Source organism: Arachis ipaensis, chromosome B3 (assembly GCF_059453495.1).
Source record: "Arachis ipaensis isolate K30076 ecotype BB chromosome B3, ASM5945349v1, whole genome shotgun sequence".
NCBI lineage: Eukaryota > Viridiplantae > Streptophyta > Magnoliopsida > Fabales > Fabaceae > Arachis > Arachis ipaensis.
In genome coordinates, this window is record NC_142438.1 from 16,982,995 (window position 1) to 17,127,173 (window position 144,179).

General features: G+C 33.2%; 4 protein-coding genes and 1 pseudogene across 22 annotated transcripts; 3 read left to right on the top strand and 2 right to left on the bottom strand.

Annotated features, from left to right (window-relative positions):
• Nucleotides 1–11,257: 11,257 nt before the first annotated feature.
• Nucleotides 11,258–34,714, bottom strand: LOC107629980 (pentatricopeptide repeat-containing protein At1g73710 pseudogene; annotated as a pseudogene). Of its 10 annotated transcripts, none has more exons than XR_015907697.1 (7): nucleotides 31,643–34,714; nucleotides 31,343–31,442; nucleotides 31,174–31,247; nucleotides 30,150–30,456; nucleotides 29,924–30,029; nucleotides 29,234–29,850; nucleotides 11,258–12,157 (listed from the first exon to the last, which is right to left on the bottom strand). The product of XR_015907697.1 is annotated as a pentatricopeptide repeat-containing protein At1g73710 pseudogene, transcript variant X8 (transcript). The 10 variants fall into 10 exon arrangements; XR_015907694.1 differs by having other exon boundaries at nucleotides 31,343–31,481; XR_015907696.1 differs by having other exon boundaries at nucleotides 31,626–34,714.
• Nucleotides 11,258–88,436, bottom strand: LOC148569930 (pentatricopeptide repeat-containing protein At1g73710-like). Of its 7 annotated transcripts, XM_088510082.1 has the most exons (11): nucleotides 85,318–88,436; nucleotides 85,065–85,203; nucleotides 84,294–84,969; nucleotides 83,874–84,179; nucleotides 83,655–83,760; nucleotides 83,469–83,581; nucleotides 83,294–83,362; nucleotides 82,965–83,122; nucleotides 29,924–30,029; nucleotides 29,234–29,850; nucleotides 11,258–12,157 (listed from the first exon to the last, which is right to left on the bottom strand). In XM_088510082.1, the coding sequence occupies exon 1, from the start codon at nucleotides 88,294–88,296 to the stop codon at nucleotides 85,387–85,389; it is 2,910 nt and encodes a 969-aa protein (XP_088366208.1). In that variant the 5' UTR covers nucleotides 88,297–88,436; the 3' UTR covers nucleotides 11,258–12,157; nucleotides 29,234–29,850; nucleotides 29,924–30,029; nucleotides 82,965–83,122; nucleotides 83,294–83,362; nucleotides 83,469–83,581; nucleotides 83,655–83,760; nucleotides 83,874–84,179; nucleotides 84,294–84,969; nucleotides 85,065–85,203; nucleotides 85,318–85,386. The 7 variants fall into 7 exon arrangements, with proteins under 7 accessions (XP_088366208.1, XP_088366212.1, XP_088366210.1 ...); XM_088510086.1 differs by lacking the exons at nucleotides 11,258–12,157; nucleotides 29,234–29,850; nucleotides 29,924–30,029; nucleotides 82,965–83,122 and having other exon boundaries at nucleotides 83,169–83,581; nucleotides 85,065–85,164; nucleotides 85,365–88,436; XM_088510084.1 differs by lacking the exons at nucleotides 11,258–12,157; nucleotides 29,234–29,850; nucleotides 29,924–30,029; nucleotides 82,965–83,122 and having other exon boundaries at nucleotides 83,169–83,581; nucleotides 84,896–84,969; nucleotides 85,365–88,436.
• On the top strand, nucleotides 29,190–29,888 carry LOC148569931 (uncharacterized). The gene has a single exon (XM_088506738.1). It carries the CDS (start codon nucleotides 29,190–29,192, stop codon nucleotides 29,886–29,888), a length of 699 nt encoding a protein of 232 aa, XP_088362864.1.
• A 5,942-nt stretch (nucleotides 88,437–94,378) lies between the features above and the next one.
• Nucleotides 94,379–96,184, top strand: LOC107629979 (small ribosomal subunit protein eS7). The gene is made up of 6 exons (XM_016332962.3): nucleotides 94,379–94,516; nucleotides 94,932–95,018; nucleotides 95,119–95,192; nucleotides 95,346–95,469; nucleotides 95,579–95,761; nucleotides 95,865–96,184. Exons 2-6 carry the CDS (start codon nucleotides 94,944–94,946, stop codon nucleotides 95,982–95,984), a joined length of 576 nt encoding a protein of 191 aa, XP_016188448.1. The 5' UTR covers nucleotides 94,379–94,516; nucleotides 94,932–94,943; the 3' UTR covers nucleotides 95,985–96,184.
• Nucleotides 96,185–111,858: 15,674 nt separating this feature from the next.
• On the top strand, nucleotides 111,859–117,896 carry LOC107632716 (uncharacterized). Of its 3 annotated transcripts, none has more exons than XM_088509790.1 (13): nucleotides 111,859–112,021; nucleotides 112,407–112,625; nucleotides 113,051–113,180; nucleotides 113,274–113,376; nucleotides 113,749–113,872; nucleotides 114,269–114,331; nucleotides 114,734–114,772; nucleotides 115,255–115,335; nucleotides 115,453–115,500; nucleotides 115,877–115,927; nucleotides 116,022–116,090; nucleotides 116,314–116,601; nucleotides 117,323–117,896. In XM_088509790.1, exons 2-13 carry the CDS (start codon nucleotides 112,476–112,478, stop codon nucleotides 117,575–117,577), a joined length of 1,401 nt encoding a protein of 466 aa, XP_088365916.1. In that variant the 5' UTR covers nucleotides 111,859–112,021; nucleotides 112,407–112,475; the 3' UTR covers nucleotides 117,578–117,896. The 3 variants fall into 3 exon arrangements, with proteins under 3 accessions (XP_088365916.1, XP_088365917.1, XP_088365918.1); XM_088509791.1 differs by having other exon boundaries at nucleotides 116,356–116,601; XM_088509792.1 differs by lacking the exon at nucleotides 114,269–114,331.
• The last annotated feature ends 26,283 nt before the right edge of the window (nucleotides 117,897–144,179 follow it).

Here is a 144,179-nt window from a genome sequence, read left to right on the forward strand (position 1 = left end):
TTTTTTATTTATTTTTTTGTGTTTTTCGCTTGTTTCACATGTGCGAGTGTGTGTGAGTTTTTCTTTGTGTTTTTCGCTCGTTTTGCACGTGTGTGTGTGTGTTTTTCGCTCGTTTTGTACGTGTGTGTTATTTTAATTTTTAATTTTTTGTGTGTTATTCGCTCATTTCGCATGCGTGTGTTTTTTCGTTCATTTCGCACATGTGTGTGTTTTTTTATTGTTTTGCATATGTGTTTTTTTCGACTAGTTTCGCACGTGTGCGTGTTTTTCGCTCATTTTGCATGTGTGTGTTTTTCGCTCGTTTCGCTCGCATCTGTGTCTGTGTGTGTTTTTTCATTTTTTTCCTTTTTCACTCGTTTCGCACGTGTGCATATTTTTCGCTCGTTTCATACGTGTGCGTGCTTTCACTCGTTTCGCACGGGAATGCGTGGTTTTTTGTGTTTTTCACTCGTTTCACACGTGTGTGTGTGTGTGTGTGCTTTTTTGTGTTTTTCGCTCGTTTCGCACGTGGGTTTCTGTGTTTTTTAATTTTTAATTTTTTTTGTGTTTTACGCTCATTTCGCACGTATGGGTGTTTTTCGCTGATTTCGCACGTGTGGGTTTTTTCGGTCTTTTCCAACGTATGTGTATTCTTGATCGTTTAGCATGTGTCTGAGGATTTTTTTTATTTTTTCGCTCGTTTCGCACGCGCGTGTGTTTTTTTGTTTTTTGTTAGTTTCACACGTGTATCTTTTTCTCGTTTCGCACGTGTGTTTTTTTGTGTTTTAAGCTCGTTTCACACGCGTGTGTGCTTTTTTTTGTTTTCCACACATTTCGCCAGTGTGCGTATTTTTTGCTCGTTTCACACTTGTGTGTTTGTTTTTTATTTCTTTTTTGTGTTTTTCGCTTGTTTTACACGTGCGAAAAGAGCGAAAAACACAAAAAAAAATACACGCATACGTGCGAAACGAGAGAAAAATACACACGTGCGAAACGAGCGAAAAATACGCACACGTGTGAAATGCGCAAAAAATCGAAACACGTGCGAAACGAGAGAAAAACACATAGGTACGAAACGAGCGAAAAATACGCACGTGCAAAATGTGCAAAAAATAGAAACATGTGCGAAAAGCACAGAAAACACACGCACCTGCGAAACGAGCCAAACACACACGCACCTGTGAAACGAGCCAAACACACACGCGCAAGACGAGCAAAAACACAAAAAATACACACGTGCGAAACGAGCGAAATGCACACATACGTGCGAAAGGAGCGAAAAAACACACATGTGAGAAACGAGCGAGAAACACACACGTGTAAAACTAACGAAAAACACAAAAAAACCTCAAACACGTGCGAAACAAGCGAAAAACACCTACAAGTGCGAAACCAGAAAAGAAAACAAAAAAATACACATGTGGGAAACGAGCGAAAAATGCAAAAAAACAATCACACACGTGCGAAAAGAACGCAAAACACAAAGAAAAACACACTCACACACGTGCGAAACGAGCCGAAAACACACACCTGCAAAACGAGCGAAAACACAAGAAATACACACACATGTGCGAAATGAGCAAAAACCACAAAAAACACACACGTGCGAAACGAGCGAAAAACACAAAAAACCTCACACACGTGTGAAACGAGCGTAAAACACGTACACATGTGAAATGCGCGAAGAACACAAGAAAAATACGCACACGTGCAAAACGAGCGGAAAACACGCACACTTGTGAAACCAGCGGAAAATATGCACACATGCGAAACGAGCGAAAAACACACACGTGAAAAAGTAACGAAAAACACAAAAAACACACACCCACACAGACGTGCGAAACGAGCGAAAAACACAACATAAAACCGCACACACGTGGGAAACTAGCAAAAAACACACATACGTACGGAACGAGCGAAAAACACGCACACGTGCAAAAGAAGCGAAGAACGGAAAAAAACACACGTGCGAAATGAGCGAAAAAGACACATGTGCGTGTTTTTCGCATGTGTGTGTATGTGTTTTTTTTTATTTTTCGCTCGTACACGCTCGTTTCGCACGTGTGTGCGCGTTTTTTTTGTGTTTTCCACTCATTTCGCCCGTGTTCATATTTTTCGCTCGTTTCACACTTGTGTGTTTGTTTTTTTATTTGTTTTTTTGTGTTTTACGCTTGTTTCACACGTGCGAGTGTGTGTGTTTTTCTTTGTGTTTTTCGCTCGTTTCGCACGTGTGTGTGTGTTTTTCGCTCGTTTCGTACGTGTGTTATTTTAATTTTTAATTTTTTGTGTGTTATTCGCTCAACTTGCATGCGTGTGTTTTTTCGCTCATTTCGCACGTGTGGGTGTTTTTTATCGTTTTGCATGTGTGTGTTTTTTCCACTAGTTTCGCACGTGTGCGTGTTTTTCGTTAGTTTCGCACGTGTGTGTTTTTCGCTCGTTTCGCTCGCATCTGTGTCTCTGTATGTTTTTTCATTTTTTTCCTTTTTCGCTCGTTTCGCACGTGTGCGTATTTTTCGCTCGTTTCATACGTGTGCGTGCTTTCACTCGTTTCGCACGGGAATGCGTGGTTTTTTTTGTGTTTTTCACTTGTTTCATACGTGTGTGTGTGTGTGTGCTTTTTTGTGTTTTTCGCTCGTTTCGCACGTGGGTTTTTGTGTTTTTTAATTTTTAATTTTTTTTTGTGTTTTACGCTCATTTCGCACGTATGGGTGTTTTTCACTGATTTCGCACGTGTGGGTTTTTTCGGTCTTTTCCAACGTATGTGTATTTTTGATCGTTTAGCATGTGTCTGAGGATTTTTTTTATTTTTTCGCTCGTATCGCACGCGCGTGTGTTTTTTTGTTTTTTGTTAGTTTCACACATGTGTATTTTTTTCTCGTTTCGCACGTGTGTTTTTTTGTGTTTTAAGCTCGTTTCACACGTGTGTGTGCTTTTTTTTGTTTTCCACACATTTCGCCAGTGTGCGTATTTTTTGCTCGTTTCACACTTGTGTGTTTGTTTTTTTATTTCTTTTTTGTGTTTTTCGCTTGTTTTACACGTGCGAAAAGAGCGAAAAACACACAAAAAAATACACGCACACGTGCGAAACGAGAGAAAAATACACACGTGCAAAACGAGCGAAAAATACGCACACGTGTGAAATGTGCAAAAAATCGAAACACGTGCGAAACGAGAGAAAAACACATACGTACGAAACGAGCGAAAAACACGCACGTGCGAAATGCGCAAAAAATAGAAACATGTGCGAAAAGAGCGAAAAGCACAGAAAACACACGCACCTGCGAAACGAGCCAAACACACACGCGCAAGACGAGCAAAAACACAAAAAAATACACACGTGCAAAACGAGCGAAATGCACACATACGTGCGAAAGGAGCGAAAAAACGCACATGTGAGAAACGAGCGAGAAACACAAAAAAACACACACACGTGCGAAACGAGCGAAAAACACACACGTGTAAAACTAACGAAAAACACAAAAAAACCTCAAACACGTGCGAAACAAGCGAAAAACACCCACAAGTGCGAAACCAAAAAAGAAAACAAAAAAATACACATGTGGAAAACGAGCGAAAAATGCAAAAAAACAATCACACACGTGCGAAAAGAACGCAAAACACAAAGAAAAACACACTCACACACGTGCGAAACGAGCCGAAAACACACACGTGCAAAACGAGCGAAAACACAAGAAATACACACACATGTGCAAAACGAGCAAAAAACACAAAAAACACACACGTGCGAAACGAGCGAAAAACACAAAAAAACCTCACACACGTGCGAAACGAGCGTAAAACACGTACACATGTGAAATGCGCGAAGAACACAAGAAAAATACGCACACGTGCAAAACGAGCGGAAAACACGCACACGTGCGAAACCAGCGGAAAATATGCACACATGCGAAACGAGCGAAAAACACACACGTGAGAAAGTAACGAAAAACACAAAAAACACACACCCACACAGATGTGCGAAACGAGCGAAAAACACAACATAAAACCGCACACACGTGGGAAACTAGCAAAAAACACACATACGTACGGAACGAGCGAAAAACACGCACACGTGCAAAAGAATCGAAGAACGGAAAAAAACACACGTGCGAAATGAGCGAAAAAGACACGTGCGTGTTTTTTGCATGTGTGTGTATGTGTTTTTTTTTTATTTTTCGCTCGTACACGCTCGTTTCGCACGTGTGTGCGCGTTTTTTTTGTGTTTTCCACTCATTTCGCCCGTGTTCATATTTTTCGCTCGTTTCACACTTGTGTGTTTGTTTTTTTATTTGTTTTTTTGTGTTTTACGCTTGTTTCACACGTGCGAGTGTGTGTGTTTTTCTTTGTGTTTTTCGCTCGTTTCGTACGTGTGTTATTTTAATTTTTAATTTTTTGTGTGTTATTCGCTCAACTTGCATGCGTGTGTTTTTTCGCTCATTTCGCACGTGTGGGTGTTTTTTATCGTTTTGCATGTGTGTGTTTTTTTCCACTAGTTTCGCACGTGTGCGTGTTTTTCGCTAGTTTCGCACGTGTGTTTTTCGCTCGTTTCGCTCGCATCTGTGTCTCTGTGTGTTTTTTCATTTTTTTCTTTTTCGCTCGTTTCACACGTGTGCGTGTTTTTTGCTTGTTTCGTACGTGTGCGTGCTTTCGCTCGTTTCGCACGGGAGTGCGTGGTTTCTTTTTGTGTTTTTCGCTTGTTTCACACGTGTGTGTGTGTGTGCTTTTTTGAGTTCTTCGCTCGTTTCGCACTTGGATTTCTGTGTTTTTTAATTTTTAATTTTTTTGTGTTTTACGCTCATTTCTCACGTATGTGTGTTTTTCGCTGATTTCGCACGTGTGGGTTTTTTTGGTCTTTTCCCACGTATGTGTATTTTTGCTCGTTTCGCATGTGTCTGAGGATTTTTTTGTTTTTTCGCTCGTTTCGCACGCGTGTGTGTTTTTTTGTTTTTTGTTAGTTTCACACGTGTATTTTTTTCTCGTTTCGCACGTGTGTATTTTTTTGTGTTTTAAGCTCGTTTCGCACGTGTGTGCATTTTTTTTAGTGTTTTCCACACATTTCGCCAGTGTGCATATTTTTTGCTCGTTTCACACTTGTGTGTTTGTTTTTTATTTCTTTTTTTGTGTTTTTCGCTTGTTTTACACGTGCGAAAAGAGCGAAAAATACAAAAAAAAATACAGGCACACGTGCGAAACGAGAGAAAAATACACACGTGCGAAACGAGTGAAAAATACGCACACGTGTGAAATGCGCAAAAAATCGAAACACGTGCGAAACGAGAGAAAAACACATACGTACGAAATGAGCGAAAAACACGCACGTGCGAAATGCGCAAAAAATAGAAACACGTGCGAAAAGAGCGAAAAGCACATAACACACACGCACCTGCGAAACGAGCCAACCACACGCGCAAGACGAGCAAAAACACAAAAAAATACACACGTGCGAAACGAGCGAAATGCACACATACGTGCGAAAGGAGCGAAAAAAATGCACATGTGAGAAACGAGCGAGAAACACAAAAAAACACACACGTGCGAAACGAGCGAAAAACACACACGTGTAAAACTAACGAAAAACACAAAAAAACCTCAAACACGTGCGAAACAAGCGAAAAACACCCACAAGTGCGAAACCAAAAAAGAAAACAAAAAATACACACGTGGGAAACGAGCGAAAAACGCAAAAAAACAATCACAAACATGCGAAAAAACGCAAAACACAAAGAAAAACACACTCACACACGTGCGAAACGAGCCGAAAACACACACGTGCAAAACGAGCGAAAACACAAGAAATACACACACATGTGCATAACGAGCAAAAAACACACACGTGCGAAACGAGCGAAAAATACACACGTGTGAAACTAACGAAAAACAAAAAAAAACACACGCACATGCGAAACGAGCGAAAAACACAAAAAAAACCTGACACACGTGCGAAACGAGCGTAACACACGTACACATGTGAAACGCACGAAGAACACAAGAAAAATACGCACACGTGCAAAACGAGCGGAAAACACGCCCACGTGCGAAACCAGCGAAAAACATGCACACATGCGAAACGAGCGAAAAATACACACGTGAGAAACTAACGAAAAATACAAAAAATAGACACCCATACAGACGTGCGAAACGAACGAAAAACACAACATAAAACCGCAAACACGTGCAAAACTAGCAAAAAACACACATACGTGCGGAACGAGCGAAAAACACGCACACGTGCAAAAGGAGCGAAGAACGGAAAAAACACACACGTGCGAAATGAGCGAAAAACACACATGTGCGTGTTTTTCGCATGTGTGTGTATGTGTTTTTTTTGTATTTTTCGCTCGTACACGCTCATTTCGCACGTGTGTGCGCGTTTTTTTTTGTGTTTTCCACTCATTTCACCCGTGTTCAAATTTTTCTCTCGTTTCACACTTGTGTGTTTGTTTTTTTATTTATTTTTTTGTGTTTTTTGCTTGTTTCACACGTGCGAGTGCGTGTGTTTTTCTTTGTGTTTTTCGCTCGTTTCGCATGTGTGTGTGTTTTTTTCGCTCGTTTCGTACGTGTTATTTTAATTTTTAATTTTTTGTGTTATTCGCTCATTTCGCATGCGTGTGTTTTTTTCGCTCATTTCGCACGTGTGGGTGTTTTTTATCGTTTTGCATGTGTGCTTTTTTCCACTAGTTTCGCACGTGTGCGTGTTTTTCGCTCGTTTCGCACGTGTGTTTTTCGCTCGTTTCGCACGTGTGCGTGGTTTTTTTTTTGTGTTTTTCGCTTGTTTCACACGTGTGTGTGTGTGCTTTTTTGTGTTCTTCGCTCTTTTCGCACGTGGGTTTCTGTGTTTTTTCGCTCATTTCGCACTTATGCGTGTTTTTCGCTGATTTCGCACGTGTGGGTTTTTTCGGTCTTTTCCCACGTATGTGTATTTTTGCTCGTTTCGCATGTGTCTGAGGATTTTTTTTGTTTTTTCGCTTGTTTCGCACGCGTGTGTGTTTTTTTTTGTTTTTTGTTAGTTTCACACGTGTACTTTTTTCTCGTTTCGCACGTGTGTGTTTTTTTGTGTTTTCCACACATTTCGCCAGTGTGCGTATTTTTCGCTCGTTTCACACTTGTGTGTTTGTTTTTTTATTTCATTTTTTGTGTTTTTCGCTTGTTTTACACGTGCGAAATGAGCGAAAAATACAAAAAAAAAATACACGCACACGTGCGAAACGAGAAAAAATACACACGTGCGAAACGAACAAAAAATACTCACACGTACGAAATGCGCAAAAAACCGTAACACGTGCGAAACGAGAAAAAAACACATACGTACGAAACGAGCGAAAAACACGCACACGTGCAAAATGCGCAAAAAAATAGAAACACGTGCGAAAAGAGCGAAAAGCACAGAAAACACACGCACATGCGAAACGAGCCAAACACACACGCGCAAGACGAGCAAAAACACAAAAAAATACACACGTGCGAAATGAGCGAAATGCACACATACGTGCGAAAGGAGCGAAAAAAACGCACACGTGCGAAACGAGCGAGAAACACAAAAAAACACACACACGTGCGAAACTAACGAAAAACACAAAAAAACCTCACGTGCAAAACAAGCGAAAAACACGCACACGTGCGAAACCAGAAAAGAAAACAAAAAAATACACGCGTGCGAAACGAGCGAAAAACACACAATACAATCACACACGTGCGAAAATAGCGCAAAACACAAAGAAAAACACGCACGTGCGAAACGAGCCAAAAACACACACGTGCAAAACGAGCTAAAACACAAGAAATACACACACATGTGCGAAACGAGCAAAAAACACACAAAAAACACGTGCGAAACGAGCGAAAAATACAAAAAAAAACACACACATGCGAAACGAGCGAAAAACACGCACGTGCGAAACAAGCAGAAACAAAAAAAACACACATACGCGTGCGAAGCGAGCAAAAAACACCCACACATGCGAAACGAGCGAAAAACACATACGCGCGAAATGAGCAAAAAACACGCATATGTCCGAAATGAGCAAAAAATACAGAAAAATAGAAAATAAAAAAACACACGAGCGAAACGAGGGAAAAACAAAAAAAAATAACACACATGCGAAACGAGCGGAAAACACAAAACAACAAACACACACACATGCGAAACGAGTGAAAAACACGCACACGTACGAAACCAGCGAGAAATATGCATGTGTGCGAAACCAGAGAAAAACACAAAATAAAAAAACACACACACGTGCGAAACGATAAAAAGCACACACGTGCGAAACGAGCGAAAAACATGCACACGTGCAAAACGAGCGAAAAATACCAAAAAAACTCACGTGCGAAACGAGCGAAAAACATAAAAAAAAAATAAAAACACACGTGCGAAACGAGGGAAAAACACTCACACGTGCGAAACGAGCGAAAAACACGCGCACGTTCGGAAAGAGCGAAAACACAGAAAAACACACATACACGTGCGAAACGAGCGAAAAGCACATACGTGAGAAAAACACAAAAAAAAAACATGCAGACGTGTGAAACGAGCGAAAAACACAAAACAAAAAACACACAAATCCACGTGCGAAATGAGCGAAAAACAAAAAAAAGCCACACGTGCGAAACGACCGAAAAACACACGCGTGCAAAACGAGCGAAAAATACACGCATGTGCGAAACGAGCAAAAAAACGCGCGTGCAAAACGAGGGAAAAACGGAAAAAAATCACACACGCGTGCAAAACGAGTGAAAACACGCACACGTGCGAAAGGAGCAAAAAACTCAAACACCCACATACGCGTGCAAAACGGGCGAAAAACACACACGTGTGAAACAAGTGAAAAACTCGCACACATGCGAAACCAGCGAAAAACACAAAAAAAAATAAAAAAATACATACACACACACACGTGCGAAACGATAAAAAACACCACATGTGCGAAACGAGCGAAAAATACACACATGTGCGAAATGAACGAAAAACATGCATACGTGCGAAACGAGCGAAAAACACAAAAATAAATAAATAAGAAAAACACCCGTACGTAACGAGCAAAAAATACACACGTGCGAAATGAGCGAAAAACACAAAAAAACACGCACGTGCGAAACGAGCGGAAAACACGCATACGTGCGAAAAGAGCAAAAACACAAAGACACATACATGTGCGAAACGAGCAAAAAATACGTGCAAAACGAGCGGAAAACACAAAAAAATACACACGTGCGAAACGAGCGAAAAACACACACGTGTGAAACTAACGAAAAACAAAAAAAAACCCCACACACGTGCGAAACGAGTGAAAAACACCAAAAATCAATAAATAAAACATGTGTCAAACAAGCGAAAAACACAAAAAAACACATGCACACATGCGAAACGAGCCAAAAACACACACGTGCAAAACGAGCGAAAAGCACAAAAAACACACGTGCAAAACGAGCAAAAAACACACACGTGTGAAGCTAACGAAAAACAAAAAAAAAACACACGTGCGAAACAAGTGCAGATCACAAAAAATAAAAAAAACACACGTGCGAAACGAGCGAAAAACACCAAAATCAATAAATAAAACACACGTGTGAAACGAGCGAAAAACACACGCACACGTGCGAAACTAACGAAAAACACGCACGTGCGAAAGAGCGAAAAACACAGAAAAACACACGTGCAAAACGAACGAAAACACAAAATGCACACACACGCGAAACAAGCGAAAAGCACAAAAAAACACACGTACAAAATGAGCAAAAAACACACACGTGTGAAGCCAACGAAAAACAAAAAAATACACGTGCGAAACGAACGAAAAACGCACACGTGCGAAAAATGCTAAGACACAAAAAAAACATGCACACGTGCGAAACGAGCCAAAAACACGCACACATGTGAAACGAGCGAAAAACACGCACACGTGCAAAACAAGCGAAAAACACAAAAAAATAAAAATAAAAAAACACACGTGCGAGAAACGAGCAAAAAACACACGTGCGAAACGAGCGAAAAACATAAAAATAAATAAAAAAAAAAACACACGTGCGAAACAAGCAAAAACACTCACCTAAGAGAGAGAGAAAGAAAAAGAAAAGAAAAAGAGAGCGTGTGATGTCTAAAGCATATATACTAATAGATTATGTATGGTTTAATGCATGGACATATTTTTGGTGTCACGTACGCTATGCATATGTCTTTTCTTTCAAGAGGGTAATTTGTTAGCCACTATATCAGAGTAGGGTATGCAATTCTTTTCAACTTAGCAATCCATAGAAACACCTCCAAGACAATGCCATGTGATCCCTTATCACTCCTAAAAAATAATTCAGTTGGAAATTGATTTGAATGTTCCCTACTTCCCTTAGCATCCATATATACCAAATTTCTTGAGGTCTAAAGCAACACAAGTCATTTGCATCCTCAAGTATCTTAACTGAAATACTTATTTCTCATACAAGTTCTTTGAAAAATCAATACACAATATGGGTTTGCGCATTCCAAGTATTAAAAGGGCAGCAAAAACAATTTCCAAGGGGCTTGAAGTACCAAAAGGCTACCTTACGGTCTATGTTGGAGACAACATGAGGCAGTTTGTATTCCGATATCATACTTGAATCAATCTTTATTTCAAGAATTGTTGAGTCAAGTTGAAGAAGAAATATGGATACGATCATCCAATGGGTGATCTCACAATTCTGTGCAGTGAGGATAAGTTTCTAAGAATCAATTCTCGCTTGAATGAGATGTAGATCATGCTATTAATACGTAGATAAATTAGTTGAGAGATATTTGTGCAGAAAGCACTTCATTCTTTGTCTTGTGGGAACTTTCCATTTTGCTTTCAATCCTATGGAATTGTAGAAGTTTTTTTCTGAATGAGAAAGTAATTATGAACTTATGGCATGATACTGTTGCAACTTAAAACACTTGTTGCTATTGTATATCTCAATTCTCTAATGAATTTAAATTGTTCAAATGATATACTGAACTAGTGAATATAGATTATCAGTCTAACAAAATTATAAGCAAGTGAATGGTTCTTACAAAAATTGAGCTCCAAGGGGAAATTGAGATCTGAAGTTTAGAAATGCATCCTCACTGCATGGAATTGAGAGACCTCTATTTGGATTATCATAACTGAATTCTTCCTTGTTGCTCCACATAAAACACAATATATTTGTATGAGGAGATGCAAGATGATTTGTGCTGTTTGAGTACATATACTGCATATAGTTACTAATGGCTTCCTTGAGAAATAATATTTGATAAGATGGGGTCTACCGTAATATGTACAAGGGATCACAAGAAATCACATGGTATTGATAGAAATCTTTATAAATACACAAGTGAAACCTAGTTCTTGCTCTTGCAATGTACTGTGTATATCTCTTCCATTAGTTGGTAACATCTCACATGTGTCTTGGGTGCTAATAATGAAATCAATAAATGATGATCAAGATTCAGGACCTTATCTATGGGTTTGTTTATCAAAGTATTTATATAAACTTCACCTTTCAAGGGCAACATAATGTGGAACTTTCAAACTATGGGAAACATGATGCAACATTAGACTTAGTTTGCATAGATGCCTCTTAAGTCCATTTATCTATAGCTTTCAACTTCATAATAATTCATCTCACAGAAATATACTAGTTGGCTGTTACACCTTAACATGTAGGAGGCTATGATCTATTATTGGCCATTGTTTGAGACTCTAAAACAGCATCACGTGATTTCATATGCATGACCCCATCTTTTAACCCCCTTCAACAATCATTTCTCTTGCCTTCAAAAACAACACAACACAACTCCCTGACAATCTGAAGATCAATACTTGAACACCTTCTTCTTAAGAGAGCTTTCCCTTGCTCTTTCCATTCCCTACATACTACAAGAAAAATGGGGAAAGGCATCATTCTCAGCTAAGCAAGCAATTTCAAAATCTGTACAAGTCCCAAAGGGTTATCTTGCAGTGTATGTCGGAGATAATCAAAAGTGTTATGTGATTCCTATTTCATATTTGAACCAAGCTTCATTCTAAGAGTTGAGTGAAGTTGAGGAAGAGTTTGGATATGATCATCTCATGGGAGGTGGATATCATCTCATCCCATGGGAGGTCTCAATTCCTTGCAGTGAACATGTATTCCACCAACTCGCATCTCCCTTGAGTTGAGATTGATGAAGAATCTCAAAATGAAACTGATTAACATAGATTAGCATACATGTTATAACAGATTAGTATAGAGAATTAGAATGACAAATTCAAAGAGTCTGTGTTCTATACCCTTTTTTTTTGTGTAACACAAATTGACAATGAATTCAATTACTCATATCTATGACATCTTTCAATTCTCGAAGCAAGTAACAGCCTATATATATTGCATGAGAAAAACCAGATTCCAGTGTGAATGAATTTCAAGCATGAGAAAAACCAGATTTGATAAATTTCATATTGTGCTAATGGAGAAAGAAAACTCTATTGTGGAACCAGGAGATCCTTCACCATTTCAACTTCATATCATCAATTATACCATCAAACTTTAATATTCTAGAGTAAAAAATAACAGATGACATCATTTCACAACGTAAGTGTCAAGCATACCATCATATCCAATTTTATAGACTCATAGAGACTAATATCCTTCATCACAATTCAAGTTCACAAGGCCACATATATTATTACATCTCAATATTGTTGGATAGAAAAAGCCAGATATATCATACATCGCCACAATTTGATTTTGTAGTCATATAGGACAAACATATTACTCTTCCACACATTTCATTTTTCTAGGCTCACAAGAATAATGAACATGATCTCACAATTTTACCATCAAAACAAATCATTGCACAATTATTTTCAACGGACAAAATTTTAATTTGATGTACTAGTAAGTGAACAGAAAAAACATTACAAAAGAATTGAAATGACTCTGCAACTAAGTTGTCATGCTGTAAAAGTCCATCACAAATTGATAATGAATTCAATCACTCAATTATTTTCTGTTTATATATAACATCTTTCAATTCTTGAGCAGCTTATATATGCAAAGTTACTTGTAATGAGAAAAGCCAGATTTCACGGTTCAATATTCTAATAAATTTCAAAACATGAACAAGAACACATCAGAGAAAGAAAACTCTATTTTGGAGCCAAGAGATCCCTCGCCGCATTTCAACAACATTGGGGCCAAAAGATCTTTCACCATATTTCAACGTCATAAGGTCAATTAAACCATCAAACTTCAATGTTCATGGGTCAAACAAGCCCAATAACATATACCATCAAACTTCATCATATCCGATTTTTTTGGGTCATAGGGACCCTTCATCACAATTTCATTTCGTAGAGCCACACATCATTGTATCCGATTTTATCGGGTCATAGGGACTAAGATCCTTCATCACAATTCAACCTCACAAGGGCACATATATCATCATGTACGAACTAAGATCCTTCGTCACAATCCAATCTCGCAGGGCCACATATATCATCATTCCAATTTTATCGGGTCATAGGAACTAAGATCCTTCATCATAGGGTCACATATGTCATTACTTTTCAATATGATTGGACAGAAAAAGCCAACTAAATTACCCTTCCCACATTTCAGTTTTCTAGGATCATAAGCATCATCAACATTATCACACAATTTTTCCATCAACAAATCATTACACAACTTTTTCAAGGGACATCTCTTATTTGATCCACATAGTACTAAAAATCATCGCAAAAGAATTGAAACAACTCTGCAACTAAGTTTGTCATGATGTAAAAGTCAATCCTATATCATTCTGCAACAAATTCATTTCCCAAACGCTCAAACATACATTGTGCAAGGTAGAATTAAAATAAATTCAAAGTCCAGAGTCGCATCCAAATCATAAAAATAACAGAGAAAACAGCCCATGCCTAGAAGTATCAAATGGCAAAACTCAAATGTCCTTAATAACAGAAAAATAGTTGGGGAAATAAAGAAAAACCAACCTTTCCAAAACTAACTCATGATCCCCAAGATAATAAAAAATAACAGCAATAATCAAAAGCAAACCTTTTTCTTTTTTGGACATGAATATATTCCATAAGAGCAATGATTTGCACACAAAATTTTGTAAAACACAAATTGACAATGAATTCAGTCACTCAATTATTTTCTGTTTTGTCTAACATTGTCGACAAAATAATTATCTCATCTTTCAACGCTTGAGCAGCTTATGCAAAGCTACTTGCGGTAAAAAAAATCATATTTTACTGTTCACTGTTTTGATAAATTTCAAAGCATGAACAAGAAACATCAGAGAAAAAAAACAGTATTTTGGAGACGAGATCCTTCACCACATTTGGAGCCAGAAACCCTTCGCCAAATTTTAAGGTCATAGGGTCAACTTTACTATCAAACTTCAATATTCATGGGTAAAAAAAAAGCCAAATAACATCATTTTGCAACATAAGGGTCAATCATAGGGATTATACTCGGGTTATAGGGACTAAGATCCTTCACCCCAATTCAATTTCATAGGGCCACACATCATTGTATCCGATATTTTCGGGTCGGGTCATAGCGACTAAGATCCTTTGCCACAATCCAATGTCATAGGGCCACGCATCATTATATCTGAGTTTTTCGGGTCATATGGACTATGATCCTTCATCACAATTCAATTTCATAGGACCACGGATTATTGTATCCGATTTTCTTGAGTCATAGGGACTAAGATACTTTGCCACAGTTCAATTTCGTAGGGCCACGCATATCATCTTATCCAATTCTATCACATCATAAGGACTAAAATCCTTCATCAAAATGATTTTATCGGGTCATAAGGACTAAAATCCTTCATCACAATTCATAGAGCCACATATGTTACGTTTCAATATAATTGGACAGAAAAAGCCAACTATATCACCCTTCCACCCATTTCAGTTTTCTAGGATCATAAGCATCATGGACATTATCACACAATTTTATCATCAACAAATCATTACCCAACTTTTCGAGGGACATGTTATATGATCCACATAGTAAAAAAAATCATCGCAAAAGAATTGAAAAAATTCTGCAACTAAGTTTGTCATGCTGTAAAAGTCAATCATATATCATTGTGACAAATTCTTTTTCCAAAAGCCTCAAACGTACATTATGCAAGGTAGAATTGAAATAGATTCAAATTCCAGAGGAGAGAAAACAGTGCATCCAAGAACTATCAAATGGAAAAACTCAATTGTCCGTAATTCAATCACAGAAAAACCAACTTGTCCAAAACCAATTCATTCCCAAGATAATCAAGAAGTAACAACATAGTAAAAAAGCAAACCCTTTTTCTTTTCTTGCACAAAAAAAGCCATCTTTATAATGGATTCTGACGTTGAGCACCAAAATGCAAAAGATTTTCTGGGGAGGGGAAAGAGAGAAGACCCAGGGGGGGGGGAGAGAGACATCTTTACAAAGAGAACCAACAGAAAAAAAAAAAGGGGGAATCATCCCCATTACCGAAACGTGCAGATAATAAAGTTTCTTCACTCACCATTGTTGATTCATACATCCTTTAAAACCCTAATCAATCAGATTTTGCAAAAGCACCAACAATTTCCCTCGCATTTACCGTAGAAATTTTGTTAAACCGAGCCTCCGAATAGAGCCTTTATCCCATTACTCCACTCCCATTATTCAAAGTTTTCAAAGTTATAGCAGCGAAAGAAAGAACCCAGCAATTGGGAAAGAAGAAGAGAAAATAAAGAACAATAGTACCAGAGAAAACCAAATTTAAGAGGAACAAGAACCGCTTATTGGAAAATCACAACCAATGTAGGAAGTGCAATTGAGGAGTGAAGTTGAGAAGAGTTTCGCATTCTTATATAGATTGTCAGTGGCGGTGTTTTAGGTTTAGTGGACTGTGTTTAGAAATTTAATAATTACAATTATAATTTTTTAATCCTTTCTAATCCTTTTTTTTTAGTAGGCCAATGACTAATTGACTTATGCATTTATTTAATTACCGGAAGCTCTTTTTCTTTTTTTTTTTTCATTTCTTTTGAAGTTATTTACTATCACAATTAATTAATTAATTAGTGTATGTTTTCGTGTAAGGGACAGCATAATAAATAAAATTATATAAAGTTTTTTATTAAAAATTTAAACGAAAAATATATAGTAATTATTATTATAAATATTTTATAACTTAGAAATATTTAAAATAATTAGTATTTTTTAATCAATTTGAGTTAGTTGAACTATTATCTTATTTGTTTGTTTAAATAAATATTTGGAGTTTGAATTTTATTTTGTGTATAGTAATTCATTGGCTAGCAGTTGATCCTTAATGAATAGAATATCAACACGTGATGGATTAGTTCTCGACTTGCGGAGTTAGAAAATCCATAAAAAGAAATAGTATTTGTCTTTAAAGCAAAATAATTTCTCATTGATAACAATATTGAAATTTACTTGGGACAATTTTATTTATTGGTATTGTATTCATTTTTTAAGTCAAAACAATTATATTTTATTATATAATTTTCAAGTTTTCAAACTTATAGATTTATGTTGTTACAAAAGCTATTAGATTGATTAATATTTTTTTGTAATATTACGAGAACATTACCGTTGAGTATTAGTTAGTGTGAAAAAAATTCAATAACAACTTTTGTTATTCAATATATAATTCATTTTCTTGAAAAATAAATTAATATTTTCTAAATTGGTAAATACATTCTCTTTTAATTCTTACAACATTTTATTTGACAATATTTGCCATTAAAAAATAACAAATGACCACACTATCCTACAATATGATGTATAAAGTAATTTTTTATTTTAAAATTAATTATGGTTAGTGAAATAAAATTCAAAATCATTTTTTTATTTTCTTACCCAAATTTGAATTTAGAATTAATTAACAATTATCTTTTTTTTAATTTCAATAACAAAATAAGATTAGTTAGGTGCAAAATATTAGAATTTAATGATTTAGATTATTTAAATTTTAATTACCAAAAATTAAGTTAAAAATTAATTATAACTTAATAATCAATAATATATATTAGTATGTAAATAAAAATATCTAATATATTAATTATTTATTTTTTTGACAGGTCTAATGTATAATTTATTGAGAGTTGATTTATTCTTAAATTTTTTTTATAAACTTTGTAGTATGTGAAAATAGTAATCTTATTTTTTATTATTATTTAAAAAATTATTCACAATTTTTTAAAATTATATAATTAACTTATGATTATTTTTCTACTAAAAAATATTAATTTATACTATTTATATATTTTTTTAATACTAATAAGTAAGTAAATATTTGTACTATTATATTTATTATCCTAGATAATGACTTAAATTACTTATTTTGTATATTAAATAAAATAAATAATATCTTGTATCGTAAATTTATTAAATATTAAGAAAAAAAATTATGCAATAAATCATATAAATAGTCAATATAAAAAAAATTATTTATCATATATAATAATTTTTTATACATGTAGTGTCATGTATATATTAGAATTATTTGTTTTAATTATGTGAGTGATTATGGTTATTTTTATTTTTTCGTTATATTAGTAAATAATATTTAAAACTAAAAGAAAAAAAATACTTAAAAATTTTTCTTAATTTCAATAAAAAATTATCTTGTAAATATATCAAACTTTTGCGTATACTAAATGTTATAATATTTAATTGTATAATATTTGTTATAATATTGACTCAAAAAAAGCAAGATCAACCTAAACACATTGTTAGGGTCCTAAATTCAACTTAGGTTTATTACCTTAAGGTCCAATGTAAATGAAGTCCACGTATCCCCTTTCAAATCGACTTAGATTGAATCTATGTTGTTAGTTAGGTATGGTCATGGGTACTCAAAAAGAGCATAGCGGGCTCCTTTTCCATCCTTTACTCCCGTTAAAAAAGATGCCTCTATCCCCTCTTCATCTTTGCAAGTCCCTGTTTTATTTTCTCCTCGAAAAATGCAAATTTTTTCAAGTATTTATAGATATTCTTTGGACTTTTTGAAAAAACAAAAGACATTATAATAATGTGTAAGTTAATTTAAATTTTTTTAATAACCATATTTGTTCGATAAATTATGATAACAAATATGCATTGAATATATTTTGAATATAATATATGTTTTATTATTTTGTATAGAACAATATTAGTTTTAATTTTTATATTTTTTATTATTGAGTATTAAAAATAAACAGTATTTATATTATTAGTATTTTTTTTACTTTCCTCAACTCTAAGTATGATTAGACCTAAAAATTCGTCCACCCCATTAGAAACAAATGTAATCTAATTAGTTTTTTTAGGGTTAAGTATATTTTTGTCCCTAAGGTAGGGGCTGAAAATTTTTTTCGTTCCCAACATTTTTTTTGCTTACAAAATCGTCCTTAAGATTTAACTTAATTTTAAAATCGTCTTTTTTACCATAATTTTAATTTTTATTACTAAATTATCACTAATTAAAAAATATAAAAGAAAAAAGAAAAAAAAAAGAAAACGAGTTAAAGGGCTAGGGAAGGGAATCACGGTGGGGGGTTTCAGGGAAGAAGAGGGGGAAGGGAAGGTGGGAAAGAGAAGGGGAACGGAATCTCTTACCGCTGCTCCTCGTCGTTCGCTCCTCGCCGCTGCTCCTCATCGTTTGGTCCTCGCCACTGCTTATCGATCTGTGAGGGTGGACGTCGCGCGCTACTCGCCATTTTGCTTCTCCTCCTCGCTTGGTCGCCGGTCGTCACTGCTCCTCGCCGGTCGCCGCTGCTCCTCGTCCTCCTCGCTGGTCACTCGCCACTGTTGTTGTTCTTCTGCTTCTGGTTCTATTATGTTGTTGATTCTAATTCCATTTTGCTTCTGCTTCTATTTCTATTATGTTGTTGATTTCTGATTATGATTCTTTTATATTGTTGTTTTTGGTTGCTTCTGCTTCTGCTTCTTCTGCTTCTGGTTGATTACATTGTTTCATTGTTGTTGTTGCTACTCTTCTGCTTCTGCTTTTGGTTTATTACATTATTTCATTATACAGATTTGTTGATCTATTATCCATTTTTTTTAATGTTTATTACATTATTTTATTGTTGTTGCTTCTTGTTCTGTTTCTGCTTCTACTTCTGCTTCTGGTTGATTTTGGGGAAGAAGGAGAATGGTATTTTAGTCCGAAGAACGATTTTAAAACTAAGTTAAACCTTAGTGACAATTTTGTAAGCAAAAAAAAGGTTGGGGACGAAAAAAATTTTCAACCCCTATCTTAGGAACAAAAATCGTACTTAACCCCTTTTTTTATAGTGCTATACATTGGCATAATCATAGGAGAATTAACTTTAGCGAGTTAACGATAGTGTTTAGTCACTACAAGAGTATTTTTACACAAAATTAATAATCAATCATGTATGCCTTCTGATGAAAATAATATATTCAACATAGATGTTTGTTAGGTAAAAAATAAAATATTGACAAAGAAAATTCGTTACAATGGGTATATTCATTTAATAAATATTCTTCTATCCAATAATATAAAAAGTAGACTATCCACACTAAATTACTACAAGTCCAACTCTCATCAATAGTAGTAGAATGTCTAAATTGGGACATTTTCGAACTATAGTCCGTCAAACAAATAATCAATGAAATATTCATACATGCATTCTCATTTTGAGTATATTTATACATAAAAAAAAATTAACATCAAAGAAAAAAAAGGCAAAAAAGAAGAGTTAAAATAGAAAGAGCGATAAACATGATGCTTCTTATAATTTTGTTTGGCCATATATATATAAAAGACCAGAAAACCATTATTATCTAACAAAATTAATTTGTATTTATTACATTAATTTTGAATAAATAAAAAATTATCTTATTTTAATTTAGTTGTTAATTCACATAATTTAAATTTGGCTCAATACCAAGATTCAAAAACCCGATAGGATCAGTCGAACTAGGAACCTTTGACTACACTGATTCAGGTAACAGCAAAAATCATCGCTTCAAAAAACTGTTAAACTGGCAAAACCAAATCTTGGTATTGAGACAAATTCAAATCATATGAATTAAAGATTAAACTAAAATAAGATGATTTCTTACTTATTCAAATTAAATGCAATAAATCTAAATTAATTTTGTTAGATAATCATGGTCTTCTAGTCTACTATAGATAGATGATCACACAAAATTATAAGAATCATCATTTTTATCGCTCTTAGCTTGTTATTTCAACTCTTCTTTTCTTTCTTTCTTTTTTCTTTATGTATAATTTCTTTTATGTATAAATATACTCAAAATGAGAAGGCACAGATGAATGTTTCATTGATTGTTTGTTTAACAAATACTATAATCCGAAAATATCTCAATCTAGATATTCTAACACTATCGATGAAAGTTAAACCTGAAGTAATTCAAGGTGGTCAATGTATTTTTTATAGTATTGGATAGAAGAATATTTGTTAAAATAAATATACCTATTATAATGAAAATTTTTCTCAATTGTTAGATTTTTATGTCAATTTTGTGAATTCTTTGAAGGTACAAGACAATAAAATAAGTTGACTTTAATATCATTAGAAGTTAAATTTAATTGTTCAAGTAAGCACCACTAATTATGTTAATAAAGTAATTTTGTATTAATAATGGAATTTACATTTTAATTTTCTCGAGTAAATTTATTTTAAAATGTAGGAATTAGACTCAATTACGCTAAAATTTTAAAGGTAATATAGAATTTCACAACAAAATTAACCTTCATTAAGGAAATAAATTTATTTATGACTTTTTCCTAATTATAAATAATAACAAGACTTAGAAAAAAATTAATGTCATCATTCTTATTAACTAAATTATAATATTAGGTAGTTGATAGTTTTATAAGCGAAAATTATTAAGTAATAATGTAAAAATTAACAACGAACAAGCAATAAAGATTCATAAAATTTATATTATATATTACTAATTTTATAATTAAAATATGTCACATATTATATTATCATCTATTCTATTTATTATCTATTCTATTATATAAAAATCAAGTTTCTGTGCACTTAATGATGGAGCTAATGTGACATGCTTCTAAGAGTGTTTAGCAATTTATTTCTTTTAACTCATTAAATACAATTTATTACGATAAATTAACTATATCAACTAATTGATTTGATTAGATATTTAAATATTATATAATTTATTATAATTTATATCAATTTGATTTAGTAATATTTTCTAATTTATTTCTTTTAATGTTCTGTTAGTATTATTTATTTATTTTTAATTTATTAAACCAAATTCATAATACTAATTATCTGTATTAATTAATCAATTTGATTAATTTATTGATCATTAAAATAATAAATCTATGAATAAAATAAACAACTGAGATATTTTTTTATTAATAATTAAATCAAATCAAATCATATATATTGAACTAAATTCAAATAATGTGAATTAAGGGTTAAACTAAAATAAGATATTTTTTTACTTATTCAAATTGAATGCAATAAATACAAATTAATTTTTTTAAATAATCATGGCCTTCTAGTCTTCTATATATAGATAGCCACACAAAATTATAAAAATAATTATTTTTATCGTTTTTCCTATTTCAACTCTTCTTTTCTTTTATTTTTTTTATGTATAAATGTACTTAAAATTAGAAGGTATGGATGTTGGATGAGCGTTTCATTAATTGTTTGGTTGATGAATACTATAGCCCGAAAATGTCTCAATTTAAGAATTTTACTGCTACCGATGAAAGTTGAACCTGTAGTAATTTAGGGTGACCATGATCATTTTTATAGTATTGGATAAAAGAATATTTGTTAAAATGAATATATCAATTGTAATTAATTTTTTTTTGCCAATCTATTATCTTTTGCCTAACAAATAATATCCATGTTAAATATATTATTTTCATCAGAAAGCCACACATAATTGATTGATAATTCTATGTATAAAAATACTTCTGTGGTAACTAAACACAGTATTATTAATTTGCTAAAGTTAATTCTCCTATGATTATACCAATGTATAGTATTATTAGATAAAAACTTATTAGATTACATTTCTAATGAGGTGAGTGAGCTTTTAGGCCTAATCACGATTAGAATTAAGGAAGGTTAAAAAATGCTAATAATACGAATATTTTTTATTTTTAATACCCAATAATAAATATATAAATTAAAACTAATATTGTTCGTACAAGATAATAAAACGTATATTATACTCAAAACATATTTAATCTGTATTAACTATCATTGTTTATTAGTTACGTTATGACAAATCTGGTTATTAAAAAAATTAAAATTAACTTAAATATACACAATATTATTCCATGCGTTTTATTTTTATTTTATCATCATAAGTCATATATATTATAAGAGAACCTCATCTTTTTACCAACTATTCTTCCATTCATTAGTTTTTACAAAGAAAAAGATGGATGATTTTGTTATTTTTAGTTTTTTGATGTGTATGAACGACGCATAATAATATTGTGTTTGGCAAGAATATATGAAATTTTAAAAGGTTTAAATATGAGTTTGGTCATTGACGTATTCGTAGATGAATTACAGAATAGATAAAAAGATGATTAATAAAAAAATAAGTAGTTAAAACTTTTTCAATATTAACAGCCTTAGTACATTACTAGCGGTTCAACAGGCATCAGCCGCTTTTCTATTGTTTTTAAGAAATTAATTTTATTTTTTTGTTAATATATTATTTATTTTTCAAATTTATTTGATAAATATTTTTTTATTTTAATATTAATGTGATCTTATTTATATCATATTTTGTTGAAATTAAAATTACTATAAAAAATCTTTAAAATGTTAAATTATGAAAGCACACAATAAAAAGATAATATAAAATTGTCCTAATTTAAAGTTCTAGATAATATACGAAGTAAAATATTCGATAGAGTAGATTTTTATTCTCAATTATGCTTAAATATATAAAGAGTATTTTCAAAATGATAATGCTTCTATTGTATTTTCTTAAAAGTTTTGAATGTCGTCTATTAATTTATAATATTTTTAACTTAATTTTTTCAGCCACTTTTTTATTGAGTTAAAATTATTTTATATTTTTATTTTTAAAATTATAAATTTAATATCAATAATTAAAAATAAATTATAAAAAATAAAATATCTTAAATTATTTAATATCTGTAAAAAATATAAAATAATTAAATTTAAATTGAAAAAATAAGAAAAAATTATATTATTATTATGTATAATAAAATTAAGATAAAAATTTACTAACATTGTCTACAAATTAGTTATTCATATATTAAATTTATTTATTTTTTCAATCTTATTTAATTTAAAATAAATTTAAAAATTTATATTTAAAACACTTTTTATCTTTATGAATAGTTCTAATAGATAAAAAAATATCTCTTTAATCTTATATTAAACATCTTTAATTATTTTTAATTTTATTATTATTTTAAAATTATTAATTTTTATTTAGATTATATCCATTTTTTTATCATTCTTTTTACATGTATAATAACTATTATTGTCTCATCGTCACTTTGCCTTGTTTTATTTTCTTTCCTTATTTTCTTCTTTTATTAACCCCAACTGAAATCAATTACCACCATACCATTGTGATATCTCTCATTTTTGTTCATCACTTTGATTCATTCATAACTATCTATTGTGTTAACTTTTAAGTTGTTAAAAATTTGCTAAAAGAATTATTTTCTTATTTGATTTAGATATCTAGATGTATAACTATTATATAGATATTTATTTTTCATACTTTATCATTTTAAGAAAATATTTAAGATATCAAGCATTCAAAAATTTTGTATAGAATAAATAAATAAAAATAAAAAATCTATAAGTTATTTAATTTTTTTAATATATAGAATAATTAAATTTAAATTAATTTAGGTATAATACTAAAATCATTAAGTTGTTATTATGTGTAACAATGAAAATAAAAATTTATAAATTTATTTATTTCTCAATTTTATTTAATCTAAAGTAGATATAAAATTTATATTTAAATCACTCTTTTCTTTTGCATCATTTTAATGGCTAAAAAACTTTTATTTCTAATAATTTTATATTCAACATTTTAAATTATCTTTAGTTTTATTATTCTTTTAGAATTTTTATTTTTTATTTTTATTATTCTTTTTTCTTACCATTATCTATCTACATATTTATCGTTGGTTCACCGCCACTCTTATATTAGCTTGTTCTCTCTTCTTCTCCTTCTACATTCTCTTCGATCGCAATTAGTTATGACCATATATTAATTCATAATTATTACACTCAAAAATGAATACTAGTTTAAAAATAAAGTAAAAAAAAAAAAGGGTCTTGTAACAATTGTGTGAATCATTTATACTCCTATAAATATAACGAGAGAGTAAACTTAACTTTTACTGTTATGAGTATTTTTTTTATTATTTAATGCACACAAAGTCATATATTTTTATTTATGATAAAAGTTAAAAATTAAAGTTAAATGATATTATTATTTTTTTTGTTTAACAAAATTAAAATAAAGTACAAAAATAAAAATTAAAATTAAAAAAATAAATAGTTCTAAAAAAGGATAATGTCAAATTTTATGTCAGTTATGTATGAGAATGATGATTTATTTTATTATATTTATTTTTATACCAAATAATAAAAAAATTAAATTTTATGTTTGTTTTTTTGTTACTTATTTTACTTATTTATAGTTGTTTTAATTAGACTTTATACTTATTGAGTCATATTTTTTCCTAACAAAAAAATAGTTATGAAGTCATTTTTATGTTTTTATAGGAGGACATTCATTATATCATAATTTTAATAATTAATGTAAATTTTAAAAAATTGAATAAATTTATATTTATTTTGATTACATTCAAGAGTGAATGATATGTATTCTTATAGTCGAGAAATAGACTTAACTTTTTTTATAATAAGTAATTTTTTCAATAATTTAATTTATAAAAAAATCTCATATTTTTATTTATCCTACAAATTAAAAATTAAAATTAATATTCATAATTTTGATTAACAGAATTAAAATAAAATATAAAAATAAATCTTGAATAAAAATAAAAATGCAAAATTTTAAATCCCAAAATATAAAATAGTTAAGAGATAAAAAAATTACTTAAATATAATTTTTTTAAGCCACTCCATGAACTTAGATAAATAAATATTACATGCAAAATGAATCATGATATATTGACACAAAAATTATTGTGTGTAAATTTTTAAAAAAATAATAAACCTCTCTCATTAATAACAATATTGGAACTTAAATTTGAACGCTAATTGATATTATATATTGTGTAGGTACTTAGAGTATATTAAAAGAGTACGCTAATAATTTAAAGAAACAAATTATTCTGTGTAAATTTATTTTTAAGAAAAATTATACTTGTTAGAACTATTTTACTTTTATTCCTTAAAAACATATCCTAATAAAAAAATCTGTAACAATAATTTACATCTAATAGGAATATCTTAATGAGGTTACCGTAAAAAAAATAGGTAGAAATTATTTTATTCAACCTAATTGACGAAAGAATTTTTTTTAATAATAAATCTCTCTTTAAGAGTAATATTGGAACTTAAATTTAGACACCAATTATCATTATATATTGTATAAGTATCAAGAGTATATTAAACTAAAATAGTATGATAATAATTTAAAAAGAAAAAGAGGAATGCTGGGCCAACTTTTGTGATTTGTAGCCATCAAATAGCCATCAATGATGGTTTTAATGGTGTGAGATTGGTGTGAGATTTCATCCAATGGCTTACTTTTCTTTGCTAGTTATATACTGGCTAAAATTTAACAAAGTTGCTGTCCCCTAGACTTTTCCAAAAAAAAATTATTTGTTCTACATTTAATTAAAAAAAAATTACTTTGTTTAAACTATTGTGAAATTGGAACCATTTTTATAATCTTAAGATTGAGAGTGAATAATTTTTTAAATTTTTTTGAAAGTGGAAAGTGAAGTAGTTACATCATTTAGAAAGTGAATACGTGACTGAGTCTGGAATTTTAAATTATAAAAACGATGGTAGAATAGAAAAAGAATTGGATACTAAACCTTCCGTATTTCCATTATATATTGTTATAGATTGGTACAGCTCATTATATATATATTGGTATAGATTTTATTAAAAAGTACTCCTTTATACGTAATTTTTTTATTAAATATACACATAAAAAAATTTACTTTAATAGACATACGTAATTAAAATTTAAGTACTATAATAAGTAAATTTAAGTACTATAATAAAAATTAGTGTTTCTTTTTTTTTAGTAGTATTCTTAACATAAGTAATTTTAATATTATTTCTTTTATACACATATTAAGTTTTATTTTATCTGAAATAAAATGAATCAGATTTAAATTCTATCATGGGGTAAAGTCAATTTTTTTTATTAAAAAAATAAAAAGAATTGATAGTGAACACCAGTTTGATTTTAATTACTTTTATAATTGAAAGTGGAGAAGTTACGTAACTCTCTCGTGAGTTAACGAAAAATTTACAAAACTGAATATTAATTTATAAAAATAAGGATAAAATAAAAAAATAGATTTGGATACCAAAACTCTGACCTTAAAGGAGATCAACAACAAAAAGAGAGGGAGATTAAGGAAAAAATTTCTCAGCTTTGGAGACAAGAAGAGAAATATTGGGGACAAAGGTCCAGGCTTAAATGGCTGAGATGGGGAGATAAAAATACAGCTTTTTTTTCATGCTACAACCATTCAGAGAAGGGATAGAAATAGAGTTGAAAGGTTGAAGAACAGTTCTGAGGAATGGATTCATGGAAAATCACTTTAGGGAACTGTTCACCACGGTGGGGAAAAGAAATTTTGAAAAGTGCATTAAAGGAATACCCAAAAAGGTTACAGATGAGATGAATGAAGAACTAAACAAGGAGATAAATATGCAAGAAGTTAAGGAGGCCGTGTTTAGCATGGGGAGTTTAAAGGCTCCGGGACCAGATGGTTTAAATGGTCTATTTTATCAGAAATATTGGCACATTATTCAGGAGGATGTTTTAGCAGTGGTGCAGAATTTTTTTGATGATGGGACTATTCCAAAAGATATTAATGAAACCATAGTGGTTCTCATACCTAAGGTGGATAATCCGGAAAATTTGAATCGTCTTAGACCGATAAGTTGTTGCAATTTTATTTATAAGATAATATCTAGAATTTTAGTAATCAGGTTGAAAAGGATTTTGGACATTATTGTGTCTCCAATTCAAAGTGCTTTTGTGGGAGGGAGAATGATACAGGATAATATCGTTATTGTTCAGGAAGCGTTTCATAAAATTGGAAAGAAAGGAAGAGAGGGGATGGAAGATTTAGCAATAAAATTGGATATGAATAAGGCATATGATAGGCTTGAATGGGACTTTTTGGAAGAGGTATTAAAGGCCTTTGGATTTTGTCAAAAATGGGTGAAGATGATGATGAGTTGTGTTACAGGAGCTAACTATAGGTTTAAGGTGAATGGTAAACTAACAAAAAAAAATCAAACCAGTAAACTAACAAAAAAAATCAAACCACAGAGGGGATTAAGGCAAGGGGATCCGCTTTCACCCTATTTGTTCATTATTGCGGCTGAAGTTTTTACTATCTTGATGAATAGAGCAGAGAGAGAAGGAGATATTACTGGTATGAAATTAGCTCCAAATGCTCCAAATTTAACCCATCTTTTGTTTGCTGATGATTGTATCATTTTCTCGAAAGCTAGAGAGGAGGATATATATCAACTTATTCAAATCTTAAATGTTTACACGGAAGCCTCCGGTCAAAGAATAAATTTGGATAAATCCGGAATAATATTTGGGAATCATGTTTCTATAAATACAAGAGTACAGATTGAAGAAATTCTTGGAATATCTACTTGGGATAATCCAGGAAAATATTTGGGCCTGCCTGCGAAATGGGGAAGATCTAAGATGAAAGCGCTAGAATGGATAGAGGATAAAGTTAATAAAAAAATTGAGGGATGGAAAGAGAAACTCCTTAATCAAGCTGGGAAAGAAATCCTAATTAAAGCAGTGATTCAGGCTATACCTTCATACGTCATGAATGTGGTGAAGCTGCCAAAGAGTTTTTGCAAGAAATTAGAAGGCAAAATAGCAAAATTTTGGTGGGCTGGATCAGGGAAGGAGAGAGGAACACATTGGATAAGTTGGAAAAGAATGACTAAAAGTAAGAAGGATGGAGGGTTGGGATTTAGAAATTTAGAGAATCAAAATATAGCATATTTGGCTAAGCAGGCATGGAGACTTGTAAAGAATCCTGAGGCAATATGGGCAAAAATTTTAAAAGAAATGTATTTTCCGGATGGAAATTTTTGGGAGGCAAAGGAAAAAAATGGAGACTCTTGGGTTTGGAGAAGTTTAGTGGAAGGGAAAGACTTTATTAGAAGGAATGGAAGATGGAGCATTGGAGATGGAAGTAATATTGATATATGGAAAGACAATTGGATTATCGAAGGTGGGAGTATAAAGAATTACTGGGATAATAGGATATCAATGGTTAAAGACTTATTGGTGGAAGGGGGAGGATGGAATGAAGAGTTATTACGACAGGTGTTTCCTCCTAATATAAAAGATAAGATCCTAAGCACACCTATAAGTCTCATTAATAAGGAAGACTGTTTCTTCTGGCCACATAGATTAGATGGAAATTATACTATAAAATCAGGATACTACATTGCCAAATATGAAGAGAGAGTTGGTGAGGATAATTGGGCATCCTCCAGTGATAATTTCAAGGAAGTATGGAGTGAGATATGGAAGATGCAAATACCGAATAAAATAAAAATCTTCTTATGGAAGGCCTCACACAATATTATTGCAGTTAATTATAATCTTTGGAAAAGAAAAATTACTAACAGTCCAATATGCAGGATATGCAGGAATGGTGAAGAATCAGTGGAGCATGCTATCCTATTATGTCCATGGACAAGACCTACTTGGTTTGGAGCACAGATTCAGGCAATACCGACGGATAATTCAATTCGAACATTTGGTCAATGGTTGCTGGAAACAATCAATAGAATAAAACAGGAAGGCAAAAAATGCAGGAACAACGGATAGGAAGTTTAGGATTCATGTGCTGGGCTATTTGGAAACAAAGGAATAATCATATTTTTCAAGGAGAAGAAATCAGTCCAAACAGAACAATTCAAGCAGCAAAGACAATGCAAACTGAATTTTTATCAGCAATCGAACAGGCAAAAATGAAGCACAAAGGAGCAGAAAATAGAAGGATGAGAAATATTACCTGGAGGGCTCCACCAAGGGATTGGTTGAAAATCAATGTGGATGCAAGCTTCAGAAAATCTAACAGGAAGGGAGCAATTGCAACGGTCCTTAGAGATTGGCAAGGAAAATTTATCACAGGATCAGCAACAGAAATCAGGGCTTTCTCCAGTCTTGAAGCTGAAGCATTAGCACTCAGGGAAGCATTGATAATGGCAAAAAATTTGCAGTTGGGAAAAGTTTTAATAGAGTCAGATAATTTACAATTAATACAATCAATAAAGTCAAATTCTCAGATAGGTGAAATACTAGCTTATTTAAAGGACATAGCACATCTTTTGAAAGATTTACCGGATGTCGGGATAACCTGGACTCCAAGGGAGGGAAATCATTTAGCGCATCTCATAGCAACACAAAGAGCTACAGGTATACTTTCAAGCAATTGGTCAGTGAAATTACCAGCGACAATTGAAACCCAATTGAGAAGAGAAGCAGAAAAAGTTAGAAGAATTGGAAGAAGGCCTACACATCACGAAGGTGCAATCGAGCAAAAGGGAGACCAGATGTTAACGGTACCCAATCAGGTGGTCATTGAAGCCCGGGAAGGAACCGGAGGGGAGCAACGGACAGAGGAGCAACCTGCGTTTGAACCAGAAGACAGTCTTAAACAGGTATAAAATCAAAAATGACAAAAATACGGCAAGAAGTTTACATCAGAATTGAGCAATTTAGTAGAGAGGAACTCCCAGTGAGAATTTGTGGGTTCTTTCACCCTTTGCAACAGAGCTTCCATCAGAGGCGCTGCCAGTGGAGGAGACCTGAGCAAACCGGCACAACCATACCATGCATCGAATTCAGATCTCAAAAAAAAAAAAAAAAAAAAAAAAAAGAGAAGAAGAAGGAAAAAGAATGAAAGAAGATGTTGAAGAGAAGAAGACCGGTCTGAAAAGGAAGCCATAGGTGCATAGTTTTCAACTCCTTTTTCATTCAACTTCCACAAGAATTAAGACATTAAGTTACTAGCGTAGTGTAACTGTCTTTGTAAAAAAGGGGATCTGGGTTTGGGATGGGTGGGTTGTAGGGTTTGGGTAGGGTTGAAGGGCTTAGCCCAAGACCAAAAAAAAAAAAAAAAAAAGCTGAGAAAGCTTCATGACTTCATCCCATTCAGGCTTCAGCTATACAATTATCATCCAAATTCAATAGACACAAAGAATTAAATCCTTGAACAATGGAGGATGACATAGGCTGAAAAAAAAATAGAAGGCTTAAAAATTGTGTGTACTTCATACAAATGACAAAAAAGAAAAAAAAAAAAAACAGAGCAATATAAGATTAAACATTAAAGTAAAAACCAAATTACCCTTATTATTTCCATAAAAAAAATTAAAATCAATACACTTCAACATCAATTATGTATCAACTATAAAATAAATAAATTGCATAGCAGATCCAAGGGAGTAAGCTTGATAATAGAATCTACATTCAATACATCATCCACATTCTCAAATATAACTATAATTGCTATCGCAGTATTTCTGTTGAGATTGTCATAATTAACTGTTCCCCAGATGGGAAACATGATAATTAGCTTGCCTTAATAATAATAACTGTTCACCAGATGAGAAACATGATTATTAGCTTGCCTTAATAACAATAACAATAACAATAATGATAATAATAATAATAATAAACTTACACCCCACTACATGTAAAACGACAAACCGTTGAGGAGATGAGCAATAAAGGCAGATAAAATGCTAAAGAAAGAAGAATGTATCAAAAATGCTATTCCCTCCTTTAATGGGCTTCCATTCTGAGACTATGATTTAGAGAAATCTTGCAGTGTAATCGAAATGGTTCAATTTCTAATGTTTTATTCAACTGCTCTCCATAGTTCAGAAATGGGTACTCATGAGAGGATATCTAAGTGTACAGCCGTTAAGATATTTAACAAGAATATACCAGTACTCTGCTTATATTGTTTCCGATAAGATGTAGCTCTTAATAGTTGTCAATGATTGTCTAAGCAATTCAACCTGCCCAGTTAAACAGGAAACATTTAGTGGCTCCTAACTAACATGATTGGAATTTAAGCAGCAGATATAAGTTGGGGAAAGATATAGAAAGGAACCTGCTCCCAATCTACACCAGTGTTATTTAAAACTAGAATACAGATGCTTTCCAGTTTCCGATTTATATGGTGACATTAAGTTGTTAGATAAGCTGAGAACCTGCAAAGCAGGTAACTGTTCAAAAATTTTGCCAACATCCTGCAAAAACATAAATAAAAAAGATACTGAATAATAATTGCTGTCAATCAATATATTTCGCTATACAAAATAAGCAAAAAGAAATTTATATATGATCACTTATATTGTACATACATAAATTTGTCTCCCCTAATATACAACCACCTGTGGATTTAACAGACCTCAAAGAAGCTTTCATCAAAATCAATCACAATCACTTCCATTTTCACTTTCAATTTTGCTCTCAACTTCATTATTTTCTTCCAAGTTGAATGTGATTTTCATCTCTTGGCTAACTAACTCAGCTAGGTCCTTTCTATTGCAAACTTTGTAACCATCTATAATAGCCTTGAACAAAGACTTGCATGGCTTGATCTCTCCGCCTCTTAGTTGGGTAAATATCCGTTTCACGCCTTCAACCATGCCAGCTTTTCCATAACAACCTACCATATTAATCTGAGTCACAATGTCCGGCTCCAAATGCTTATCCTGCATTTTCATGTATGTGTTCAAGGCCTTGTTGATTTCTCCAGCCGAACCGTATGCATAGATTGCTACATTATATGCAAAGGAGTCAAGATCAACCTCGGATTCTATGAATGTCTGAACGGATTTAAGCGCCAAATCGTGCATACCAACTAAAGAATACAAAGCAGTGATCGCAGCTTGTCGCGCATAAGGCTTCCCCTCCTTCAGAGATGACTCCAACTGCACAACTGCTTCAATTGGAAACCCTCCCTTCTTTAATACAGTGAACAACACTTTAAAAGTTCCATCATTTGGCAAAAGCTTCTTAGATATCATATCATGTATTAGTTCACCACACTCATAAAGCTGTCCATGAGTGGCATAACATACCAGTACCTTATTATATGAAACACAATCCCTCAGTAAACCTAAAAGCCTCATCTCCTCCGCGATCTCAATGGCCTCGTCGATCCTTCCCACATCTTTATAAAGAAACATCATTGTCACGTATGAAATCCCGTCTGCCCAGCCCATTTCTCTCAAATTCTCGAAAGCCATCTTGGCTTCGGATACCAATCCGAGATCTGCAAAGAGACTGATCATACTATTGCACGCAACTAAATCAAGACCACCTTCCAAGTTCTGCATCCGTTCATAAATGGCTTTTACTCCTTCCAAGTTCCCAACCTTACAATAAGACTTTAGCAAGGATGTCAACACAACTAAATTGGCAGATAATCCGCATTCTTCCATAATGTTGAAATACCTAAGTGCCTCCTCAAGACTACCGTATTCTGCAAATCCGTTTATTAAAGATCCATACACAACCTCATTTGGTTTTACTCCGGCTCGTAGCATTTCCTGGTACACACTGACAGCATCAGAAAGCTGACTGAGACGAGCATAGCATGCAATAACAGCAGAAAAAGTCTGACAATGCGGCTTAAATGCCATCCCTTGCATTTCAACCATGAGATCTCTTGCCTGATCGACTAAATCAGCACCGGATAACATCTGAATGAGAGAATTATAAGTGCAACCATCAGGCCAAGTTCCATGATTCTTCATTCCCCTGAAGAGAGAAACAGCTTTGTCGTAAAGTTTTCCTTTGCCATACGCTTTGATCAAGACATTGTATTCTATGACATCCCTTCTCTGTCCTGGCACACCTCTTTCCCAATAAAACACATTCTCGGCTTCAAGCCAATGTCCCTTTTCAGCAAAAGCATCCATAATTGCAGCACATATACTTGATGATGGTACACCGTTCATTAGAAATTTCTGAAGCATATCATTTGCTTTGTCAAGGGCTCCTTCATTAACATACATCTTGATGATACTAGGAAGAGAGTGCTCATTGACAGAAACAGAAGATTTCTCCATTTCATCAATCAGAGTTTCCACAGCTTGAACCATATTCTTTGAACATAGCGCACCAAGAAGAGCTCTGTGAGTTACATCATCCGGAAAGAGCCCAACATCTCTAATCCTTCTATAACAACAAAGAGCAGCATCAGTATTCCCCGAATTAGCATACAAGGACAGAAGGATATTGTAAGTTTTCGTATCAGGGGATATACCCTTTTCTTCCATTTTATTAAGCAGAGATTCAGCTTCCAACAAATTACCATGACTTCCACAGATAAAGATCATAGTATTAAAAGTGATTGTATCCATTGCCACTCCGGATTTTAACATATCAGCAAAGACTTCGGCAGCATCCTTTAGCCGTCCAGCCTTGCCATACAAATCTATCAAGGTATTGAAAGTTGAAGTCAACTGGGGTTTCTGGGGACCAATCTCCTTGTTTGATGAATTCAAAATGTTTCTCCCACCCGTCTTAAACAGCTCGGTTGAAAGGAAATGCTTGAAACTAATAGGCATCGATCTAGAACCATTCGTAGCAGTAACTGATAGAGAATCCAAATCAAGATCATCTAACACAACCCTACCATCACACCAATCCTTGTAAAACCTATCTGCCCTAACAAACTCTCCCGCATCCTTCAACACCTTAACAATCGTACTCATTGTAACCTCATCAGGAAAAAAACCCCTCAACCTCATATGCTTAATCCACAGAAGTGCTTCTCTAACAAGACCTGCTTTCCCATACACATCAACAAGCATGCTATAAGTGTTATTAGTAGGCGAAACCCCGTTTTTTGCCATTTCGATCCAGAGAAGCCTCAATTGGTCCCATCTCTGAGCCTTACCAAGAACTCTAAGCACAACATTATAGTGAATCACATTGGGAACATACCCTCTCTGTGACTTAAACCACTCAAAAACCTTAACAACACGCTCCCACCTACCCTGTTCCCTAAGTATAACAGTTATCTCTTTAGGACTAGGATTCTGAGAGAAAGAATCAAGGGTCGCTTCAACATCAACAGAATACTCTAAAGATTTCAAAATTGAAGGTAAATTACCGCCATACGCCTTCTTCTTCTTGCTCTTCCGATCCTTTAGGGATGAAGATAGAGTCTTTGAATGACAATGAATGCGAGGAAAGTGCGATTTTGTAATATGGGTTGGCAAATGGCCCGAATAGTGAGGTTTTGTGAGAACCTTGACAACAAAGTTTGAAGAAATTGAAGAAGATGAAGAAGGAGGACTTACAAAAAATATGTCTGAACATGACATGTTATGCTTTCTTTCAAGTAATAAAGATGGCCGTCTTCGTGAGGGTTTAAGGTGGGAAAACGGCCACAGAAGCAAGATTTTTCGGTGGGGAAGTTCGCCTGCGGGAACTTCATAGTAGAGAACGGTTACATAATTTCATGTATTCAACAACTAAAACTCCATTTTAGTCCTGAGATTCACGTGATTACTCATTTTAGTCTTCAAGATTTAAAATTAACTATACTGGTCCTCGAGATTTAGATCCGGGCACACCAATGTAGTCCCTCAGCCCTTTCCGGTGATGACTTAGCAAAAGGAGCGCCATGGTGGCACCCTCTCTACCACGCTGGACCCTGCAACGGCTAGTTGAGGTGGCGAGGGTTGTATTTATACCCAATTTAGTCTCTAAAACCCTAATTTTCTCTCGTTTATTTGAATTACGATCTTCTTCAACTTCCGTCTTCCCTCCTCTTATCTTCTTATTCTTCTTTGTCTTCTTCTTCTTATTGTTGCTCTTCTTGTTAAATCTTTGTTATTTGTTGCTATTAGTTGCAGCACCATGGTGGGTGGTGGAAGCACCGTAGCTGAAAACTCGAATCATTCTCCTTCAAGCGATAACTGGGCCAAGTCACAAAGCTGGAACAGAAGTGTGAGGGTGTCGGAATGGTGTGGGTGTGGTTATCGTCCAATTCTGGATGGTCTGGAACAGAATCAAATTTAAACAAGCCATTTTTTGAATATCCCAATTATAATGTAAGTTAAATATATGATATTTTATTAATTTGTTCTTGCGTACTTCATTTCATCATCTTTTATTGGTTCATTTCAGACAAAGAAAAAGACTTGATGTGGTATGTTTGTTTGGGCTGACATTATTTAAGAGGAAAGTGCTGGAATAGCAGATTCTGATAGAGTCAATGGTAGAATGAAGATGAACCTAGCATGGAGGGTTGGGAGGTTGGAAAATAATGTAAGAAGTCAGAAATTCATGACCAATTTGTTGATGGTAGCTGTGTTTATGAGGGTGTCGGAATGGTGTGGGTGTGGTTATCGTCCAATTCTGGATGGTCTGGAACAGAATCAAATTCAAACAAGCCATTTTTTGGATATCCCAATTATAATGTAAGTTAAATATATGATATTTTATTAATTTGTTCTTGCCTACTTCATTTCATTATCTTTTATTGGTTCATTTCAGACAAGGAAAAAGACTTGATGTGATATGTTTGTTTGGGCTGACATTGTTTAAGAGAAAAGTGCTAGAATAGCAGACTCTGATAGAGTCAATGGTAGAATGAAGATGAACCTAGCATGGAGGGTTGGGAGGTTGAAAAATAATGTAAGAAGTCAGAAATTCATGACCAATTTGTTGATGGTAGCTGTGTTTATGATGGTAGTGTTTCTGTTAGTGATGTGTGACAAATTTTGAAGAAAAAATTATGGAAAGATTCATGTGTAATATAATGTAATGGAATATGTATTGTGTGAAAATATTTGAATGGAATGAATAAAGAGTAATTTGTGGTATTCCTATGACTTACACATGATTCAACAAAACTGAGTTATATTTAAATAGGATTACAATAAGCAAGTTAAACAGCAAACTGGATTTATATTAAATTAGTTATCAGAGTTGAACAAAAAAGATGCATAACCAAGCATAATGAGTATTAACATCAAAAGATCCACTATGATATCAAAATAACCAAGACTGATCTTAGTAGTCATTGTCTAAATTTTAACAAAACATTAAAGGTCTAATGCCACATACTAATTTTCATAACCTCCCTAAACACATCTAACTAATTTTTTCAAGTCTTTTTTCTTGGTGCTTTGAAACCGGGAGTAGACACAAACTTCATTAAACTTGCCATTCTTGATGTTGTTCCTAAGCTAGCACCCTGCAATGGATTAACTGTGACAGAACTCGGTGGTGGAGAACTTCTTCTTCTTGCCGGCAACTTTGCAGGCCTTATATTTTCAGCAACCTATATCATGTAAAAATATTCAGGTTCCAAAGTTAAAATACAGTAATAGGTTATGATATAACAATGGCATTCACATATCCATGAGTTCATTATCGTTGTCTAGATTCCTCAAACCATAGAAATTTTAGAAATTTGATATGTTTTAGAAATATAGGTAACACAATTAAAACTTTTAAAAGGTTCTAACATAAACTTGTTATTTTTTAAAATGTTTAAAAGGTTCAGCATACATTTAGTTTTTTTTTTTCTAGTAGAACTGCCTCAACTATAAGAAGATATATGTAGTTTCAATTGGACAATATAACAGCATGCTTAGTCATAGATAAAATTGTGGTGAAAATTTTTGTAGATAAATACAACAAACTTGATGGCTAAAATTGTTGTGCAGATTTTGGTTTTTATAAAAATTTACCGCATCAAAGCATTACTGCAGTAGTAGTAACTGATCACAATAATGAACAATGATTTTCTTCTAACATTTTAACGCAATTCTTTTCTTCAAAATGCATGTTGATAAATCCCCCATCAACTTGAATTTTCAGTGTAAGATTCAAAATTGTTCAGAGATGAAAACCAAAATTCATACGTGTGTGTTTTTCTCTCTTTTTGCACATGTGTGTATTTTTCGATCGTTTCGCTCGTGCGCGTGTTTTTTTGTGTTTTTCGCTCGTTTTGCACGTGTGTGTTGTTTTTTTTTGTGTTTTTCGCTCCTTTCGCACGTGTATGTGTGTGTCTGTCTGTTTTTTTTTGTGTTTTTCGCTTGTTTTGCACATATGTGTGTGTTTTTTTTGTTTTTTGCTCGGTTCGCACATGTGCGTATTTTTTGCTCGTTTCGTACGTGTGTGTGGTTTTTTTGTGTTTTTCGCTAGTTTCACATGTTTGTGTTTTTCGCTCGATCCGCATGTGTGTATTTTTTTGTGTTTTTCGCTCGTTTCGCATGTGTGCGTGCATTTTTTTCGCTCGTTTCGCACGTGTGTGTTATTTATTTATTTTTTATATTTTTCGCTCGTTTCGCACGCGGGTGTATTTTTTTTGTATTTTTCGCTCGTTTTCCACGTGTGTGTCTTTTTTGCTCGTTTCGCACGTGTGTCTATTTTTTAATTTTTTTTGTGTTTTTCGCTGGTTTTGCACGTATGCATGTTTTTCGCACATTTCTCACGTGTGTGAGTTTTTCGCTCGTTTCGCACATGTGGGTGTTTTTTATCGTTTCGCAGGTGTGTGTTTTTTTATTTTTATTTTTTTTTGTGTTTTTCACTGGTTTCGCACGTGTGCGTGATTTTCGCTCGTTTTGCCCGTGTGTGTTTTTCGCTCGTTTCGTACGCGTGTGTGGGTGTTTTTTTCATTTTTGTGTTTTTCGCTCGTTTTGCATGTGTGCGTGTTTTCGCTCGTTTTGCACGCGTGTGTGGTTTATTTTTGTGTTTTTTGCTCGTTTCACACTTGTGTGTGCGTTTTTTTTGTTTTTCGCTCGTTTCGCACGTGTGTGTATTTTTTATTTTTTTGTGTTTTTCGCACGTATGTGTGTTTTTTTCTCATTTCGCACGTGTGTGTTTTTTCGCTCGTTTTGCACAAGTTTGTTTTTCATTGTTTCGCACGTGTGTGCTTTTTTATTTTGCGCTAGTTTCGCACATGTGCGTGTTTTTCGCTCGTTTCGTACGTGTGTGTTTTTCGCTCGTTTCGCAAGCGTGTGAATGTTTTTTCATTTCTGTGTTTTTCGCTAATTTCACACGTGTGCGTGCTTTTTGCTCGTTTCGCACGTGTGCGTCTTTTTCGCTTGTTTTGCACGTGTGCGTGCTTTCGCTCGTTTCACACAGGGTGTGTGATTTTTTTGTGTTGTTCACTCGTTTTGCACGTGTGTATTTTTCACTCGTTTCGCACGTGTATGTTTTTTTTTGTGTTTTTTGCTCTAATTGCACGTGTGCGTGTTTTCATTTGTTTCGCACGTATATGTGTTTTTTGCTCGTTTCGCACGTGTGTGCATTTTTTTTGTGTTTCCACTCATTTCGCCCGTGTGCATGTTTTTCGCTCGTTTCACACCTGTGTGTTTATTTTTTTATTTATTTTTTTGTGTTTTCGCTTGTTTCACACATGCGAGTGTGTGTGTTTTTTTTGTGTTTTTCGCTGGTTTCACACGTGAGTTTTTTTTCTCGTTTCACACGTGTGTCTATTTTTTTATTTTTTGTGTTTTTTGCTCATTTCGCACGTGTGTGAGTTTTTCGCTCGTTTTGCACGTGTGTGAGTTTTTTGCTCTAATCGCACGTGCGTGTTTTTTTATTTCTATTTTTTTGTTTTTCGATGGTTTCGCACGTATGCGTGTTTTTCGCTGCTTTCGCACGTGTGGGAGTTTTTTATCGTTTCGCATGTGTGTCTTTTTTTTTGTGTTTTTCGCTCGTTTTGCACGTGTGTGTTTTTGGCTAGTTTCATACGTGTGTTTTTCTCTCTTTTTGCACGTGTGTGTATTTTTCGATCGTTTTGCTCGTGCGCGTGTTTTTTTTGTATTTTTCGCTCGTTTTGCACGTGTGTGTTGTTTTTTTTTTGTGTTTTTCGCTCCTTTTCGCACGTGTATGTGTGTGTCTGTCTGTTTTTTTTGTGTTTTTCGCTCGTTTTGCACATATGTGTGTGTTTTTTGTGTTTTTTGCTCGGTTCGCACATGTGCATATTTTTTGCTCGTTTCGTACGTGTGTGTGGTTTTTTTGTGTTTTTCGCTAGTTTCACATGTTTGTGTTTTTCGCTCGATCCGCATGTGTGTATTTTTTTGTGTTTTTCGCTCGTTCCGCATGTGTGCGTGCATTTTTTCGCTCGTTTCGCACGTGTGTGTTATTTATTTATTTTTTATATTTTTCGCTCGTTTCGCACGCGGGTGTGTTTTTTTTTTGTATTTTTCGCTCATTTTGCACGTGTGTGTCTTTTTTGCTCGTTTCGCACGTGTGTCTATTTTTTAAATGTTTTTGTGTTTTTTGCTCATTTCACACGTATGCATGTTTTTCGCACATTTCTCACGTGTGTGAGTTTTTCGCTCGTTTCGCACATGTGGGTGTTTTTTATCGTTTCGCAGGTGTGTGTTTTTTTATTTTTATTTTTTTTGTGTTTTTCACTGGTTTCGCACGTGTGCGTGTTTTTCGCTCGTTTTGTCCGTGTGTGTTTTTCACTCGTTTTGCACGCGTGTGTGGGTATTTTTTCATTTTTGTGTTTTTCGCTCATTTTGCACGTGTGCGTGTTTTTCGCTCGTTTCGCACGCGTGTGTGGTTTATTTTTGTGTTTTTTGCTCGTTTCACACTTGTGTGTGCGTTTTTTTTTTGTTTTTCGCTAGTTTCGCACGTGTCTGTATTTTTTATTTTTTTGTGTTTTTCGCTCGTTTCGCACGTATGCGTGTTTTTTTCTCATTTCGCACGTGTGTGTTTTTTCGCTCGTTTTGCACAAGTGTGTTTTTCCATCGTTTCGCACGTGTGTGCTTTTTATTTTTCGCTGGTTTCGCACGTGTGGGTGTTTTTCGCTCGTTTCGTACGTGTGTGTTTTTCGCTCGTTTCGCAAGCGTGTGAATGTTTTTTCATTTCTGTGTTTTTCGCTAATTTCACACGTGTGCGTGCTTTTTGCTCATTTTGCACGTGTGCGTCTTTTTCGCTCGTTTTGCACGTGTGCGTGCTTTCGCTCGTTTCACACGGGGTGTGTGATTTTTTTAGTGTTGTTCGCTCGTTTTGCACGTGTGTATTTTTCGCTCGTTTCGCACGTGTATGTTATTTTTTGTGTATTTTGCTCTAATTGCACGTGTGCGTGTTTTCATTCGTTTCGCACGTGTATGTGTTTTTCGCTCGTTTCGCACGTGTGTGCATTTTTTTTGTGTTTTCCACTCATTTCGCCCGTGTGCATGTTTTTCGCTCGTTTCACACTTGTCTGATTATTTATTTTTTTTTTTTGTGTTTTTCGCTTGTTTCACACATGCGAGTGTGTGTGTTTTTTTTTGTGTTTTTCGCTCGTTTCACACGTGAGTTTTTTTCTCGTTTCGCACGTGTGTCTATTTTTTTATTTTTTGTGTTTTTTGCTCATTTCGCACGTGTGAGTTTTTCGCTCGTTTTGCACGTGTGTGAGTTTTTTGCTCTAATCGCACGTGCGTGTTTTTTTTATTTCTATTTTTTTTGTTTTTCGATGGTTTCGCACGTATGCGTGTTTTTCGCTCGTTTCGCCGATGTGTGTGTTTTCGCTCGTTTTGCACTCGTGTGTGGGTGTTTTTTCATTTTTGTGTTTTTCGCTCGTTTCGCACGTGTGCGTGTTTTTCGCTCATTTCGCACGCGTGTGTTGTTTATTTTTTTGTTTTTCGCTCGTTTCACACGTGTGTGTGCTTTTTTTTCACTCGTTTTGCACGTGTGTATTTTTATTTTATTTATTTTTTTGTGTTTTTCGCTCGTTTCGCACGTATGCGTGTCTTTCGCTCATTTTTTACGTGTGTGTTTTTTCGCTCATTTTGCACAAGTGTGTGTTTTTCATCGTTTCGCACGCGTGTGTTTTTTCTTTTTCTCTGGTTTCGCACGTGTGCGTGTTTTTTGCTTGTTTCGCACGTGTGTGTTTTTCGCTCGTTTCGCTTGCGTGTGTTTTTCGTTTGTTTTTCGCACGTGTGCCTGTTTTTCGCTCGTTTTGCACGTGTGTGTTCGGTTTTTTCTTTTGTGTTTTCCACTAATTTCATCCGTGTGCGTGTTTTTCGCTTGTTTTCCACTTGTGTATTTTTTTATTTATTTTTTGTGTTTTTCGCTTGTTTCACATATGCGAGTGTTTGTGTGTTTTTTTTTGTGTTTTTTGCTCGTTTCGCACGTGTGTATGTTTTTCGCTCGTTTCGTGTGTGTTTTTTTTAATTTTTTGTGTTATTTGCTCATTTCTCACGCGTGTATTTTTCGCTCATTTCGCACATGTGTGTTTTTTATCGTTTTACACGTGTGTTTTTTTAGCTGGTTTCGCACGTGTGTGTTTTTTTAGCTGGTTTCGCACGTGTGCGTTTTCTCCCCCCTTTTCGCACGTGTCTGAATTTTTCGCTCGTTTCGCTCGCATCTGTGTCTGTGCGTGTTTTTTCATTTTTCTTTTTCGCTCATTTCGTACGTGTGCGTGTTTTTCGCTTGTTTCGCACGTGTGCATGTTTTTCTCTCATTTCGTATGTTTACGTGCTTTCGCTCGTTTCGCACGGGAGTGTGTGATTTTTTTGTATTTTTCGCTCGTTTCACATGTGTGTGTTTTTTTTTGTTTTTTTTTTCCCGTTTCGCAGGTGTGTTTGTGTGTTTTTTAATTTTTAATTTTTTGTGTTTTTCGCTCGTTTTGCACGTATGTGTGTTTTTCCCTGATTTCGCATGTGTGTGTTTTTTTGGTCGTTTTGCACATGCGTATGTTTTCGCTCATTTCGCACGTGTGTGTGCGTTTTTTTTTGTTTTTCGTTGGTTTCGCACGTGTGTGTGTTTTTCGCTTGTTTCGCTCGTGCGTGTGTTTTTTCATTAATGTGTTTTTTGCTCGTTTCGCATGTGTGCGTGTTTTTCGATCGTTTCGCACGTGTGCGTGGTTTTGCTCGTTTTGCACGGCGTGTGGTTTTTTTTCTATTTCGCTCATTTTGCACGTGTGTTTTTTCCGCTCATTTTTCATGTGTGTGTTTTTTATCTTTTTGCACGTGCGCGTGTTTTTCATTCGTTTGGCACGTGTGTGTTTTTCGCTCGTTTTGCATGTGTGTGCGTTTTTTTTTGTGATTTCCACTCATTTTGCCCGTGTGCGTGTTTTTCGCTCGTTTCACACTTGTGTGTTTGTTTTTAATTTATTTTGTGTTTTTCGCTTGTTTCACATCTGCGAGTGTGTGTATTTTTTTATGTTTTTCGCTCGTTTTGTATGTGTGTGTTTTTCGCTCATTTCGTACGTATGTGTTTTTAAAATTTTAATTTTTTTGTGTTATTCGCTCATTTCGCACGCGTGTGTTTTTCGCTCGTTTCATACGTGTGTGTGTGTGTGTGTACGTTTTTTTTGTGTTTTTCCCTCGTTTTGCAGGTGTGTTTGTGTGTTTTTTAATTTTGAATTTTTTTGTTTTTCGCTCATTTCGCACGTATGCCTTTTTTCGCTGATTTCGTACGTGTATGTTTTTTTAGTCGTTTCGCACATGTGTATGTTTTTGCTCATTTCGAACGTGTGTGTGTCTTTTTTTCTATTTTTTGCTGGTTTCGCAACGTGTGCGTGTTTTTCGCTTGTTTCGCTCGTGCGTGTGTGTTTTTCGCTCGTTTCGCACGTGTGCGTGTTTTTTGCTCGTTTCGCACGTGTGTTTTTCGATCGTTTCGCACGTGTGTGTGCTTTTGCTCGTTTTGCACGGGGTGTGTGGTTTTTTATTTGTTTTTTGCTCATTTTGCATGTGTATTTTTCGCTCGTTTCGCACGTGTGTGCTTTTCGCTCGTTTCGCACGTGTGTGTTTTTTGTGTTTTCCACTCATTTCACCCGTGTGCGTATTTTTCGCTCGTTTCACACTCGTGTGTTTGTTTTTTATTTATATTTTTGTGATTTTTGCTTGTTTCACACGTGTGAGTGTGTGTGTGTGTGTTTTTTTGTTTTTCGCTCGTTTGCACGTGTGTGTGTGTTTTTCGCTCGTTTCGTACGTGTGTGTTTTTTTAAATTTTTAATTTTTTTCTGTTATTTGCTCATTTCGCACGCGTGTGTGTTTTTTCGCTCATTTCGCACATGTGTGCGTTTTTTATCGTTCTGCACATGTGTGCTTTTTCGCAAGTTTCGCACTTGTGCGTGTTTTTCGCTCTTTTCGCTCGCATCTGTGTGTGTGTATTTTTTTTATTTTTTCTTTTTCGCTCATTTCGCACGTGTGCGTACTTTCGCTCGTTTCGCACGTGTGCGTGTCTTCGCTCGTATCGCATGGGAGTGTGTGGTTTTTTTGGTGTTTTTCGCTCGTTTTACACGCGTGTGTGTGTGTGTGTTTTTTTTGTTTTTCGCATGTTTCGCACGTGTTTGTGTGTTTTTAAATTTTAATTTTTTTGTGTTTTTCGCTCGTTTCGCACGTATGCGTGTTTTCTCTGATTTCGCACGTGTGTGTTTTTTAGCCGTTTCGCACGTATGTCTATTTTTCGTTCGTTTCGCACGTGTGTGAGGTTTTTTTGTGTTTTTCGCTCGTTTCGCACTTGTGTGTGTTTTTTGTTGTTTTTCGCTAATTTCGCACGTGTGGGTTTTTTCGGTCTTTTACCACGTATGTGTATTTTCGCTCGTTTCGCATGTGTCTGAGGATTTTTTTCGCCGGTTTCGCACTCGTGCGTGTGTTTTTTTGTTTTTTGTTGGTTTCACACGTGTATTTTTTTCTCATTTCGCACGTGTGTGCTTTTTTTGTGTTTTAAGCTCGTTTCGCACGTGTGTGTGCGTTTTTTTGTGTTTTGCACTCATTTCGCCAGTGTGCGTGTTTTTCGCTCGTTTCACACTTGTGTGTTTGTTTTTTTATTTCTTTTTTTGTGTTTTTCGCTTGTTTTACACGTGCAAAAAGAACGAAAAACACAAAAAAATACACGCATACGTGCGAAACGAGAGAAAAATACACACGTACAAAATGAACGAAAAATACGCACACGTGCAAAATGCGCAAAAAACTGAAACACGTGGGAAACGAGAGAAAAACACATACGTACGAAACGAGCAAAAAACACGCACACGTGCGAAATGCGCAAAAAACAGAAACACGTGCGAAAAGAGCGAAAAGCACAGAAAACACACGCACGTGCGAAACGAGCCAAACACACACGCGCAAGACGAACAAAAACACAAAAAATACAGCCGTGCGAAACGAGCGAAATGCACACATACGTACGAAAGGAGCGAAAAAACGCACACATGCGAAACAAGCAAAAAACACAAAAAAACACACACGTGCGAAACGAGCGAAAAACACACACGTGGGAAACTAACGAAAAACACAAAAAAACCTCACACACATGCGAAACAACCAAAAAACACGCACACGTGCGAAACCAGAAAAGAAAACAAAAAAATACGCACGTGCGAAACGAGCGAAAAACACAAAAAAAAAAAACAATCACACACGTGCGAAAAGAGCGCAAAACACAAAGAAAAACACACTCACACACGTGCGAAACAAGCCAAAAACACACACGAGCAAAACGAGCGAAAACACAACAAATACACACACATGTGCGAAACGAGCAAAAAAGACACAAAAAAACACACACGTGCGAAACGAGCGAAAAATACACATGTGTGAAACTAACGAAAAACAAAAAAACACACGCACATGCGAAACGAGCGTAAAACACGTACACATGTGAAACGCGCGAAAAACACAAAAAAAAACACGCACACGTGCAAAACGAGTGGAAAACACGCACACGTGCGAAACCGGCGGAAAACATGCACACGTGCGAAACGTGCGAAAAACACACACGTGAGAAACTAACGAAAAACACAAAAAACACACACCCACACAGACGTGCGAAACGAGCGAAAAACACAACATAAAACCGCACACACGTGCGAAACTAGCAAAAAATACACATACGTGCGGAACGAGCGAAAAACACGCACACGTGCAAAAGGAGCGAAGAACGGAAAAAAAACACACACGTGCAAAATGAGCGAAAAACACACATGTGCGTGTTTTTCGCATGTGTGTATGTGTTTTTTTTTTTGTATTTTTCGCTCATACACGCTCGTTTCGCACGTGTGTGCGCATTTTTTTTGTGTTTTCCACTAATTTTGCCCGTGTTCATATTTTTCGCTCGTTTCACAGTTGTGTGTTTGTTTTTTTATTTATTTTTTTGTGTTTTTCGCTTGTTTCACACGTGCGAGTGTGTGTGTTTTTCTTTGTGTTTTTCGCTAGTTTCGCACGTGTGTGTGTGTGTGTTTTTTTTTCCTCGTTTTGTACGTGTCTATTATTTTAATTTTTAATTTTTGTGTGTTATTCGCTCATTTCGCATGCGTGTGTTTTTTCGTTCATTTCGCACGTGTGTGTTTTTTTATCGTTTTGCATATGTGTTTTTTTCGACTAGTTTCGCACGTGTGCTTGTTTTTCGCTCGTTTCGCACGTGTGTATTTTTCTCTCGTTTCGCTCGCATCTGTCTTTGTGTGTTTTTTCATTTTTTTTCTTTTTCGCTCGTTTCGCACGTGTGCGTGTTTTTCGCTCGTTTCGTACGTGTGCGTGCTTTCACTCGTTTCGCACGGGAGTGCGTGGTTTTTTTTGTGTTTTTCACTTGTTTCACACGTGTGTGTGTACTTTTTTGTGTTTTTCGCTCGTTTCGCACGTGGGTTTCTGTGTATTTTAATTTTTAATTTTTTTTGTGTTTTACGCTCATTTCGCACGTATGGGTGTTTTTCGCTGATTTTGCATGTGTGGGTTTTTTCGGTCTTTTCCCACGTATGTGTATTTTTGCTATTTTCGCACGTGTGTGTTTTTTTGTTTTTTGTTAGTTTCACACATGTGTATTTTTTTCTCGTTTCGCACGTGTGTGTTTTTTTGTGTTTAAGCTCGTTTCGCAAGTGTGTGTGCATTTTTTTTGTGTTTTCCACACATTTCGCCAGTGTGCGTATTTTTTACTCGTTTCACACTTGTGTGTTTGTTTTTTTATTTCTTTTTTGTGTTTTTCGCTTGTTTTACACGTGCGAAAAGAGCGAAAAATACAAAAAAAATACACGCACACGTGCGAAACAAAAAAATACTCACACGTAAGAAATGCGCAAAAAACCGAAACACGTGCGAAACGAGAGAAAAACACACACGTACGAAACAAGCGAAAAACATGCACACGTGCAAAAAGCGCAAAAAACAGAAACACGTGCGAAAAGAGCGAAAAACACAGAAAACACACGCACGTGCAAAACGAGCCAAACACACGCGCAAGGCGAGCAAAAACACAAAAAAATACACACGTGCGAAACGAGCGAAATGCACACATACGTGCGAAAGGAGCGAAAAAACGCACACATGCGAAACGAGCGAGAAACACAAAAAAACATACACACGTGCGCAACGAGCGAAAAACACACACGTGTGAAACGAGCGAAAAACACACACGTGTGAAACTCACAAAAAACACAAAAAAACCTCACACACGTGCGAAACAAGCGAAAAACACGCACACGTGCGAAACCAGAAAAGAAAACAAAAAAATACACACGTGCGAACGAGCGGAAAACAAAAAAAAACAATCACACACGTGCGAAAAGAGCGCAAAACACAAAGAAAAACACACACACGTGCGAAACGAGCCAAAAACACACACTTGCAAAACGAGCGAAAACACAAGAAATACACACACATGTGTGAAACGAGCAAAAAACACACACGTGCGAAACGAGCGAAAAATACACACGTGTGAAACTAACGAAAAACAAAAAAAATACACGCACATGCGAAACGAGCGAAAACACAAAAAAACCTCACACACGTGCGAAACGAGCGTAAAACACGCACACATGTGAAACGCGCGAAGAACAAAAGAAAAATACGCACACGTGCAAAACAAGCGGAAAACACGCACACGTGCGAAACCGGCGGAAAACATGCACACGTGCGAAACGAACAAAAAACACACACGTGAGAAACTAACGAAAAACACAAAAAACACACACCCACACAGACGTGCGAAACGAGCGAAAAACACAACATAAAACCGCACACACGTGCGAAACTAGCAAAAAACACACATACGTGCGGAACGAGCGAAAAACACGCACACGTGCAAAAGGAGAGAAGAACAAAAAAAAACACGCACGTGCGAAATGAGCAAAAAACACACATGTGCGTGTTTTTCGCATGTGTGTGTATGTGTTTTTTTTTGTATTTTTCGCTCGTACACGCTCGTTTCGCACGTGTGTGCGCATTTTTTTGTGTTTTCCAATCATTTCGCCCGTGTTCATATTTTTCGCTCGTTTCACACTTTTGTGTTTGTTTTTTTATTTATTTTTTTTGTATTTTTCGCTTGTTTCACACGTGCGAGTGTGTGTGTTTTTCTTTGTATTTTTCGCTCGTTTCGCACGTGTGTGTGTGTGTGTGTTTTGCTCGTTTCGTACGTGTGTTATTTTAATTTTTAATTTTTTGTGTGTTATTCGCTCATTTCGCATGCGTGTGTTTTTTCGCTCATTTCGCACGTGTGGATGTTTTTTATCGTTTTGCATGTGTGTGTTTTTTTCCACTAGTTTCGCACGTGTGCGTGTTTTTCGCTCGTTTCGCACGTGTATGTTTTTCGCTCGTTTCACTCGCATCTGTGTCTGTGTGTGTTTTTCATTTTTTCGCTCGTTTCGCACGTGTGCGTGTTTTTCGCTCGTTTCGTACGTGTGTGTGTTTTCGCTCGTTTCGCACGGGAGTGCGTGGTTTTTTTGTGTTTTTCGCTTGTTTCACGTGTGTGTGTGTGCTTTTTTGTGTTCTTCGCTCGTTTCGCACGTGGGTTTCTGTGTTTTTTAATTTTTAATTTTTTTTGTGTTTTACGTTCATTTCGCACGTATGCGTGTTTTTCCCTGATTTCGCACATGTGGGTTTTTTCGGTCTTTTCCCACGTATGTATATTTTTGCTCGTTTCGCATGTGTTTGAGGATTTTTTTGTTTTTTCGCTCGTTTCGCACGCGTGTGTGTTTTTTTGTTTTTTGTTAGTTTCACACATGTGAATTCTTTTCTCGTTTCGCACGTGTGTGTTTTCTTTGTGTTTTAAGCTCGTTTCGCACGTGTGTGTGCATTTTTTTTGTGTTTTCCACACATTTCGCCAGTGTGCGTATTTTTCGCTCGTTTCACACTTGTGTGTTTGTTTTTTTATTTCTTTTTGTGTTTTTCGCTTGTTTTACACGTGGGAAAAGAGCGAAAAACACAAAAAAAATACACGCACACATGCGAAACGAGAGAAAAATACACACGTGCGAAATGAACAAAAAATACTCACACGTACGAAATGCGCAAAAAACCGAAACACGTGCGAAACGATAGAAAAACACATACGTACGAAACGAGCGAAAAATACGCACACGTGCAAAATGCGCAAAAAACAAAAACACGTGCAAAAAGAGCGAAAAGCACAGAAAACACACGCACGTGCGAAACGAGCCAAACACACACGCGCAAGACAAGCAAAAACACAAAAAATGCACACGTGCGAAACGAGCGAAATGCACACATACGTGCGAAAGGAGCGAAAAAATGCACACGTGCGAAACGAGCGAGAAACGCAAAAAAAACACACACACGTGCGAAACGAGCAAAAAACACACACATGTGAAACTAACGAAAAACACAAAAACCTCACACACGTGCAAAACAAGCGAAAAACACGCACACGTGCGAAACCAGAAAAGAAAACAAAAAAATACACACGTGCGAAACGAGCGAAAAACCCAAAAAAAAATCACACGTGCGAAAAGAGCGCAAAACACAAAGAAAAACACACACGTGCGAAACGAGCCAAAAACACACGCGTGCAAAACGAGCGAAAACACAAGAAATACACATACACATGTGCGAAACGAGCAAAAAATACACAAAAAATACACACGTGCGAAACGATAGAAAAATACACACGTGTGAAACTAACGAAAAACAAAAAAAAACACACGCACATGCGAAACGAGCGAAAAACACAAAAAAACCTCACACACGTGCGAAACGAGCGTAAAACACGTACACATGTGAAACGCGCAAAGAACACAAGAAAAATACGCACACGTGCAAAACGAGCGGAAAACACGCACACGTGCGAAACCGGCGGAAAACATGCACACGTTCGAAACGAGCGAAAAACACACACGTGAGAAACTAACGAAAAACACAAAAAACACACACCCACACAGACGTGCTAAACGAGCGAAAAACACGCACACGTGCAAAAGGAGCGAAGAATAGAAAAAAACACGCACGTGCGAAATGAGCGAAAAACACACATGTGCGTGTTTTTCGCATGTGTGTATGTGTTTTTTTGTATTTTTCGCTCGTACACGCTCGTTTCGCACGTGTGTGCGCGTTTTTTTGTGATTTCCAATCATTTCGCCCGTGTTCATATTTTTCGCTCGTTTCACACTTTTGTGTTTGTTTTTTTATTTATTTTTTTTATTTTTCGCTTGTTTCACACGTGCGAGTGTGTGTTTTTCTTTGTGTTTTCACTCATTTCGCACGTGTGTGTGTGTTTTTCGCTCGTTTCGTACGTGTGTTATTTTAATTTTAATTTTTTTGTGTTATTCGCTCATTTCGCATGCGTGTGTTTTTTCGCTCATTTCGCACGTGTGGGTGTTTTTTATCGTTTTGCATGTGTGTGTTTTTTTCCACTAGTTTCGCATGTGTGCATGTTTTTCGCTCGTTTCGCACGTGTGTGTTTTTCGCTCGTTTCGCTCGCATCTGTGTCTGTGTGTGTTTTTCATTTTTTTTGCTCGTTTCGCACGTGTGTGTGTTTTTCGCTCGTTTCGTACGTGTGCGTGCTTTCGCTCGTTTCGCACGGGAGTGCGTGGTTTTTTTGTGTTTTTCGCTTGTTTCACGTGTGTGTGTGTGCTTTTTTGTGTTCTTCGCTCGTTTCGCACGTGGGTTTCTGTGTTTTTTAATTTTTAATTTTTTTTGTGTTTTTCGCTCGTTTCGCTCGCATATGTGTCTGTGTGTGTTTTTTCATTTTGTTATTTTTCGCTCGTTTCGCACGTGTGCGTGTTTTTCGCTCGTTTCGTACGTGTGCGTGATTTCGCTCGTTTCGCACGGGAGTGCGTGGTTTTTATTTTGTGTTTTTCGCTTGTTTCACACATGTGTGTGTGCTTTTTTGAGTTCTTCGCTCGTTTCGCACGTGGATTTCTGTGTTTTTTAATTTTTAATTTTTTTGTGTTTTACGCTCATTTCTCACGTATGCGTGTTTTTCGCTGATTTCGCACGTGTGGGTTTTTTCGGTCTTTTCCCGCGTATGTGTATTTTTGCTCGTTTCGCATGTGTCTGAGGATTTTTTTTGTTTTTTCGCTCGTTTCGCATGCGTATGTGTTTTTGTTTTTTGTTAGTTTCACACGTGTATTTTTTTCTCGTTTCGCACGTGTGTATTTTTTTGTGTTTTAAGCTCGTTTCACACGTGTGTATTTTTTTGTGTTTTAACCTCGTTTCGCACGTGTGTGCATTTTTTTTAGTGTTTTCCACGCATTTCACCAGTGTGCATATTTTTCGCTCGTTTCACACTTGTGTGTTTGTTTTTTTATTTCTTTTTTTGTGTTTTTCGCTTGTTTTACACGTGCGAAAAGAGCGAAAAATACAAAAAAAATACAGGCACACGTGCGAAACGAGAGAAAAATACACACGTGCGAAACAAGCAAAAAATACGCACACGTGTGAAATACGCAAAAAATCGAAACACGTGCGAAACGAGAGAAAAACACAGACGTACGAAACGAGCGAAAAACACATGTGCGAAATGCGCAAAAAATAGAAACACGTGCGAAAAGAGCGAAAAGCACAGAAAACACACGCACCTGCGAAACGAGCCAAACACACACGCGCAAGACGAGCAAAAACACAAAAAAATACACACGTGCGAAACGAGCGAAATGCACACATACGTGCGAAAGGAGCGAAAAAAATGCACACGTGAGAAACGAACGAGAAACACAAAAAAACACACACACGTGCGAAACGAGCGAAAAACACCCACGTGTAAAACTAACGAAAAACACAAAAAAACCTCAAACACGTGCGAAACAAGCGAAAAACACCCACAAGTGCGAAACCAGAAAAGAAAACAAAAAAAATACACACGTGGGAAACGAGCGAAAAACGCAAAAAAACAATCACACGTGCGAAAAGAACGCAAAACACAAAGAAAAACACACTCACACACGTGCGAAACGAGCCAAAACACACACGTGCAAAACGAGCGAAAACACAAGAAATACACACATGTGCGAAACGAGCAAAAAACACACAAAAAACACACACGTGCGAAACGAGCGAAAAATACACACGTGTGAAACTAACGAAAAAAAACACACGCACATGCGAAACGAGCGAAAAACACAAAAAAACCTCACACACGTGCGAAACGAGCGTAACACACGTACACATGTGAAACGCGCGAAGAACACAAGAAAAATACGCACACGTGCAAAACGAGCGGAAAACACGCACACGTGCAAAACCGGCGGAAAAAATGCACACGTGCGAAACGAGCGAAAAACACACACGTGAGAAACTAACGAAAAACACAAAAAACACACCCCCACACAGACGTGCGAAACGAGCGAAAAACACAACATAAAACCGCACACACGTGCGAAACTAGCAAAACACACACATACGTGCGGAATGGGCGAAAAACACGCACACATGCAAAAGGAGCGAAGAATGAAAAAAAACATACACGTGCGAAATGAGCGAAAAACACACATGTGCGTGTTTTTCGCATGTGTGTGTATGTGTTTTTTTTTGTATTTTTTGCTCGTACACGCTCGTTTTGCACGTGTGTGCGCGTTTTTTTGTGTTTTCCACTCATTTCGCCCGTGTTCATATTTTTTGCTCGTTTCACACTTGTGTGTTTGTTTTTTTATTTTTTTTTTTGTGTTTTTCGCTTGTTTCACACGTGCGAGTGTTTGTGTTTTTTTTTGTGTTTTTCGCTCGTTTCGCACGTGTGTGTGTGTTTTTCGCTCGTTTCATACGTGTGTTATTTTTACTTTTAAATTTTTGTGTTATTCGCTCATTTCGCATGCGTGTGTTTTTTCGCTCATTTCGCACGTGTGGGTGTTTTTTATCGTTTTGCATGTGTGTTTTTTCCACTAGTTTCGCACGTGTGCGTGTTTTTCGCTCGCATCTGTGTCTGTGTGTGATTTTTCATTTTTTTCTTTTTCGCTCGTTTCGCACGTGTGCGTGTTTTTCACTCGTTTCGTACGTGTGCGTGCTTACGCTCGTTTCGCACGGGAGTGTGTGGTTTTTTTGTGTTTTCACTTGTTTCACACGTGTGTGTGTGCTTTTTTGCGTTCTTCGCTCGTTTGACACGTGGGTTTCTGTGTTTTTTAATTTTTTATTTTTTTTGTGTTTTACGCTCATTTCGCACGTATGCGTATTTTTCGCTGATTTTGCACGTGTGGGTTTTTTCGGTCTTTTCCCACGTATGTGTATTTTTGCTCGTTTCGCATGTGTCTGAGGATTTTTTTTGTTTTTTCGCCCGTTTCGTACGCGTGTGTGTTTTTTGTTTGTTGTTAGTTTCACACGTGTATTTTTTTCTCGTTTCGCACGTGTGTGTTTTTTTGTGTTTTAAGCTCGTTTCGCACGTGTGTGTGCGTTTTTTTTGTTTTCCACACATTTCGCCAGTATGCGTATTTTTCGCTCGTTTCACACTTGTGTGTTTTTTATTTCTTTTTTTTTTGTGTTTTTGCTTGTTTTACACGTGCGAAAAGAGCGAAAAACACAAAAAAATACACGCACACGTGCGAAACGAGAGAAAAATACACACGTGCGAAACGAACAAAAAATACTCACGTACGAAATGCACAAAAAACTGGAACACGTGCGAAACGATAGAAAAACACATACGTACGAAACGAGCGAAAAACACTCACACGTGCGAAATGCGCAAAAAAACAGAAACACGTGCGAAAAGAGCGAAAAGCACAGAAAACACACGCACATGCGAAACGAGCCAAATACACACGCGCAAGATGAACAAAAACACATACGTGCGAAACGAGCGAAATGCACACATACGTGCGAAAGGAGCGAAAAAATGCACACATGCGAAACGAGCGAGAAACACACAAAAACACACACACACACACACGTGCGAAACGAGTGAAAAACACCCACGTGTGTAACTAACGAAAAACACAAAAAAACCTCACACACGTGCGAAACAAGCAAAAAACACGCACACGTGCGAAACCAGAAAAGAAAACAAAAAAATACATACGTGCGAAACGAGCGAAAAACAAAAAAAAAACAATCACACACGTGCGAAAAGAGCGCAAAACACAAAGAAAAACGCACGCACGTGCAAAATGAGCCAAAAACACACGCGTGCAAAACGAGCGAAAACACAAGAAATACACACACATGTGCGAAACGAGCAAAAAACACACAAAAAACACACACGTGCGAAACGAGCGAAAAATACACACGTGTGAAACTAACGAAAAAAACACGCACATGCGAAACGAGCGAAAAACACAAAAAAACCTCACACACGTGCGAAACGAGCGTAAAACACGTACACATGTTAAACGCGCGAAGAACACAAGAAAAATACGCACACGTGCAAATCGAGCGGAAAATACGCACACGTGCGAAACCAGCAGAAAACATGCACACGTGCGAAACGAGCGAAAAACACACACGTGAGAAACTAACGAAAAACACAAAAAACACACACCCACACAGACGTGCAAAACGAGCGAAAAACACAACATAAAACCGCACACACGTGCGAAACTAGCAAAACACACACATACGTGCGGAACGAGCGAAAAACACGCACACGTGCAAAAGGAGCGAAGAATGAAAAAAAACATACACGTGCGAAATGAGCGAAAAACACACATGTGCGTGTTTTTCGCATGTGTGTGTATGTGTTTTTTTTTTTGTATTTTTCGCTCGTACACGCTCGTTTCGCACGTGTGTGCGCGTTTTTTTGTGTTTTCCACTCATTTCGCCCGTGTTCATATTTTTCGCTCGTTTCACACTTGTGTGTTTGTTTATTTATTTTTTTTTTGTGTTTTTCGCTTGATTCACACGTGCGAGTGTTTGTGTTTTTTTTTGTGTTTTTCGCTCGTTTCGCACGTGTGTGTGTGTGTTTTTCACTCGTTTCATACGTGTGTTATTTTTATTTTTAATTTTTTGTGTGTTATTCGCTCATTTTGCATGCGTATGTTTTTTCGCTCATTTCGCACGTGTGGGTGTTTTTTATCGTTTTGCATGTGTGTGTTTTTTTCCACTAGTTTCGCACGTGTGCGTGTTTTTTGCTCGTTTCGCATGTGTGTTTTTCGCTCGTTTCGCTCGCATCTGTGTCTGTGTGTTTTTTCATTTTTTTCTTTTTCGCTCGTTTCGCACGTGTGCGTGTTTTTCGCTCGTTTCGTATGTGTGCGTGCTTTCGCTCGTTTCGCACGGGAGTGTGTGGTTTTTTTTGTGTTTTTCGCTTGTTTCACACGTTTGTGTGTGGTTTTTTGTGTTCTTCGCTCGTTTCGCACGTGGGTTTCTGTGTTTTTTTTAATTTTTATTTTTTTTTGTGTTTTACGCTCATTTCGCACGTATGCATGTTTTTCGCTGATTTCGCACTTGTGGGTTTTTTCGGTCTTTTCCCACGTATGTGTATTTCTGCTCGTTTCGCATGTGTCTGAGGATTTTTTTTGTTTTTTCGCCCGTTTCGCACGCGTGTGTGTTTTTTTTGTTTTTTGTTAGTTTCGCACATGTGTATTTTTTTTCTCGTTTCGGACGTGTGTGTTTTTTTTGTGTTTTAAGCTCGTTTCACACGTGTGTGTGCGTTTTTTTTGTTTTCCACACATTTTGCCAGTGTGCGTATTTTTTGCTCATTTCACACTTGTGTGTTTGTTTTTTTATTTCTTTTTTTTGTGTTTGTCGCTTGTTTTACACGTGCGAAAAGAGCAAAAAATACAAAAAAATACACGCACACGTGCGAAACGAGAGAAAAATACACACGTGCGAAACGAACAAAAAATACTCAAACGTACGAAATGCGCAAAAAACCGAAACACGTGCGAAACGATAGAAAAACACATACGTACGAAACGAGCGAAAAACACGCACACGTGCGAAATGCGCAAAAACAGAAACACGTGCGAAAAGAGCGAAAAGCACAGAAAACACACGCACGTGCGAAACGAGCCAAACACACACGCGCAAGACGAGCAAAAACACAAAAAAATACACACGTGCGTAACGGGCGAATACACACATACGTGCGAAATGAGCGAAAAAACGCACACGTGCGAAACGAGCGAGAAACACAAAAAAACACACACGTGCGAAACGAGCGAAAAACACGCACTGTGTAACTAACGAAAAACACAAAAAAACCTCACACACGTGCGAAACAAGCGAAAAACACGCACACGTGCGAAACCAAAAAAGAAAACAAAAAAAATACACACGTGTGAAACGAGCGAAAAATACAAAAAAAACAATCACACACGTGCGAAAAGAGCGCAAAACACAAAGAAAAACGCACACACGTGCGAAATGAGCCAAAAACACACGCGTGCAAAACGAGCAAAAACACAAGAAATACACACACATGTGCGAAACGAGCAAAAAACACACAAAAAATACACACGTGCGAAACGAGCGAAAAATACACACGTGTGAAACTAACGAAAAAAACACACGCACATGCGAAACGAGCGAAAAACACAAAAAAACATCACACACGTGCGAAACGAGCGTAAAACACGTACACATGTGAAACGCGCAAAGAACACAAGAAAAATACGCACACGTGCAAAACGAGCGGAAAACACGCAAACGTACGAAACCGGCGAAAAACATGCACACGTGCGAAACGAGCGAAAAACACACACGTGAGAAACTAACGAAAAACACAAAAAACACACACCCACACAGACGTGCGAAACGAGCGAAAAACACAACATAAAACCGCACACACGTGCGAAACTAGCAAAACACACACATACATGCGGAACGAGCGAAAAACACGCACACATGCAAAAGGAGCGAAGAATGAAAAAAAAACATACACGTGCGAAATGAGCGAAAAACACACATGTGCGTGTTTTTCGCATGTGTGTGTATGTGTTTTTTTTTTTGTATTTTTCGCTCGTACACGCTCGTTTCGCACGTGTGTGCGCGTTTTTTTGTGTTTTCAACTCATTTCGCCCGTGTTCATATTTTTCGCTCGTTTCACACTTGTGTGTTTGTTTGTTTTTTTTTTTCGCTTGTTTCACACGTGCGAGTGTTTGTGTTTTTTTTGTGTTTTTCGCTCGTTTCGCCCGTGTGTGTGTGTGTGTGTGTGTTTTTCGCTCGTTTCATACGTGTGTTATTTTTATTTTTAATTTTTTGTGTTATATTCGCTCATTTTGCATGCGTGTGTTTTTTCGCTCATTTCGCACGAGTGGGTATTTTTTATCGTTTTGCTTGTGTGTGTTTTTTCCACTAGTTTCGCACGTGTGCGTGTTTTTTGCTCGTTTCGCACGTGTGTTTTTCGCTCGTTTCGCTCGCATCTGTGTTTGTGTGTGTTTTTTCATTTTTTTTCTTTTTCGCTCTTTTCGTACGTGTGCGTGTTTTTCGCTCGTTTCGTACGTGTGCGTGCTTTCGCTCGTTTCGCACGGGAGTGTATGGTTTTTTTTTTGTGTTTTTCGCTTGTTTCACACGTGTGTGTGCTTTTTTGTGTTCTTCGCTCGTTTCGCACGTGGGTTTCAGTGTTTTTTAATTTTTAATTTTTTTGTGTTTTACGCTCATTTCGCACGTATGCGTGTTTTTCGCTGATTTCGCACGTGTGGGTTTTTTCGGTCTTTTCCCACGTATGTGTATTTTTGCTCGTTTCGCATGTGTCTAAGGATTTTTTTTGTTTTTTCGCCCGTTTCGCACGCGTGTGTTTTTTTGTTTTTTGTTAGTTTCGCACATGTGTATTTTTTGCTCGTTTCGGACGTGTGTGTTTTTTTTGTATTTTAAGCTCGTTTCGCATGTGTGTGTATTTTTTTTTATTTTCCACACATTTCGCCGGTATGCGTATTTTTCGCTCGTTTCACACTTATGTGTTTGTTTTTTTATTTCTTTTTTTTTGTGTTTTTCGCTTGTTTTACACGTGCGAAACGAGAGAAAAATACACACGTGCGAAACGAACAAAAAATACTCACACGTACGAAATGCACAAAAAACCGAAACACGTGCGAAACGATAGAAAAACACATACGTACGAAACGAGCGAAAAACACGCACACGTGCGAAATGCGCAAAAAACAGAAACACGTGCGAAAAGAGCGAAAAGCACAGAAAACACACACACGTGCGAAACGAGCCAAACACACGCGCAAGACGAGCAAAAACACAAAAAAATACACACGTGCGAAATGAGCGAAATGCACACATAGGTGCGAAAGGAGCGAAAAAACGCATACATGCGAAACGAGCGAGAAACACAAAAAAACACACACGTGCGAAACGAGTGAAAAACACCCACATGTGTAACTAACGAAAAACACAAAAAAACCTCACACACGTGCGAAACAAGCGAAAAACACGCACACGTGCGAAACCAGAAAAGAAAACAAAAAAATACACACGTGCGAAACGAGCGAAAAACACAAAAAAAAAAAACAATCACACACGTGCGAAAAGAGCACAAAACACAGAAAAACACACACACGTGCGAAATGAGCCAAAAACACACGCGTGCAAAACGAGCGAAAACACAAGAAATACACACATGTGCGAAACGAGCAAAAAACACAAAAAAAAGACACGTGCGAAACGAGCGAAAAATACATACGTGTGAAACTAACGAAAAAAAACACACGCACATGCGAAATGAGCGAAAAACACAAAAAAACCTCACATACGTGCGAAACGAGCGTAAAACACGTACACATGTGAAACGCACGAAGAACACAAGAAAAATACGCACACGTGCAAAACGAGCGGAAAACACTCACACGTGCAAAACCAGCGGAAAATATGCACACATGCGAAACGAGCGAAAAACACACACGTGAGAAACTAACGAAAAACACAAAAAACACACACTCACACAGACGTGCGAAACGAGCGAAAAACACAACATAAAACCGCACACACGTGCGAAACTAGCAAAAAACACACATACGTACGGAACGAGCGAAAAACACGCACACGTACAAAAGAAGCGAAGAACGGAAAAAAACACACGTGCGAAATGAGCGAAAAACACACATGTGCGTGTTTTTCGCATGTGTGTGTATGTGTTTTTTTTTTGTATTTTTCGCTCGTACACGCTCGTTTCGCACGTGTGTGCGCGTTTTTTTGTGTTTTCCACTCATTTCGCCCGTGTTCATATTTTTCGCTCGTTTCACACTTGTGTTTGTTTTTTTATTTGTTTTTTTGTGTTTTTCGCTTGTTTCACACGTGCGAGTGTGTGTGTTTTTCTGTATTTTTCGCTCATTTCGCACGTGTTATTTTAATTTTAAATTTTTTGTGTTATTCGCTCATTTCGCATGCGTGTGTTTTTTCGCTCATTTCGCACGTGTGGGTGTTTTTTTATCGTTTTGCATGTGTGTGTTTTTTTCCACTAGTTTCGCACGTGTGCGTGTTTTTCGCTAGTTTCGCACGTGTGTGTTTTTCGCTCGTTTCGCTCGCATATGTGTCTGTGTGTGTTTTTTCATTTTTTTCTTTTTCACTCGTTCCGCACGTGTGCGTGTTTTTCGCTCATTTCGTACGTGTGCGTGCTTTCGCTCGTTTCGCACGGGAGTGCGTGGTTTTTTTTTTTGTGTTTTTTGCTTGTTTCACACGTGTGTGTGTGTGTGTGTGTGCTTTTTTGAGTTCTTCGCTCGTTTCGCACGTGGATTTCTGTGTTTTTTTATTTTTAATTTTTTTGTGTTTTACGCTCATTTCTCACGTATGCGTGTTTTTCGCTGATTTCGCACGTGTGGGTTTTTTCGGTCTTTTCCCACGTATGTGTATTTTTGCTCGTTTCGCATGTGTCTGAGGATTTTTTTGTTTTTTCGCTCGTTTCGCACGCGTGTGTGTTTTTTTGTTTTTTGTTAGTTTCACACGTGTAAAACTAACGAAAAACACAAAAAACCTCAAACACGTGCGAAACAAGCGAAAAACACCCACAAGTGCAAAACCAGAAAAGAAAACAAAAAAATACACACGTGGGAAACGAGCGAAAAACGCAAAAAAACAATCACACACGTGCGAAAAGAACGCAAAACACAAAGAAAAACACACTCACACACGTGCGAAACGAGCCAAAAACACACACGTGCAAAACGAGCGAAAACACAAGAAATACACACACATGTGCGAAACGAGCAAAAAACATACAAAAAACACACACGTGCGAAACGAGCAAAAAATACACACGTGTGAAACTAACGAAAAAAAACACGCACATGCGAAACGAGCGAAAAACACAAAAAAACCTCACACACGTGCGAAACGAGCGTAGCACACGTACACATGTGAAACGCGCAAAGAACACAAGAAAAATACGCACACGTGCAAAACGAGTGGAAAACACGCCCACGTGCAAAACCAGCGGAAAACATACACACATGCGAAACAAGCAAAAAATACACACGTGAGAAACTAACGAAGAATACAAAAAATAGACACCCATACAAACGTGCGAAACGAACGAAAAACACAACATAAAACCGCACACACGTGCAAAACTACCAAAAAACACATATGTGCGGAACGAGCGAAAAACACGCACACGTGCAAAAGGAGCGAAGAACGGAAAAAACACACGTGCGAAATGAGCGAAAAACACACATGTGCGTGTTTTTCGCATGTGTGTGTGTGTTTTTTTTGTATTTTTCGCTCGTACACGCTCGTTTCGCACGTGTGCGCCTTTTTTTTTTGTGTTTTCCACTCATTTCGCCCGTGTTCATATTTTTCGCTCGTTTCACACTTGTGTGTTTGTTTTTTTATTTATTTTTTTGTGTTTTTTGCTTGTTTCACACGTGCGAGTGTGTGTGTTTTTCTGTGTTTTTCGCTCGTTTCGTACGTGTGTTATTTTAATTTTTAATTTTTTGTGTTATTCGCTCATTTCGCATGCGTGTGTTTTTTCGCTCCTTTCGCACGTGTGGGTATTTTTTATCGTTTTGCATGTGTGTTTTTTTTTCACTAGTTTCGCACGTGTGCGTGTTTTTCGCTCGTTTCGCTCGTATCTGTGTCTGTGTGTGTTTTTTCTTTTTTTTTCTTTTTCGCTCGTTTCGCACGTGTGCGTGGTTTTTTTTGTGTTTTTCGCTTGTTTCACACGTGTGTGTGTGTGCTTTTTTGTGTTCTTCGCTCTTTTCGCACGTGGGTTTCTGTGTTTTTTAATTTTTAATTTTTTTGTGTTTTACGCTCATTTCGCACTTATGCGTGTTTTTCGCTGATTTCGCACGTGTGGGTTTTTTCGGTCTTTTCCCACGTATGTGTATTTTTGCTCGTTTCGCATGTGTCTGAGGATTTTTTTTTTGTTTTTTCGCTTGTTTTACACGGGTGTTTTTTTTGTTTTTTGTTAGTTTCACACGTGTATTTTTTTCTCGTTTCGCACGTGTGTGTTTTTTTGTGTTTTAAGCTCGTTTTGCACGTGTGTGCGCATTTTTTTTTGTGTTTTCCACACATTTCGCCAGTGTGCGTATTTTTCGCTCGTTTCACACTTGTGTGTTTGTTTTTTTATTTCTTTTTTTGTGTTTTTCGCTTATTTTACACATGCGAAAAGAGCGAAAAACACAAAAAAAAATACACGCACACGTGCGAAACGAAAAAAAATACACACGTGCGAAACGAACAAAAAATACTCACACGTACGAAATGCGCAAAAAACCGAAACACGTGCGAAACGAGAAAAAAACACATACGTACGAAACGAGCGAAAAACACGCACACGTGCGAAATGCGCAAAAAAATAGAAACACGTGCGAAAAGAGCGAAAAGCACAAAAAACACATGCACATGCGAAACGAGCCAAACACGCGCAAGACGAGCAAAAACACAAAAAAATACACACGTGCGAAATAAGCGAAATGCCCACATACGTGCGAAAGGAGCGAAAAAACGCACACGTGCGAAACGAGCGAGAAACACAAAAAAAACACACGTGCGAAACTAACGAAAAAGACAAAAAAACCTCACACACGTGCGAAACAAGTGAAAAACACGCATACATGCGAAACCAGAAAAGAAAACGAAAAAATACACATTGCGAAACGAGCGAAAAACACAAAAAATATAATCACACACGTGGGAAAATAGCGCAAAACACAGAAAAACACACACGTGCGAAACGAGCCAAAAACACACACGTGCAAAACGAGCTAAAACACAAGAAATACACACACATGTGCGAAACGAGCAAAAAACACACAAAAAACACATGTGCGAAACAAGTGAAAAATAAAAAAAAACACATACACACATGCGAAACGAGCGAAAAACACGCACGTGCGAAACAAGCAGAAACAAAAAAAACACACATACGCGTGTGAAGCGAGCAAAAAACACCCACACATGCGAAACGAGCGAAAAACACATACGCGCGAAATGAGCAAAAAACACGCATATGTCCGAAATGAGCAAAAAATACAGAAAAATAAAAAATAAAAAAACACACGAGCGAAACGAAGGAAAAACAAAAAAAATAACACACACATGCGAAACGAGCGGAAAACACAAAACAACAAACACACACACACATGCGAAACGAGTGAAAAACACGCACACGTACGAAACCAGCGAAAAATATGCACGTGTGCGAAACCAGAGAAAAACACAATAAAAAACACACACATGTGCGAAACGATAAAAAGCACACGTGCAAAACGAGCGAAAAACAGGCACACGTGCAAAACGAGCGAAAAATACCAAAAAAACTCACACGTGCGAAACGAGGGAAATACACTCACACGTGCGAAACGAGCGAAAAACACACAAAAAACACGCACACATGCGAAACGAGCGAAAAACACGCGCACGTTCGGAAAGAGCGAGAACACAAAGAAAAAACACACATACACGTGCGAAACGAGCGAAAAGCAGATACGTGAGAAAAACACAAAAAAAAACATGCAGACGTGTGAAACGAGCGAAAAACACAACAAAAACACACACACATCCACGTGCGAAATGAGCGAAAAACACAAAAAAGCCACACGTGCGAAACGACCGAAAAACACATGCGTGTGCGAAACGAGCAAAAAAACACAAAGAATAAAAAACACACGCGTGCAAAACGAGGGAAAAACAGGAAAAATCACGCGCGTGCAAAACGAGTGAAAACACGCACACGTGCGAAGGGAGCAAAAAACTCAAAAACACCCACATACGCGTGCAAAACGGGTGAAAAACACGTGTGAAACAAGTGAAAAACTCGCACACATGCGAAACTAGCAAAAAACACAAAAAAAAATAAAAAAATACATACACACACACACACGTGCGAAACGATAAAAAACACCCACATGTGCGAAACGAGCAAAAAATACACACATGTGCGAAATGAACGAAAAACATGCATACGTGCGAAACGAGCGAAAAAGACAAAAAATAAATAAATAAATAAATAAGAAAAAACACCCGTACGTAACGAGCAAAAAATACACATGTGCGAAATGAGCGAAAAACACAAAAAAAACACGCACACGTGCGAAACGAGCGGAAAACACGCACACGCGCGAAACGAGCGAAAAACACAAAAAAAAGAGTAAAAAACACAAAAAAACACGTGCGAAACGAGCGAAAAACACACACGTGTGAAACTAACGAAAAACAAAAACAAAAACCCCACACATGTGCGAAACGAGCGAAAAACACCAAAAATCAATAAATAAAACGTGTCAAACAAGCGAAAAACACAAAAAAACACATGCACACGTGCGAAACGAGCGAAAAAACACACACGTGCAAAACGAACGAAAACACAAAATACACACATGCGAAATGAGCGAAAAGCACAAAAAACAGACGTGCAAAACGAGCAAAAAACACACGTGTGAAGCTAACGAAAAACAAAAAAAAACACACGTGCGAAACGAGCGAAAAACACACATGCGAAATAAGTGAAGATCACAAAAAAAAATAAAAACACGTGCAAAACGAGCGAAAAACACACACATGCGAAACGAGCAAAAAATAAAAAAAAACGAGCGAAAAGCACCAAAATCAATAAATAAAACACACGTGCGAAACGAGCGAAAAACACAAAAAACACACGCACACGTGCGAAACTAACGAAAAACACGCACACGTGCGAAAAAGAGCGAAATACACAGAAAAACACACACGTGCGAAACGAGCCAAAAACACACGTGCAAAACGAACGAAAACACAAAATACATACACACATGCGAAACGAGCGAAAAGCACAAAAAAACACACGTACAAAATGAGCAAAAAACACACGTGTGAAGCCAACGAAAAACAAAAAAACACACGTGCGAAACGAGCGAAAATCGCACACGTGCGAAAAATGCTAAGACACAAAAAAACATGCACACGTGCGAAACGAGCCAAAAACACGCACACCTACGAAACGAGCGAAAAACACGCACACGTGCAAAACAAGCGAAAAACACAAATAAAAAATAAAAAAACACACGTACGAGAAACAAGCAAAAAACACACGTGCGAAACGAGCGAAAAACATAAAAATAAATAAATAAAAAAATACACACGTGCGAAATAAGCAAAAACACTCACCTAAGAGAGAGAAAAAGAAAAAGAAAAGAAAAAGAGAGCGTGTGATGTCTAAAGCATATATACTAATAGATTATGTATGGTTTAATGCATGGACATATTTTTGGTGTCACCTACGCTATGCATGTCTTTTCTTTCAAGAGGGTAATTTGTTAGCCACTATATCAGAGTAGGGTATGCAATTCTTTTCAACTTAGCAATCCATAGAAACACCTCCAAGACAATGCCATGTGATCCCTTATCACTCCTAAAAAATAATTCAGTTGGAAATTGATTTGAATGTTCCCTACTTCCCTTAGCATCCATATATACCAAATTTCTTGAGGTCTAAAGCAACACAAGTCATTTGCATCCTCAAGTATCTTAACTCAAGTATCTTAACTGAAATACTTATTTCTCATACAAGTTCTTTGAAAAATCAATACACAATATGGGTTTGCGCATTCCAAGTATTAGAAGGGCAGCAAAAACAATTTCCAAGGGGCTTGAAGTACCAAAAGGCTACCTTACAGTCTATGTTGGAGACAACATGAGGCGGTTTGTATTCAGATATCATACTTGAATCAATCTTTATTTCAAGAATTGTTGAGTCAAGTTGAAGAAGAAATATGGATACGATCATCCAATGGGTGATCTCACAATTCTGTGCAGTGAGGATAAGTTTCTAAGAATCAATTCTCGCTTGAATGAGATGTGGATCATGCTATTAATACGTAGATAAATTAGTTGAGAGATATTTGTGCAGAAAGCACTTCATTCTTTGTCTTGTGGGAACTTTCCATTTTGCTTTCAATCCTATGGAATTGTAGAAGTTTTTTTCTGAATGAAAAAGTAATTATGAACTTATGGCATGATACTGTTGCAACTTAAAACACTTGTTGCTATTGTATATCTCAATTCTCTAATGAATTTAAATTGTTCAAATGATATACTGAACTAGTGAATATAGATTATCAGTCTAACAAAATTATAAGCAAGTGAATGGTTCTTACAAAAATTGAGCTCCAAGGGGAAATTGAGAACTGAAAGTTTAGAAATGCATCCTCAGTGCATGGAATTGAGAGACCTCTATTTGGATTATCATAACTGAATTCTTCCTTGTTGCTCCACATAAAACACAATATATTTGTATGAGGAGATGCAAGATGATTTGTGCTGTTTGAGTACATATACTGCATATAGTTACTAATGGCTTCCTTGAGAAATAATATTTGATAAGATGGGGTCTACCGTAATATGTACAAGGGATCACAAGAAATCACATGGTATTGATAGAAATCTTTATAAATACACAAGTGAAACCTAGTTCTTGCTCTTGCAATGTACTGTGTATATCTCTTCCATTAGTTGGTAACATCTCACATGTGTCTTGGGTGCTAATAATGAAATCAATAAATGATGATCAAGATTCAGGACCTTATTTATGGGTTTGTTTATCAAAGTATTTATATAAACTTCACCTTTCAAGGGCAACATAATGTGGAACTTTCAAACTATGGGAAACATGATGCAACATTAGACTTAGTTTGCATAGATGCCTCTTAAGTCCATTTATCTATAGCTTTCAACTTCATAATAATTCATCTCACAGAAATATACTAGTTGGCTGTTACACCTTAACATGTAGGAGGCTATGATCTATTATTGGCCATTGTTTGAGACTCTAAAACAGCATCACGTGATTTCATATGCATGACCCCATCTTTTAACCCCCTTCAACAATCATTTCTCTTGCCTTCAAAAACAACACAACACAACTCCCTGGCAATCTGAAGATCAATACTTGAACACCTTCTTCTTAAGAGAGCTTTCCCTTGCTCTTTCCATTCCCTACATACTACAAGAAAAATGGGGAAAGCCATCATTCTCAGCTAAGCAAGCAATTTCAAAATCTGTACAAGTCCCAAAGGGTTATCTTGCAATGTATGTCGGAGATAATCAAAAGTGATATGTGATTCCTATTTCATATTTGAACCAAGCTTCATTCTAAGAGTTGAGTGAAGTTGAGGAAGAGTTTGGATATGATCATCTCATGGGAGGTGGATATCATCTCATCCCATGGGAGGTCTCAATTCCTTGCAGTGAACATGTATTCCACCAACTCGCATCTCCCTTGAGTTGAGATTGATGAAGAATCTCAAAATGAAACTGATTAACATAGATTAGCATACATGTTATAACAGATTAGTATAGAGAATTAGAATGACAAATTCAAAGAGTCTGTGTTCTATACCCTTTTTTTTTGTGCAACACAAATTGACAATGAATTCAATTACTCATATGTATGACATCTTCAATTCTCGAAGCAAGTAACAGCCTATATATATTGCATGAGAAAAACCAGATTCTAGTGTGAATGAATTTCAAGCATGAGAAAAACCAGATTTGATAAATTTCATATTGTGCTAATGGAGAAAGAAAACTCTATTGTGGAACCAGGAGATCCTTCACCATTTCAACTTCATATCATCAATTATACCATCAAACTTCAATATTCTAGAATAAAAAATAACAGATGACATCATTTCACAACGTAAGTGTCAAGCATACCATCATATCCAATTTTATAGACTCATAGAGACTAATATCCTTCATCACAATTCAATTTTACAAGGCCACATATATTATTACATCTCAATATTGTTGGATAGAAAAAGCCAGATATATCATACATCGCCACAATTTGATTTTGTAGTCATATAGGACAAACATATTACTCTTCCACACATTTCATTTTTCTAGGCTCACAAGAATAATGAACATGATCTCACGATTTTACCATCAAAACAAATCATTGCACAATTATTTTCATCGGACAAAATTTTAATTTGATGTACTAGTAAGTGAACAGAAAAAACATCACAAAAGAATTGAAATGACTCTGCAACTAAGTTGCCATGCTGTAAAAGTCCATCACAAATTGATAATGAATTCAATCACTCAATTACTTTCTGTTTATATATAACATCTTTCAATTCTTGAGCAGCTTATATATGCAAAGTTACTTGTAGTGAAAAAAGCCAGATTTCACGGTTCAATATTCTAATAAATTTCAAAACATGAACAAGAACACATCAGAGAAAGAAAACTCTATTTTGGAGCCAAGAGATCCCTCGCCGCATTTCAACAACATTGGGGCCAAAAGATCTTTCACCATATTTCAACGTCATAAGGTCAATTAAACCATCAAACTTCAATGTTCATGGGTCAAACAAGCCCAATAACATATACCATCAAACTTCATCATATCCGATTTTTTTGGGTCATAGGGACCCTTCATCACAATTTCATTTCGTAGAGCCACACATCATTGTATCCGATTTTATCGGGTCATAGGGACTAAGATCCTTCATCACAATTCAACCTCACAAGGGCACATATATCATCATGTACGAACTAAGATCCTTCGTCACAATCCAATCTCGCAGGGACACATATATCATCATTCCAATTTTATCGGGTCATAGGAACTAAGATCCTTCATCATAGGGTCACATATGTCATTACTTTTCAATATGATTGGACAGAAAAAGCCAACTAAATTACCCTTCCCACATTTCAGTTTTCTAGGATCATAAGCATCATCAACATTATCACACAATTTTTCCATCAACAAATCATTACACAACTTTTTCAAGGGACATCTCTTATTTGATCCACATAGTACTAAAAATCATCGCAAAAGAATTGAAACAACTCTGCAACTAAGTTTGTCATGATGTAAAAGTCAATCCTATATCATTCTGCAACAAATTCATTTCCCAAACGCTCAAACATACATTGTGCAAGGTAGAATTAAAATAAATTCAAAGTCCAGAGTCGCATCCAAATCATAAAAATAACAGAGAAAACAGCCCATGCCTAGAAGTATCAAATGGCAAAACTCAAATGTCCTTAATAACAGAAAAATAGTTGGGGAAATAAAGAAAAACCAACCTTTCCAAAACTAACTCATCCCCAAGATAATAAAAAATAACAGCAATAATCAAAAGCAAACCTTTTTCTTTTTTGGACATGAATATATTCCATAAGAGCAATGATTTGCACACATAATTTTGTAAAACACAAATTGACAATGAATTCATTCACTCAATTATTTTCTGTTTTGTCTAACATTGTCGACAAAATAATTATCTCATCTTTCAACGCTTGAGCAGCTTATGCAAAGCTACTTGCGGTAAAAAAAATCATATTTTACTATTCACTGTTTTGATAAATTTCAAAGCATGAACAAGAAACATCAGAGAAAAAAAAAAACAGTATTTTGGAGACAAGAGATCCTTCACCACATTTGGAGCCAGAAACCCTTCGCCAAATTTTAAGGTCATAGGGTCAACTTTACTATCAAACTTCAATATTCATGGGTAAAAAAAAAGCCAAATAACATCATTTTGCAACATAAGGGTCAATCATAGGGATTATACTCGGGTTATAGGGACTAAGATCCTTCACCCCAATTCAATTTCATAGGGCCACACATCATTGTATCCGATATTTTCGGGTCGGGTCATAGCGACTAAGATCCTTTGCCACAATCCAATGTCATAGGGCCACGCATCATTATATCTGAGTTTTTCGGGTCATATGGACTATGATCCTTCATCACAATTCAATTTCATAGGACCACGGATTATTGTATCTGATTTTCTTGAGTCATAGGGACTAAGATACTTTGCCACAGTTCAATTTCGTAGGGCCACGCATATCATCTTATCCAATTCTATCACATCATAAGGACTAAAATCCTTCATCAAAATGATTTTATCGGGTCATAAGGACTAAAATCCTTCATCACAATTCGTAGGGCCACATATGTTACGTTTCAATATAATTGGACAGAAAAAGCCAACTATATCACCCTTCCACCCATTTCAGTTTTCTAGGATCATAAGCATCATGGACATTATCACACAATTTTATCATCAACAAATCATTACACAACTTTTCGAGGGACAACATGTTATATGATCCACATAGTAAAAAAAATCATCGCAAAAGAATTGAAAAAATTCTGCAACTAAGTTTGTCATGCTGTAAAAGTCAATCATATATCATTGTGACAAATTCTTTTTCCAAAAGGCTCAAACATACATTATGCAAGGTAGAATTGAAATAGATTCAAATTCCAGAAGAGAGAAAACAGTGCATCCAAGAACTATCAAATGGAAAAACTCAATTGTCCGTAATTCAATCACAGAAAAACCAACTTGTCCAAAACCAATTCATTCCCAAGATAATCAAGAAGTAACAACATAGTAAAAAAGCAAACCCTTTTTCTTTTCTTGCACAAAAAAAGCCATCTTTATAATGGATTCTGACGTTAAGCACCAAAATGCAAAAGATTTTCGGGGGAGGGGAAAGAGAGAAGACCCGGGGGGAAAAAAAGGGGGAATCATCCCCATTACCGAAACGTGCAGATAATAAAGTTTTTCACTCACCATTGTTGATTCATACATTCTTTAAAACCCTAATCAATCAGATTTTGCAAAAGCACCAACAATTTCCCTCGCATTTACCGTAGAAATTTTGTTGAACCGAGCCTCCGAATAGAGCCTTTATCCCATTACTCCATTCCCATTATTCAAAGTTATAGCAGCGAAAGAAAGAACCCAACAATTGGGAAAGAAGAAGAGAAAATAAAGAACAATAGTACCACAGAAAACCAAATTTAAGAGGAACAAGAACCGCTTATTGGAAAATCACAACCAATGTAGGAAGTGCAATTGAGGAGTGAAGTTGAGAAGAGTTTCGCATTCTTATATAGATTGTCAGTGGCGGTGTTTTAGGCTTAGTGCACTGTGTTTAGAAATTTAATAATTACAATTATAATTTTTTAATCCTTTCTAATCCTTTTTTTTTTAGTAGGCCAATGACTAATTGACTTATGCATTTATTTAATTACCGGAAGCTCTTTTTCTTTTTTTTTTCATTTCTTTTGAAGTTATTTACTATCACAATTAATTAATTAATTAGTGTATGTTTTCGTGTAAGGGACAGCATAATAAATAAAATTATATAAAGTTTTTTATTAAAAATTTAAACAAAAAATATATAGTAATTATTATTATAAATATTTTATAACTTAGAAATATTTAAAATAATTAGTATTTTTTAATCCATTTGAGTTAGTTGAACTATTATCTTATTTGTTTGTTTAAATAAGTATTTAGAGTTTGAATTTTATTGTGTGTGTAGTAATTCATTGGCTAGCAGTTGATCCTTAATGAATAGAATATCAATACGTGGTGGATTAGTTTTCGACTTGCGGAGTTAGAAAATCCATAAAAAGAAATAGTATTTGTCTTTAAAGCAAAATAATTTCTCATTGATAGCAATATTGAAATTTACTTAGGACAATTTTATTTATTGGTATTGTATTCATTTTTTAAGTCAAAACAATTATATTTTATTATATAATTTTCAAGTTTTCAAACTTATAGATTTATGTTGTTACAAAAGCTATTAGATTGATTAATATTTTTTTGTAATATTACCAGAACATTACCGTTGAGTATTAGTTAGTGTGAAGAAAAATCAATAACAACTTTTATTATTCAATATATAATTCATTTTCTTGAAAAATAAATTAATATTTCCTAAATTGGTAAATACATTCTCTTTTAATTCTTACAACATTTTATTTGACAATATTTGCCATTAAAAAATAACAAATGACCACATTATCCTACAATATGATGTATAAAGTAATTTTTTATTTAAAAATTAATTATGGTTAGTGAAATAAAATTCAAAATCATTTTTTTATTTTCTTACCCAAATTTGAATTTAGAATTAATTAACAATTATTTTTTTTTTTAATTTCAATAACAAAATAAGATTAGTTAGGTGCAAAATATTAGAATTTAATGATTTAGATTATTTAAATTTTAATTACCAAAAATTAAGTTAAAAATTAATTATAACTTAATAATCAATAATGTATATTAGTATGTAAATAAAAATATCTAATATATTAATTATTTATTTTTTTGACATGAGGGTTGATTTATTCTTAAATTTTTTTTATAAACTTTGTAGTATGTGAAAATAGTAATCTTATTTTTTATTATTATTTAAAAAATTATTCACAATTTTTTAAAATTATATAATTAACTTATGATTATTTTTCTACTAAAAAATATTAATTTATACTATTTGTATATTTTTTTAATACTAATAAGTAAGAAAATATTTGTACTATTATATTTATTATCCTAGATGATGACTTAAATTACTTATTTTGTATATTAAATAAAATAAATAATATCTTGTATCGTAAATTTATTAAATATTAAGAAAAAAAAATTATGCAATAAATCATATAAATAGTCAATATAAAAAAAATTATTTATCATATATAATAATTTTTTATACATGTAGTGTCATGTATATATTAGAATTATTTGTTTTAATTATGTGAGTGATTATGGTTATTTTTATTTTTTCGTTATATTAGTAAATAATATTTAAAACTAAAAAAAAAAATACTTAAAAATTTTTCTTAATTTCAATAAAAAATTATCTTGTAAATATATCAAACTTTTACATATACTAAATGTTATAATATTTAATTGTATAATATTTGTTATAACATTGACTCAAAAGAAAGCAAGATCAACCTAAGCACATTGTTAGGGTCCTAAATTTAACTTAGGTTTATTACCTTAAGACCCAATGTAGATGAAGTCCACGTATCCCCTCTCAAATCGACTTAGATTGGATCTATGTTGTTAGTTAGGTATGGTCATGGGTACTCAAAAAGAGCATAGCGGACTCCTTTTCCAGCCTTCACTCCCGTTAAAAAAGATGCCTCTATCCCCTCTTTATCTTTGCAAGTCCCTGTTTTATTTTCTCCTCGAAAAATGCAAATTTTTCGAGTATTTATAGATATTCTTTGGACTTTTTGAAAAAACAAAAGACATTATAATAGTGTGTAAGTTAATTTAAATTTTTTTAATAACCATATTTGTTCAATAAATTATGATAACAAATATGCATTGAATATATTTTGAATATAATATATGTTTTATTATTTTGTATAGAATAATATTAGTTTTAATTTTTATATTTTTTATTATTGAGTATTAAAAATAAACAGTATTTATATTATTAGTATTTTTTTACTTTCCTCAACTCTAACTATGATTAGACCTAAAAATTCGTCCACCCCATTAGAAACAAATGTAATCTAATTAGTTTTTTTAGGGTTAAGTATATTTTTGTCCCTAAGGTAGGGGCTGAAAATTTTTTTCGTTCCCAACATTTTTTTTTTGCTTACAAAATCGTCCTTAAGATTTAACTTAATTTTAAAATTGTCTTTTTTACCATAATTTTAATTTTTATTACTAAATTATCACTAATTAAAAAAATAAAATAAAAAAGAAAAAAAAAAAGAAAACGAGTTAAAGGGCTAGGGAAGGGAATCACGGTGGGGGGTTTCAGGGAAGAAGAGGGGGAAGGGAAGGTGGGAAAGAGAAGGGGAAGGAAATCTCCTACCGCTGCTCCTCGTCGTTCGCTCCTCGCCGCTGCTCCTCGTCGTTTGGTCCTCGCCACTGCTCATCGATCTGTGAGGGTGGACGTCGCGCGCTACTCGCCATTTTGCTTCTCCTCCTCGCTTGGTCGCCGGTCGTCGCTGCTCCTCGCCGGTCACCGCTGCTCCTCGTCCTCCTCGCTGGTCACTCGCCACTGTTGTTGTTTTTCTGCTTCTGGTTCTATTATGTTGTTGATTCTAATTCCATTTTGCTTCTGCTTCTATTTCTATTATGTTGTTGATTTCTGATTATGATTCTTTTATATTGTTGTTTTTGGTTGCTTCTGCTTCTGCTTCTGGTTGATCTCTGCTTCTGGTTTATTACATTATTTCATTATACAGATTTGTTGATCTATTATCCATTTTTTTTAATGTTTATTACATTATTTTATTGTTGTTGCTTCTTGTTCTGTTTCTGCTTCTACTTCTGCTTCGGGTTGATTTTGGAGAAGAAGAAGAATGGTATTTTAGTCCGAAGGACGATTTTAAAACTAAGTTAAACCTTAGTGACAATTTTGTAAGCAAAAAAAGGTTGGGGACGAAAAAAATTTTCAACCCCTATCTTAGGAACAAAAATCGTACTTAACCCCTTTTTTATAGTGCTATACATTGACATAATCATAGGAGAATTAACTTTAGCGAGTTAACGATAGTGTTTAGTCACTACAAGAGTATTTTTACACAGAATTAATAATCAATCATGTATGTCTTCTGATGAAAATAATATATTCAACATAGATGTTTGTTAGGTAAAAAATAAAATATTGACAAAGAAAATTCGTTACAATGGGTATATTCATTTGATAAATATTCTTCTATCCAATAATATAAAAAGTAGACTATCCACACTAAATTACTACAGGTCCAACTCTCATCAATAGTAGTAGAATGTCTAAATTGGGACATTTTCGAACTATAGTCCGTCAAACAAATAATCAATGAAATATTCATACATGCATTCTCATTTTGAGTATATTTATACATAAAAAAATTAACATCAAAGAAAAAAAAAGCAAAAAAGAAGAGTTAAAATAGGAAGAGCGATAAACATGATTTTTCTTATAATTTTGTTTGGCCATATATATATAAAAGACCAGAAAACCATTATTATCTAACAAAATTAATTTGTATTTATTACATTAATTTTGAATAAATAAAAAATTATCTTATTTTAGTTTAGTTATTAATTCACATAATTTAAATTTGGCTCAATATCAAGATTCGAAAACCCGATAGGATCAGTCGAACTAGGAACCTTTGACTACACTGATTCAGGTAACAGCAAAAATCATCGCTTCAAAAAACTGTTAAACTGGCAAAACCAAATCTTGGTATTGAGACAAATTCAAATTATATAAATTAAAGACTAAACTAAAATAAGATGATTTCTTACTTATTCAAATTAAATGCAATAAATCCAAATTAATTTTGTTAGATCATCATGGTCTTCTAGTCTACTATAGGTAGATGATCACACAAAATTATAAGAATCATCATTTTTATCGCTCTTAGCTTGTTATTTCAACTCTTCTTTTCTTTCTTTCTTTTTTCTTTATGTATAATTTCTTTTATGTATAAATATACTCAAAATGAGAAGGCACGGATGAATGTTTCATTGATTGTTTGTTTAACAAATACTATAATCCGAAAATATCTCAATCTAGATATTCTAACACTATCGATGAAAGTTAAATCTGAAGTAATTCAAGGTGGTCAATGTATTTTTTATAGTATTGGATAGAAAAATATTTGTTAAAATGAATATACCTATTATAATGAAATTTTTTTCTCAATTGTTAGATTTTTATGTCAATTTTGTGAATTCTTTGAAGGTACAAGACAATAAAATAGGTTGACTTTAATATCATTAGAAGTTAAATTTAATTGTTCAAATAAGCACCACTAATTATGTTAATAAAGTAATTTTGTATTAATAATGGAATTTACATTTTAATTTTCTCGAGTAAATTTATTTTAAAATGTAGGAATTAGACTCAATTACGCTAAAATTTTAAAGGTAAGATAGAATTTCACAACAAAATTAACCTTCGTTAAGGAAATAAATTTATTTATGACTTTTTCCTAATTATAAATAATAATAAGACTTAGAAAAAAATTAATATCATCATTCTTATTAACTAAATTATAATATTAGGTAGTTGATAGTTTTATAAGCGAAAATTATTAAGTAATAATGTAAAAATTAACAACGAACAAGCAATAAAGATTCATAAAATTTATATTATATATTACTAATTTTATAATTAAAATAAGTCACATATTATATTATCATCTATTCTATTTATTATCTATTCTATTATATAAAAATCAAGTTTCTATGCACTTAATGATGGAGCTAATGTGACATACTTCTAAGAGTGTTTAGTAATTTATTTCTTTTAACTCATTAAATACAATTTATTACGATAAATTAACTATATCAACTAATTGATTTGATTAGATATTTAAATATTATATAATTTATTATAATTTATATCAATTTGATTTAGTAATATTTTTTAATTTATTTCTTTTAATGTTCTCTTAGTATTATTTATTTATTTTTAATTTATTAAACCAAATTCATAATACTAATTATCTGTATTAATTAATCAATTTGATTAAATTATTGATCATTAAAATAATAAATCTATGAATAAAATAAACAACTGAGATATTTTTTTATTAATAATTAAATCAAATCAAATCATATATATTGAACTAAATTCAAATAATGTGAATTAAGGGTTAAACTAAAATAAGATATTTTTTTACTTATTCAAATTGAATGCAATAAATACAAATTAATTTTTTTTAAATAATCATGGCCTTCTAGTCTTCTATATATAGATAGCCACACAAAATTATAAAAATAATTATTTTTATCGTTTTTCCTATTTCAACTCTTCTTTTCTTTTATTTTTTTTATGTATAAATGTACTCAAAATTAGAAAATATGGATGTTGGATGAGTGTTTCATTAATTGTTTGGTTGATGAATACTATAGCCCGAAAATGTCTCAATTTAAGAATTTTACTGCTACCGATGAAAGTTGAACCTGTAGTAATTCAGGGTGACCATGATAATTTTTATAGTATTGGATAAAAGAATATTTGTTAAAATGAATATATCAATTGTAATTAATTTTTTTTGCCAATCTATTATCTTTTGCCTAACAAATAATATCCATGTTAAATATATTATTTTCATCAGAAAGCCACACATAATTGATTGATAATTCTATGTATAAAAATACTTCTGTGGTAACTAAACACAGTATTATTAATTTGCTAAAGTTAATTCTCCTATGATTATACCAATGTATAGTATTATTAGATAAAAACTTATTAGATTACATTTCTAATGAGGTGAGTGAGCTTTTATGCCTAATCACGGTTAGAATTAAGGAAGGTTAAAAAATGCTAACAATACGAATATTTTTTATTTTTAATACCCAATAATAAATATATAAATTAAAACTAATATTGTTCGTACAAAATAATAAAACGTATATTATACTCAAAACATATTTAATCTGTATTAACTATCATTGTTTATTGGTTACGTTATGACAAATCTGGTTATTAAAAAAATTAAAATTAACTTAAATATACACAATATTATTCCATGCGTTTTATTTTTATTTTATCATCATAAGTCATATATATTATAAAAGAACCTCATCTTTTTACCAACTATTCTTCCATTCATTAGTTTTTACAAAGAAAAAGATGGATGGTTTTGTTATTTTTAGTTTTTTGACGTGTATGGACGACGCATAATAATATTGTGTTTGGCAAGAATATATGAAATTTTGAAAGGTTTAAATATGAGTTTGGTCATTGACGTATTCGTAGATGAATTACAGAATAGATAAAAAGATGATTAATAAAAAAATAAGTAGTTAAAACTTTTTCAATATTAACAGCCTTAGTACATTACTAGCGGTTCAACAGGCACCACGCTTTTCTATTGTTTTTAAGAAATTAATTTTATTTTTTTGTTAATATATTATTTATTTTTCAAATTTATTTGATAAATATTTTTTTATTTTAATATTAATGTGATCTTATTTATATCATATTTTGTTGAAATTAAAATTACTATAAAAAATCTTTAAAATATTAAATTATGAAAGCACACAATAAAAATGTAATATAAAATTGTCCTAGTTTAAAGTTCTAGATAATATACGAGGTAAAATATTCAATAGAGTAGATTTTTATTTTCAATTATGCTTAAATATATAAAGAGTATTTTTAAAATGATAATGCTTCTATTGTGTTTTCTTAAAAGTTTTGAATATCGTCTATTAATTTATAATATTTTTAATTTAATTTTTTCAGCCACTTTTTATTGAGTTAAAATTATTTTATATTTTTATTTTTAAAATTATAAATTTAATATCAATAATTAAAAATAAATTATAAAAAATAAAATATCTTAAATTATTTAATATATGTAAAAAATATAAAATAATTAAATTTAAATTGAAAAAATAAGAAAAAATTATATTATTATTATGTATGATAAAATTAAGATAAAAATTTACTAACATTGTCTACAAATTAGTTATTCATATATTAAATTTATTTATTTTTTCAATCTTATTTAATTTAAAATAAATTCAAAAATTTATATTTAAAACACTTTTTATCTTTATGAATAATTCTAATAGATAAAAAAATATCTCTTTAATCTTATATTAAACATCTTTAATTATTTTTAATTTTATTATTATTTTAAAATTATTAATTTTTATTTAGATTATATCCATTTTTTTTATCATTCTTTTTACATGTATAATAACTATTATTGTCTCATCGTCACTTTGCCTTGTTTTATTTTCTTTCCTTGTTTTCTTCTTTTATTAACCCCAACTGAAATCAATTACCAGTTTACCACCATACCATTATGATATCTCTCATTTTTGTTCATCACTTTGATCCATAACTATCTATTGTGTTAACTTTTAAGTTGTTAAAAATTTGCTAAAAAAATTATTTTCTTATTTGATTTAGATATCTAGATGTATAACTATTATATAGATATTTATTTTTCATACTTTATCATTTTAAGAAAATATTTAAGATATCAAGCATTCAAAAATTTTGTATAGAATAAATAAATAAAAATAAAAAATCTATAAGTTATTTAATTTTTTTAATATATAGAATAATTAAATTTAAATTAATTTAAGTATAATACTAAAATCATTAAGTTGTTATTATGTGTAACAATGAAAATAAAAATTTATAAAAATTTATAAATTTATTTATTTCTCAATTTTATTTAATCTAAAGTAGATATAAAATTATATTTAAATCACTCTTTTCTTTCGCATCATTTTAATGGCTAAAAAACTTTTATTTCTAATAATTTTATATTCAACATTTTAAATTATCTTTAGTTTTATTATTCTTTTAGAATTTTTAGTTTTTATTTTTATTATTCTTTTTTCTTACCATTATCTATCTACATATTTATCGTTGGTTCACCGCTACTCTTATATTAGCTTGTTCTCTCTTCTTCTCCTTCTACATTTTCTTCAATCGCAATTAGTTATGACCATATATTAATTCATAATTATTACACTCAAAAGTAAATACTAATTTAAAAATAAAGTAAAAAAAAAAAAAGGGTCCTGTAACAATTGTGTGAATCATTTATACTCCTATAAATATAACGAGAGAGTAAACTTAACTTTTACTGTTATGAGTATTTTTTTTTATTATTTAATGCACACAAAGTCATATATTTTTATTTATGATAAAAGTTAAAAATTAAAGTTAAATGATATTATTAATTTTTTTGTTTAACAAAATTAAAATAAAGTACAAAAATTAAAATTAAAATTAAAAAAAATAAATAATTCTAAAAAAGGATAATGTCAAATTTTATGTCGTTATGTATGAGAATGATGATTTATTTTATTATGTTTATTTTTATACCAAATAATAAAAAAATTAAATTTTATGTTTGTTTTTTTGTTACTTATTTTACTTATTTATAGTTGTTTTAATTAGACTTTATACTTATTGAGTCATATTTTTTCCTAACAAAAAAATAGTTATGAAGTCATTTTTATGTTTTTATAAGAGGACATTCATTATATCATAATTTTAATAATTAATGTAAATTTTAAAAAATTGAATAAATTTATATTTATTTTGATTACATTCAAGAGTGAATGACATGTATTCTTATAGTCGAGAAATAGACTTAACTTTTTCTATAATAAGTAAGTTTTTCAATAATTTAATTTATAAAAAAATCTCATTTTTATTTATCCTACAAATTAAAAATTAAAATTAATATTCATAGTTTTGATTAACAGAATTAAAATAAAATATAAAAATAAATCTTGAATAAAAATAAAAATGCAAAATTTTAAATCTCAAAATATAAAATAGTTAAGAGATAAAAAAATTACTTAAATATAATTTTTTTAAGCCACTCCATGAACTTAGATAAATATATATTACATGCAAAATGAATCATGATATATTGACACAAAAATTATTGTGTGTAAATTTTTAAAAAAATAATAAACCTCTCTCATTAATAACAATATTGGAACTTAAATTTGAACGCTAATTGATATTATATATTGTGTAGATACTTAGAGTATATTAAAAGAGTATGCTAATAATTTAAAGAAACAAATTATTTTGTGTAAATTTATTTTTAAGAAAAATTATCCTTGTTAGAACTATTTTACTTTTATTCCTTAAAACCATATTCTAATAAAAAAATCTGTAACAATAATTTACATCTAATAGGAATATCTTAATGAGGTTACCGTAAATAAAATAGGTAGAAATTATTTTATTCAACCTAATTGACGAAAGAATTTTTTTTAATAATAAATCTCTCTTTAAGAGTAATATTGGAACTTAAATTTAGACACCAATTATCATTATATATTGTATAAGTATCAAGAGTATATTAAACTAAAATAGTATGATAATAATTTAAAAAGAAAAAGAGGAATGCTGGACCAGCAACTTTTGTGATTTGTAGCCATCAAATAGCCATCAATGATGGTTTTAATGGTGTGAGATTTCATCCAATGGCTTACTTTTCTTTGCTAGTTATATACTGGCTAAAATTTAACAAAGTTGCTGCCCCTAGACTTTTCCAAAGAAAAATTATTCGTTCTACGTTTAATTAAAAAAAATTACTTTGTTTAAACTATTGTGCAATTGGAGCCATTTTTATAATCTTAAGATTGAGGGTGAGCAATTTTTTAAATTTCTTTGAAAGTGGAAAGTGAAGTAGTTACATCATTTAGAAAGTGAATACGTGACTGAGTCTGGAATTTTAAATTATAAAAACGATAGTAGAATAGAAAAAGAATTGGATACTAAACCTTCCATATTTCCATTATATATCGTTATAGATTGGTACAGCTCATTATATATATATTGGTATAGATTTTATTAAAAAGTACTCCTTTATACGTAATTTTTTTATTAAATATACACAAAAAAATTTACTTTAATAGACATACGTAATTAAAATTTAAGTACTATAATAAGTAAATTTAAGTACTATAATAAAAATTAGTGTTTCTTTTTTTTAGTAGTACTCTTAACATAAGTAATTTTAATATTATTTCTTTTATACACATGTTAAGTTTTATTTTATCTGAAATAAAATGAATCAGATTTAAATTCTATCATGGGGTAAAGTCAATTTTTTTTATTAAAAAAATAAAAAGAATTGATAGTGAACACCAGTTTGATTTTAATTACTTTTATAATTGAAAGTGGAGAAGTTACGTAACTCTCTCGTGAGTTAACGAAAAATTTACAAAACTGAATATTAATTTATAAAAATAAGGATAAAATAAAAAAATAGATTTGGATACCAAAACTCTGACCTTAAAGGAGATCAACAACAAAAAGAGAGGGAGATTAAGGAAAAAATTTCTCAGCTTTGGAGACAAGAAGAGAAATATTGGGGACAAAGGTCCAGGCTTAAATGGCTGAGATGGGGAGATAAGAATACAGCTTTTTTTCATGCTACAACCATTCAGAGAAGGGATAGAAATAGAGTTGAAAGGTTGAAGAACAGTTCTAGGGAATGGATTCATGGAGAAACAAATATTTTAAATCTAATCAAAAATCACTTTAGGGAACTGTTCACCACGGTGGGGAAAAGAAATTTTGAAAAGTGCATTAAAGGAATACCCAGAAAGGTTACAGATGAGATGAATGAAGAACTAAACAAGGAGATAAATATGCAAGAAGTTAAGGAGGCCGTGTTTAGCATGGGGAGTTTAAAGGCTCCGGGACTAGATGGTTTAAATGGTCTATTTTATCAGAAATATTGGCACATTATTCAGGAGGATGTTTTAGCAGTGGTGCAGAATTTTTTTGATGATGGGACTATTCCAAAAGATATTAATGAAACCATAGTGGTTCTCATACCTAAGGTGGATAATCCGGAAAATTTGAATCGTCTTAGACCGATAAGTTGTTGCAATTTTATTTATAAGATAATATCTAGAATTTTAGTAATCAGGTTGAAAAGGATTTTGGACATTATTGTGTCTCCAATTCAAAGTGCTTTTGTGGGAGGGAGAATGATACAGGATAATATCGTTATTGTTCAGGAAGCGTTTCATAAAATTGGAAAGAAAGGAAGAGAGGGGATGGAAGATTTAGCAATAAAATTGGATATGAATAAGGCATATGATAGGCTTGAATGGGACTTTTTGGAAGAGGTATTAAAGGCCTTTGGATTTTGTCAAAAATGGGTGAAGATGATGATGAGTTGTGTTACAGGAGCTAACTATAGGTTTAAGGTGAATGGTAAACTAACAAAAAAAAATCAAACCAGTAAACTAACAAAAAAAATCAAACCACAGAGGGGATTAAGGCAAGGGGATCCGCTTTCACCCTATTTGTTCATTATTGCGGCTGAAGTTTTTACTATCTTGATGAATAGAGCAGAGAGAGAAGGAGATATTACTGGTATGAAATTAGCTCCAAATGCTCCAAATTTAACCCATCTTTTGTTTGCTGATGATTGTATCATTTTCTCGAAAGCTAGAGAGGAGGATATATATCAACTTATTCAAATCTTAAATGTTTACACGGAAGCCTCCGGTCAAAGAATAAATTTGGATAAATCCGGAATAATATTTGGGAATCATGTTTCTATAAATACAAGAGTACAGATTGAAGAAATTCTTGGAATATCTACTTGGGATAATCCAGGAAAATATTTGGGCCTGCCTGCGAAATGGGGAAGATCTAAGATGAAAGCGCTAGAATGGATAGAGGATAAAGTTAATAAAAAAATTGAGGGATGGAAAGAGAAACTCCTTAATCAAGCTGGGAAAGAAATCCTAATTAAAGCAGTGATTCAGGCTATACCTTCATACGTCATGAATGTGGTGAAGCTGCCAAAGAGTTTTTGCAAGAAATTAGAAGGCAAAATAGCAAAATTTTGGTGGGCTGGATCAGGGAAGGAGAGAGGAACACATTGGATAAGTTGGAAAAGAATGACTAAAAGTAAGAAGGATGGAGGGTTGGGATTTAGAAATTTAGAGAATCAAAATATAGCATATTTGGCTAAGCAGGCATGGAGACTTGTAAAGAATCCTGAGGTAATATGGGCAAAAATTTTAAAAGAAATGTATTTTCCGGATGGAAATTTTTGGGAGGCAAAGGCAAAAAATGGAGACTCTTGGGTTTGGAGAAGTTTAGTGGAAGGGAAAGACTTTATTAGAAGGAATGGAAGATGGAGCATTGGAGATGGAAGTAATATTGATATATGGAAAGACAATTGGATTATCGAAGGTGGGAGTATAAAGAATTACTGGGATAATAGGATATCAATGGTTAAAGACTTATTGGTGGAAGGGGGAGGATGGAATGAAGAGTTATTACGACAGGTGTTTCCTCCTAATATAAAAGATAAGATCCTAAGCACACCTATAAGTCTCATCAATAAGGAAGACTGTTTCTTCTGGCCACATAGATTAGATGGAAATTATACTATAAAATCAGGATACTACATTGCCAAATATGAAGAGAGAGTTGGTGAGGATAATTGGGCATCCTCCAGTGATAATTTCAAGGAAGTATGGAGTGAGATATGGAAGATGCAAATACCGAATAAAATAAAAATCTTCTTATGGAAGGCCTCGCACAATATTATTGCAGTTAATTATAATCTTTGGAAAAGAAAAATTACTAACAGTCCAATATGCAGGATATGCAGGAATGGTGAAGAATCAGTGGAGCATGCTATCCTATTATGTCCATGGACAAGACCTACTTGGTTTGGAGCACAGATTCAGGCAATACCGACGGATAATTCAATTCGAACATTTGCTCAATGGTTGCTGGAAACAATCAATAGAATAAAACAGGAAGGCAAAAAATGCAGGAACAACGGATAGGAAGTTTAGGATTCATGTGCTGGGCTATTTGGAAACAAAGGAATAATCATATTTTTCAAGGAGAAGAAATCAGTCCAAACAGAACAATTCAAGCAGCAAAGACAATGCAAACTGAATTTTTATCAGCAATCGAACAGGCAAAAATGAAGCACAAAGGAGCAGAAAATAGAAGGATGAGAAATATTACCTGGAGGGCTCCACCAAGGGATTGGTTGAAAATCAATGTGGATGCAAGCTTCAGAAAATCTAACAGGAAGGGAGCAATTGCAACGGTCCTTAGAGATTGGCAAGGAAAATTTATCACAGGATCAGCAACAGAAATCAGGGCTTTCTCCAGTCTTGAAGCTGAAGCATTAGCACTCAGGGAAGCATTGATAATGGCAAAAAATTTGCAGTTGGGAAAAGTTTTAATAGAGTCAGATAATTTACAATTAATACAATCAATAAAGTCAAATTCTCAGATAGGTGAAATACTAGCTTATTTAAAGGACATAGCACATCTTTTGAAAGATTTACCGGATGTCGGGATAACCTGGACTCCAAGGGAGGGAAATCATTTAGCGCATCTCATAGCAACACAAAGAGCTACAGGTATACTTTCAAGCAATTGGTCAGTGAGATTACCAGCGACAATTGAAACCCAATTGAGAAGAGAAGCAGAAAAAGTTAGAAGAATTGGAAGAAGGCCTACACATCACGAAGGTGCAATCGAGCAAAAGGGAGACCAGATGTTAACGGTACCCAATCAGGTGGTCATTGAAGCCCGGGAAGGAACCGGAGGGGAGCAACGGACAGAGGAGCAACCTGCGTTTGAACCAGAAGACAGTCTTAAACGGGTATAAAATCAAAAATGACAAAAATACGGCAAGAAGTTTACATCAGAATTGAGCAATTTAGTAGAGAGGAACTCCCAGTGAGAATTTGTGGGTTCTTTCACCCTTTGCAACAGAGCTTCCATCAGAGGCGCTGCCAGTGGAGGAGACCTGAGCAAACCGGCACAACCATACCATGCATCGAATTCAGATCTCAAAAAAAAAAAAAAAAAAAGAGAAGAAGAAGGAAAAAGAATGAAAGAAGATGTTGAAGAGAAGAAGACCGGTCTGAAAAGGAAGCCATAGGTGCATAGTTTTCAACTCCTTTTTCATTCAACTTCCACAAGAATTAAGACATTAAGTTACTAGCATAGTGTAACTGTCTTTGTAAAAAAGGGGATCTGGGTTTGGGATGGGTGGGTTGTAGGGTTTGGGTAGGGTTGAAGGGCTTAGCCCAAGACCAAAAAAAAAAAAAAAAAAGCTGAGAAAGCTTCATGACTTCATCCCATTCAGGCTTCAGCTATACAATTATCATCCAAATTCAATAGACGCAAAGAATTAAATCCTTGAACAATGGAGGATGACATAGGCTGAAAAAAAAAATAGAAGGCTTAAAAATTGTGTGTACTTCATACAAATGACAAAAAAGAAAAAAAAAAAACAGAGCAATATAAGATTAAACATTAAAGTAAAAACCAAATTACCCTTATTATTTCCATAAAAAAAATTAAAATCAATACACTTCAACATCAATTATGTATCAACTATAAAATAAATAAATTGCATAGCAGATCCAAGGGAGTAAGCTTGATAATAGAATCTACATTCAATACATCATCCACATTCTCAAATATAACTATAATTGCTATCGCAGTATTTCTGTTGAGATTGTCATAATTAACTGTTCCCCAGATGGGAAACATGATTATTAGCTTGCCTTAATAATAATAACTGTTCACCAGATGAGAAACATGATTATTAGCTTGCCTTAATAACAATAACAATAACAATAATGATAATAATAATAATAATAAACTTACACCCCACTACATGTAAAACGACAAACCGTTGAGGAGATGAGCAATAAAGGCAGATAAAATGCTAAAGAAAGAAGAATGTATCAAAAATGCTATTCCCTCCTTTAATGGGCTTCCATTCTGAGACTATGATTTAGAGAAATCTTGCAGTGTAATCGAAATGGTTCAATTTCTAATGTTTTATTCAACTGCTCTCCATAGTTCAGAAATGGGTACTCATGAGAGGATATCTAAGTGTACAGCCGTTAAGATATTTAACAAGAATATACCAGTACTCTGCTTATATTGTTTCCGATAAGATGTAGCTCTTAATAGTTGTCAATGATTGTCTAAGCAATTCAACCTGCCCAGTTAAACAGGAAACATTTAGTGGCTCCTAACTAACATGATTGGAATTTAAGCAGCAGATATAAGTTGGGGAAAGATATAGAAAGGAACCTGCTCCCAATCTACACCAGTGTTATTTAAAACTAGAATACAGATGCTTTCCAGTTTCCGATTTATATGGTGACATTAAGTTGTTAGATAAGCTGAGAACCTGCAAAGCAGGTAACTGTTCAAAAATTTTGCCAACATCCTGCAAAAACATAAATAAAAAAGATATTGAATAATAATTGCTGTCAATCAATATATTTCGCTATACAAAATAAGCAAAAAGAAATTTATATATGATCACTTATATTGTACATACATAAATTTGTCTCCCCTAATATACAACCACCTGTGGATTTAACAGACCTCAAAGAAGCTTTCATCAAAATCAATCACAATCACTTCCATTTTCACTTTCAATTTTGCTCTCAACTTCATTATTTTCTTCCAAGTTGAATGTGATTTTCATCTCTTGGCTAACTAACTCAGCTAGGTCCTTTCTATTGCAAACTTTGTAACCATCTATAATAGCCTTGAACAAAGACTTGCATGGCTTGATCTCTCCGCCTCTTAGTTGGGTAAATATCCGTTTCACGCCTTCAACCATGCCAGCTTTTCCATAACAACCTACCATATTAATCTGAGTCACAATGTCCGGCTCCAAATGCTTATCCTGCATTTTCATGTATGTGTTCAAGGCCTTGTTGATTTCTCCAGCCGAACCGTATGCATAGATTGCTACATTATATGCAAAGGAGTCAAGATCAACCTCGGATTCTATGAATGTCTGAACGGATTTAAGCGCCAAATCGTGCATACCAACTAAAGAATACAAAGCAGTGATCGCAGCTTGTCGCGCATAAGGCTTCCCCTCCTTCAGAGATGACTCCAACTGCACAACTGCTTCAATTGGAAACCCTCCCTTCTTTAATACAGTGAACAACACTTTAAAAGTTCCATCATTTGGCAAAAGCTTCTTAGATATCATATCATGTATTAGTTCACCACACTCATAAAGCTGTCCATGAGTGGCATAACATACCAGTACCTTATTATATGAAACACAATCCCTCAGTAAACCTAAAAGCCTCATCTCCTCCGCGATCTCAATGGCCTCGTCGATCCTTCCCACATCTTTATAAAGAAACATCATTGTCACGTATGAAATCCCGTCTGCCCAGCCCATTTCTCTCAAATTCTCGAAAGCCATCTTGGCTTCGGATACCAATCCGAGATCTGCAAAGAGACTGATCATACTATTGCACGCAACTAAATCAAGACCACCTTCCAAGTTCTGCATCCGTTCATAAATGGCTTTTACTCCTTCCAAGTTCCCAACCTTACAATAAGACTTTAGCAAGGATGTCAACACAACTAAATTGGCAGATAATCCGCATTCTTCCATAATGTTGAAATACCTAAGTGCCTCCTCAAGACTACCGTATTCTGCAAATCCGTTTATTAAAGATCCATACACAACCTCATTTGGTTTTACTCCGGCTCGTAGCATTTCCTGGTACACACTGACAGCATCAGAAAGCTGACTGAGACGAGCATAGCATGCAATAACAGCAGAAAAAGTCTGACAATGCGGCTTAAATGCCATCCCTTGCATTTCAACCATGAGATCTCTTGCCTGATCGACTAAATCAGCACCGGATAACATCTGAATGAGAGAATTATAAGTGCAACCATCAGGCCAAGTTCCATGATTCTTCATTCCCCTGAAGAGAGAAACAGCTTTGTCGTAAAGTTTTCCTTTGCCATACGCTTTGATCAAGACATTGTATTCTATGACATCCCTTCTCTGTCCTGGCACACCTCTTTCCCAATAAAACACATTCTCGGCTTCAAGCCAATGTCCCTTTTCAGCAAAAGCATCCATAATTGCAGCACATATACTTGATGATGGTACACCGTTCATTAGAAATTTCTGAAGCATATCATTTGCTTTGTCAAGGGCTCCTTCATTAACATACATCTTGATGATACTAGGAAGAGAGTGCTCATTGACAGAAACAGAAGATTTCTCCATTTCATCAATCAGAGTTTCCACAGCTTGAACCATATTCTTTGAACATAGCGCACCAAGAAGAGCTCTGTGAGTTACATCATCCGGAAAGAGCCCAACATCTCTAATCCTTCTATAACAACAAAGAGCAGCATCAGTATTCCCCGAATTAGCATACAAGGACAGAAGGATATTGTAAGTTTTCGTATCAGGGGATATACCCTTTTCTTCCATTTTATTAAGCAGAGATTCAGCTTCCAACAAATTACCATGACTTCCACAGATAAAGATCATAGTATTAAAAGTGATTGTATCCATTGCCACTCCGGATTTTAACATATCAGCAAAGACTTCGGCAGCATCCTTTAGCCGTCCAGCCTTGCCATACAAATCTATCAAGGTATTGAAAGTTGAAGTCAACTGGGGTTTCTGGGGACCAATCTCCTTGTTTGATGAATTCAAAATGTTTCTCCCACCCGTCTTAAACAGCTCGGTTGAAAGGAAATGCTTGAAACTAATAGGCATCGATCTAGAACCATTCGTAGCAGTAACTGATAGAGAATCCAAATCAAGATCATCTAACACAACCCTACCATCACACCAATCCTTGTAAAACCTATCTGCCCTAACAAACTCTCCCGCATCCTTCAACACCTTAACAATCGTACTCATTGTAACCTCATCAGGAAAAAAACCCCTCAACCTCATATGCTTAATCCACAGAAGTGCTTCTCTAACAAGACCTGCTTTCCCATACACATCAACAAGCATGCTATAAGTGTTATTAGTAGGCGAAACCCCGTTTTTTGCCATTTCGATCCAGAGAAGCCTCAATTGGTCCCATCTCTGAGCCTTACCAAGAACTCTAAGCACAACATTATAGTGAATCACATTGGGAACATACCCTCTCTGTGACTTAAACCACTCAAAAACCTTAACAACACGCTCCCACCTACCCTGTTCCCTAAGTATAACAGTTATCTCTTTAGGACTAGGATTCTGAGAGAAAGAATCAAGGGTCGCTTCAACATCAACAGAATACTCTAAAGATTTCAAAATTGAAGGTAAATTACCGCCATACGCCTTCTTCTTCTTGCTCTTCCGATCCTTTAGGGATGAAGATAGAGTCTTTGAATGACAATGAATGCGAGGAAAGTGCGATTTTGTAATATGGGTTGGCAAATGGCCCGAATAGTGAGGTTTTGTGAGAACCTTGACAACAAAGTTTGAAGAAATTGAAGAAGATGAAGAAGGAGGACTTACAAAAAATATGTCTGAACATGACATGTTATGCTTTCTTTCAAGTAATAAAGATGGCCGTCTTCGTGAGGGTTTAAGGTGGGAAAACGGCCACAGAAGCAAGATTTTTCGGTGGGGAAGTTCGCCTGCGGGAACTTCATAGTAGAGAACGGTTACATAATTTCATGTATTCAACAACTAAAACTCCATTTTAGTCCTGAGATTCACGTGATTACTCATTTTAGTCTTCAAGATTTAAAATTAACTATACTGGTCCTCGAGATTTAGATCCGGGCACATCAATGTAGTCCCTCAGTCCTTTCCGGTGATGACTTAGCAAAAGGAGCGCCATGGTGGCACCCTCTCTACCACGCTGGACCCTGCAACGGCTAGCTGAGGTGGCGAGGGTTGTATTTATACCCAATTTAGTCTCTAAAACCCTAATTTTCTCTCATTTATTTGAATTACGATCTTCTTCAACTTCCGTCTTCCCTCCTCTTATCTTCTTATTCTTCTTTGTCTTCTTCTTCTTATTGTTGCTCTTCTTGTTAAATCTTTGTTATTTGTCGCTATTAGTTGCAGCACCATGGTGGGTGGTGGAAGCACCGTAGCTGAAAACTCGAATCATTCTCCTTCAAGCGATAACTGGGCCAAGTCACAAAGCTGGAACAGAAGTGCGAGGGTGTCGGAATGGTGTGGGTGTGGTTATCGTCCAATTCTGGATGGTCCGGAACAGAATCAAATTCAAACAAGCCATTTTTTGGATATCCCAATTATAATGTAAGTTAAATATATGATATTTTATTAATTTGTTCTTGCCTACTTCATTTCATTATCTTTTATTGGTTCATTTCAGACAAGGAAAAAGACTTGATGTGGTATGTTTGTTTGGGCTGACATTGTTTAAGAGGAAAGTGCTGGAATAGCAGATTCTGATAGAGTCAATGGTAGAATGAAGATGAACCTAGCATGGAGGGTTGGGAGGTTGAAAAATAATGTAAGAAGTCAGAAATTCATGACCAATTTGTTGATGGTAGCTGTGTTTATGATGGTAGTGTTTTCTGTTAGTGATGTGTGACAAATTTTGAAGAAAAAATTATGGAAGGATTCATGTGTAATATAATGTAATGGAATATGTATTGTGTAAAAATATTTGAATGGAATGAATAAAGAGTAATTTGTGGTATTCTTGTGACTTACACATGATTCAACAAAACTGAGTTATATTTAAATAGGATTACAATAAGCAAGTTAAACAGCAAACTGGATTTATATTAAATTAGTTATCAGAGTTGAACAAAAAAGATGCATAACCAAGCATCATAAGTATTAACATCAAAAGATCCACTGTGATATCAAAATAACCAGGACTGATCTTAGTAGTCATTGTCTAAATTTTAACAAAACATTAAAGGTCTAATGCCACATACTAATTTTCATAACCTCCCTAAACACATCTAACTAATTTTTTCAAGTCTTTTTTCTTGGTGCTTTGAAACCGGGAGTAGACACAAACTTCATTAAACTTGCCATCCTTGATGTTGTTTCTAAGCTAGCACCCTGCAATGGATTAACTGTGACAGAACTCGGTGGTGGAGAACTTCTTCTTCTTGCCGGCAACTTTGCAGGCCTTATATTTTCAGCAACCTATATCATGTAAAAATATTCAGGTTCCAAAGTTAAAATACAGTAATAGGTTATGATATAACAATGGCATTCACATATCCATGAGTTCATTATCGTTGTCTAGATTCCTCAAACCATAGAAATTTTAGAAATTTGATATGTTTTAGAAATATAGGTAACACAATTAAAATTTTTAAAAGGTTCTAACATAAACTTGTTATTTTTTAAAATGTTTAAAAGGTTCAGCATACATTTAGTTTTTTTTTTCTAGTAGAACTGTCTCAACTATAAGAAGATATATGTAGTTTCAATTGGACAATATAATAGCATGCTTAGTCATAGATAAAATTGTGGTGAAAATTTTTGTAGATAAATACAACAAACTTGATGGCTAAAATTGTTGTGCAGATTTTGGTTTTTATAAAAATTTACTGCATCAAAGCATTACTGCAGTAGTAGTAACTGATCACAATAATGAACAATGATTTTTTTCTAACATTTTAACGCAATTCTTTTCTTCAAAATGCATGTTGATAAATCCCCCATTAACTTGAATTTTCAGTGTAAGATTCAAAATTGTTCAGAGATGAAAACCAAAATTCAAAAACCAGTTTAAAATTGCATAGCCCTAACCCTATCAACATCATCCCCTGTTCCATTCATAAAAAAATAGAGCACCCCAACAACCCAACCCAACGTATAAGCAATCAAAGAAATCCTAGAAAAAATAGTTGCAACAAAGCATAAAGGTTCTCCATTGACAAGAACACCAGCACCATAGAGTACAATCATACATGCATTCCAAAATAAAAAAAAAAAAAAAAATTAAAGCCACTAAACCCAACATTAACGCTTACCTTGGCTAAGAACGAGAGGAGAGCAACCTCCTTCCTTTGAAACACGATTCCACTCTAACCTAGCCATGGGTTAGTTCAACTTGGGTGATGAATGATTTCAGAAACTCTTCACTGGCACCATTGATTAAAGATGAAGAAGAATGATGGAGGTAGAGAAGAAGATGAATATTTTGTATGGGGGTAAAACTCGTTTCTTCTCCTTCATACACAAGTCACAGCGTTTTTTTACTTATTTGGGCACTAAAGAGGGAAACGACGTCGTTTAGAGAGGGTCCAGTGTGGCAGAGAGGGTGCCACCATGGCACTCCGTTTGCTGAGTCATCACCGGAAAGGGCTGAGGGACTACATTGGTGCCCGGATCTAAATCTGGAGGACCAGTATAGGTAATTTTAAATCTCGAGGACTAAAATGAGTAATCGCGTGAATCTCAGGGACCAAAATGGGGTTTTAGTCTGTATTCAACTCTATACTTCCACATAAATCGCAGCAAAATTACATAAATCACAGAAGTCAAAACAATGCTATAATATAATAATTAGGATTTATTTATAAAGGCATATGTTAAAAGATTACAAAACAAGAAAGTGAGTTAAATCTTAAAATGGTCTCTTAGATTGGCGTCGTGCACTAAAATCGTCTCTAAGATTCCAATTGCACCAATTACGTTCCTGAGATTGAAAAAAATGTACCATATTAGTCCCTGACCCATTTTCCATTAATGATGTGATGACATGGTATGATGACGTGGACTTAAGTGACACGTCACTTCATAATTTGACCACGTGTAACGGTATGATAATGTGGTGACCAGTGACACATGGCATGCTGACGTGGATGGTTGTGCCACGTGTCACAATGTTATTTGGCCACGTGTCCGTTTGTGCCACGTGTCGCAACAGTATTCGTCCACTATCATCGATTATGTCATCGTTGTATATGCACCAAATTAGTCCCTCACTTTGCATTAAGGGACTCATTTTAGTATTGAATGTCGTGCACCAAACTAGTCCCTTCACCAGTTTTTTTCATTTTTTTTAAATTTAAAATTTTTAATATCTTGGATACACTAATTTTAATTCTATTTTTTCATATATCATTTAAATAAAAGTGTTTTCATAAAAATTTTTAAGATTTTAGTTTTAATTATATAATTTTTTTAATAATTTAACATTACTAAATTTTGTAATATATAAGTATGTTATCATAAAAAAATAATTATATGACTGATTAGATACATTTTTGCATAAAAAAAACATGTGTTTTTAATAAGAAATTAATAATTAAAATAAATATTTTTTTGTTATGAAATACACGTTTTCATTATGTCTAAATGAGTTAGATTGAAGGCATTTCAAACACCCTCACTACCATCTCCGACCTCTGCAGTCTAGACGAAAGAGGTCGGTGATGGTAATGAGAGAAGCTTGAAATGCCTTCACGTCAACTCCAAGACGGCGGTTAGGGGTATCCGCAAGAAAAAAAATATTTTATAAAAGCACTGAAATAGGTCGGAAATGGTAGTGAAGGTGCTTAAAATGCCTTCACGTTAACTCCAAGTCGGCGGTTAGGATATTTGCAAGAGAAAAAATATTTTATAAAAGCACTTTTATTTGAAGAACATATGAAAAAATAGAATTGAAATTAATGCATTCAAAAATATTGAGAATTTTGAATTTATAGAAAAAAAATGAGAAAAAATTGGTGAAGGGACTAGTTTGGTGCATGACATTCAATTTCAGGGACTAAAATGAGTCACTTAATGCAAAGTGACGGACTAATTTGGTGCATCTACAACGATGCCATAATGGATGACATGTGGACGAATATTGTTGCAACACGTGGCACAAACAGACACGTGGCCAAATAACATTGTGACACGTGGCACAACCATCCACGTCAGCATGCCACGTGTCACTAGTCACCACATCATCATACTATTACATGTGGTCAAATCATGAAAGTGACATGTGTCACTTACAGTCCACGTCATCATGTCATGTCATCATATCGTTAATATGGTGCATTTTTTTCAATCTCAGGGACGTAATTGATGCAATTGGAATCTCTGTGAAGATTTTAGTGCACGACACCAATTTCAAAAACCATTTTAGGGTTTAACTCCAAAAAAATTCTCATTAAAAATATAAAAAATTTAAAATTGTAATATATTTATTTTACATTCATTAAATAAAAATATTTAAAATTTTTCAATAATAATAAACTTATCAATTATCACATGCCATAAAAACACAGGACATATATTAGCTAAATCCTAATAATTAAAATCACAAAAATCCTAAATTTAAAATCACAGAAATCATACATAATCACAATTGAACAAATTATAGAAATTATAACAAAAATTGTGAGAATCAAACTATTGCAAATTAATTTTATTATGGAGGCATTACCGGGCTGTGGTGTCAGGAAGACAGTAATCAGACCCTGCGAGTTGCTGAAAGGAACTCGAACCCTCCGATTTTCTGTAAATTAAAAAAAATTTCTCACGCACAAGTCGGACAGTAGATCCAAATTCAAACAAAAAAACCAACAAAAAAAAACGGACCATTTTCATTTTGCTTAGGAGATATAACGCGGTCCGATTTCTTCTATGTGAATTTTGTATGCTACAAGCAAAACGGACCCTCCGATTTGTTTACAAAATTTTTAAAACAAAGAATTCGGAGGGTCCGATTTCTTCCTATCAAATTTGAGCCAAAAACTATCCCACAATTCTGTATAACACCCCCATCTTCTCTAGTCCGACACAATACCTGTCCCTCTTCCATAATGAAAAAAATCAACCTCGAACTAATCATTAAATCGATTCAATAATCTAATCGGAGTCAAACTATGATTGAATCATTTTAATTAAATATACAATAAAATTATCAAAAATTTAATGTATAATTTCATATATTCAAATTCAATATTTTCTAAACTAATTTTCACAACATCCATAATTTATTAGTAGCCTTTGTAATATACCAATACTCATCATATATAAAACTCAATCTCTTCCTTTTTTTTTCCCAACTATTTATTTGTTAGCAATTTGGCATTGATAAGATTACTTGGGTCAACCTTATCTAAATTTTTTAATAAATTTTATTATTGTTGTCATTATTTACCTAATAATCTTTGTTAAATAAAATAATATAATTTTATTTTAAGTAAAACCCCATATATCATTTTCCTAGAAGTAATTCGATTCAAACATTAGAAATTTTATAGAAATCATAACATGGGTTATTCTATAGTGAGAATTCAATTCAAAATTATTAAGGATTTGTTTGAAAATTTTAAAAGTAATTTTTTTGAATTTTTGACTTATAAAAAATAGTAGTATTAATATCTAATTCAATTTTCAAAATTAAATTACAGTTTTTTAAAAAGTTATTTAGGAGTTTAAAAAAATGATTTTTTTTATAATAATTTTTTTTATCACATTTCTTTTAAAATAAACACTTTTAAAACTAAAAATTTAAACACAAAATAATTTATTTATAAACTATTTTTAATATAAATATTTATTATTTAAACTATTTTTAAAAAAAAAAACTTAATTAAAAATTGAGTCTAAAGTCTAAACCAACCATCAACATAAAAGAAAATTATAATACTTGGGGTATAAGTTAACATGTTTGGGGGAAAAATGGAATGCGCAGAAGAAGATTAGGGCAACGTCAGCATGGAGTATATGTATAAAAGCATCCCTGGGCGTAGCTGCGTCTTCTTCTTTCTGAAGCTCAAGGACTGCAACTGCACATCTCGGCAACGATTCGGTACGCTTTTCTTTTATCCAATCAATTTCCAAAGCTTCTATCTTTTTCGCCGTTCCAATTTAGTCACCTGATTGAATCTCTCTTGCGCTGCTCAGAATTCGCATTATTCCCTTCACATTGTTTTGCACATTGCTCCTGCTTCGTTGAAACCGTGAGAGTAGAAGAAAAATTTTCATACTTGGGGTTCTTAGAACAACTTGCAGTCAATTTTTTTCATTTGCAGCTTTCAATTGAGTTCCTTTGTAAAAATTATGACTTCAAATTGTTGTGTTATGTTTGATGTAAAACAGTCATTCTGAGTGTTTTTTTTTTCCCCTTAGGTTCTAACTTCGAACTAATTCTAGCTTAATAGTTTTTGAGTGGATAATAGTTCATATGGCAACATTGTGATGGTTTTTTTTTTTAATCATGACAGAGATTGACCAAAATGTTCACTTCAAGGAAGAAAATCCACAAGGATAATGATGCTGAACCCACTGAGTTTGAGGAGACAGTTGCACAGGTTTATGTTGCCTCCTTTTAAGGATTTTACTGATTTAATGAACTAAACACTATGCTCTTCACTGAAATCCTGAATTTTTTGTTTGTTTGTTTGTTTGTAGTACGTGTTTGATTTGGAGAACACTAATCAGGACCTGAAAAGTGATTTGAAAGATCTTTACATAAACCAGGCAATGTAAGTATATTGCCAATTATTAAGGCTGTATTTAGAGACCATCTGAATACAGAAATATATACAAATATCCTAGTACAAATTTTCTGATAGATGTATGTTTATTAAACAATGTTATTGCTCTTCATGATAAAGTTAATGCTATTTCTTGTGCAGTCAAATGGACGTGGCTGGGAATCGCAAGGCTGTGGTCATCTATGTTCCTTTCAGATTGAGGAAGTCGTTCCGCAAAATTCATCTTCGTCTTGTCAGGGAGCTTGAGAAGAAGTTTAGTGGGAAGGTTGTAGTTTACTACATTTGACCTTAATGTGAAACCAATATACATGCCTATGATTTTCCATTCTGTTTCGTTCTGTGTTTTGATGGATGAAGATCGTACCAACTGACAGGATGTTGTGTTGATCGCCACAAGAAGGATCGTGCGTCCTCCAAAGAAAGGGTCTGCTGTTCAGCGGCCCCGTACCCGCACTTTGACTGCTGTGCATGATGCTATTCTTGAAGACGTAGTTTATCCTGCCGAGATTGTTGGCAAACGAGTCAGATACAGACTCGACGGATCAAAAATAATCAAAGTAACTTCTTGTGAAGATATTGCTCATTCAAATTCGCCAAGTCTTTATGTTTTATTTTATAAGCTGACACTAGTTTGGTTTTCACCATTGTTGCCAATTTAAGGTTTTCTTGGATCCGAAGGAACGCAACAACACTGAATACAAGCTGGAGGCTTTCTCTGGAGTTTACAGGAAGCTTACCGGAAAAGATGTATCTTTTGAGTTTCCAATCACAGATGCCTAGAATGTCTTGATGGAATTTTAGTATTTTTGTTCCAGCTACTAAGAGTTTATTTGGTGTTGTTTAATATTCTAGATTGACATGAAAATTACTACATACTGTAGAGGGTATCCATAGTGTGCAATTGTGCATGATGCGGCCATGAATTTTGTTTGCATTCTTGATACTTCCTTGCATGCTATCTTTATCGATTTATTTATTTACCCTTGGAAGTCTACTAGAAGTGAAATATTGGATCTTTTTTATTCCCATGCTAATAACTACTAACATTGACTAGACAATGTTGTTAAATCACAGAAACAAGAGAAAACGATTACAAAAATAGAAAAAAATGCTGAAACATAAACATCATGTGCCTTCAATCATTGGAAATATTGGAGGTGTGAATTGAAGATCATAGTTGTTTACAAGAGTCAAAGGTGTGAACAAGAATGCTTCCTCATCAAATGATTTGTAGATGTACTAGACACGTTTGATTATTTGTTTTGCATGCAAAGTTGAGATTGCAGTTCTTGGAGTTGGTATTTCGAAATCTTGTTAAAAATTTAAAGTTACATTCTGACAATGACCACCTCAGCTTTTCAGAGTAGTGGAATAATTTCTGTTTTCTAATCTCCTCACTTGATTCTCAACTCATTGACTCTACTGTACAGGATGTAACACTTTCTTTCGCATTGAGTTGTATATAACAATATTTTATTTTTATTTTTCAACTAATAATTTCCAAGATATTAAAAAGATCATTACAAGTATATCGTCGGCAATGATGTAGACATAGATCAGAATATTTTGGAGGAACTTCATTTATTGATTATTCGTCGATAAATAGAATACATCCAAGAGACTTAAAATGAAAAATTTTGCTATTAACCCCTGCTCTATACAGATGCAACTTGGATGCACTAATGATGCTAATCTCAATGTTAGGAGCTGCAAAAAGAACATCACCTTCAATTACTTGAAAACTAGGACAGTGGGAACAAAGACAGCCACAAATTTTTCTTTCTTATCTATATCTCCATTGTCTGTGATGTATCATATACCTGCTTGTATGTGAGCATGGAACAAAGAGTCTGGACATCTCTGTGTTTGGGATGCATTCAACACAATTCCCGGCTAAATTTGCGCCAAGGAACAAGGCTTCACCAGCAGCAAGTTTTACATAGTTAAGAAAGAATGCTGCAATGACACCGACAGCTTCTTATCTGTCAATTGCCTCACCTGATGTAAAACACGAATGTTTCGATATCTCTTAGTCAAACAAGTTAAATTTTATATTACATTAAGCCATCTTGAATTATCAACAACAGAATCATAACTTCCCAGAGCAAATTAAATAAGCAATCAACTAACCTTGCTTTCATCATGGACACGAAATTTCAAACTATTTTTATTAGCTAACATTCGGTGTGTGAATGAAACTTTTATTTCCAGTCAAACAAAATGAAACTTTTCTGGGAATTTCCCCTTGGAGAAAGCCATGTAATAATAGGAGCTATAAACTTATCCATTTGGTAAATGTTCTTGTCTTAACTTTACGATCAACTCATTTATTTATTCAGTTGTGCTATATGCACACCATTTTCAGCCATCGTATTTATATACGTATACAATATAAAATACAAAATTCAAAAATTAAAAATAAAAACCTCACTCTCAACCTTACTCTCACGCGCTGAAACAACGTTCTTCTTTCTCCTTTCCTCACTCTCACTCTCACTCTCACTCTCCGACGCGACTCCTTTCTCATCCTCATTCTCAACGGTGATTCTCCTTCCCTCTCTCTCTCCAGCGGCACGATTCTCCTTCCCTCTCTCTCCGGTGGCACGATTTTCCTTCGCTCTCTTTCAGGCGCGGTTGCGATTCTCCTTCCTTTGTCTCGAGCGTCGTGGTGCTCTCTGTCTCAAGCATGAATTTCATCGACTGCATTTTCCTTGCATTTTCCTTGTTTTATTCTATCAGTTTCTTCGACGGTATTTTTCTTGTTCGTTTCCAGCATCTATTAGCTTCTTCGACCACATTTTCCTTCGTTATTTTGAGTTTCTATAAATGAATTTGTGTTGTGCATAGTTTGTACTAAAAATATTTAAGTTAGGATTTTGAATTGAAGTCTCACTATGCTAATTTTAACAATTAATTATTAGTAGACTATTAATTGATTATAACTGAATTTTTGTGATATGAGTTGAAGTATATTTGATTATTATGAGTTTGATTGTGCTCAGTTTTTTAAAATTATATTATAGTATAGTTGGATGTTTTCCTGTCCAATACTCTTGTCAACATTTATGTCAGAAATTGGCAATTTGTTTTGCGCACAAAAGCTGTTTGCTGAAATGCCCCAAAGGAAACACGGTTTCGTGGTCTTGTTTGATTTCAGAATATGCACAAAATGGCATGCCTGATGACGTTTATATTCTATTCAAAGAGATGATTTCTGCTGGCCTCATGTCAAATCACTATGCCATTGGCAGTGCCCTTCGAGCTTGCCAAGACGAAGGTCCAACTAGGCTTAAACTCGGCATGGATAATTATGCCTTAATTTCTAAGTCTCTATTTTTTTCAGACTTAAACAAATGTGATATTTACAGCATGTTTGATTATAATTGAATTTTTGTTATATGATTTGGAGTCTATTTGATTATGCTTAGTTTTTAAAATATGATATTACAATATATTTGATTATAGCATACTTGATATTTGATTATTGAGTTTTAACTTTTTTTACTTTTTGAATTTGATTGAATTTTGGTTGTTTAATTTGCTAGTTTTGAAATATGCGAAAGAAGATTGCACCAAAACGAGTAGAAAGAGAACCAGAAAACAGGGATACCAAAGAAAATAAAAGAAAAAATGTATCGAAAAAACTTCGAAGGAGAAGAAGTAGAGAAAGGTATTTTGTCTTTATTTTTTTTATCTTTTATGCTAGATTTTTTTCCATATGATAAGGTCTTTGCATGCTCTGATTTTATTATGCAGAGTGCATTACTAAATATTAGTTTACACAATGAATCAAATGCTACTTTATTTAACACATGTTGTATTTTACTGTTTGATTATTATCTCTGAATTTCAGAAATAATACTCACTGAATGCAGTGGAGTTCAAATCTTTTATTTTGCCACTTTAGCTAACACATACTGTAACTGACAATTCCAAAGCATGATACATGGCTACTGTGTGTGTGCAATAAAGAGAAGTGTGAGTTACATTTGCTCCAATTATTGGTCTTTTCCAGTGATTAACTTGCAACTTTCAAAGTTTGACCTATAATTCTGGTTTCCAATAAAGTTGCTATCAGTGTGTCCATGATCTATATCTAGCTGCATTACACTAATTAAGTAAAAACATTATTCACAGTAACCTCCAACACTAGCCTTACATAGGTCTGGTTGATTATTATCACTAGGTCACAAGCTAAGCGCTTATTAATTATTAATTATTAAAGTTTAGAAAATTAATTAATTAATCAATTAATAAAGAAGCACGAAGAATCTGTAGGTCTTTTTAGTTGGAAACTAGTTCATCATCAATTAGGTTATCACAATTCAAGAAACAGCATTTCTTCTTGTTATATATAGTCAACATGGTCTAAAAATTAAGTGTTAGTAACGGTAATTAATAAGAAAATGTGTCACTAATAAGAACTCTGATCTGATCCTTTTTTCCCCTGCAATGCAGTAATGGTAATTAATAAGAAGGAAAAAGGGGAGATTTAGTATTCTAGTATTCTCATTCTATATAGCAACTACATATTTTGATTACAATGTTATTCATATAGATGTTACATTATTGCCTTACTGAAATGTTTATTATTTTAACCAATTACAAGTTGGTAATTTGAATTGAAACTGAGCACGCTACTACTTTATATCTATGATTTGATTTGAATATGATTAGTATTTTCATTAATGTAGTGCTATATATATTGACACGAGAAGCGTACCAAACTTGTTAGCGACACTTTCTTCTGATTATTTGAATGATGCGCAACGCAATGAAGTCCGAGCAATGGGTTTTGGATCTCTCTTGGGTATTCCCATTTCCTAAGAAGAATTTAAACCATAATTTGATTTTGGCTCTTGTAAATGCCTATAATTCTTTCAAATTTCATCTTCCCACTCCAATAGGAAAAGTAGATGTTACTTGGAATTCAGTTGCAGCTGTCTTGGAATTGCGTGCATACAGTAATAATTAAAATTTCTTTAAGATCCTTTAGTTTATTAATTAGGATTGACTGTATAAAATCAAACATGTTGTATAACATGTTTTAAGATTCTTCATTATGTTGCTATTAAATTTGATTTTTAATATCACTTGATTGGTATAGGAGTATAACTATATATTGAATTTGAATCTTGCATTACTGATGACTTGCTTGTTGAACATTTTACATATTGAAGCTATTGATGTTAAAAATATCATGTTATGCTGAGTTTGATTATCATGTTGACTACTGAGTTTGATTATACATATTTACTGAGTTTGATTATACATGTTTACCGAGTTTGATTATAATAATGTTTCTCTCATTATTTTCTTTAAAATAAGTGACCCATTCAAGGAGGTAACTAAAGAGCATGAGCCCATGCTTTTAGAGTTCAAGAAAAAAAAAAGTCCAAATGCTTTGAGACAAATCATGTTAGAAAATCCAAGAGGGGGTCCTAGATTTAGGAGAGCTTTCTTGTTGTATACATTGATAACATTTTTGTTATCAATAAATACAACAATAACTTGGGATAAAATTTTTCCATTTGTAATTGATGTTGATAATCCAATGAAGTATAATTGGATTAGATACATTGTTGATGGCGTTGCTGATGGAGTTAATAACTTTAAAGAAGTGGTGTCAAATTTGAATGGGTGCATATATTTGCTTTAGGTATTTTTTATTTAAACTAATTTTAATCAAAAGCATGTTTGATTATAATATAACTTTAATTAATTGAATTCAGATTTTATACTTCCATAAGCAAATATATGGACCCTTTGATTTCGAGAAAGAACCACAACCGCCTTGGCTTTTCCATTGGACAAAGAAACTCATTTCTGCCCAAATAACATTAGAAAGAAAAAGTTCATCAGTACTTGCATTGTCCGCTGTCTAAAATTTTATTTTCTATCCATAGTGAATGAATTTTCACTAATTATGCATGTCTTATAAGGACTGGTTAGGTCAAAGGAAGAGCAACCTATGCCTAAAAGGCCAGTTCGACCTAAGAAAAGCGTTGTGAAAGAGGCTACTAAAGTGGAAAAAGAGCAAAGTGAAAAGAAAAAAGTGGTAGACAGCCCTAAGAAGGATAAAAAAGAATTGAGGCAAGAAGATTCTGCAAAATCAACCAAAGTGAAAAAACAACAAAGTAAAAAGAGAAAAGTGGTAGACAGTCCTAATAAGGACAAAAAAGAATTGAGGCAAGAAGACTCTACAAAATCAAAGAGAGAAAAGAAGCAAGAAGGAGGAGCAAACATAAGTTCCAATGAAAAGTTAGTTTGGTATTCCCATTATTCTCTGTTTTGACTTTTCAACACTCATGTATACTACATTCACTTTCGTACATGGTGTTAAAAATTAATAATTACTTGGTTTCTTTGATTATACTCTGAGTTTGATTATACATATTTTTAAAGTTTGATTATACTCAGGTTTAGTACTATATTTGACTATTGAGTTTGATTATATATGTTTACTGAGTTTGATTATAATCTGAGTTTGATTATACATGTTTACCAAGTTTGATTATATTCAGGTTCAGTGCTATATTTGAATGCTAAGTTTGATTATAATCTGAGTTTGATTATACATGTTTACCGAGTTTGATTATATTCAGGTTTAGTGCTATATTTGAATGCTAAGTTTGATTATATGTGTTTGCTGAGTTTAATTATGCTCAGGTTCAGTGCTATATTTGACTACTGTGTTTGATTATACATGTTTGCTGAGTTTGATTATAAATGACTAATGAGTTTGATTATCCTTCCCATAGTACAATCTAAATCTTCATGAAATGTAAATCGCAAATATGTTTCTAGTTTGATTACATCCTTGCTTTTCCGTGCATTATCCACAACCGGAATGAAAAGAAAACACACTCACCATCAATGCCTACCTTTAACCTTGGAGTTGAATTTCCTCTAACACCTCCAGCACCTCCAACACCTCTAACAACTATGACCTTGGATTCAATTGATGTTCCAACCCAACAAGTGTTGGGTTCAAAGATACCATGCCTAAATCAAACAACAGATGTGCCAATAGAGGTGTCAGAACCAATTGTTGAGGAATTAGTATTGAATGTTAATATGACTGAAAAATTATACGAGTGGGTGATGGACGAAAGGAAAGATGAAGAGAAGATTGTGGCAACATTTAGTGACCAGTGCAATGTCTTTCTTAAAAGGACTAATGCGCAAACATTAAAGCCACGAAATGAAATAGATAATTGGGTTAGTAACACAAAATATTTTGTTTAGTATAAAGTATTTATTTTATTCTTGAATTATTTGATTATTAATTGTTTGCTTTGCTTGTATCAAGGTGGTCAACTATTATTGATGCATGCTTAATGAGTTACCACAAACAAGATTCAAGAAAGATATATATATTTCATGAATTTAGACCCAATGGTAAGAAATTTTATTATGTATCTCTTCGTTTTTTTATTTGACAGATTTTGTTCTATTCTAATTTATGATCAATTTGATTTTAATTTCGGTTATTGAGTTTTTATAAAGTTGGGTAAGGTGAGAAGAGCTCTACATCAGCTGACATATCTAGGATCCCTAATTTTATCAAAATTAGGATGCGAGGAAGAAAACTTATTTTCTTACCTTTTTGCCATAACCGTCATTAGTGGTTATATGCATTAGATGTTTGTAATAACAAGTTTTACGTCCTTGACCCGTTGTACACATCGTAGACTGCTGAACAGGATGAAATAGATCAATATGTTGTAAGTTTATTTTGTTATAACAACTTTTATTTAGGTCTTGATATTTGATTATCATATAACTTTGACAATTTCATGACATTTTTTAGCAGGCAAGTTATCTTGACAACATGTTAGGAATTGCGGATCCTACATATGTTCAAACCCCCCTCAACTCCAACAATTGAATATTTGGACGTACCCAAACAACCAAATTTGCATGATTGTGGTTTGTTTGTAATGAAATGAATGGAATTGTGGGAATCATCTAAAGTCATGCCACAATTTCATATATTTCATTACAAACAAACCACAATCATGCAAATTTGGTTGTTTGGGTACGTTCAGATATTCAATTGTTGGAGTTGAGGGGATTTGAACATATGCAAGATCCGCAATTTCTAACATGTTGTCAAGATAACTTGCTTGTTAAAAATGTCATGAAATTGTCAAAGTTATATGATAATCAAATATCAAGACCTAAATAAAAGTTGTTATAATAAAATAAACTTATAACATATTGATCTATTTCATCCCGTTCAGCAGTCTAAGATGTGTACAACGGGTCGAGGACATAAAACTTGTTATTACAAACATCTAATGTATATAACCACCAATGACAGTTATGGCAAAAAGGTAATAAAACAAGTTTTCTTCCTCGCATCCTAATTTTGATAAAATTAGGGATCCTAGATATGTCAGCTGATGTAGAGCTCTTCCCACCTTGTCCAACTTTATAAAAACTCAATAAGCGCAATTAAAATCAAATTGATCATAAATTAGAATAGAACAAAATCTGTCAAATAAAAAAACGAAGAGATATATACTAAAATTTCTTACCACTGAGTCTGAATTCATGCAATATACATCTTTCTTGAATCTTGTTTGTGGTAACTTATTAAGCATGCATCAATAATAGTTGACCACCTTGATGCAAGCAAAGCAAACAATTACTAATCAAATAATTCAAGAACAAAATAAATACTTTATACTAAACAAAATATTTTGTGTTACTAACCCAATTATCTATTTCATTTCGTGGGTTTAATGTTTGTGCATTAGTCCTTTTAAGAAAGACATTGGGCTGGCCACTAAATGTTGCCACAATCTTCTCTTCATCTTTTCATTCGTCCATCACTCACTCGTATAATTTTTCAGTCATATTAGCATCCAATACTAATTTCTCAACAATTGGTTCTGACACCCCTATTGGCACATCTGTTGTTTGATTTAGGCATGGTATCTTTGAACCCAACACTTGTTGGGTTGGAACATCAATTGAATCCAAGGTCATAGCTGTTAGAGGTGTTGGAGGTGCTGGAGGTGTTAGAGGAAATTCAACTCCAAAGTCGAAGGTAGGCATTGATGGTGAGTGTGTTTTCTTTTCATTCCAGCTGTGGATAATGCACGGAAAAGCAAGGATGTAATCAAACTAGAAACATATTTGCGATTTACATTTCATGAAGATTTAGATTGTACTATGGGAAGGATAATCAAACTCGTTAGTCATTTATAATCAAACTCAGCAAACATGTATAATCAAACACAGTAGTCAAATATAGCACTGAACCTGAGCATAATCAAACTCAGCAAACACATATAATCAAAGTCAGCAGTCAAATATAGCACTGAACCTGAATATAATCAAACTCGGTAAACATTTATAATCAAACTTAGATTATAATCAAACTTAGTAAACATGTATAATCAAACTCAGCAGTCAAATATAGCACTTAACCTGAATATAATCAAACTCGGTAAACATTTATAATCAAACTCAGTAGTCAAATATAGCAATAAACCTGAGTATAATCAAACTTTAAAAATATGTATAATCAAACTTTGTAAATATATAAACATGTATAATCAAAGGAAGCAAGTAATTATTAATTTTTAACATCATGTACGAAAGTGAATGTAGTATACATGAGTGCTGAAAAGTCAAAACAGAGAATGGTGGGAATGCCAAACTAACTTACTTTTCATTGGAACTTGTGTTTGCTCCTCCTTCTTGCTTCTTTTCTCTCTTTGATTTTGTAGATTCTTCTTGCCTCAATTCCTTTTTGTCCTTATTAGGACTGTCTACCACTTTTCTCTTTCCACTTTGTTATTTTTTCACTTTGGTTGATTTTGCAGAATCTTCTTGCCTCAATTCTTTTTTATCCTTCTTAGGCCTGTCTACCACTTTTTTCTTTTCACCTTTGCTCTTTTTCCACTTCGGTAGCCTCTTTCACAACGCTTTTCTTTGGTCGAACTGGCCGTTTAGGCACAGGTTGCTCTTCCTTTGACCCAACCAGCCCCTATAAGACATGCATAATTAGTAAAAATTCATTCATTATGGATAGAAAATAAAATTTTAGAGAGCGGACAATGTAAGTACCGATGAACTTTTTCTTTCTAATGCTATTTGGGCATAAATGAGTTCCTTTGTCCAATGGAGAAGCCAAGGCAGTTGTGATTCTTTCTCAAAATTAAAGGGTCCATATTTTTGTTTACAGAAGTATAAAATCTTAATTCAATTAATTAAAGTTATATTATAATCAAACATGCTTTATATAATAGTCAAAGAAAAAATTAGTTTAAATAAAAAATACCTGAAGCACATATATGCCCCCATTCAAACTTGACACCACTCCTTCTTTAAAGTTGTAAACTCCATCAGCAAGGCCATCAACAATGCATCTAATCCAATTGTACTTCATTGGATTATCAACATCAATTATAAATGGAAAAATTTTATCCCGAGTTATTGTTGTATTTATTAACAAAAATGTTATAAATGCATACAATAAGAAAGCTCTCCTAAATCTGGGACCGCCTCTTGAATTTTCTAACATGATTTTTTTTTTTTGGTTTAGAGAATTTTCTAAACAATATTTGTCTCAAAGAATTTGGACTTTTTTTTTTCTTGAACTCTAAAAGCATGGGCTCATGCTCTTTAGTTACCTCCTTGAATGGGTCACCTATTTTAAAGAAAATAATGAGAGAAACATGATTATAATCAAACTCGATAAATATGTATAATCAAACTCAGTAGTCAACATGATAATCAAACTCAGCATAGCACGATATTTTTAACATTAATGGCTTCAGTATGTAAAAAGTTCAACAAGCAAGTCATCAGTAATGCAAGATTCAGATTCAATATATAGTTATACTCCTATACCAATTAAGTGATATTAAAAATCAAATTTAATGGCAACATAATGAAGGATCTTAAAACATGTTATACAACATGTTTGATTTTATACAGTCAATCCTAATTAATAAAACCAAAGGATCTTAAAGAAATTTTAATTATTACCGTATGCATGCAATCCCAAGAGAGCTGCAACTAAATCCCAAGTAGCATCTACTTTTTCTATTGGAGTGAGAATATGAAATTTAGAGGGATTATAGGCATTTGCAAGGACCAAAATCAAATCATGGTTTAAATTCCTCTTGGGAATACCCAAGAGGGATCGAAAACCCATTGCTCGGACCTCGTTGCGTTGCGCATCATTCAAATAATCAGAAGAAAGTGTTGCTAACAAGTTTGGTGCGCATCTCGTGTCAACATAGCACTACATTAATGAAAATACTAATCATATTCAAATCAAATCATAGATATAAAGTAGTAGCGTGCTCAGTTTCAATTCAAATTACCAACTTGCAATTAGTTAAAATAATAAACATTTCAGTAAGGCAATAATGTAACATTTATATGAATAACATTGTAATCAAACTTTGTAGTTGCTATATAGAATGAGAATAGTAGAATACTAAATCTCTCATTTTCCCTTCTTATTAATTACCATTACTGCATTGACAGCGGAAAAAAGGATCAGATCAGAGTTCCTATTAGTAACACATTTTCTTATTAATTACCATTTCTAACACTTAATTTTTAGACCATGTTGACTATATATAATAAGAAGGAATGCTGTTTCTTGAATTGTGACAACCTAATTGATGATGAACTGGTTTCCAACTAAAAGGACCTGCAGATTCTGCGTGCTTCTTTATTAATTGATTAATTAATTAATTTTCTAAACTTTAATAATTAATTATTAATAAGCGCTTAGCTTGTGACCTAATGTTAATAATCAACCAGACCTATGTAAGACTAGTGTTGGAGGTTATTGTGAATAATGTTTTTACTTAATTAGTGCAATGAAGCTAGATATAGATCATGGACACATTGATAGCAACTTTATTAGAAACCCAGAATTATAGGTCAAACTTTGAAAGTTGCAAGTTAATCACCGGAAAAGACCAATAATTGGATCAAATGCAACTCACACTTCTCTTTACCGCACCCACACAGTGGCCATGTATCATGCTTTGGAATCGTCACTTATAGTATGTGTTAGCTAAAGTGGCAAAATAAAAGATTTGAACTCAACACTGCATTCAGTGGGTATTATTTCTGAAATTCAGAGATAATAATCAAACACTAAAATACAGCATGTGTTAGCTAAAGTGGCATTTGTTTCGTTGTATAAACTAATATTTAGTAATGCATTCTGCATAATAAAATCAGAGCATGCAAAGACCTTATCAGATGGAAAAAAATCTAGCATAAAAGATAAAAAAAATAAAGACAAAATACCTTTCTCCACTCCATCTTCTTCAAAGTTTCTTTGGATACATTTTTTCTTTTATTTTCTTTGGTGTCCCTGTTTTTTGGTTCTCTTTCTACTCGTTTTGGTGCAGTCTTCTTTCGCATATTTCAAATCTAGCAAATTAAACAACCAAAATCCAATCAAATTTAAAAAGTAAAAAAAGTTAAAACTCAATTATCAAATATCAAGTATGCTATAATCAAATATGCTGTAATATTATGTTTTAAAAGCCGAGCATAATTAAATAGACTCCAAATCATATCACAAAAATCCAGTTATAATCAAACATGCTGTAGATATCACATTTGTTTAAGTCTGAAAAAAATGGAGACTTAGAAATTAAGGCATGAATATCCATGCCAAGTTTAAGCCTAGTTGGACCTCCGTCTTGGCAAGCTCGAAGGAAACTGCCAATGGCATAGTGATTTGGCATGAGGCTAGCAGAAATCATCTCTTTGAATAAAATACAAGCGTCATCAGGCATGCCATTTTGTGCATATACTGAAATCAAACAAGACCAGGAAACTGTGTTTCCTTTGGGGCATTTCAGCAAACAGCTTTCGTGCGCAAAACAAATTGCCAATTCTGACATAAATGTTGACAAGAGTATTGGACAGGAAAACATCTAACTATGCTATAATATAATTTTTAAAAACTGAGCATAATCAAACTCATTCAGTATAATAATCAAACATACTCCAACTCATATCACAAAAATCCAGTTATAATTAATTAATAGTCTACTAATAATCAATTGTTAAAACTAGCATACTGAGACTTCAATTCAAAACCCTAACTTAAATATTTTTAGTACAAACTATGCACAACACAAATTCATTTATAGAAACTCAAAATTAAGATAGAAAATGCAGTCGAAGAAGCTGATAGAAGCTGAAAATGAATAAGAAAAATGCCGTCGAAGAAGCTGATAGAATAAAACAAGGAAAATACAGAATCAAACAAGAAATAGAAATTTACCTTGCAGAATCAAACAAGAAAAATGCAGTCGATAAAATTCGTGCTTGAGACAAAGAGCACCACGCCCGAGACAGAGAAAGGAGAATCGCAACCACGTCTGAAAGAGAGCAAAGGAGAATCGTGCCACCAGAGAGAGAGGGAAGGAGAATCATGTCGTCGGAGAGAGGGAAAAGGAGAATCACCGTTGAGAATGAGGATGAGGAAGGAGTCGCGTCGGAGAGTGAGAGTGAGAGTAAGGGAAGGAGAAAGAAGAACGTTGCTTCAGCACGTGAGAGTAAGGTTGAGAATGAGGTTTTTATTTTTAATTTTTGAATTTTGTATTTTGTATTGTATACGTATATAAATACGGTGGCTGAAAATAGTGGCTGAAAGTGGTGTGCATGTTTAGCACAACCGAAACTGTTTTTCAATAGCAGAGGCAGTAGCACAAGGGATAATGATATTGAAACTGGCAGCATCCAATTCATATTCTTGTTGAGCTTTATTTGCAAGACAGTTGTCATATTGTGTTACAAATTATTGTAAGTTGCTCTTTGAGGTTAGGTAGCCCTTTATAAATGCATGCATGCTTTCATTTCTTTGAGTGCTACGCATGCCTGCCCAAAAACTGTTACTAAGAAAAATAGGGACCCACCTGTCACGTTCTTCATACAAACCTGAAACCATAAAATGGACATAATCAAACTTATAAGGTAAGGCATATTGATTAATAAATGATAAATAATCAAACAGTATATATAAGATAATCAAACTGATAAAATACTTGCTAACCAATTATTGTCATGCAAACTGAATCTGTTAATAAAATCAATCCAGGAGCTCTCAAATGCTTCCTTAGACCCAGAATCCCACACAATATGTGTCATATCAGCACTAATCTCGTTAAATTGCTTGCATGCTCCTATTTTTTCTGAAATTTTCTTCATGATATACCAAATACACCATTGATGTTGTGTCATTAACAACGATTTTTCAATGGCATTCTGCATAGCTTTGCATTGATCCGTCAATATGCCAATAGGCGGCTTGCCACCCATACATCGTATCCAACAATCAAATAACCAAACAAAGGAACTCTCTCCTTCGCATGAAAGAAGAGCGCAACCAAGTAGCAATGATTGGCCATGGTGGTTAACCCCAACAAATGAGGCAAAAGGCATATCATACCTATAATAAAAATAAGAGAACATAATCAAACTTAGTATATCATGCAGAGCAGCATTAACAAATTCATTCTATTCTACCTATCCATATACATCAAACATATGTAAAAACAAGAGTACATAATCAAACTCAGTATATCATGCACAGCAGCAGCAAATTCATTCTATTCTACCTATCCCTATCCATCAAACACATGCAAAAACCAAAGTATATATAATTAACTTAAAATGTATAATTGTGGTGTCGTACCTATTTGTTAGGTACATCAGATCAAAGCTCACAACGTCCCCAAAGTGCTCATAAGCAGCACGACTTCTAGCATCAGCCCAAAAAGCATGTTCTATGTGATGTTGCTCATCCAATTTAACTTTGTAAAAGAAGTTGTAGTTTTGTTATTGCATCCTATGAAAATACCGCATTAATGATTGCGCATCCCCCTCCTCTTGTATGACTCTGATACTTTTTGCTACATGATTCCAAAGATCTTTTTCAGTAAAAGTTAATTTATCATAGCCACCAGTAGCAGTTGCTAAACTCTGATATATATTTCTCATTGTAACACTAGCTTGATCATTGATCTCAGCTATCCATTTGGCATGCAAGCTTAGTTCCCTATGCTTTCTCAGGGTCTTTGCCATGCTAGGACTAATAGCATGGTTGTATTGGATATTCACAAAGGTTAATACATATTCCATCTTCTTATCCCTTTTCACAATAATCCTAACTTTACAATTTTTCTCGAAAATTGGATTTGTCTTCTTTAGTGGATCAATTTTTTATCTTCGATAACCAGTTCTAGAACATACAGAGGAGAATGTCATTCCTATGCTTGGAACAACCTAAAATATAGATAATAAAAAATTTAAAATCAAATCAGGTATAAAAACGCTCTCAATTTTCTATGAATGAACAAGACAAATTAGTTGTCAAGCACTGAACCTGAGTATAATCAAACTCAGTAGTCAAATATAGCACTAATCCTGAATATAATCAAACTCGGAAAACATCGTAATCAAACTCAATATTCAAATATAAGCAAATGCAGAAATTTCAAACATGCAAACTACCAATTTGACTACAATCCAGGAACTAAACTTTTTTTCATTACACAAATTTATAACATTTCAGGATATAATCACACAACGTACATGATGTAAAAGGATCTAAATGACATAATGAAACCACATATCAGAAGCATAAGCCTAAGATAACAAGAACCAAAAATCCTAAGATATAATCAAAAAATTAAAATCAAATCAAGAATAAAAAATTAACATATGAAGTAAATTAAACACAAACCTCATCATTCGAGCTTGTGGATTCCATTGAATCAAAACTTATAATCAAAACCCTAAGATAACAAGAACCCTAAGCAAAGCAAAGGGAACCGTGGAGAAGAGAAGAAAGTGAGAAGTGAGGTTGGCACAATCGAAGAGAAGTAAGGAATGAGGTTGGCGCAATCGAAGAGAAGAGAAAAGAAAAGAAGAGAATCCAGGTGTATGCAATGAAACCCTTTCTGTGAGAAGAGAAGAAAGCGCAAGAGGTGAGAATGGCTGAATTGGTGGCTGAAAGGTAGTGTACAAATAACATTTTCCTTATTTATTTAACACAAGATAGTTATAGGATTATTTCTGATTACAGAGTACAATTCAAATTCATTATCATGTAAAAAGATAAAATATAACTATAACTATAATTATAAAAAGAGCTAAAATATTACTAACATTTGATAAACAAAATTTGTGAAACAAAATGTTATGTGCACATAAAAAATTGGTCATTTAATTAGTTATTATATATTTATGTATAAATGTATGTGTAATTTATTTATTTTTATGCGTATTTTATATTTCAATATGTATTTTATACGAATGATTGATATTTGATATTTACGTAATATGATTATTGAGATATTTTTAATTTTTTTTTTTTACGGTATCCCTCAGCCTGGCAGGCCAAAGACTAAGGATTTGAGCTCTATTTAAGGGGTTATCGCTAACAAATGGATTCCTATATGCACAAGGCGGAGATATTGTTAAATTCTTTTTTTAATTGTAATAGAGCTGATTGATCCACACAAAATAAATGTGAGCCCAAAAAAAAAAGTAAGTTGAGGAATTAGAGGCCCATAATCGTATGATGAGTCCAATCGAATGATGATTATTTTATTTAAAAAATAAAAAATAAAAAACTGTACAGGAACCCAAAAAAAAAAAAAAGCTGAAGAAAATGAAAAACAAAAATGGAGCTTTTTGTGCAGATGTTCTTCTGATAGGGGATCAAATTAGGGTTTACCGAAAAACACTGACTGATAAAACATCTGAGATTGACGGAATCGGATAAAGTTCCCGCCAATCTATTTCTTCCGGTGAGTCAAATCGAACCTTTGGTGTTTTCTTCTTCTCAGTATTTGTCGTTGCTTTTTCCTGCCCCAATTTTATGTTTTTTTTTTTTTTTTAAAAGTCAATTTTTATCTATTCCTTGTTGTTTTGAATTATTGTTTGAATATGCAAGTGCTGATTTTGACGAGGCAGTGCAATTTTATTTTATTTATTATTTTTTTAGAATGATGTTTGGTGTTTGACACTTGCATTATTAATTTAAGGCCATGAATGCAATGCTTATGTGTATTGTGTGATTGTTTTTTGCTGACAGAGGATAAATCATTTAATTGTGTTTGTATGTGGCATGCTATGGTCTTTTAGTTGCCACTGGGATTTAGACTTATATTACTTTTCTTTTGTATAACACAGGGATACATATATGAAGGTGTTGGCATGAAACACTGTATAGGATTGGAGGAATAATTAATAATCAGAAAAATGACTAGGTTGTCTTTCAGGCCCCGGCCACTTGACATCCACAAGAAGCTCCCCATTGTTAAGTCTGTTAAGGACTTCGAAGATGACGAGGCACCTACTTCTACTCGTAACTCGCAGTTGCTGCGAATTGCTACTGAGGTTGAGCATGAGGTATGGGCACTTTACCTTGAACAAAAAGAAAGAGAAGGAGGGGGTGTGTGTGTGTGCTGGAAAGAGGGGGGGGGGGTTCTTTCTTGATTTATAGTGGTATGTTATTGTATTACATTTACCTGTTTAATCCATTACTGTGTTTGATTATATCAATAGCATGAATGAAATTAGTAACAACTATTGTGTAGATAGCTGGAATTTCAAATATTCAACAATTAATCTCATAGATTACTCTGCTCCCCTTTTGAAAGGAAAATCAATAAAGCAACAAGCTAATATGTGCTTGTTATGGAACAATAGAATAGTGTCATATTAGCAACCTTCTAATATGAATGTACTTAGTTAAAATTTGATGATAATGTTTGGTCAAGTTGCAAAGCTGGCGAGATCGGATATATCAGTAACCTCTATTGATTTTCTCTTAGGTACATCCTGTTCCCAGCAGGAGAGTGGCCTCTGAAATCCCTACTCCTCAGTTTGTTGTTGTGGATACATATGAAAGGGACTATTCTTGCACTTTTGCTCAACCAAATTCTTACTTGCGGGCAAGAGGAGGTTTGGCCAGTACCACTAGATAGAATTTTCTGCCAAAGTATTTCAGAATTTGAAAACTCCACTGTTGTACTGGAATTCCTTGTCCTTTTGCAGCTCGGGCTGAGATTGGAGAGTTTGTTGAGTATGACTTGGACAATGAAGATGAGGACTGGCTTTTTGAGTTTAACAAGGAAAAGAAGATTCTGATGCCTGAAATGTAAACTTTTAGACTGTGTTCTGGATTGATTGGTGTCAATTAATTTGTCAATTTTTTGGTTGGTAGAGGGTTAATCCTTTTAATAGGTTTTATCATTGTATTCTTTCTATTTATTTTACCTTGTCAGCAGTTAGTCCTGGTTGCTTGAAATCAAGTTGACACTATTGATCATGGTTTGATCAAATCGCTTAACTATCACTCCTGTGACAATATATGTTTCTTGGAACGCACATACTTGTGACTAATCTTTTCACAAATCTTGTAATATTAGTATTAGGTGTAAATAATATATGATGTTTCCTCTTTTTCTTTAGTGCTCCTTTTTTTTTTCTGGGTGCAAGTTCTGCTCTTCATTTAATGCCTGGTAAATAGGTTTGAGGCTCTTCTTTTCAAGCTGGAGGTATTGGATCATAAGGCTCGTGAAAGGGCTGGAGTTATAACACCTACTCTTGGTTCACCAATTCCGGTGCTACTACGGCTTGATGGTGCTATTGAGGTAAAATTATATCACGATTCCATTGTCTATTATTACTGTTATTATTACAATCTATGCTAACAACGGTTTTATGTTTCTGTCCCTTTTATTGTACATTTTATCTCTCTTCTCGTTAATAGATTTGCCTTTCCCGTAGAAATATCAAACTAACAGAAGTGATCATACATTTTTATTGTTTAAAAAATTAAACATTTTATTGATTTTTCCTGTTCAATTAATGTTTGTTGTTTACTTGTTTATAAGGATTTCCTTATTTACGTTATCTTTGATTGGAATGGTTGACAATGCATCTTAATTTTTCTTAAATGTATTTCTTATAATTATAGTATGAAAAAGATATTTCTTTTTTACAATTTAGATTTGTGGCTCATTGAGAATTCTTTTCGAACGTTTTAGGCCCTACAAGCTCAGTCAAAATATACAGTTATTGAATCAGTATATGATTACTGGAAAGAGAAGGTATGCTAATATCCGTAGACCATCAATAATGAGTGAAATGTCTCCTCTTATATGTCAACTTTATTTTCTGGATGACTTCCAATAATTCTCTTCATCGAGGATTCTGGATATTTTATCATCCACGGTGTGGTGTTTATTAACTTTCACATGACTGCATGTGGAGCACTGATGGAAGGAGGGGGTATATCAAGGCAACTTGACTAATATATGGGATTATGCTTGTTATAGTTTCATTAAGGAGTTGGAGACTGTTATATAGGGTCTCTTTCATTCTTGTTGGTGTTTACTCTAACTATACTATCAACCATACACAGTGGTTCCTTCCAATTGTTAGTCAGAATTACGAAATATTGATGTCTTGTTATCTTTCTTTTCTTATTTGCTGTATTCTTTTGGATGCAGCGAGAAAGGTGGCAAAAGCCAATTTTGCGACGTTTGCAGGTTGGTTTTCAGCACGTCACAATCAATTTATTCTATTGCTGATCTGTTTTAATATAGATGCATTTCGAACTAAACTTATGATAAATTTGTTGGATTTGTGATTTCTCAATTGTGCTACTTTATTCAGCAGGCAATCTCTTGGCTAATTTGTTTTAGAATGCATTTTTTTTTCAGCCTTTTTCCCTCCCTATAACTAGCCATGTCATCAACATTTTTATGTGTGAATTTAATGTGTTATCCCTTGTTTGAAACATGTAAACAATTTCCCAATAACAAGTTTTCAAGTTTTCAAGTTCTTTAAATACAATGTCTATTTTTTCTCCCTTGCAAATAGGGGCTTACGCTCCCTTCTCATAAGCTTTTTTCCTGGATGTATTGACTTTAAAATATTTCTCTGTTCTAGCTCCATTTACTTGTTGGCGTAAAGTTACTAGACAAGCATGTTGTGGAAGTTTGACAAGATTGACTGCATTTCTGTGCAGCCCCCTCCACCTTCTAATGACACCAACCCATATAATGTCTTTCGTCCTAGGGAAAAAGCCCACAGGTTTCACACAAGAAGGGTATGTTGAAAATTTAGCTTTCATTTATACAATTTTGGTTAAATGCTGTTTCGTCAAAGGCATTTTGTAAATTGGCATATATTTTTGGTTGAACTTTGGTGCTTATTTTCTATTCAGATGCAACGAAGAGAAAACAATGTCCAGTCATTTGAGAAGCTTCGCCAGGTTAGCTCCTTTTGCTGGTTATGAACTTATGGTTCTTAGGCATCTGGAAGTCAGTTAGATGAGCTTGAAGTGTTTTCTCTGTTGAAGGCACTATGTTGCATTTATGTGTTTTTTATCTAGCAATTTTTCAACAGTCATACATGTTTATGTTTTATCATTTTGATTCTCATCATAACTTGTGGAAGCTATGGATTAAATTATATGGTTCGTATGATCATTTAGCTTCTAAAAATGTTCAGAGTTGTTGCGGTTTACCAGAAGTTGTAGCTGTTCGAAAGTTGTTTTGTTTTTACCTTTCAGATTGAAATATATACATGTATTCTTTTGCAGTATATATTACATGAAAAACTTACGTTAATGCTTTCTTCCTAAACAGGTTAGACGGAACCTTGAACAAGCTAAGAGCTTGGTGCAGGCTGTGATCAAGGTATGATGTTCTAGTTTCTGACAGTTTGCCTATTCTAAAATATGTATATCCTTTAGCCATCATACATGTTTTGTTGGTATATGATCATCACCAGAGGGAGGAGAAAAAGAGAGAAGTAATGGATAATGAAGTTATGCTGCAGAGGATACAAATGAAGTATAAGGTACTTGCATTATTCTTCCCACGTGCTTTCTTACATCTGTCCTTACTAGAAGATGGTGTAGTATGGTGGTTGCCATTCATTGTGAGGCCAAAGCAAAACTGTGTCATTTCCTTTCCCATTCTGTTTATGGGGCAACACTAAATGGAATTTGGAGGCTGTATAAAGTTCTAGTTTTAAAACTCTTGCATTTAATCTCAATGTATTGCTGCACCAATTCCTGTAGTTTCAGGAAACTTATGAACTGATGAGTGATTCCCTATCTCAGCATGAAACCAAATTTTTGGAAGACAGCTTAGCACTCTCGAGACTCACTCCCTACTCATCGAAGTTTGTTTCAAGTGAGGAGGAGTTCTTCGAGTCAGACAATATGATGACTAGTCATCCTCATTCAAGGCCTTCAGTAGTACAGATTCATCCTTCATATGATGCCAACCCAGCCATGCTTCCTGCAGCTTTTTCAAAGCAAGAGTTTAGGAGGCAACATGTTCCACAAGGCTGGCCTCAAAAGTTGGTAATATACTGGTTTCTTTGCCCTGTTTTCTGCAGTGTCCTCTTCTTCCTTGTTTTGGTATTTATCTTTTGTCTGAGATTATCCATGAAAATTTCACACTTTTTTATGAATTTAATTTGGTGTACATCATTGTATAAAAGTTTCTAAACAAATATCTAATTATGCGCTGCCACATTATAGAAGTAGTATGTGATTGATAATAATAGTGTAAAACTCTTACATTAACAAAGCATTGAAGTTAAGGTGCTTTTCTTTTTTGTGTGGTATATTGGTATCTAGAGTTAGACTGTTGTATTCTTAGGTTTCTGTTTTGTACTTCTCTCCTCTTGTTTTTAGCAATTAGCATAATCCTTTTACCCATTGGGAAAAAAAGGGTGATTTTCTTTAGATTTTGGAAAATTTGATTGAGACTTGAATGCTCTAGATAGCTGAAAAAGTTGAAGAAGTTACCCTGGAAGAGTTATAATCCAGTTATTTTTAAAAGTTCATTACAATAGAAGTAATTTTTTTAACCCTTTGGATGTGGCCCTCTCTTGGACCTTGCCTAACACGAAATGCTTGAGCGCTGTGCTATCCCCTGCAATAGAAGTACTTTTTAGCAGTCAAGGAAATTATTTTCTGTGAAAAATAGCTGTTGGACTCTATTTTTATTACCTTCATAGGCATAGCTCAATGAACTGCATGGTTCAATGTTTGAGAGTTATTTCATGGGTATATGCAGGATCCTCTTGAGCCAGTTTTGTTGTTCACAAAACCTTTACTTCCAGACAAGTTGCATATGGCAGGCATTGTGCCACCATCAGATACTTTAAGAGATAATAATGGGGTGCCAACAAGAGCATATAAATTCCATGGAAGAATTGGCAGAGGAGGCCGTATAATATTTGACAGATGGAATCCACTTATGCAGACCCCAATTGACTGTGGAAATTCTTATTATATGCCACCAAAACCAAGACCTTCATTCAACATGTAATTAAAGCTGTGTTCGTCACACTATTGTAGCTAAATTAGATTTGATGTGCTGCCAGATAGGAATTCAGTTGATATTTGATAAAATCATTAGGAGGGTACAGGGTAGCAAGTATAATTGTAGGTGTGAAACATGGTTGGTTTGGTTCAACAAGAATTTTAATTGGGTAGGATGTTATGCATTCTGTATAATATGTTACAAATGTAATTTTCTCTGTCCTTCCAGAGCTCATGAATATTTCCACTTTCTTGGAAAAAAAAATGTAATATATTATCTGAATAAAAAAATAGGTGAAATACAAACATAGTTTTATTGTTAAAAAGCAGGAACATCAGAAGCAACCGCACTTAGGAACTCTAGTTATCAAAATTGGTAAGAATTGAAAGATAAACCATCATGATGAAAGTTGTAAATATATAAAAGAGAATAGATACATATGGAATACTCCATTAAACTAGAATCATGATCATGACAAAAGGGATGTGATATCTTTTGCAAGTTGGTGATAAGTCTAAAAGTCCTACACAAAATGGAGCTGCTAAGTTAGTGGCATATTGTGATTATCTTTAATCAGTTTTGACTTTATTTTTGTGGGGTAGCAATTTCTTATAATATTCTTTTTCTTTTTCTCTTTAAAGTCACTTCTTATTTTTATTTATTCTTCATAAGATAGTGGATAATTAGCCTTCACTTCACCAAGTGCAAAATTAATAGTGATTATCACAGTCAAATATATATTCTCTCAGCCATTCATTGTCAACTGCAGATTCATGCAAATTAAAAGATGCCATATTATTTCTAATGTTTTGTAAAGCATTCTCTTAGAAGTAACCAGAACATTATCTTCACATTGGTTATGATGTGATTCTGAATTATTGAAGGTTCAACGTTCAAGCATACAGATCCATTAATTGTGATAAAAAGAAAAAGGAAAAAGCAATCAAATCTTAATTTTGGAATCAAAACAATGCACAGAGAAACAAATTAAGGGAATTTAAGATGGAGACACAACACAATAAGGGGAATTTTATTTGAACTCATGCATGTTGTATGTATAGAGTATAGACATTATTGTATATTAAGGTTTATATGAGAGGCACAGATATTATAATTTTATGGAATTATATATAATCAAGACAACAAATATAAAAGAACTTGAAAAATTTTTAAGAGAAGAAGAATTTGGAGATCAGTAGCTACATTTGAAAAAATTATATCATTCTCCATATATTGAATAATTTCACGTTAAAAGAAATTATCTTTACTTTATTACTTCCAAATTTAAAACTTTATCCCAAACAAATAAATAAATAAAGAACTTATATTACTATATCCAAACATACATAACTAAAAAAAAAAAAAACTTTTGCTTTGGTTGTAGTTCTACTTTTGAAATGTATTTTTTCTAACTCTTTAACCAAATGCGCAAAAAAAAAAAAAAAAAAAAACTAATAATAATGTAACGTATAAATTTAATTTGACTGTACTTATCAGTACTGACTATGCAATACAATTTTAGATAGCTTCTCAAGTATTAATTCTTTTTTCATTTAGATAGCTTCTCAAGTATTAATTAACGAAGATATTTAATTCAATTTTTTTTCATATGAAAAAAATATTACATCTACTTTGTATGATACTCTTAATATATATTTTTGGATTAAGTATCAAATTGGTCTATACGTTTAGGCTTAATCCTGTTTTAGACTCTAAAGTTTAAAGTTTAAAGTGTCATATTTAAATCTAAAAAAAATTTCACTTAGTTTCAATATAATCCTGTCGTAAAGTCAGTTTTTTAAATATGAAAAATTTACATAACCAAACTCTTCGGTTGCCAAAGAGAGTTCCATGTAGTAGAGGTGACGATGGCATTGTCCTCGTCTCTAACGGCGAACTTTCCCGCGAAAAGTGAGTTGTCAAATATGTTCTCTATGTGCTCAAACCAAGGCCAGTGGCTCGCAATGATGCATCCGCTATTGATCTTATGTCTTTCGAGTTTGTACTTCTTTTTTAGGAAAGGACATTAAAGTTTGGTGGAACAGTACCGTTAATTATTTAAAGTTTGGCTTCACTAGAGGACTATATTGAATCTAAATAAATTTTTTTTGGATTCAAATAAGACACTTTAAACCTTAAGAACCAAAATAGCAGTGACGGACCCAGAAAATTTTAAAAGTGGGGGCAAAAATATATCTTAAAATAAATTTCGTTGAACATTGTTAATTATATTAAAAATATAATAGAGATATAAAATTTAAAAAGACTTAATGAACACTTTTATTCTTAAAATACTATTTATTATATATAATTTATAAAAAATATGTTTTTATTTCTAAAATTTAAACTTAAAATATTTTAATTAAATTATAAATAATTTTTCATCATAACTAATTTTATTCTTATGTATTTTTATATATATTTACTAATAAAAGACTGAATCAATTGCCACGTTAGCGCCTATTAATACACTAGCATTTATAATTTGAAACTATAATTGTATATAAATACCATAAAAAAATAAAACTATATATGAAAAATATGTTTATATCAAATAATAAAAACTTAATTTACAATTATTTTTTTTCTTTTTGAAATAATTATTTTTTATATATTTTTTAATTTAATTTTGATATACTGTTAGATTAAAATATTTATACATATATTTAATTATGTATTGTAATTTAAAAATATTTTTTACATTTATCACGTAAATAATTATCTAAAAGAATAAATATAATCAAATAACTATGTAAAAAAATATACATATTTTAATATATCAAAATTAACTTTCATACTTTTAAATAATTGTTCTACTACTCATTATAATTTTTAAATATTAATGACCTCACATTGAATTAGGAAGTTTATTTTTTATAATACTTATGACATAAGATACTTTTTAATCTAAAATAGTTATTACAAGCAAGATTATTTAAAAGATAAAATTAAAAAATATTATATCATTTTAAAATAAAGGATATTAATTAATAGATAAATATTATTTTTTTTATCTCAACTAATTTTTTAAGACAAAAAAAATTACTGATAATTTTACTTATATTTAAAAAACAAAGATTTAGTTTGGTAATTAACGAGTTGATTGAATTTAAAAAATTATATTATCACTGTTTATTAATTTTTTTAAGTTAATTTATTTACTTATTTTTAATTTTGATATTAAATTAAATTTAACAAAATAAATATTATTATACGTTAAATTTAATAAAAAATTATTTTTAACATGAATCTCAAAATAAAATTTTATAAATTTTTGTGGGACAAAATAAAATATATTGAAACAAATATATTAATTTATATAAAATTATTTTTTTTCTTAAACCTAGTGGGGACAAGTGCCCCCCTCATCTAATACTTGGATCCGTCCCTGTAAAATAGGATTATTAAACCCAAATATAAAGAACTAATTTAGTATTTTACCCCATATTTTTTTATATCCATTTGTTTTGGATGTTTGGGACTAAGGTAGAAGTATCTGATGATGAAATAGTGAAACTTCATTATTTTTTTTTTAATAATTTAATAGTGGATAGTAGACATTTGACACCGAATTGGATACGTTTGTGTGCATTAATAATAGCCACTATCTTTCAATGAAAAGCACTTATATTCTTTTATGATATCATTGAAGCCTGCTCTATATATAGGGTTACTAAGCTCTTTAGATTTCATTAACATAACATATATATATAGCATGTGTTAATAATAAGCACCATATATGTATGCTTTGGCGATTATTGAATGGAGAAATTATCTTCTGCAACCCTCAAAGGCTTCCATTCTTTGTATGTTCAATTCCATTATTCAATTTGGAAAGAAAAAATGAACATAATAAAGAAGGGGAGTCTTTTTGGGTTGTTGAAGGCTTTGCTCTTTGAATTCCAATAGTTAAAATGAACATAAGTGCATGCATGATGGTGTAATAATATATTCAATTTAACTGTTCATAGACGTTAATTTTATAATCAAGAATTAATAGTGACTTTACGTTAAAAGTATAAAATTACATATTCATCTCTCCCTATTCTAAATAGTTCAAAAATCAAAATTTTGAGAGAAATAATTAGTTGAGAGTTAAATTTTTATGATGACTAAAATAAATACATTTGCAAATGAGTAACTTAATAATATGTTTTTGGATTATTAAGGATGAAACTCTAGATTTATATAAAAATTCTGATATTATATTATAAATTATTTATTATACAAGTTTAAGATATAGAAGAAGATATATAAATAGTGACTACATTGTAAAAATACAAGTCATTGCTGAAACTATATTTTTCACATAATTATTTTATAATTAAAAATCTTAATTGAACAAAATAAAAAGAGAGAGTGACAAATATATATCAAAATAGAGAAACACATATAATATAATAGTTACTTATACACGTAACTAATATCTCTCTAGTAAGTGTTATTAATGCTGCTTCAATTAATATTTAGTGCCATCCTTATGATTGAAATTTGGGATAAGTACGATTTTGGTCCCTCACGTTGAGGGTCAGAATCGAATCCGTCCTCGATGTATATTTTGATTTAAAATCGTCCTTAAAGTCGCATTTAAATTTAAAATCGTCCTTTCTAATAAAATTTTTTAATTTATTCCTAAACTACCCCTAAAATAAAAAAAAATTATAAAATTATATAAAAAAAAATAAAACGCGTACGGGAGGGGGGAAGGGGGAAAAGGGGAAGGGGGGAGGGGGGACGGCGGGGGGATGGCGCCGGCGGCAAAGAGAGGGAGGAGGGGAAGTGGAAGAAGCCGGAGAAGAAGCGGGTTCAGGGTGAGAGGAAAGGGGAGAGGGGGAGGAGGACGGCGGCGGCGAAGGGGGAAGGGGGAAGAACGCGGGGTGGGGGTGGGGTTGGGGGGAAGGGGAGAGGAAAGGGGAGAGGGGGAGGACGGCGGCGGCGAAGGGGAAGAACGTTGGAGTCCGCCTGCCGCCTCGCCTCGCCGCCTCCGCCTAGCTTCTACCGCCTCGCCGCCTCCGCCTCGCTTCTGCCGCCTCCGCCTCACACCTTGTTTCTGCTTTCTTGTTTTCTGTTTCTGTTTGTTTCTGTTTCTGTTTCTGTTTGGTGGTGGTGGTGGTTGGTGGTGGTTGTGGTTATGGTGTTGTTTCCTGTTTCTTGGTGGTGGTGGTGGTTGGTGGTTGGTGGTTGGTGGTGGTTGTGGTTGTGAGGGTGGGGGTGGATGGTGGTGGGAGGGGGAGACCGGGGGTGGGGGAGGGGAGAAGGGGAGACCGAGGGTGGGGTGGGGGTGGCAGGAAGGGGAGACGGAGAGGTGGAGGGGGGAAGGGGAGACCGGGGGTGGAGTGGGGGTGGGGGTGGGGGAGAGGGGAAGGGGAGGAGGAGGGCGAGGGGAGACCGGGGGTGGGGTTGGGGGTGGGGGAGGGGAGAGGGAGGCGGGAAGGGAAGACCGGGTGGGGGAAGGGTATTTTTGTCCAAAAAAATAAAAAGGACGATTTTAATACGAAAAAAACACGTTAAGGACGATTTTAAATCAAAATATACATCGGGGACGGGTTCGATTCTGACCCTCAACGTGAGGGACCAAAATCGTACTTATCCCTTGAAATTTGTACCAAAATCTGTTGTATATCAAAATAAATTTCGCTTCAGTTTCTGTACTCATGTATATATAACACTTGAATTTAAATTATTTATTAGCTCGAATTAGTCAATGAGATAATCCATTATGTTATAAAACAAAATTCTTTACATATATATATGGAGTATTTGTTACATATAATTATTGAAATTATTAGATTTCTTAATCTTAACACCATATTAAATTATTAAAAAATAATTAGTGAGAGTAAAATCATATCCGATCGAATTCATTTGAGTATGGTTGAAAAATTTTAATTTTTTTTATCATCTTAATTTATTATTCCTAATTTAATATTTGAGACCGAATATTAATTTTGTGATAGTTAAGAATTACAAGATGATTTTGATATATTGGTGTTATAATTTTAGAATTCTATTTATATTTGTTTATTAATTTCTATTAAATACCGAAGACTTAAGTAAAATAAAATAATATTTAATTTTATTTTGATTAAAATTTAAATTAGTAAATATTTTTAATTTATTCTTTTTATTATTTAAATTAATAATAAAATTATCTTATATAAATCAAAATATAAAAGAAGAATTTTAAAATAACTATGTTATAGTAGTTACAGTGATTATATAAATATTGCTAAAATTAAAGTTATACTTTTTTTTATAACACTTTTTTAAGTAATATTTTTTAAAAAGTGTTATTTAATAATAAAAAATATTATTTTAATTTTAGTAATACTTTTAAAACACTATAGTTATTGTAGTCACGGTAACATAATCATTTTTTATAGAAGAAAAACTTTCATTTAAAAAATAATCTAACGGCACTTATAAATTACAGAAAAAATATTAGATCTGAAACTAAAAAAGAAAATAGACAATCTCTATATTGAACCATTATCTGAAAAGAGACACAATATTCGATTATAGAGAATCTTATAAAACAGAAACTTAGACAAATCACAGTCTCTTTTATTTTTAAATTTACACAGAAAATACTCTGCAACATAGAAAAATATACTTTCTTCCTCTTCGAATAAATTTAAAAGCTTTTCGAATTTAAAAATATCTACATAAACAAAAACTTTTTTCATTGTATCTTCATTTTAAATCTGTATAAACATATCTAAAACACTCATAAAAAGAGCAATACACCACAAAAAAGAGATAACAACTACAAAAGGATTTTTTTTTATCTAGATCTGGATTATCTAGATCTCTTAAATAGAAAAAAAAAAAACAAGAACATAGAATTGGAGTTAGAGAAACTGGGAAGGGAAGGAAAAGAAAAAGAAGAGTGAAAGGAGCAATGAAAATGTGACCCGCGGGAGAATGGCGGTGGTGGGCAGAAAGTGAAAAAGGGTTATGAAATAGAAACAAAAAAAAATGATAGATGGTAAAAAAAAGGAAAGGGGGGAGAGGGGGGAGGGGAACCTCGGCCAAGCTAAGGTGGCAGTAGCAAGCTAAGCCGACAACTCTCAAGAAAGTTTTGTGGTTTCGTTTCTCTATCAATGGAGAGAAAGTAATTTGTACCTTTACTACAATAAATAAGGTTTTTGCAATGGTCGAAAATCGTTGGCATAGATCGAAAACCGTTTCTAAAATTTTAGGTAACGCTTTTTGATTTGTGGTATATGCGGCGTTATCAATGCTTATAGGTAACGATTTTTTATTTAAGGCAACGGCAACCAAAAAAATCATTGCTATAGTTATTCGCATAGACAACGATTTTGACAACAATTTTTAAAGAACGGTTTAAAACCGTTATTGGATAGACAACGGTTTAAAATCATTTTCTTTCATGACGTAAAGGTTTAAAACTATAATTGAATAGGTAACAGTTTTTAGTTGTAGTATTGTTATTCACAAAGACAACAGTTTAAAATGTTGCTTTTGCTATTTTTTTTTGCAACGGTTTTAATATCATTGTCATTTTGTAACTGCCTTTGACAATGGTTTTAACACCATTATCTTTTGCAACTTTTGACAACGGTATTTTGTAGTTATATATTCCTTTATTTACAATAATTTTCTCATGTTACATTGAAATTAATATTCCAACTATTTTTTAATGTCAATAGATTAATATTCCAACTATTTGAATCAAATCACTAAAGAAAACTAATTGAACATTTGATTTATAACGTATTTTATAAGATTCATACATGTTTGTGACCTATAAAAAAAAAAGATTTTAGAAGTCAAATAAACTAAGCTACAAAATCACATAATAAGAGTCTAAGTCAAAACAATATCTAATCATAAATAAAAGAGATTTGATATATTACAATAGCAAATAGACTCTCCATCATCTCTACAAATTTGTGATTTTTACTTTCTAGTGTTTGATCTTCATAATGTGTGATTAAGTTATCCCTCATCTTCATAATAATTTTCTTGTGAACAAAAAAATTAACAAATTAAATATAATACTAAGCCTAATGCTAATAATGCTTACTAATAAAGAGAGGGGACGAGGGAAAGAAAGATAACTGCTAGTGATTTTTCTTATGCATTTTTTTATTAATAGCTAGGTCATAATAGCTAATATTAATTTGGTCAAACAAATTAATAATCTTATTTAAATATAATACAAGAAGAAACTAGCTAGCAATGAAAAGATAAGTAAACCATCATTTGAGATTGTAAAATATGTCTGAAGAGGCTGCCATTGACAATTATTCTTGTGCTTCAGTTCAATTGTGTTCATCAAGCAACATAAAAGATTTGTTACTAATAAATCATCATTTAATTCCATAGAAAAACTGAATATATGATTTTGACTTTCTGATATATATGATCCATAAATCAACAAGCTGCACATGAAAACAAATTGAGCTAAATTCTAAAATACAACCCGTAAGACAGGTGTTTAAGTTAGGAGTTGTTTTGGATAGTCTAAAGAAACATCTAGAGGAATAAATACAAACAAGAACGCTAATAGATAATGGACAAACTGAGTTTGCATAATATTATAATTATTGATTTAGAATTCTTAAAGATGTAACATTACTTTGGTAATAAATGAGCATCGCAAAAACTAACAATAACAATATTGAAGTTGAAGAATTCTACATTGAAACTTTACAAATTACCTAAAAGTAATACAAACAAAAGAAATAATGACCAAAAAAGGTAAGACTTCCCAACCCAGCAAGAACAATATTCTTACGAAACTAAACAAGAAAACACAAACTCATTTGAAACATCAACATGAAAAAATAATAATTTATTTATTTCGGGGAAGGTTTACCTCGCCTATTGCTCTTTTCAAATCATACGCTATGACATAAGTTTTGCTTAGTCTAAAATAAAATCATAACAAAACAGTAAGCATAGAATAGGTTCAAGGGAAAAAAGAGTATAATTTAAATTAGGTTAAAAAGAGCAGGAAAAGGATGCTCAATTTTACAGTAATCAATTCCAAACTATAAACTCAATTTCAAAGTAACAGAATCAAAACACTAAATGAAAGAAATTTTATTGGATAAAATTTGTGAAAAGAAGACTAAATGAAACATTTAAATAATTCAGCTACCTAGTGTTTCTCAAAGCAGTACTGCACTTGTTTGCAACTACTGCAGAGTTTATCTCCTTTCCATGTTCTACACCAATTGCAAAAAGCAGCTAAAAAAAAAAAAGATTCCCATCTTTTAATAAGATGTGCCTAATTAATAGAAGTACTAATACACCGATCTTAATGTGAAAGCAGGTCATATATTAGTCATATAAAAGCAAAAATAATATTAGAAATAATGCACAGTATAGCAACAATAAAAATACAATGTACAAGCAGCTTGTTTAGGATATCAAATTAAATTTGAGATTGAAATGTAGCAAAAGCATAGTACCACAAAATAAAAAGATGGATTGCATGTACTCATGAACTCTATAACTCATGCAATAACTCTAGAATGCTACTCCTCATAAGGAAATAGTCACCAGTTAAAAAAAATTTCATATATCAACGGATACAACTAAGAAAACTAGCAATTGAATAACAGATTTGAGCCATGTTTCAAAGCTTAACTATAACAGTAGGGTTCTAACTTGTTCGCAAATTAATAGAAACTTAACAATACAGTAGGACTTTTCATTATACAAATATTGACTATAGATGATAAATAAAATAATTTGGATCGAGAATGTTAAGTATTACAATGGTTAGGTTCTTTCTGCACTTTTAATCTGTAAATTTTTTGTGAGGTGATAACTTTAATAGCACTGTATCTCTCGTAGGTAGTAGATAATTTCGAGTATCTTTAGGGTGGTGAAGTGTGATAATCCATCTCCATGTTTACAGGGAGTGTCACAAATCTTAATTTACATAAAAGTTGCATCACTCAATCACCTAGAATATTATCATTGAGATAACCCATCATTTAAACTCAGAGAACCAGTTATCAAAACAGGTAGCATTATACCAAATCAATATTCAAATCAAAATAGAAACCAAATCAATTAAACTCACAGAAAAAGAGACACTTGAGTTACCTAAATAGAGGTTGAGCCACAATGAGGAGGCAAAGAACCAGTGACAGGGCAAGATTCAGAAGCAGCAACGTCCAGAGGGACGACGGCATGACAGCAGAAGCAGAAGCAGAAGCTTCGATGGCGACAGCTCGCAGAGACAGGGAAGCTCCTCCGCGACGGCGACGACGAGGATTCCTACCTCCTCTCTCTCTCTCTCTCTCTCTCTCTCTCTCTCTCTCACACACTCTGCATGCCTCTCTCTCTCATCCCTTCGTGACCAGCGGTTCGGTGACAACATGGCAGCGGCAACATGGCAGCGGTGATGGGTTGAATGGTGGCGATGTGACGGCGGCTCCCTCTCTTCCTCTCTTCGTCATCTCTGTGTATGTGTGTGGTGTTATGTGTGTGTTGTGTGTTACGTGTGAGGGGGATAAGGAAAGTGTGAGTGGCGGGAGCTGAGGGTAGTGTGTAATAGAATTAGGGTTAGATAAAAATTAGGGTTAAGTTAGGGTTTGATTTAGGGATTTTTGGATTAATTAGAGTAGGATAATTTTAATAAAATTAGGGTATGAGTATTAATTTGAAATTTAATTAAATTCTTTAAAATTATTTTTAAAAATATTATTTGTTGTATCAATTTTAATTGGCTTCAATCAAGTATTCTAATTTAAAATTATAAGATGATATAATTAAGTTTTTTTATTGATCATAAACCTTAAAGTATTAAATTACAAAAATATTAATTATTTAAATCAAATCATATAAAAATTTTATTATTATACAACTATTAAGCTTTATAATTTAAATATAGAAAATTATTCAATAATTATAAATTACATAAAAATTCTAATTTAAATAGTCAAAATCTTATTATTTTTAAATTTCTAAAACTTTAAATTGTAAATAGGAAAATATTCAATAATTGTAAAGTTAGGTAAAAACCTTAATTTATTTCAAATTCAATTTATCAAAATTTACTTTAATTATCTTTAATAAAATAATTTTTGAAATCAAAGTCTCTAATACATAAATAAATTGAAATTAGCTCATAATAAGATTTTTCCAAAAATTTTGAGTCTTACAAGCAACGACCATGGCGCGGAAAAGAGAGAAGTACCAACAACCCACGCACGAGGACAATGGAGATGCAGCGATGATGCACCATGAACTGCTTCCTTTGACGGTGCACTACGAACTGCATGAAGTTGATTTTGTACGACGATGATGGCCAGACTTTAATGATGAGTGGTGGGTTAGGGTGAGTTAGGGACTTAGGACTAGTAAAGGAGGGAAAATATCAAAACTCTGTGTTTTGTTCTATAGGAAGTTTCTCAAAAATTTATTTAAGCATAAAAAATATGTTACATTTTAGAACGAGAATGAAAGAAAAAATAATATTTGTTATAAATTTATTTTAAATTTATTTTCTTTATAAGTAACATTTGTTATTTATTTATAACAATAATTTTTTAGTCTTCTACTAATTTAATATTTATAGAGAACTATTTTTATATGTATCTTTTAATTTGCATAATTATTTAAATATTAAAAAATTGTTGCTTAATAAAAAAATTATTGTAATGATTATAAAACCGTTCTTTAAAATAGTCAAAGAGAACGATTTTATTTTATTGCTATAACTTAATGAAAAATCAAACTTCAATAGCAACATTATAAAAATCGTTGTCTAAAATCATCTATGAGAACGGTTTTAAAGTGTAGCAACTTTGACAACGATTTTTAAGCGTATCTTTTATATAATTATTTTAACAACATTAAAAAATCATTGTTTAAAAACAAATTCTAGTAACGGTTATAAAAACCGTTCTTTAAAATAGTCAAAGAGAACAACTTTATTTTGCTGCTATAAAATAATAAAAACTGAACTTCAACAATAACACTATAAAAAATTATTGTCTAAAACTATCTAAGAGAACGGTTTTAAGGCGTTACAGATTTTGACGTTGGTAAAGTCCATATTTATTGTAGTGCTTATTAGTTATTAGAAGGATTTTATTGATTTACCAAAAAAAAAAAAGGAAAGATTTTATTGATGTATAGAATAATCACGGTAACCGAATCATACTAGAATGACCTAATATAAAATAATTAATCCACAAAATAGACTGAAAAAATAAAATCTCTTAACAATAATATAAATATATAAAGTATTAGGTAGCTAGGGTGAAAGTTATAATGGATTCCTCGTTTATATGAGAATTGAAAAGTGGAGTATGCAAGAAAGAAAGGGAGATGTTGGGATTGAAAACGCATAAGTTACATGCACAGTACCTTGGCCCTTGGCTTCATTGGAAGGCGTTCTAAATAATTGTGGGATTGATTGGAATTAAAGGAACGCACATACAACATCTCAAAGATTCTTACCTAAAATAAGTCAAATTTAATACCCCTTATTATGAACCTTTCTCAGCCACCTCTTGTTCATTCATTTGAGTTTGATTCGTATTTTTTCTTTTTGTTGGATTTATTTTTGGCACCCTTTTTTAGGTGAAAAATTAATTAATTATTATTCGAGTTAATGTATAAATTAAAAAAGTTATTTGTCGACAAGAACTCTATCTATCTACTCCGATCCTGCTTTTGATATTGCCCCTTTTGCTTCGTGAGCACTTTGTCTTCATGATAGAATCGAATCAAACTTAAATTGAATTATTATAGCACTTAATAATGTCTAAATAATTTAAATAATAAGGGTTACTTTTTTTTATTAATTAATAATTATAATTTTTAACTTAATTGATCCGACATCTCTGCTACTTGACATGATTATAACATTTCCTAATTAATAATTAACATAAGGTTTTTTTTCTCTTAATATTATTATTATTATATTTAAGCCATTTTGTAAATGGTGGAGTTATTAATGTGCGCATGAAATGAAAGAATAGGGCAATCACTATTCCTTTTTGCCACTGATATATTTATGTTCATTCATCGGATTTTATTCTTCAATATCGGCACGTGGCCTGTAAATGCACTGGTATACAAATGATTCATTAATCATGCATGGATACACCAAATATTAATATAGTGGACAAAATTATAAAGTTTGTATCATATATCTTGTAGTAGTTACGTTCATCCAAATAATCCTTGTTGAATTTCATCAGTTTAATTTATACTATTTCATATTCCTTTTATCTTATCTTTAAATGTCACGTTTAAATCTATTTGTCATTATTTTATTCAGACACCTGGATAAGCAACATAGCTTAGCTAGTCTTATTAGCAGACTCTATCTAGAGAACCTAATCGAATCAAGAAATTAAAGCGCAAATTATTAATTTTTGATTGCATCCACTTATATAAATATTCCACCATCCATATATATGCATCAATCCATCCAGGCATCAATTAATTAATTAAGAATAAAATACTAAATTGACCCTTACATTTTGGACGTATTTTTATTTTGGTTCTTAAGATTTAAAGTATTTTATTTGAATCTAAAAAAGTTTCATTTAACTTCAATGTTACGTTGTCCCACCGTGAGGTCAAAGTTAAATAATTAATAAAATATCCTATGTAAAAGCAATACAAGAACAAGGTCGATAATCTGAAGAATAAGTACAAGCTCCAGAGGTACAAAATCAACAGTAGATGTATCAATATATTTATTTATCATTTTTCTTACAATTTAAATTAAATATTTTTTATAAAACTAAGGAGAACGATAAATAAATGTATTGATTGATTCATTGTTAATTTTGCACCTCTGGAACTTGTACTTGTTCTCTAGATTATCGACCTTGCTCTTGCACTGCTGTCACGTAGGACATTCATTTAATTATTTAATTTTGACCTCATGGTAAGACTACATTGAAACTAAATGAAACTTTTTTGTATTCAAATAAGACACTTTAAATCTTAAGGATAAAAACAAGATTACTTCTAAACGTAGAGGACCAATTTAATACTTTACCCATTAATGAATGTCAACGGCCAAATTTCCATTTTTGGTAACACTTTGTCAAGTGAAAAACTAAGATGCATGCTATGTTAAAACAAGCAAGAATTTATTCAATTTAAAGATGATGATGATCTCATACTACATACTGGAAACAAAATATAATAAATTAACAACATGGTTTAAAGTATTAATTGTTACTTAAAGAAGTATTTTTTTTTTCTATAGAAAAAATGTATATAGAGTAGCTGAATGTATTTTTATTTATTTTGAAGAGCAAAAGAGTATATAATTTTTTTTTAAAAAAGCACCATCACCACCAATTGGTGGTATTGACCTAATTAAGTTGTCATTTTAACTAAGGTGAAAATTCATATGTAATTATTATTATATAAAGTTGATAGTTAAAATTGTTAGATAATAATTTTATCAAATTTGTTAAATCACCGAACAACTCTACTCAACTATTAACTTTACGTGAAGATAATTACTGCATTTAAGTTTTCTCCTTTAACTAAAAAGAAAAATCATAAATTTGGCGAATAATCCAAGCAAGCAAAATAAGAGAATTTCGTAAGACAAGTTGTGGTGGACTTCTTATGAGCATGTTCATTCCTAATCACTCTTCTCTATATATAGACCACATACGATGTAGACTAGGAATAACAATTAAGGGGTGTGCATAAGTTGGAATTATGCATGCCATCTTGAATATAATGTAACAATATATGAATCGGAGCATGTTTTTAGTGACCCTCAAAGGCTTCCACTACTCCATGTTGCAATTGATTATTGTCTAATATTAAAAGATATGGTCATTATTATATGGAGGCATGGAAGTATTTGAGGGTCCATTAAAGATAAATGCTCATGAATTTATTTGAAAAAAAAAAAAAATCAACCTTGTTGATTCACTACACCAAAAGCATAAGATAGCGACGATTTTTTTAAATTGCTGCCAAATGAGATTTAAGTAGCAGTTGATATAATGAATCAGACAAGTGCTCAAAACAATTATATTTAGTGGCAGTTTGACTCAAATTGTCGCAAAAATACTTATTAGCGGCAGTTAGCCTAAGGTTGCATATCAGCTACCATATCAATAATATTTAGTTGCTGTAACCGCCGCTAATTTACAGGTTAGTCCAAGAAGAGCATATAAACCATTTTGTTATCTAGTGGCGGTTTCACTAAAACCGTTGCGAAATCAAGAAGCCACTCATTAGTTCTCATTTTTCAAACTATGTATCCACTAATAAAAACTTGGGAGCTACTCAAATGAAGATGCAAAAAACATCTTTTTATGAAGATGCTTTGTATAAAAGTGTGATTTATTGATTTGGCCACACTTCAAATAAAAACAACACTTTTATAACATATCAAAATCTAACCCTACACTCCATCATCTAAGGGTCAAAAAGAAAAATCATCACATGAAGACAATTATAATATCTTCATGGGAGTACCCACCAAATAACTTATTCTTCAAGTTTGTTTGAATCACTCCTATTTATCTCATGACATTATTTTTGTATTTGTTTAATTTGAAACAGAGTCACTTTTTATGCATTTAAATATGTATATAGTGTTTTCAAAAAGGAATTAATGTATTAAAACTAATATATTTTTTAAATTACTTTTCAGCAATTATTTAGCATAAAAAATTGAATAAAAATCCATTTTTAAATTTATAGTACAATGTCACAAAATAAAAGATGCTACGAAAATTTATTTTGTAAAAATCTAAAATAACATGCTTCAAAATAATGTTTCAGCATATTTTTTTTAATCATGTGCTCAAAATTACCGTTTAATTTCCTCTCATTCACTTGTAAAAATAAGAATACATATTTCTATGCTAAAAATAATAAAAAAAATTATCTTCTGTATATATAACATCTTTTAATATTACATCTAGACAGAATTAAAAAAAAAAAGTAAACGTCTAAAATAAATTTATATGAATAAAACAATATTCAAGAAAGCATAAATTGAAATTTCATCTAAATTGCATCCTAGATAACCTCACTACCTAAACATTTTTACCGTAGCCAAATTTCCAATACTACTATTTTAACCATGAAAATATCACAAATAGATCAAAGTCTTAAAATTAAAGAGTAACAAGAAGTTCATTGCATCATCTAGGAATATTGTGTGAAGATCAAATTTTTCTTAAAACATCGTATTAATGTGGCAAAAAATACTCTATCAAATTTTATTGCCATTTGCTTGCAGTGGGACCAACAAATTAAATTTTTAAATGCTCCACCTACCATCCTTATACAGTTGAAGGCACTCTTCATATATAGTCTCTCCATATTTAAAAGTTGATATATGTGTTTTTAGTTTTTATTTTGGTAGACATTTAGATGTAATTATTTTTATGTGAAATTAATAATTAAAAATTATTAAATAATTTAATATATTTGATTAAATTATCATCTAATAAATTTTAAATATTAATTTTGTATGAAAACAACTACATTTAGGTTTGCTATTTATATATTTGTTATCACTAATCATTCTGTATATAATCTGTTTATTATTCACGTAGTTTAAGAAAAGAGATAAATTGTCACAATTTTCACGAGCAAATTTATGTGTAGGATTGATGATGAGAATTGAGAATAGATTAGGTTATGTTAAAAGGTGAAGATTTACTTGCAGTTGTCTTCAGGTGAAGTTAAAAGTTGAAAATTATTAAATAATAATTTAGTTAAATTTATTAAATAATCTAATTATTATTAAATATCAACTTCCCATAAAAACTTGCAAGTGAGTTTCCACCATATTAAAAATGTGTCAATGGTTGACCCCAAAAACTACAGCTAATTCTCATGATTTCGCTACACACCACAAAACTGTTGGACAAACCGTCACAATTCTTTTATTTAACGGCAGTTTGGCAGTTAAATAGGCACTGCTAAGTGTGCTAAGTGACAAACTGATTATTTGTTTTAAAGATAAATAAAGGAATGAACGAGCATCAAGTTGCAGAGAAATAATCTTACGAGTGAATACATATTGTTTCATTAGTTGACTTGCTTCCATTCATTTGGAGGCATTTCATTTAATTTGTTGGCTAATACTACGTTCTCCAGCACTTTCAACTTTTTTCCATTAACAAATTAAGCTAAGGCGAAGATCAAGGATGCTGATTCTTCCCAACTTACCATTTTTGCTGTTCACAATAAGGCTCCTAACTCACACTATCAATATAATCGAGTAGGTTTATATACAGTATTGTGTTTAACGATAATGCTAGAGAGATTAAAAAAAAAATTCAAATTTATTTTATTTAGTATTCATTAATTCTAATAATAATTAATAAATATTAAATAAGATAAATTTTAGTTGATTTTAACTAATTTTTTGTTTTATTATCAAATATTTTCGTATACTTAATAATATTCATTCATGTTTTCCCCTTAACTCTCTTGGATTAATGGAAAACCGTATCTTTGACACATGAAAAACTTTTGTGATGCTTGATGTGGAATTGGATCCGTTTTAAAGTGCAGGGAACATACCCACTATTCTTTTGTCTGTATTATCCCCCTCCCTCTATATAAGGCCATTGAAGAACCATAGCTTTCACTAGGACATAGCCTCATAATTAAGTAAACTATTACATATGAATGGTTGCATTAGAGGCTTCGAAGATTCATTAAGAAATTGGCTTCTGCATCCCTCAAAGGCTTCCGCTACACCTTGTTTCAAATCATATCGATATGAAGAAACATGGAGTAGCGGTTTGGGCCAAGAGGGATGCACAAGACTTTATTCTTTGTTTTTGGATGTTACCTATACTGTTGATGACTATACCAAGCATACAGCGAGCTTCACAAAGGTTTATATATATGTTTTATTTTGTAAACATTTATCTGTTTGAAAATATTTCTAGCTTAATAACATTTTTGTAAATTATTATAGACACCATCAGTTTAATTTCTCCAATTTTCAGTTTGAGTAGTTTGAAGCATATGATTATATATTTATACTTCCAATCAATATATCTACATATACCGTTATCCTACTATCATTTTTTGCGTTGTTGTACCATTTTTCTTCCATTTAATCCAATTAATAAAAATATGATTCGCTTAAACAACCAATTAATGCTATAGTCACAAAATTATTAGCTGCAATTATGCTACGTGTACACTAAAATCAGCCACCAATATAAAATATATGTTAAAATATAAATATACGTACATTGAAAATAAATTAAATGACTGATTTTAATAGGTGATTTTAGTGTACAAATAACATTTTTGTATTAGGTGTCTTCATGTTCTTTTTGTAACAAAATTCCAAAAACATGTTCTACTAGTTAATATTCACAACTCTATTCATAAAATCTTTTGCTTCACTTGCCTTCTTTTTATAACAAAATCCCAAACGTAATAAAACTATATTAGCATGTGATGATCTACTAATATTAATAACAATTTCGTTTATAAATTCTTCTACTCCTTGACCATTAGGGTTAGTTGCTCCATTTCCATTAATTGATAAACTAAATTGGATTCCCAAAATCGTGTGAAATGTATGTGAAGCAAAACCTATTGATTGGTTGAAAACTGAAGAGAGACTTATATAGTTCTCAAACTCTGATGAACCGCACCGTTTAAGAAATTGTTATCAAGTATTAGAAGAGCCAAATGCTCATTTTCTTTTTGATGTACTTGAAAGTGTTACATATATACCGTTACTGGAAGATGTTTCTGAAAATTGTAAGGGTACAAGAATGTTAGGAGAATACGAGGTGGGCTTTGGAGGAAACGGTATTGATTGTAGGGGATTCTTCTAACATTTCTATTACTTTACTAATACATGTTCTATTTGTTGGGATTGTTTGAATGCACCAAAGACTCACCATGATCATCTTCTTTAATATCTCAGCTTCTTAATTCTTCCATGATTGAAGAATAACTTGAATGAATGTTAACTTGCACAAGATTTTCATAAATCATTTATGGAAGAAAGATTTCGCTAGTACATGATTTTTTACACTCATGATTTCTTTCTCTAATTATTTCGAAAATTAACATACCATAACTATATACATCAGATTCATGCGAAATTCTACCGTATCTTCGAGTTAAAATTTTAAAATAATATATCTAACAATTCTTCTTGCACCCAATAAAGATATTATACTCTCTTTTCTTTTTCATAATTTAGCTAGCTTAAAATAAAAATTTTTTGGATAGAACTCCTCATCCAAAAAAATATTTTGAGGTTTGATATCGAGATGAATAATTCTTATACTACATCCTCGATCCACATATTCTAATCTTTGAACAATACCAATTAAGATTTTATATAATATCTTCAAATTCAAACAACAATTGATATTTGGAGATCATATCCTTTTCTATTAATAAACTTATCTATTGAACCAGTTGACATAAATTCAAATACAAGTGCTTTTTATTTTTTTCATAACAAAATTCCAAAAGTAAAGTATATTGGCATGTGATGTTCTACTGATGCTAATAACTTCATTCATGAATTCTTCTCTGGTACCCTTTGATTCACTCATCACTTTTTGGCAACAGAACGACCATTATATAAGGTTCCTTTATACACGGTTCTAAATCCTCCTTGTCCTAATTTATGTTGGAATGACTTAGTCAATTTTTTTAATTTCTGAATACCTATAGTGCTTTAGTGCCAAAAACCTACATTTTTTTCATGAATTCCTCCTCCTCATTGTGATTGAAAAAGGTTCTTACTTTCTTAAAGTAAAGTTTACTTATTAAATTAAGACACTTTTTTTATTATAAATAATCACAATAATTATTACAAATCTAATACATGTCGCCATTGCTAATGCACCTGCACATATATAAAAAAAATTATACATAAATATGATGAAATTAGGGCTAGTGCAATGAAATTCTTAAGAAAATACCTGCTATCCTCCAAAGAATTGGGAATGGCGGTGGATGCGTTTGAGAACTTTGAAGCAAAGGATTATTGGTGATATTCAGCTTCAGTCTTGTTGGAAACATAGGAACCTCTCCAGATAAGTTGTTATAAGACAAATCCAAAGACTCAAGATGAAGCAATGTTGTCAAGCTCTTAGGTATTGAATTCCTCATATAATTTCCACTTAAATTCAAGTTCTTCAAATCTCTTAATTAGAAAATGAAGGAGGGATCAACCCCGTTAAACCTTGTCTTGACAAAACACACAATAATGAAACTCTATCTCCATGACGAACTGGCCATCTGAATTGGATTCCAAATGCTTGTGCAATCTCAAGCTAAACCATCTGGTCAAAGAGTCCATCATCAGATCGTGGACACAACCTGTTGATTGGTTGGAAAGTGAAGTCCACGTGCAGTTGTTTGACTAAATTGTTATTTAGAAACTTTTAACTTCACATGAAGATAATTATAAGTGAGTATTATTTTTTCCTTATGAGCTTATGAGAGAGAAGTAATTCTCGCAATCTGGGGAAGGAACTGAATATATGTCGTAAGGTAGAGTACATGTTAGTGGCGGTGAGGTGTAGATACTCAAGATCAGTGTCATTACTCTTGTTAAATATGGGAGAAGAGTAGAATATATTATAAAGTTGTTATATGATACAAGTCATGATATTTATAAGGATTTTTTAAATTAACCTTATAAATATTTAGCTACCAACTATTAGTCATTACTGATTTAATTCCCAACTACTAACAATTCTAATAATATTTTAATATGTCCCTGCAAGTTAGTAGATAGAAGATGTTAATAATCCTCAACTTAGATAAATTTCGATGAGATGATTGGGAAAGAGGCGTACGACGCGGTAAGGAAGAGACGTGTGACGCGAGACGCAGAGAAGACAAAGAAAAAGAAAGGTGCGGCGTGGGCCACAATTCTGGTCATGACAGAAAGGATGAACAGGACTTCTGCTTTGGTTAGGGAAAGACGTGAGCGGCGTGCAATGACGCAGAGAAGAGACGATGCGTGCAATACGGTGACGCAGAGAAAGAAGACGCGTGCAGCGCGGTGACGCATAAGAAGAAAAGGGAAAAGAGGAGAGCAAAGGATCGGAAGAAGAAAGAGAAGGAGACACTGTGTTTGGAGGGAGAAAGCAAGCAGTAATTTTTAGAGAGTGCATAGCGCGTTTGGTGGCGGATGCTAGTGATTTTTGACCCATTAAACTCAAAACAAAGAAATGGAAAGGATGAACTTATTATTAAAACTTAAAAGTGAGAAAACATCAAAGACAGGTGCAAACAAAGAAGAACAACAACAATACAGAGCAAAAAATTTTTTGTGAAATTAAAGAAAATACGATATTAAATTTATGGGAGAAGAGCATAATATATGAAGGTAATATTATATATGAAGTTGTTGTATTGAAGTTGTTGTTACAAGAGTCTTATATATTTATAAGGATCTTTTAAATTAACCTCATAAATATTTAACTACCAACTATTAACCATTACTAATTTAATTTTCAACTACTAACAATTCTAATAATATTTTAAGAGTAATACCCCAAATAGGTCCCCAAAGAATTCACGGTCAGACAAATTTGTCTCCAACAAAATTTAACTAAAATTTTGACCTGACGTTTTTAGTTATACACTAGATACGTTCCAATGGCAGTTTGACCCGGTCAGGACATCTTACGTGGAGGTTAACGGACTGACGTGTCGGGTTAACTGCCACGTGTCACCTCTAGGACAATCTGGTCCCCATCCAAACTAGACAAAACGACGTCGTATTGGATCATGAGGCGAACGACGTCGTTTTCTGGAGGACAAATTCGTCCCCACCATGGAAGGCAGAGTTGCAAAACAGTAATGTTTTAAATGGGGGATCTATCTGCCTGTTCGAGGGGACCTATCTGTCCAATGATTATGCTTCTATAGGGACCTATTTGTCTGATAACCTAATGTTTGGAGACCTATCTGACCTATAATTGGTGGCATTACCCTCGAATAAATTCATTGCCCTTTTTTGGTTTCATTGAAAACACAGGCTGATATATCTCGACCTAGTAGCTTGCAAAATTTTAATCCTCCCTTTCATGACACTCAAATTGAAGATTCTCCTTCACATGCCACAAAAAAAAAATGTCTCAGACAATCCCAAAGTATGCTAATTTTAAATGACTTAATGCGTATGTTGAATGATGGTTTGGATGAGAGAGTGAAGCAATTGGAGAATCTGTTGTTGAAGAAGAATGAGAATAGCCAAGTTATGAAGAAGCATACTATTTTTGCTTTGTTTAGGAATATAATAATTGGGGGCATTGGTAGTTGTAGTTGTGTTTTGTATGTATGTGGTGGCTGTTTAGGCAAGTTTTAATCTGTATTGATGATCAAATTGTTAGATTAAAATGTCTCATTATATTTAGATGGATATGCATGAAATCAATTGTGGTGAAATAGTATAAAAAAACACATTACTTTTGGTTTGTTTCATCCATTTATCAAATTAAAATAGTTACATAACTGATAATCAAAATATTGTAACCACACAAGTAGCTAAGTTCAGTAGCAACATAAACCAAATCTCACAAAAGAAGATTTATTTCCTTCAATATAGACTAAACCAAACCAACCCAAACAACAAAAGGTCTATTTCCTCCAACATAACAAAATATGGTGTTGGAATCCTTAAAAGCATCATTTCTTCGTAGACTATTTCAATCCCGGTGTTGGAATAAATTTAAACAATTTAGATGTTGTGCCACTGGTTGCAGCTGCCATGGTCTCAGTACTAACACTCTTCTGAGCCTTCGGCGTGATTACAGTTTGCTTTGGACATCTAAAAGGTTGCTGAGCCTGGAATTAACAAAATTATTATGAGGATGTTTTATACAGATTTCAACATACGCATTAAGTCATTCAAAATTAGCATACTTTGGGATTGCCTGAGACATTTTTTTATGACATCTGAAGGAGAATCTTCAATTTGAGTGTCATGAGAGGGAGGATTAGAATTTTGCAAGCTACCAGGTCCAGATATACCAGCTTGTGTTTTCAATGAAACTAAAAAAACAATGAATATATTTGAAGATAATGTCACCAATTATAGGTCAGATAGGTCCCCAAACATTAGGTTATCAGAAAAATAAGTCTCTATAGAAGCATAATCATTGGGCAGATAGGCCCCTAGAACAGGCAGATAGGTCCTCCATTTAAAACCTCGCCGTTTCGCAACGCTACCTTCTATGGTGGGGACGAATTTGTCCTCCATGAAACGACGTCGTTCGCCTCATGATCCAATACGACGTCGTTTTGTCCAACTTGGATGGGGACCAAATTGTCCTGGAGGTGACACATGGCAGTTAACCTGACACGTCAGCTCGTTCACCTCCACGTAAGATATTCTGACTGGGTCAAACTGTCATGGAAACGTATCTGGTGTATAACTAAAAATATCAAGGTCAAAATTTTAGTTAAATTTTGTTAGAGACAAATTTATCTGACCGTAAATTTTTTGAAGACCTATTTGAGATATTACTCATATTTTAATAACTCTGACTGAGAGTGATAGAGCGGGAGAATGGCGCGAGGTTGAAGTTGTTGCTTAGGCGAGTAGATCTTTGAAGGAAGCTTAGAACCCATTCGTTAATTAATGGCATCAAGGAAGCTAATTAAGCTAATTAGGAAATATAACATGCTATGATTTCATTGGAGACTAATTAAGTTAGTTACTTCGTTCGAGGGATGATTAATTAATATAGCTTATCAACATATAAGAAATTCAGAGATGATGAGTTGTTGTGGTAGTTGAAACTAGAATTCTATGCTTTATTATTTCAACTTAGGCACTTAGCTTGTGTATGCGTATATTCTCTTTAGGCCGGTTGAACAATATCTCTTTATATAAAATACTATTTATATAAAATACTATTTATATAATAAAATCGGTGTTCAAATTAGTCATATTTATTATATAAATATATATAGTGTAATTTATTTTTGATATATATTTATATTTTAATATATATTTTCAATGATATAGTAATTAAGTTTTTGCATATAATTGATTTTTTTATACACATTCTTTTATAATATAAAAATAAGATAAAAATTCACATACAGTTATTTTTATGTAAAATTTATAGTTAAGTATAGTTAAATAATAATTTAGTCAAATTTATTTAATTATCTAATCATTTTTAAACATCAATTTCACATTAAAATAATTTTTTTATCTTCTTTCGCATTTTTATCAATCACTTTTAAATTTTAATATTAAAAACAAAAGGTGTATAAATAGGGCTGACAATACATATCTTACCCGTTCGAGTAGGATAAGCTATCCAACCTGCTGCGGGTATGATAGAGATCAATCCGAGTATATCTGCAGGTAGGGTAGGATAGGGTATTAGGTATATAGTGAAGGAGATGAGAGTTGAATCTACAATCTCCCTCATGTAATGACTTACAAAAAAAAAAGTAGGGTGTAAGTTATCAAATCGAACTGAAATTTATTGCAAAACCAAGCCGAAATTTACAACAACCGAATAGAAAATCGAAAAAATTGTTTTTGGTTTTTTTCTGAATTAAATCGATCGGTTCAGTTCGGTTTTCGGTTGGCTCGACAGAAACCAAATCGAACCGAAGAAGTGGCTTAGTAATGCAATGTTTTATGTTTAGTTATTGGAATGAGTTAAAATTGTGATGAATTTGAATGTAATGTAATGTTATTTCAGTTTATTGATTATTTTGAATATCATTATATATACTGAGATTAATTTTCTATTAGTTAGGATTTAAAAACCGAAAAAACTTACCGAACCAAACCGCTTTTGGTTCGGTTCGATTCAGTTCGGTTGTTGCACAGACAGTAAACTGATTGGTTGGTACTCTGTAAAAACCGAACCGATAACACCCTAACAAAAAAGTGAACAACCACAAAACTAGTTAGTTAATTTAATAATTTAGAGCATTAGTTTTTTTATTTTTTATTTTATTAATATGTATGAAATTTGAAATAATTGAATTTTATATTTGCTTTGAAAAAAATTGATGTTTCTACAGGTAGGATTTAGATCTTTAGAGTGCAAGTAGCGTTTAGAACTTTAGAGTTAGGGTAGGGTTGAAGTTAAGAGATTCTCAATCTGCAGATAAGATGGGGTAGAGTTTTAATAAAAAATTTTAACCCATGAGTAGAATTAGAGTAGAGTCCAAGCTTTATCTACTCTATCTATTGTCGGTTCTTTATATAAGACTAATATACATAAAGACAATGTATTAACATTACTCTATTTGATAATATTTTTTATTAGATATATTTTTAAATTATTTTCGATTAAATATTTTATAAAAGTTAAAATAATAAAATAAAGAATAATTTTTAAAAACTGTGAACAAAAAATAAATAACATACATAGTCAAATTTAAGAGTGGCAAAATCACTCTCCTAATATTCGCATAATATAATATGAGATATAACTATAATAAGTTATTCATGGAAGCTTCTATGGTAGAGAAAGTATATTATGGTTCTTCAAAAACTAAAATTGCTCTTTAAATGTTTAAAAGAATTGGGGTTAATTTGAGATATAGTGATTATACAATATACATTAACCTTTGCTTGTTAATGACGTGGCGATAAAATTGCAACAGCCAACTTAGTGTTACCATCCGGACAAAAAATTGAATCTAACGGAGTTTGGTGGAGAGAGAGGGTAATGCTTGGGCTGAATAGTGAATAGTAGGGGGGTTCGCGGTGCGGTTTGGATCGGTTTTGAGTCAAAAATTTATCCAATTTGAACATTAATTTTATTTGCGGTGCGATTTGGATTGGATGCTATTTTTAAAAAAAATCGATCCGATCCAATTTCAAGCGGTTTGAATTGGATTGGATTTACGGTTTTATAAATTAAAAAAATTAAATATATATAACAAGTCTCAACAATATCTTAAAAAACCAATAATAACATAACAATAGAAATAAAATTATAAATTAGTTAAAATAAATAAATAAATAACATTTTGAACATAAAATATTTATTAAATAATAATAATATATGAATAATATAAAAATATAAAAAAATTGAACATGTTATAAGTATAATTGTAAATAGAATAATAAAATAATAATATTATAGTATATTGTGCGATTTAGATTGAATTGGATCGATTATAAAAATTAGATCTGAAATCCGATCCGATTCAGCGGTTTGCAAAAAATAGAATTCAATCAAATCCGAATTAATGCGATTTTAATCATTTTCGATTTGAATTGAATTGAATGAGCGATTTAATTTGGATTGGTTTGGGTTTAAACACCCTAGTAAATATCCCTTTTTTGCCGGCGAACAAGACTCAAGAATCCCCAAATCACATCACTTGCCAAGCAATAATTACATTTCTTGTTAAAATTATAAATTATTGTTGTAGTGCATTTTTTTAATTTGTTTATTCAAATAAGAGCGCTAACATTTTTTTTAATGTTATATACACGAAATTTAATTGAATTGTAAGAACGGGAAAAAAATGTATATATTAAAATAAATTTCGTTCCATATTATTAATTACCCTAAAAATATAACTCAGATAAAAAAAATAAGAAGAATTACTAAACAGTTTCATTGTTAGAATATTATTCACTATATTTAATTTATCGAAAACAAAATTT

Excerpts from the sequence above, each read along its gene's own strand:
- LOC148569931 (XM_088506738.1), top strand. The coding sequence starts at position 29,190 with ATGAAGCACAAAGGAGCAGAAAATAGAAGGATGAGAAATATTACCTGG.
- LOC148569930 (XM_088510082.1), bottom strand. The coding sequence starts at position 88,296 with ATGTCATGTTCAGACATATTTTTTGTAAGTCCTCCTTCTTCATCTTCT.
- LOC107629979 (XM_016332962.3), top strand. The coding sequence starts at position 94,944 with ATGTTCACTTCAAGGAAGAAAATCCACAAGGATAATGATGCTGAACCC. Across the intron at positions 95,193-95,345 it reads CTTTACATAAACCAGGCAAT|TCAAATGGACGTGGCTGGGA; the intron begins GTAAGTATATTG and ends TTTCTTGTGCAG. Across the intron at positions 95,762-95,864 it reads ACGGATCAAAAATAATCAAA|GTTTTCTTGGATCCGAAGGA; the intron begins GTAACTTCTTGT and ends TGCCAATTTAAG.
- LOC107632716 (XM_088509790.1), top strand. The coding sequence starts at position 112,476 with ATGACTAGGTTGTCTTTCAGGCCCCGGCCACTTGACATCCACAAGAAG. Across the intron at positions 114,332-114,733 it reads ATGATTACTGGAAAGAGAAG|CGAGAAAGGTGGCAAAAGCC; the intron begins GTATGCTAATAT and ends TTTTGGATGCAG. Across the intron at positions 115,928-116,021 it reads TGGTGCAGGCTGTGATCAAG|AGGGAGGAGAAAAAGAGAGA; the intron begins GTATGATGTTCT and ends GATCATCACCAG.